This window comes from Salvia splendens, chromosome 9 (genome assembly GCF_004379255.2).
Source record: "Salvia splendens isolate huo1 chromosome 9, SspV2, whole genome shotgun sequence".
Taxonomy (NCBI): Eukaryota; Viridiplantae; Streptophyta; class Magnoliopsida; order Lamiales; family Lamiaceae; genus Salvia; species Salvia splendens.
Window position 1 is genome coordinate 865,316 of NC_056040.1, and position 137,896 is coordinate 1,003,211.

A 137,896-nucleotide genomic window follows, 5' to 3' on the forward strand; every position below is an offset into this window, starting at 1 on the left:
CAAGTTCATTCACTTGTGGGATATTCGGATTGACAACAATTTTGTCTAGCTAGTCGTATTTTTTTCTAAAATGGGAATGACTCAAAAGTTGGGGAAAAAAAATAAAGAAATAGCAAATTTTGGTTCTAATACTTTTTTATTGTTTTCTTGAATTTGATCGTTTTATATTATACTATATAAAACTAAAAGAGACAAAATGCATTACAACATATCAAGATTCAGATTACAAACAACTCAAAAACATGGGCATAAGAGAATTTTCCACAATCAACAAAACAATAATTGCTTAATATTACCATATCCGTATAATTGAAGTACAAACATAAGTAACAAATTATAAGCATAATTAATAGAAAATATATAAATTTATCTGCAATATATATTTTGCTATTTTATCCAAGAAAACTGAATTAATTAATCGCGAACCACATAGTGACTTTAGATTTTATTTAATCCTTTTGCTTAAAATATTTGCGACATCTTATAAGGATCACCGTTATATATAATCTTACATCAAAGACTTCTTTTGGGATTAAAATCAAGTTGATTTTTGTAAAGTTATAGTAATTGTTTTCATGTTCTTTATATAATACGAACATAAATTTAACAGACGTTTTAGTATAACAATGAGACATTATGGTAAGACATTTTTGAGAAGCGTGAATAATGTATATTAATGTGTACCCTAACTTTTAAATTTAAAATAAAAATGGTATAGGGCTTGTGTTATGATCCGCAAAATCAATTGTGAGAAAAGAATTTGATTCCACTACGTGCTCACCCACCCACCATACTAGAGCCAGACAACTTTTGACATTGGGTAAAAATACGAAATGAATATGCATGAAATTAAATTTTAATATCAAATTTAATTGTAACTTGTATTTGTGTTATTATCAGATCGATTCAATATCCAATAAGGACATGAGAATTCCACGTTAGGTTGGGTTTGGACCGAGTTCGAATAAGTCATTCATAATTAACATTAATTATTTTTATTTCAAATTTTTATTACACCATTTGATTAGATTTAGGATTAATTTTTTATTCTCACTTTTCACGTGGGCTCGTGACACCTTCATTCCATTTCCATGCCTTCATCATTATTCCGCAAGTCCACGCACCTTCATTCCTTGCCTTCGCCTCGTATCGTTATCACGTATCATAGAGTTCGCGTCATGTCAACACGAAGATCGTTTCACTAGCATATTCATGTCGTATATTGATTTGGCTCGAATTTGAATATAGCATATCAGATTAGTGTTCATATTGAACATTTCTTTAACAAAATTGGTTCAGGTTTAATACTATTAATGAATTGGATCAGTATCAAGTCGACCCAATATCCACACAATATGTACCAAAATGCATAAAACTTTCTCCAATCTTACCCCAAACACAAAATGCAGTGAAACATGGTATAGGACCGTGCTCCAAAATGCAATGCAATAAGTCCAATATCGGGGTCATGGACTTCAGTCAAAATACCAATATACCCTTAATCACTTAATCATTGACGTGACAACACAATAAAACAAGGGGTAGCACGGATAAATTACACGTCATGCAATTGCTTCTATTCCAAATGTTCAATAATTCAGCAGCACTTTGAGGGGTGGTTTTCTAGTTATGGGCAGGTAGGTGTCGACCAATAAATATACATATTCTTAATTAAATTTTCGACAGTCAAGTCAAAAAATAATTAAACCCAATATGGAAACTACATTACTTTCAAGTACTTTGTGACTAATTTAATTAAATTTTCTACCAATACATGAATATATATATACCGACATGAATTGAGCCAATAAGGGAGAGAGGGGATTACAGCTAAACCAATAAACTTCATTTTTCATATAAAAAAAATCTTACCCCCGGCCCCACTACAAGTATGATATTTCTTTTCGGCCGTTATTTTTCGAATATGATAATAAATAGTTTAAGTAAATAGAAAGTAAAGTAAGAGAGATTAATATAGAAGAGAATTGTATCTATATTATTATTCTCTTACTTACTTTACTTTCTCTTCATTCTAACTATTTAATATCATTTTCACAAAACAACGTCTGAAATAAAACGTCTCACTTGTAGTGGGATGGAGAGACTTCTTGTGATCATAAAAAAATGTGCCCCATTGTAGATAATATTAATACCTACATGTTTTAATAAAATTGTTGGTAGTATATGAGTGAAGTGGTAGGATATGAGTGAAGTAAGAGTCATGATTTAAATATACTATAAAAGATGAATTATATAGATTCTATTACCATTAAATGGTAAGCGACAATTTTTTTGTAAGCAAACCAAATATCATGACAAATTTCTCGTAGACAAATAGAGTATAAATCATTAAATTGCATGCAGTTTGTGAATGTAGTCATGTAGAAGCCTCCAACACTAAATCAAATCATTAAATCTTAGTATACTAAAGTATATTACAAATTTTTGTTCATTTTTCATTCAAAGTGATACATTTATTTTGGATGTCTCAAACAAAGAGACACATTTTAAAAGTACAAAACACTATTCTCTCTATTTTATTTCTTTCTATTTTACATATTAAATAAAACTAAATAAATTTTTATGGCGAACAAGAAATGTAGGAGTGTTGTTTTAAATAAGATGGAAGAATTAGTAAAATACTATAGTGATTTGTTTAACTTCCAGTTAATCAAATTCTACATATTCATACATGAATCTTTTTATAAAGCATATTAGTACTATATTAAATCACAAACTTAAAAAAGATTCCACCTCGAGAACTACAACTAAAGTTATGCACATATATGCGTTCTAGCAAATTACTCTCTCTGTCCCATTAGAAATGAAACGTTTTCCTTTTTGGTCTGTCTCATTAAAAATGAAACGTTTCTAAAAATGGAAACAATACTCTCTCTACTTTTTCTTCTCTCTTACTTTACTATCTCTTCATTAACTCACAAAATAACACTACATAAAATCTTGTACCGAAAAGCAAATGTTGCATATTTAATAAGACGGAGGGAGTATGATTTAATCCCTAAATAAATACAAACATAATAACAGTGTTATGTTTTGTTTTGATTGGGGGTGGAGAAGGAGGGGTAGTGGGGGCAGTTGGTCACATCAGTTGTAGGGGACCGTTTTGTATTTATTGATTAGTGCTCTAACCCAATTATTATAACCTACACTCGCCTTAAAAACTAACACTACCACAATTGAGGAGGGCATGCTCAATTACTTTATCTATGAGTCTCACTTCAATCAGCTTTCATTTTAATTTTAGTTAAATTATACTCCTGTGATTGATTGATTTCTTTTTGACACACAATTTATTAAGTTAAATAGAGATAATAAAATAGAAGAGATGATAAAATAAAAAAGATAAAGTGAAAGTAAAAATGAAAATCAATCACTTATATATAGTGGAATAATCAAACAATGGAGATCAATCAATACAGTGGGAAGGATGCAGTATTCTTTACTGAAACTTTAATACTTAGTATAAAATAATAAAAAGTAAAATAAAATAAAAATATGTAAAATCACTTAATATTAAAATTATAATAATTTAATTCAAAAAATAAAAATATTCATTATCTAAAAACTACAATTGCTAAAGACAAAAAACATCATCTAGATTCCCAATTTTTTTTCTCGAGCAGTTGGATCAGTAAACCGCACCTCCCACCGCAATTCCGGGCAGTTGCAATGAAGCCGTGAGCGTGTCGTGCTGCAGCGGAAGACTATTTTTGACTCCATTGCTAGTGACTTCAATACTAACTACTCTTTTCGTCTGCCATTATTTAATACTAGTTTTCTTTTCGATTCGTCAGCTAATATTTTTCACAATTACTTTTTCTACTTTTAACTAAATTTAAAAGATAAAAAGAGTAGTAAAGGAGTAAGAAAAATGAATTCCAGCTTGAGCCACACGCGCTAGTAATGCGTTGATGGGTCGCATTACTCTCCCGCTCCACTTCCCACTAACGAACAATGTGAAAAGGTCAAAGAAGAGGAAAAGTATAAACGGAATTTATCTTCTGTAGTCATGGTGTAATGCACCCGTCTAGCCTGTCGACTTACAATTGCATCAGGCGCGTTGATTGGGTCCACTGTTGTTGGAGCAGAATTTGTTAAAACTTCGAGGACTAATAATGTTTAGTTTAATTTCACCGAGGAGATAGGACATAGGAGTACTTAAAATAAATGTTAAATTTAAATAATTTAGATGACCAATAAAATGTTAGTAGGATGGTTAAAGCTAATCATTCAGATGGATATAAAATTAAAGACGTTAGTAGGGAAGCTAATTTATGTTGGAAGCATAATTAGGTACTACTCCATCCATCCGTCCGTCATTAGGAGTCTCATTTCTTGGCGATACGAATTTTAAGAAATTTTAAGAAAATTAGATAAAAAAAGTTATTGGAATAGAGGTCTCACTTGTATATATTAGTTTTAAATTAAATATGAGAGGAATGAGTTAGTGGAAGGTGTCACCCTATTACTATTTATGGTAAAAGTGAACCGGGACTCATATTCGCAGACTGACTAAAATGAAAAAACGGGACTCCTATTCGCGGACAAAGGGAGTAATTAATTGCAGCAAAATATGTGCCGAACGCAATCAATAAATATAAAGTAGAAATGTATTTGGATTCATACCATTGTTCGATAACTATGAGACGAGGAAATTTTAATTCAAAGTGTCAGTCTAGTCGAGAGAATCGTTGTTTTTGTTTTTTACTCCCTTCGTTCGCCATTACTTGTCATTAGTTTTTTTTCAGTCCGTGCACCAATACTTATCACACTTTGTACTACTTTTGATAATGAATCTCACATTCCACTGACACATCTGACTCGTACTCCCTCCGTCCCGCTTTTGGAGTCCCGGTTGAGTCGGGCACATGTTTTAAGAAAGTGTTTGAGTGTGTAATAAATAAATGTTGTAGTGGAGGTTGAGACTCACTTTTAATTGAGTGTGTAATAAATAAATGTTGTAGTGGATGTTGGAACCCAACTGAGACTCCTAAAGCGGGACGCCCGGAATTGATCAACCGGGACTCCTAAAGCGGGACGGAGGGAGTATTTTATTATAAAACTAATACTAGTATAAAAAAAGTATGACTTACATTCAAGCAACTTTTTCCATCCACTTTTCTTCACATTTATTAAAACCCGTTTCAGATCAACTTATGACATTTATTGGCGGACGAAGGGAGTACATTCTATCAATACAAATGTGATTCTATTGCAACTTTAATTTCATTCATACCAAAATTAAAAATTATACAAATTGGTAATTGTACAATAGTCGTTATACTATTGCAGATGATTGTTTAATGCTTAAAGTTATGTTACGTTAGTAGATCGCATATAATCAGATCGTTCAATAGATAGTCATAAACATCTACAATCTCCAGACAATTATATTAAGACCATGTTAAAATATTTCAAAAACTTATGATGCCATTGTTTGTTCATATGGGATTTTTATAGACGCTGCGTGTGACTTTCCAACTAAACTTTATGACGGATATGCCTATGTTTAGATGTACTTATTATTTAGAATAAATTAATTTGAAATTTTCAGATGTATACAGCTAAAATAACAACCTATTTACAAATGAAACAACATAGCTGTTAGACTCGATTTAGTAAAACATTGAAATTTCGAGCAAACCTTAAATTACTTCCACAATCAGTCATTTAATAAATTATCAATATCACGTCTCTCATCGATATAGGAGCATAGTTTTATTTGAAATTATGAAAAAGAAGTATATTTAACTGGCGACCAATCAAAGGTAGAGGGTGTAGTAGGCTATGGTCCCAAAATTATATTCGACTAATGAGAAATCGACATTTGATCTGCACCCTACTTTGATGGCTAGTTTTCTGGGTCCATGCCGTCATACACAAACGTTTAATCTTGGGACTAATGCTATTTGATCATATTATAATTTATTTCTTATAAAATATCATAAATTGTGGATGCGTTAAAAAATTTAATTTTTGCTGTTGAATTTTTCTCTTTTTGTTGCTTAAACTTAAAAATCAAAACGAATAGCGATTTGAAAAATGTGAAATTGAAACGATTCAAACTTACAATTTAGATTCACCTCAATTTGAATCTTCAACCTACACATTAATCAATTGACTCTAAACTTATCCTCACATAAAAATAACTGAAATATGAAATACAAGTATTAAAATACTCAAATTATTAATCATTTTGGATTACAAGGGTTTAACTAAGTCCTTGTTGACATGGATTAAGAAAGTTAATTATTTAAAATTACATATAAATTAGTGTAATGTACACTTTATCTATCATATTATAATCTTAAATTAATTGGGTGAGTCAATCTTAACCTTAATTAGTTAGTTGACTAGGATTACAGGAAACCTGATTGGTTGGGCATTCACTCACCTGTTGACAAATGGTCATTCAAAATCTTGGAGCAAGGGACAAATTAATCAGTGTCTCTATCCAATTACTATGCATATCATTATTTTCACTTTGTTTTACTTGTAGTACTCTCTTATTGAATAAATTACTATGCATATCATTACTTTTTGAATAAATTATTTCTATCATAAAAATTTGAAATAAGGTACTAGTAATTTATTTGGAGATGAGATTTATTTTCAAACGATTGCTTATTTATGGCCGAAGAGAGCATACAATACTCAACTATCTATAGTTAAAATTCAAACTTTAATATTTAGAACATTTTTTGCACGGAAATTTGTAATATGAACTTCTAAATAAAAACTAGTAGTTAAAGAGCATACTCCCCACGTCCCACAAGAATATGCATTTTCTAAATTTGAAAAGTCTTTTTCTCTCTATCGAGATGAGACTCAATCCCCACTTATAATACTTTAATTACTTTTTCTCTCTGCTTCTTTCATACTTTACCAGTTTTATATTAAACCTCGTATCAATGATATAAAACAGACCTCGTGGACTGTGAGCTCGATGACAACGCTTCAACCTTCGATCCATAATGACTAATCAACTGACTTTGGGGAAAAACATCCTTGATGACTTATGTTCACTTTCACTTAATTCTTATAGGTAGAAAATGAGATTTCATTCTTTTAACAACAAATGCGTAAGCCTTTTTATACTACTCACATAACTATCTTGCTTAATTCATCAACCCAATTATGGTAAAAAAAAATGATATTTGTATTATTTGGCTTCTTGTTAGTGAGAAAAGAAAAAGGAGAATTTTACGTCTAACAGAATTGCACGTAAAAATATTAATAATATACATAGAGTTAGTGGTATTTGGATGGAAAGACGGTTTAATGAAATTTTCCTACACTAAAAAAGCGTCAGTCTAGATCGACCACCCCAACGCCACTTACTGTATCCCATAAGCAACATTGACATTTGTGAATACAAGCATAGTTATTGATTCAATCAATTCTACCTCTTTCAATATACTAGTTCGAATTTATAAAATCATATCAACTTATAAACACCAATTAACATGAATACTCAATATGTTAATGCAACCATGTATAGATATTGTTAAATATGTAACTCACGTAGGCTAGAAATGTAGCATGTATGGCGGTGCAAACTCCAAATTAATAATGAACCAACTAAAACTTAGTGGTTTGCATTATAGTTGAATGAGATTTTGACCATTGCCATTCAAGAAGAGTAACCCATTGAATACAAGCTTCCATCCATGGACCATCATGAGCTGCCAGCCCATACCTCCTAAATTTATTATTAATAAAAAATAATTAAAAAAATTAAAGAAAGTAGTTCTTCTCGGCTTTGATTATTCTTTTCCTAATAAAAATAGACAGAAACAGTGTGCATTATATTATGATACCTTTTTCATTAGTTGCAGTATCCACAAACACCATTTCCTCCAATCAAACTTCACCACCTTCCACTACCCCCCTCCCCAACCCCCACCCACCACCCCCACCCTCCTCTCCTCTGTTGTTTTTGTTCTCTTGCAGATCTCCCTCTTTCTGTGTAGTGTTGTAGTGTATGTTTTGGTGGCAGGGTGAATTGAGATTCATTTCTTGAAGCCCTTTCTCTCTCTCTCCCCATTGTCATAATCTCTTTCCCTATTGCTCACATCAAGGAGGAGAAAGAGAGTTAAAAAGCAAGAAAGCAGAAGCCTTTTTAGCACTTTTTCCCCCCTCTCTCTTTATCTCTCTTCTCTCAAAACTCAGAGCTTCTCTTCTCACTCATCAAGAGCTTCCATCACCCAGCTTTTTCAGGCTGTCACTGTTCCTCTCCATCTTCTTCTTCTTCTCCTCCTCTAACTGTTCCTCCCCTTTAGCAAACCCTTTGTTGCCAAATTAGTAAAACCCCCTTTCCTCAAATCAATGAAATTTCAATCTCCCATTTCCAAGACTTGATTTTTATCATCTGGGTGTTCTAGATCTTAATCAAGTCTCAACTCCAAGAAAATCCCAATCTTGATTTAATCTCCAATTTTAAAAAAAAGTGGGTTTTTTTCCCTTTCTTTTTGAGATTCCTAACTAAGTGAGAGGTGGCTGTTGAGTAAAAAGGTATTCTGATTCTTCCACACACACCAAAAATGCTCCATCCTCCTCTGATTTAACACTGATTTATGCCATTCCCAACCTCCCAACCTCCTCTCTCCACCTCTCCCCTCGCTCGATCTTGATGAGGTGGGACATGGAGATCTTATCACCAAGCTCCTACTTCTCCAATTCAAGCTGGCTCCTCGACGAGAGCAGGAGCACAAGGTGGACCGCCGCCGAGAACAAGCTCTTCGAGAACGCCCTCGCATTGTTGGACGAGAACACGCCGGAGAGGTGGCAGAAGGTGGCCGCGATGGTGCCCGGGAAAACCGTCGGCGACGTGATTAGGCAGTACAAGGAGTTGGAGGATGATGTGAGCAGTATTGAGGCGGGGCTTATCCCTGTCCCTGGCTACGCCACTTCTTCTCCCTTCACCCTCGAGTGGGGCGGCGCCGCCCATGGGTATACCTTCGCCGGAGGGAGGAAGGCGGCGCCGCTGGGAAGGCCGTCGGAGCAGGAGAGGAAGAAAGGGGTGCCTTGGACAGAGGAGGAGCATAAGTGAGTTTTTTTCCTCCTCTTTTGTGTTATGTTAATGAATGTGTTGATTTCAATCTTTGTTGTGTTTGATTGGAAGTTGGGTTTGGTTATGTTTTGGTGGAAGAAATTTCATTTCAAGATTCAATTTTTTTTTATGTGTGGTGTGTTGATTGGTTTTGATCATTTTGATGGAATTTCATTTCAAGGTCAATTTTTTTTGGAAGATTGGGAAGCTTTTGATAAGAATGTTGTGTTTGTCACAGTTTCTTGAATTGAGTGAATTTTGTTTGGTTTGTGTATTTAAATTGCAAGTTGGGTTTGGATTGTTTTGGTGGAAACTTGACAGGAAATTTCATTTCAATAATCTATTTTTTTTGGTATGGTATATTGATTGGATTTGATCATTTTGATGGAGAATGTTATGTTGGACACAATTTCTTGAATTGAATGGCTTTTTGGTGTGTATTTTTAATAGCAAGTTGGCTTTAAATATGTTCTTCATTTGGTTTGATGAGAAAAGATCTCAAAGATAATGACCTAATTCTTGAATGATTTTCTATCACAGATTGTTCTTGATGGGGCTGAAGAAGTATGGGAAAGGGGATTGGAGAAACATATCTAGGAATTTTGTGATCTCAAGAACTCCAACACAAGTAGCTAGCCACGCCCAAAAATACTTCATCCGGCAGCTCTCCGGAGGGAAGGACAAACGGCGGGCCAGCATTCACGACATCACCACCGTGAACCTCAACGACCACCAGTCGCCCTCGCCGGAGACAAAGAAGCAGCCCTCGCCAGAGCAGCCCTCGATCCTCGCCCCGCAGTCGGAGAAGCTCCCGAGCTACCCATGGAGCCAGGCTACCAACGAGGCCGTCGTGGGGTTTGGCTCACTTTGCCACGCGAACATGTTCGCCTCCCCTACCTACGCCACAGGCTCGTTCGGGCACAAGATGCACGGCCAGCACCTGCAACGGGACGTGTTTATCGGCTCCCAAAACGCGGTGTTTCAGATGCAGCCGGAGCTGCACTACCCCAACGCATAGATTGATGGATGCATTTGTGATCTTGTTGGTTTGAGAAAAAGGCATAGTTAAAATTTTTAGCCTAAAAGCCTAGCTTTTGCTTGTGATTTTTCTTGATTTTCCCTTTTTTCCTTGTGAATATGTTGAGAATTGGCATTTGAGGTATGAAGTGTTGCTAAGTATGCTGGAAAAAAAATTTATACTCCTATATAAATATAGAATAATGCTATGCGGCCACATGGCCAGCCATAAATTAATTAAATAACAAAAAAATTGATTTTTTTTCAAATTTTTGGTTTAATACTACTTGATTTTACTTTTATATCATATTCATTATATATTGCTCAACATGTTAGTGTTGCTCTTTCGTAGTTTTTGCTCAACTTATTACTACTGTCATTTCTTGATTGTTGCTCAACGTATATAGTAATTCGTGATATTAATGTGTTTTACGTAATGGAATTTAAAGATAAGTATCAACTCACAAGTCCATTCACACACATATAAGTTTATATCAGTAATTCTAATTTTTTTATACATGTAAATGGACTAAATTAACTCTTTATGGTCGGCCAAATTATGGCCATTTAGCATCACTCATAAATATATACTATCAAAATGCCAAAGATTTGAAAGCAAACAATCTTGATGTGATACTTTAAAAAAGATCAACCAATCATTGAAGGTTCTATTAGCCCATTATGCTATATGGCCAATCCGGCTAAGGCCAGGTCAGGTTCGAATCTCAGCAACGCTTCGTTTCCTTGCATAGAGCTCAGATGAGCCTATACCGTTGGAGGGTGGTGGTATCTACTCGAGATCGAACGCGTTGATGGGATCTAGGATTTCAAATTCGGATGATTCACAAACAATTTTTGGGGTTTTGGCAACAAAATTAGGGTTCTTAGCCATGCCAGATTTGACTTGAATGCAGGCTTTTCAATAGAATCCCAAGAATTTCATTTTTCCCTTAAAAAAATAATTTTTAAACACTCCTTTTGATCTTTCTCAAGAGGATGATTCCATTTGAGTGATAAGATTCTAGATTGATTATCACATTATATAATATTTGATCATCTATTCTTTGCATTTTTTGGACTAGTATTTACTCAATTTTCGTTACAATTTCAAGTTCGAATCTCTGTCGTCTTGATATAAAATTATGCCCCAATCTTTAACCCTTTTTTGTTAATATTAGATTATTTTTTTACCCTCTTTTTACACACGTTGGGGAATCCACTTTTCAATTTGATTCCAAGATACTGGCCACAAGTTGAGATGGTATATTCAAGTACAAAACTAAATAATTCAATGAAAATCTGAAACGAACCTTATAAAGAATAATAATCCCCTTTTTTACTTTGTCCCTCCAATGAAATGAAATGACCAACTATATTCTTTCTATCTCTTGCAATATTATCATTATCACAAGAAAAATAAAAGTGAAATGATCTCAACACCAACAATAGAAGGGAACCTCAACCTCCAAAGGGTTAAACCGGACTTGCCGCACACACGTAGCGAGCGACAACTCCAAAGACCAAATATAATTGAGACTAGCGGTGAGATCAGTCGACCCTGGATCCACTATTGTGAGATCTAATCTTATCTCTTATTCTGTCACTTTTTTTCACCAAAAGCTTGGTTCATGATAATGTATCTTGACTCATCAAGATTGCACTATTTCCATCTCACTCCCACACATATAACTAAATTAATCTTAAACAAATCTCATTTTAGCTTATCTCATTATTTTCATGTCTAACGAATTGATTGAAAGTTGAAGAAAAATAAATATTACTCAAATCGGAGAAGAAAATAAGCAACTTTATTCCAATGTATTATCTACTTAACCAGTTCCAACCACATAAATAGTACTAGAACCTTAAAACTTTCGGTTATCCAATTGGTTTTTATCTCTATTCTTGGCCAATATTCTGATTCTTGTTGCTATAATGAATCAAAGTAAACACCATCTTTGCCCTTTGATTTTTTTGTGGGGTGGGTGAGGTTGGGGGGTAGGGTAGAGTAGGGGCCTATTCTTGATGTTAATTGGTATATAAAATTTTCTTACAATAACAAAGAAAAATGCATAATTGACATCTTTTGTCATAAATCATGGGGACATGCATAAAGAGTATATAGCTTAAATATGAAGGAACGTTTGCATTCACACACCTCTCTCTCTTGTGAGTACACTTTTTGGTGATTATAAAGATCAAAATAAGGTCATTAAATAACCAAGTTTGTCAAATTCTGGGCAGTTCCATAAAATTTGAGAACGAAAGTTTAATCGATGAGTTTCAATTTTTCGCAATTGTCCCATTAAGTTAAAATTGAAATTAAAGCGTTGGATCGGATCGGCCTTCACGCTGAAGTTAGCCCTTGAGAGTGTCATTGCTCCCGCTCGTCGTCTTCAAGCCATACCCGACGGGGAACAAAGGGTCGTAAGAGTTGCTCTCCGCTTGCATGGGGAGCTGCGAACGTCCTTAAACCAGGTCATCGGGAGCCTTCCTTGGAAGCCGTGATCCCCGAAGATGACGTCCACGACTCCGCTCCCTTCGCTGCCGGGCAGCCACGCAGCGACGAGGGCGTGCGCTTTGTTCAAGAGCTGCGGCTCTATAGCGAGAGGCCTACCAGATATCAAGATCACCAACGTGGGGACTTGATCAGCGACGGCACTGGCTAGCTCGGCTCCGTTGAAGTGAATCTTGAGGTCCGAACTGTCACCACCCGATTCCACGTACGAGGCCTCGCCCACGACAACGATAGCGAAGGAATAATCTCTCCTGTTTATGGATTCAGATGGATTTTCTTCATATATGACCTCTGTTTTGGCCCCAACAACTTCTCTTATAGCTTCCAAAATTGTAGTGCCTGTTTTATTCCAAGTTATTAGTAAAATTGATTGCTTACTAACTGAAAACACAAGCAAAGTGAGATAAAACAAAAGGAAACAGATCATTAGGTAAATAATCTTGCTAGATTCAAGGATTTTGACATGGTTTTTATGAGGAAATGACATGAAATTTCATAGATATGCATCAATGGACACAGACACGAACATGAACGCATGCACGTGCAGGTGCGTAAAGAGATTGAGAGATGAATGATGACTGGGTAGGAAAACACGGTCCCATATTCTGAGGGAAGGAAACGGCTGTATGAAAGCGAAAGGAACGGCGTCTTGCAAGAAAAGCGAGCTTCCATATTCTGCAATGATAGACATATATGATGTGAATCAAATTGTAGTATATTTTGGACTACGCTTTATGCACTTTTTATTGATTCTATGGACTGACTTTGGTGTTAGTTTATTCCCGTAGGACGTGGCTTGAGGAAAAATGGAGAAAGGATGAAGTTCAGAGCAAGAGTCGAAGTTCAGAGCAAGAGTAAAAAATGCAGCGGATGGACCGTGCGGAACCAAGGACAAACGCACGTCCCGTGCCAAGAGAGGAATCTCGGAGCAGAGAATTAGACACGGTTCATGTGCTGGGATGAAGAACCACATGGCCTGTGTGCTAATCTTGCCTTGGTCCAGAGAGTTACACACGAACCGTGTGGTTTACAAATTCTAGAAAACAATGAAAAAAATGAGAGACAATCTAATAGGGCTCGAGATATTAAGAACGAGTCGAGTAATCAACTTGACCAAAATTTCATGCCATTAGCTTAGGATATCACCAGAGGTAGGTAACTGCGTTTCATTGTCAGTGCCACGATGATCGAATCAACTTACCAGTGGTTATTCTGCCGCTCTTTCCCTCCCAAGTCGCTGTCCACCCGCCGCATTGATATCCCAGATCGTCAGCATGCTTCCCAACAACAAGAATTCTCTTGGCGTTCCGGTCCAGTGGAAGAAACGGCCTCGTTGAGTCTGGACCGTTCTTTAACAGAACTAAGGATTTGCGGACTGCTTCACGTGCTAGTTGCTTGTGTTGCTGACATAACGATAAATGAGTTAGCCTTCATTTTCGAGAGAGACGACAACGAATTTAAACATGACCAAAAATAACAGATTTTGGAAACCTCACCTCACATCTTACTGTACCCAAAAGCGATGAATCACTCAGGGGGTGTTCGAAGAGGCCAGGCGCGAACTTCACTCTGAGAATTCTTACGACTGCATCATCGATTCTCGTGATTGGTATTTTCCCAGACTCCACCAAATGCAGCAAATCCGCCAGAAATAATCGATACCGCAAGGGCACCATCACCTGTTGTGACAGTAAGGATCTTGTTTTCAGACACACTTGAAATTGTTCGACAAGCAGTGATTCGTTACCATATCGATTCCCGCAGTGATGGCCGAAAGAACGCTCTGCTGATAGTTGGATCCATGAGGACTGGACAGCCTGTCGAGGGCTTCGGAGTCGGAAATGATAAACCCCTACAAGAAGAAAGAGCAGACATGAGGACTGGACAGCCTGTCGAGTCGTTTATCTAGATCCGTGTAGGCATACCTTAAATCCAAGCTTTTCTTTCAAGATTTCGGTAAGAAGGAAACGACTACTGTGTAGTTTGGTCCCATTCCAGCTCGAGTAGGATGCCATGATAGTGCATACTCCTTGAGCAATGCAATCAAGGTAAGGAGCCATGTGAGTTCTCTCTAGCTCGTCATATGATGATACTGTATCGCCCTCGTTAACTCCGTTCCTGGTGCCACCGTCTCCTACAAAATGCTTTGCACATGCAACAACATTTTCTCTGCAAGTACAATGCTCTTATCAGTCAAATAATCCATATAAAGGAAATTTCGAACTACACAGATTCTGGAGAGAGCATTTTTTCGAAAAGGAGCATTTGTCTAGTGGTTTCTACCTGCCAGCAACGAAGGGATAACCGCTCGGGTGTCCTTGGGGTGGTTGTCCTTGAAAGCCCGTGACCATCGAGGTCACCATCTTAACAATCTGAGGGTCTTCTCCGAAACTCTCGTAGGCTCTTCCCCATCTAGGGTCTCTACAAACCTGTTTTCATAATCTTTATTTACAATGACATGGAAAGGAAATAACTTATACTCACAACATAAAGCAGGCAAAAAGATGAGAAAAGAGGCGAACAAAGGTTCACCAGCGACACAACAAACATATTAGCGTGTCTGATAGGTTATCAACTCTAGTTTCACCAAAACATTCATGATTCTGTTTGATTCAGAGTAAGCTAAGATGAACGAAAACAAGTTTCGGCATCTCTGTACTTCACAAGATCTTCGATTCGACTAAAATAGGTGCAAAACTTGTGTGAATTGCTATATGAGAGATGTTTGTATATCTAATGATTCAAGATAAGTGTACGACTAATGATACTCAACGGCATCGTTCTTCCTTTCTAGTCCTCTCCAGCAAGTGCTCATTTTGTCGACTAATCCCTCCGTCCCACAATAGTCTGCTCAACTTGCCATTTTCGTCCGTCCGTCAAGTATGTGACCATTTGTTTGCAGAAACTGCCCGTTATTATTTTACTCTTTCTTTCCAACTTATTTACAACAAAACACGGGATGGCCCACATCCTTTATCCTTTACCAACAAAAGGTGGGACCCTTTCTCCGATGAAAAACTTATGTCTCTTCGAGATATATATGTGAATCTATCGACTATTATTATCAGTTTAAGAAGCTGTAAACACAGTGATAAGAACTAACTCAATAACGATATCAAATTGCCTAAGGAAACAAAAGGACAAACTCACAGCAACACACGGGGCGAAAGTGTAGTGAATTCCGGAAGCCCTAACTTCAAGAGCTGCTGCAGCACCAATCCTCCGGACCAAGTCAGCATCCCTGCAAGCAGGCATACAATAATCCACGTAAAATACAAGAACTTGCTTGTGTATTCGAGCTAGCACACAAACTGAACCTGGTGGCTCCAAGGCCAATGTTATGAGGGAAAATGGTTGCCCCATAGACATTGTTGTTGCCATGAACGGCATCAATCCCATACAGCAACGGGATCCCAAGCCGCGACAGCAGTGCAGCCTTCTGAAAAGTGTCTTCCATGGCCGCCCAATCTGATGTCTTGGCATTCTCAAAAGGCCCACTCCCACCAGCACTCAGTATGCTACCTGCACAAATCCAAACGCAAACATGTTGGAGTACGAAGCCTAGGATCAACGTTCACTGCTTTTGCATATATATAGTGAAATCTATGAATCGACATTTCCCCCATACGTAGATACTATGCATCAAACCGGGAAAAAAATTCATGTGTTTATTTTCATTTATGTTTGTGATTACTCGCGCCTATTTCCTAACAAAATATGTTATCAGTATCATTTAACTTTGCAGAAACTCTAAACCTTATATCAAGACCTTTAGCTTGGAGCTGAAAATTCAATCCAATATGACTGAAACACCAGAAATTCAACAAATAAAGCAGCTAATTAACAAGAATTAATCAATCGTTGGACAAAACTAACTAAAACACCTAATTTCTACAAAGGCAAAGCATCTAGAATCCAAAGCAACACTACACCAATACAAACAAACAATTTCTCCATATTCAGTTAAAAAACTAAGGAAATACAGAAACTTTCGACCAATTCCAGAATTAAAGAGTCAATCAACGGACAAAATCAACTAAAAAACCTAATTTTCACAAAGGCAGAGCATCATTCAAAGCAAAAATACATCAATACAAGCAAAATAATATCTCCAAATTCAGTTAAAAAACTAAGGAAAGGCAGAAGCTTTCGACTAATTCCTGAAATAAAGAGTCAATCAGCCAATGGAAAAAGTTAACTAAAACCACCTGATTTTCACAAGGCTGAGCATCATTCAAAGCAAAACCACACCAATACAAGCAAACAATTTCTTCAAATTCAGTTAAAAAACTTAGGAAAGACAGAAACTTTCTACCAATTCTAGAAATAAAGAATCAATCAGGCAATCAATCAATGGAAAAAAAAATCAACTAAAATACCTAATTTTCACAAAGACGGAGCTACATTCAAAACAAAACTACACCAATACAAGCAAGCAAATCCTCCAAATTGAGTTAAAAAACAAAATAAAGACAGAAACTTTCAGGTTCAGCCAGTCCAGAAAAGATGGTGGTTGAAACTGACCTATGGAAAGGTCTTTAATGGCGGAAGGGGTGGCGACAGAGCGCTCAATCTGAGTCATTTGGGCGATTTTCTCGGGGAGAGTCATCTGAGAAAGGAGGTCCTTGATTCTTGCCTCGATTGGGGCTAAAGGGTCTTTGTAGATGCAGTTCATTGCTTCGGATTCTTGATCGTTTCATTCAATTTGGGGATTCAACAAGGAAGAAGTTGAGCTAGCTGAGGAAAGTGGATAATGAAGATTTGAAAGAGATGGTTTTTTAAATGTCCAACGGAAATACCGAATCGTAGTAAAACAACACAACACACTATTCTGCCCCTGCCTGCACGAGGGGGATAAAGATACCCAGTTTTGTTTCTTCATTTAGAAAAGTAAAAATTTGGTTCACGTTTGGTGTGTGATTTGATTTCAAAAGATATGATCATGTACGTGTAAAAGATACGAATAAATATGATCGCTTACGTGTAAAATATACAAATAAATGATATGATCGGCTTACATGTAAAATATACGAATAAAAGATATGATTGCTTACGTGAAAAAGATAATAGTATTTGCTTACATATAGAGGGTGTCGGTTAACAAGATTAAATCTCATGATTAAATATGTATCATGTTTGGTTCATAAGATTGAACCCTTCAACTTAATCCTAAATGGATAGTCTCATGATAATTAGTCATAGCATCCCCCTCCAACTAAAATAATCTCACAACTTAATTATAGATGGATAGTCTCATGATATTAGTCATGACAACCGAACGCCTTTAAACTAAACGAAGACATAGTACTTATTTCATTCATCTAACGTATGATTTCTTGGCTATCACAATTTTATTAAAAAATTTCTTATGGGGGTGAATGATAATTAATCCACATCTTTTGGTTTTATCATCGCAGGACAGATAAGAATTTACCAAATTTCATGATTTTTTGCATTCAACTATAAATGGATCATTGATCTGATCCTAATTTTTGTAACTCATTCTTTATCTTCCCTATCCATATTCTGTTTATAATTTTTGATTTTTTTTCTTTATGTTAAATTTCTAGTGCTTATTTTACAATTACTATTAATTAGCATTCACTAATCAAATAGAGTTTATAATTATATTTTATATCTAACTTACAATTTTATTAATAACTAATTGGATAGATTATTCTGAAATTAGGGTATATGATTTCTTTTAATTACGATTCATTATATTATTTTAACAATAAATATTACTATTAAACAATTAAATTAGTAAGACATGGATATTCTCTAATTTTGAGTAGGCAATTCTATAGAAAATGGTCAGAATTTGAAAAAAAAAACTTAACCAACAATTTAATTTGTTGAGCAAATTGAAAGTTAACCCTTTCTTAATAATAATACAATTGATCTAATAAATATTTAAGTAGTGAACCTCTAATTTAAGCTGGCATATCCTACATGCTATCCAATTGTAATAAGTTTATACAACACACACTAATGATCTTCACAATGTATATATATCTATCTATCTATCTCTTATGCATATATTTTCTATTTATAAGCTAAAATTTGGGTTCACCACCTTTTTATCCTAACCTCTTCAAGATATGTTACATTATAAACAACCATCTTCATCTTCGACACTCGAAATCTTCTATCCTGCAAAATATTGCAACTATAAAATGTGAATGTTTAACATGTCATAGCCACTACTTGAAAAGTTAGTTGGCAAGTAACTAGCTAGTTCATACATTCCTAACTTGGAGATTGAAGCAGAGAATGATTTTTTTTCTACTTGAATCCACCTCCTTCGGGCAAATACATGCGTTCGTCGAGTTCTGAATCATAGTCCCCGCTGCTTATAGAGGTGTCGTCTTGCTCATGTGATGATTCGTCAATAACCATCTTCCCCTGATTATGAATGCATGTGAATTAATGATCATAAACATGTATAGGCAGTGTCGGACACATAAAAAAATATTGGTAGCAGCTCCCATCAAGCTTATTTTTTTTATAGCATTTTCTCTTTTCTTATCTAAAACTCAATTTTGCCGCAATATTTCTTTATTCACTCTTTCTTTATGCTAGTATTTCAGGACTTTTAATCATTCGACCTCTAGCAATTTGTTTTAACTTTTAACGCAACTTAGTAAGGACAAAATATAATTTTCTGCAATTTTGACAAACTAAATGATTGAAAAATGAAAAGTCAGTTAGGACTAAATATATATATAGGTGGTTAGGACTTGAAATCAAAGTAATTGTTGAGAAATATATAGTAAAACTTAAAAATTTACATACCTTGTTTGCCCAATTGCTGGAATTTGCAGCCTCAAACGCAAGGATTTCTTGAATCTTGGATTCCACGTTCATGCAATCCATGTCGCTGGATTCTACTTCGGATGATAGCGAAGTCGATGAGTCGCTTTCGAGCCACGCGTGTTCACTGTCTGAGGCTCCGCTCTCGACCACTTGCTTTAGTTTATGGTCGTTTTGCTGCACATGAATGAATTTTGGTCGAAAAAAGTGTATATATAGGGGCAGATCTATATGTTATTAAAGAGGGGCAATTGCCCCACCTCATGTTTTTCACCCCATATATTTATATACCCATTTTAAATTAATTTCTTTTAATCTTCTACTAATTGCCATTCCTCAAAATTTTAAAATTCCTTCATATGTAAATTTGCCCCCTTTCCTACAAATTCCTAGCTCCGTCCCTGTGTATATACAAATGAATGTTTGTGTGTGAGTTATGTAGCTTTTCTTGTTTGATTCGTTAGCGAACCTGCGGTGATTCAGCGCCTCGATTCGAGCTCGTGCCAACGGTAAACTGCACCCACGAGTCTGAGGGTGCGTTTGAGCTCGAATGGTCAGCCGGGCGAGTTCCAGACGGCTGGACCTCATCATGATCCTCGTGTTCGAAACTCACTGCGGATGGTACTGGCTGTAGCACGGATTTCGGTGATATGGTCGGATGATTGTTGGAGCCCGTGGCGGCCGGGGTCTCAAAACCCGCTTCATTGCTCGCAGCCATTTCGGTTGTTGCAACAGAAGCATCTTCTGCTGCAGCAGGCGACTGCTCCTCGCTAGGATTTTCGTCAGAACTGGATTCTAGCGAGGAAGTCTGCGCAGTGGTTTTACTGTGCAGACTTGTCGCCTGCAACCCAGATGCAGAAGCAGATGATGGGATGCCAGGTGCTTTCTCATCATCTGCTCTCTTGCTTCTGGTTGGAGCCGCCTCATTTGCTCGGGGCAGCCTCGTTTCATTGTCCTCAGTCTCGGACAGACGGGACGAGCCGGCCCACGAGTCCATGCCGTCCCAGGAGGAATTGTCCTCTTGGTAGGACGTGTTCTCGCCTATTGTGAGCGGAGGGGAGCTGAGCTCGGAGGCCTCGACCTGCATGTCGGAGGCGATCGAGAAGGTCATGCCGTGGCGCCTTTGCAGCTTATCGGCGAAATATTGCTGCTTCAATCTGCTTGCATTCTCTAGGGCAGAGTTGGCGTAGCTCAGATTGTTTTCTTGTAAATGCTCGTTTTCCATATTTGGGACCGAGACAGAGTTTCTTCGTATCGAGAGTGATTTCAGTATTGCTTCTCGGTTTATTCTGCAGACAGGCGTCACATCTTCGTTGGACGACCCGGTCGAGGCCTCGCCCAAGCTTAGCTCTTCTAGTGCATTAGACCTCGTGTTTGGCTCGTCATCACAATCTTCTGGGCTACCATTCTCGTGCACTTGGATGACTTCCTTGATCTGATCATTCTCAAGGATATCCAGATTCGACTTAGAATCCGGACCCGAGTTAGACTCGTGTCCGGATTCTGCCTCAGTTGTAGTACCCAAATCCGCGTCTGCATGAAAAGTACAAACACAAAACGTTACAACATAGAAGCTAAAAAAAGAATTTACTACATTGAATTCTAGATAAGTTTACCTGAGTCTTCAGTTTCTGGCCTGGGGCATTGATATCCGACATACGATTGTCGTCGTTTGAACCCGAAATCATCAATCAACGACGCGCCATCGCATTCCTCAAAGAAATCCATGGGCAGAGAAGTGCCTAAACTGAAGCTCTCATGCCTACAAAACATAAAATCTCTGTTGGGTCCTAATGCAAACTCTTGTTGGAAACCGTCCTCTGTTAGGTTAGGTTTCTCCTCGAGTGGATCATACGGGAGGTCGAACGGATTCCTCGTCGGTCCCAGCATTGACGGGGCGGAGCCGGGGCCAGGCGAGATCGGGTGGATGGATCGGGTAGGGCTACCCCATGAGCTAATTTTTGGTATAGCAATGGGAGGCATCTGAGCCCCCATTGTAGCAACATTGTTCATCAAGGACCTCTTGGCACGCTGGCTTACCACCTTCTTCGACCGCCGTCTCGCGATCAAGCTCTCGAGCCGCTTGGCCTCGGCTATGTTCATGTCCATGGCCTTACCCGCCTCTTCTCGCACATCCTCCTCGTCTTTAAGGAGCCTCAGGCTCCTCAAGACCTCGGGGTCGTGGTAGATTGTATTGCTTATCAAAATGTTAGGTGAGAAGTCCACTTGGACTTCGTGTATCTCTTTGGGGCTCTCTTCTACGAGAGCCGTTTTATCCACCAAATCCTTGTTGGGATCCGTTAGATTATATTCCTCATCGTCCCCGTACTCCTCGTATGCATCCACATCGCCAACATTCCTCTTGACCGGAACGTAGGGGTCCTCTCCTTGCTCGATCTCCTTGGCCTTTCTCCGTCTCACAGAGTGCACGCGCGAGAAGGCCTTCTTGATCCTCACCTTCCCATTTCCCTCTCCCTTTCCCTCCTCTACAAATTTGACCATTTTCACGCCGCTCTCTCTCTCCTTTTGCTCGATCTCTTTCTCTCTATCCTCCTTGCATCTCCGCCTGTCCCGAATGTGGAGAACCACCCACATGGAGACGGCGGCCGGGAGAAAGTAGATCACGATCCTGAAGAAGAGAGGGCAACACAAGTAAATGAGGAGCAAGAAAAACAAACATGATGTAACATATAGATGTCTTTTGACGACATTAAAGCATGTGTTTGTTGATTTTTTCATCATTTTCCACATGCAAAGTTTAGCATCGTGTGCATTGATATCCATGTTTTTGGTCTCTCAATCAAGAATCTTTGTCATGAATTTGGATGAGATTAGGAGAGAGATTTTTTTGTTCTTTCTCCAAAATAATTAGGAGGAAAAGAACCAAAGTGTTGTTTTTGGATAGTGGAAAAGCATAATGAGAAAAGATGAGAAATTGGTAGAGAGAGAGAGCTAGAAATGTGGCTGAAATATAGTTATCTTCTTTTGGTTGGTAGGTAGCATCACTTGATCCTTTTTTTTAGGGCTGCTTCAATTATTCACTAAGTTTTCTCATGTTTTCCCCCTATTTCTAAGCATGCAATCACAACCAAAAGATGTGGAATACTATAGTTGTGTGACATTATGTTAATTTAATGAATTAAATTATTATATATATATATATATATAGATGTGCAAGAGGTTTGATATAAGTATGGAAGAACTCACATTTTCTTGAACTTGTAATTTGACAAGTTGAATTTGAAGAGGATTTGAAAAGCTAATACTAGTAAAACATGAGTGTGATACTAAAATGGGGGATTTAGGATCCCAAAATGCAATTCAATTTCACAACCGACTCAGAGTTGAAATCTAAATTTGATTAAAATCTTGAATTTTCTTAATCCCACTCTGATGTCTTCTAATGTCTTACCAATTGAGTTGCACTTAACCGTCTCATTTTGAAAAGCTCTTCGTGGTGTTTTTGAAAATTTGCCGTGCCAAAATGCTCGAATGGAGGAGACAAAAGACGGGTAACATAGGTGGTCGGCGTCCTACTTTCACGGCTCTGTATATTCACAAGCTCATATTCAAGGAAAATTGCCTCTAACTTTGGTGCAGAAAGTGGCAGTTTGTTCTGTAATTGACTAAGTAGACACAAACAATGTAGATAGAGAAACAGAATTTACCAGAAAACAATGGCTACATACATTAGGTATCCTAGCAACATTTTCATCAAATGGTCAAAATCTGAAGCAATTGAACAATAAAGCTAGAATGGCTATAAAATTTGAGATTGCAGCAGTGGTATTACTAACAAAAAATACAGGCTGAATCATGAGTTGGAACCTGAACCATTTAACATACACCAGCTGGTGGTTCTGCCAGTCAAGTCGAGCGCGTTTGCACCGGTCAACAGAGGGAGGGAGGGAGAGTTTCACTCCGATGAATCGGTGTCTTCTTCTACCTCAGCCTCAGCTCCTGATCACAAAATGGCAGAGACGAGTTAGAAGCAATTTATGGATGTTTGTGACTGAAGAGAAAGCAAATAATCTCAACAGCTTCAGATGAACTTGTCTCGAGATTGTCCAAAACTGAACTGGCCCGAGATTAATTTTGTGAGAGCATGACTCATAAGCCAAGACTAATCCTACGTGGCATAGTCCTTTGAGTATCGGATCATCTACCCAACCGAACAACCTTCATCAGACTCAATCTTATCAAATCGAACGTTGCCTATGGAGTTTTATCTCTAGGGTGAAGAAAACATGGCAGTGAACAAAATCAAATAATGTGGTCACAAAATAATGACGATTAATTGTTTAATCATCATCCAAGCCATACAAAATTTCCAAAATACCTTACTCAGTTTTAGCGTTTTTGAATGATTATAGAAAAAGAACCCTTTATTTTTCTGTTTTTTGCATTTCACTAGCACTCATACTTTAAGTTATCCTATAACACAATTAATCAATTCAAACACAATCAAATAATCTAAATAATCCAATCCTACTATATTCTATCAATCTCAATTATTCCAAACACTAAACAAAGGCTAGATTTCCTACACAAATTCATGATCAACTTAATCAAATTTCTCCACAAAAATCAACCTTGAAAGCTCAAAAAAAGCAACAAGCAAAAGAAAAGGCAGAAAAACCAAACTCAAGAAATCAACAAGCAAAAAACTGATCAAACATTTACTCAAAATTCAAAAAATTAAAGGAAAAAAGAATGAGAAAGAGCTAACCTTGCTCAGCATCATCTTCCTCTTCTCCTTCTTCAAACTCATCTTCATCTTCATCATCTCCATCCAATCCATACCTCTCATTCAAAAAATCCACAGCTCCTTTGCTCAGAACCAAGCTCTCCGCATCCAAAATATCGAACAAATTCAGCGTTCTCGGCGTCAGCATCTTCAACGTCCCCAAATTCCTACTCGAAAGCCTCACATTATCCGAAACCTCCGTCATCAGAAACATCGATTTCCTCTTCGGATCGAGCCCTAGCCTCTTCATCAGCGCGATGAACTCCTTCGTCTTCGGCTTCTCGAATTTCTCGTCGAAATCCTCCACGACGATCGCGTTCCCGAGCGCGCTCGCGATCGCGGTCGAGATCGCCAGCCTCTTCTCCTTCCGATTGATCTTAATCGACCAGTCCTTGGGCTTCGGGCCGAAAATCACGCCTCCGCCGGGCCGGAGCGGCGTCCGCTGGGAGCCGCGCCTGGCGCGGCCGGTCTTCTTCTGCGGGTAGGGCTTGGCGCCGCCGCCGCGGACCTCGGCGCGGGTTAGGGTTGAGGCCGTGCCGCGGCGGCGATTGGTGAGGTCGGTGGTGATTCCGCGGTGGACGACGGCGCGGGCGGTCTCCGGAGGGGCGGATTTGAGGTTGAGGGTGGCGGAGCCGACCTGGTCGCCGTCGAAGGAGAGGATGGGGACTGTGGCGAGCTCGGCGCGGATTTTTGCGGCGGCGGTGAGGGGAGGGCGGCGGTGGGAGAATTGGATGGTTTTGGGGGAGGGGGAGGGTGTGGAGAGGAAAATGGAGGAGGAGAAGAAGGAGATTGATGAAGGAGATGCGGTCGCCATTGTTGTTGAACAAGCGAAGAAGAAGAGAGAGATGTTATCTTGTTATCCTTTCCTGCAACTGCAGTGAAGAGTGGAGAAGGTTTTGCAATTTCATTTTGAATAAAACAGCGATTTAAGTTTATTGTTATGTAAAGTCGTGTCAGTCTATTTTTATGTAATTTCAAATTTCAATAGTTGTTTTAATGTTATTATATCCAATACTATATGAAAAGAGAAATGATTTATTAAATGTGAAAATGGGCTGAATATACAATATTGTCGACACGACACATAAATTTATATCAACACGAAAAAATGAATAATTGGGGCATATAAAATGGGCTGAATCTATATTTTAATTATCCTAGATAGTAAAGGCCCATAATAAATTGGATGTTTAGAGTAATACTCCCTCCGTCCCATATAATTTGGGACATTTTGACCGGGCACGGGTTTTAAGAAATATAATGAAAAGTGAGTTGAAAAAGTTAGTGGAATGTGGGTCTCACTTTTATATATTAGTATTATAATTAAATGTGAGTAGGAAGGAGTTTGTGGAATGTGGGGTCCACTACCAAAAATGGTAAAAGTGAAATTGGTCAAATTATATGGGACGACCCAAAATGGAAAACTGAGTCAAATTATGTGGGACGGAGGGAGTAAAAGCTAGCCAAACTAAGTACATGGTTTGTGCGTAGGCAATGCTCCTAAATTTTACTATATTGAATCAACTCATTTCTATTTTAATTAGTTTTATAAGTACTTTCTTAACTAAATTGTCTTTATAATATTTGAAAAGCTAGGACCGGGCCGGGTCTGATTGTGACACCTCGTCTTGAATCAAACTCGAGGCCCTTATGTAGGAAGATAGTGATAGATATTCTTTCCAAAAGCCAAAGCCAAAGCCAAGGAAAACGAGAGGACTAGATAGATGGTGAGTTGTGTTTGAGTGCATGAATTGTAACATTAGGCTAATCAAATACACGCTTTTGACAAAAAAGTCTTCATCATTTTTTCACTCAATTGGCGTTTTCTATTTACACGATTTATGCAATTATGCGTATTTGAATCGTCTTATGTATTTGGGGATGTCGGGCATTTGTAGGGACTATTCCTAGTACTTTTTCTATTATTATTTATTTAGAGAGTTCCATAATTGTTAGACGCGTAACAATCTGACTTTCAGATTGACAATTATCCTTACATACTAACATAAGTATTTCTAGCATGCTTTGTCCTTGCTTACACATTCCCTCAAAAACTTCCCGCATATTTAACCTTCTAGTAATACTTATGAGATGTATGCCATAAAATAAGATTCAACTTGTTAGTATGAGTATCACCTATCAAACTTGTTAAGCTCACCTTGCATATGTAGTCATATATACCTGCATATTCTCATAATCCATCTCTTTCTGGTGTGTTTGGGTTAATTCATATCCTCCTCGGGCTTAGGAGTAGAAGTCACTCATTCTCTATGCCCTATGACCAACGTTCACTCCCTACCTTTTCCCTGAGCGTTACAAAGTGTCTAATGTTGTATAAAATACATGTCATTCGTCAGATTATTCATAATGTGTAGCATTCTTTTTAGTTTGTTCATAAACATGATGGATTTGAAGACATCTTTCTTATTAAGGCAAATATAAATAATGGAGTATATATTAATCACGTCTCCTTATACTATTTTTCATCTCACGAGTTTTAAGAAATCTGAGTTGTAAAAGTTAGCCACAACGTGAGTCTCACTTTTATACTACTATGCGTTTATAATGAAATGTGAGTAAACGAGTTAGTAGAATGTGAAATCTAGCTACTCATCAATAATGTAAAAAGTGAAATGACTTCTATTTGCGGACAGATTCGAAATGAAAAAAATATGGACTCCTATTATCAGAAATATAATAAAAGCATATATATATATATATATATATATATATATATATATATATATATATATATAGGGAGAGAGAGGGAGATCCAAAATATAAGAAAACAAAAAAAGGGGCCTAACCTAACTATATCTTCCATCATCTATTGAATGCACACGCCATGTTTCTTGATTGCCCAAATTATAGCATCAATAATGGTTGATGTCTAGCCAAAATATCTTTTCACTTGCCATATTTTCATGCCTCAACTTTCCACCTTATTTAACTTCAATCACTGCAATTTCTTCGGCTAAGTCATCTATTTTATACCACAATTTAATTTAGCTTTCAACATTATCTGTCCGTACGCATGTAAATGCTAATGAAATTATGTGTGATCAATTTTTAAAGAAGTCTCCTTTCAAATCTTAACTATTTCCTATAAAAAAAACCTATTGTATTTATTAAGTGTGTGTTTTTTATATCTATATATGATGCACACATACTTAATTAATTGATTTTCTTGAACGATCCTAGCAATTTTTTTTAATTATTACATTAACGTAACAATTATAGGTTCATGCTTCCTGACACTAATAACACTAATAACACATGCAATGTGTAAGAACTGAACGAGACAAACTAAACGTTAATATGCAAAAGATAGATAAAATGGCTTCTTTTAGAATAAACAAAATGAAAAAAGATAGAGAAAAAAGTAAGAAGAAGAAATGAAACATGCAATACCAGAAAAGAAGCTTTATTAAATGTCCATTAAAAAGTTGATAACATTACACATGTAATAAATTCCAATTCTATTTATTGTAATTATTTCTTTAAAATATAGTAGTACTCCTTGTTTTGATAGAAATACCAATTATTTGCAGCTCATAGCACTAGCTGGCTCTATAAATACTAGGGTTTCTAAAGCATATTTCATCCCTCTTTCTCTCTCTCTCCATTCTCTCTCTGCGTGTGTGTGTGTAAGCAATGCTCCCTGATATACTTCGACCATTTCGAAATGAAAAATCAAGGTTATATGTCTTAGACGAATTCGTCGTATATGTCAATATTGACACAAATAACACTAAGCAAATTGTGTATATTATGCAGTTTTTTTCAAATAAATTTATGTGTGTGTCTAAGGATGCATGCATGATATATTTGCAGATATTATATGGGAAATGTTGCGGCCACGTTTTGTTCATGTTAGAAGTTCCATATTGTTTTGTTTTATAATAAGAAAGTGTTGTTTGGGTGTAATTTGATCAGGACAAAGAAAACAAGGTGCAGAAGGAATGAAGAAGAAGAAAGGGAGGAGGAAGAAGAAGGGCAGGTTTATTATGTGCCATTCCACAGAGATCGACCCCCCAAACACACCTCTTTAAGATCCCACATTTATGACAGGTTATATAATTTGTTACTTTCCATTTTCACTTTTTTATAGGTTATTCGTAAAGTTTTTGCTTTTGTTGAAAGAAAATTATCTTATCAACAGGAATATCTGTTTTTTTTTGGTTTGGGTTGACACGAAATTATGTTAAAACCATGATTAGATTAATTAGTAGCAGTATTTTCTTTTTTAGAAAAAATACTCAATAACTCTCGTTAATTAAATCATGCACTATAATCCATAATTACAATAGATTGATGACGAGTTAATAATGATTTATTTTTTAAAAACAAATCAGAAATCACTCAAGAAACGATCAAAACCTCAAGAGAACAAGCAGCAAGGTCTCCAATTTCTCCGATCTGATCCAGCGCGTCACCGCCTCCTGCCTCCTCCACCCCCTCGCCGGCGTCTCCCGCGCCGCCGACCTCTCCGCCGCCGGCAGCGACGACGACAGCTACCGAAACGCGGCGGCGGAGGAGGAGGAGAATTATTTCGAGGAGGAGGACGACGGCGACGACCTAAAACTGAACTCCGATTGGGGCGGGGAGAAGCCGCCGCCGGCGAGGATAACGGAGGTGGAAATGCTGATGCGGCAGGTGTTCGACGCGGTGTCGGTGATGAAGCGGGCGTACGTTAGCCTGCAGGAGGCGCACTGCCCCTGGGATCCGGATAAGATGCGCATCGCCGACGTGGCGGTGGTGGCGGAGCTGCGGAGGGTGGGTCTGCTGAGGGAGAGGTTCAGGAGGAGCGTGGGAGGCGGCGGAGGGAGGTGGGAAGTGGGGGCGGCGGCGCTGAGGGAGGCGGTGGCGCCGTACGAGGCGGCGGTGGAGGAATTGAAGAAGGAGGTGAAGGTGAGGCAGGCGGAGATTGAGAATCTGAGGGAGAAGCTCAAAATGGCGACGTCTGTCGACCGTGGCAAGTGGAAGGGAAAGTCTAAGAGGAGAGTCAGCTGCACCACTCAAGGTACTGACATATACTCCCTCCTTCCACAAAAAATAGGGATATTCCATTTTTAGCCTTCGTTTTGGAAAAATGATAATAAATAATTAAAGTGGATAAAAAGAAAAAGTAAGAAAGAGTGTCTATATTATTCTCTCTCTTACTTTTTTTTTCTCTCCACTTTAACTATTTATTATCATTTTTTCAAAATGAGGGATAAAAATGGAATAGCCATATTTTTTTGTGGACGGATGGAGTAAGTACTGATATACTATTGTTGTACACTAATATTTTTTTAAAAAGAATTCATAATATTCATTACATAGATCATGAAAAAAAACTGTGCAGACTATTAAAATGTGTTCTATTTTGTAAATAATAAATTTTCAACTAAAGAGAACTCGATTTTCCAAACAATTTTGATATTTTATAAGGTTATTTTAATAATCTGATGTTAAGATTATAACTTTTAAAAATTTGTATAACTTCCTCTGTCCCAGCTTACCGACTTACTCATGGCGTTTCTTTTGTGCATTTTATTTCAGAAAATGATATTTAATGAGATATTAAAGGGATAATAAAGTAAAATAAGAACAACTTAAATAAATGAAAAGTGTATAAAGTATAGAGATAATTTATTAAATAGAGAATAAAATATGAAAGAGATCAAAGTATGAACATTTCTTTATCTTTGTTTGTCTTCATTAAGAATAATATCAATAATAGGTAAAATAAGTTTTTTTAGATTTGTTAAATTTTTTATTTTGTTTTGATTAAAAGAAAGTTGTTAAATGTCTTTTGAGCTAGCTAGAATTGCTATTAGCCACATTTATAAACCTATAAGAATTATTCAAAGATTTGAAGAGGGAAATGAATGTAATGTATTTATTATCTGCCGAATATATATCATCTCAACAGTGGGAGCTGCTCCAGCAGTGGAGCTATTTGAATCAACAATGGGTTTAGTAAAAGAAGCCTCCAAAGCCTTCACATCACTCCTCCTCTCCCTCATGCGCTCGGCACACTGGGACATCGCGGCGGCAGTCCGTTCCATCGAGGCGGCGTCTTCCACCAACGCCACCATGAACAACCCGACCATCACCACCACCTTCACCGACTCCATAGCCGGTGCCAGCCACGCCAAGTACGCCCTGGAGTCGTACGTGAACCGCAAGATCTTCCAAGGGTTCGACCACGAGACGTTCTACATGGACGGCAGCCTCTCCTCGTTGCTCCACCCGGACCAGCACCGCAGGGACTGCTTCACCCAGTACAGAGATATGAAGGCGATGGACCCGGTCGAGCTCCTCAGCATTTTGCCTGCTTGCAGCTTCGGCAACTTCTGCTTCAAGAAGTACCTCTCCATCGTGCACCCGAAGATGGAGGAGTCGTTGTTCGGGGATCTGGAGCAGCGGCAACAGGTGCTGGATGGACACCACCCGAGGAGCCAGTTCTACGGGGAGTTTCTCGGGCTGGCTAAGGGGGTCTGGTTGTTGCATCTGCTGGCATTCTCCCTCGACCCCCCTCCGAGCCATTTTGAGGCGAGCAGGGGAGCCGAGTTCCACTCGCAGTATATGGAGAGCGTGGTGAGGGTCTCCGGTAGCAACGGAGGATCCAAGGTGGGGATGGCCATGGCCGTGGGGTTCCCTGTAAGCCCCGGTTTCAAGGTCGGGAACGGCTCAATTATCAAGGCTAGGGTGTATCTGGTGCCTAAGATCTGAAATCTGGTGCCTATAATTCTGCTATGTATTGTGCAACGGATTGTGCCTAATATTTTGTGTTGCTATTTGCTATATATATCAAGATTATGATCAAGACTTTACCATGTAATTCATGAATCTTGGGATATATTTAATATGAATATAATGAGTAACATATCTTAATAATACAAATATTCTATTGTTACAATCTTAAATAGGAGAATATATTAACACAAACAATTCTAACCTCTGGAGATGTGCACTCTCTGGCTTCAGAAGTCCAGCAAAGTTCTCCATAGATGAAAATGCTGATTCCACGTGACAAAAGCATCATTTTATTGGCATGTATATTTGCTGTGATACTGAAATAAGGAACCTTCTAGAAGTGCTTTTGGTACCAGCTGGGAGAATCTCACTGTCCCGTTGCCGAACAAACGAAAGAATAGGTGGTAATAATATGTAGTCTAACTTATCAATAGAAGAATAATCTTTTCACCTGCAAAAGAGATGGAAGATGGCATTTATAATTGGAAACAGATTCTGAATCTGCTCTCATTCTAAACTCTTTGTGAGATCATGATGACACTGCAAGGTCTTACTTGTTCGAGAGTCAGAAACATGATCACATTCCACAACCCAAGCCGGCTGAAATTTGGTAGGAACCCCTTGTAGAAGGCAAATAATCCCTGCTAAGGATGGCCATCGTTATAAAATGCAGTATAAAAGTTAAGTCACCCAACTTTCAAATGTCCCTGGAAAAAATCAAAGATAACCAACCCTACCTCCGTTTTTAATGTTTTGAAGAAGCAATCTATAGTGCCTTTATAGACTGAATCTCCCATCATTCTAGATTTAACCTGAAATAGAAAAAACATAAAATTCTTATGGGAATTTATGCAATCCCTCTACTCATAGATAGTACTATTTGGATAAGAAATGTACAGCCGCAGTTTACCAAATGAAAACATAGCAAAAAATTGTTAATTTTTATTACTTGAGCGAAATCTAACGTACAACCTATAGGACCATCGACAGGCAGGTATGAGGCCATCGTGTTATTATCGTCCAATACCTAAAGCTGACTTCACCAACAAAGAATCACGAGAATTAAGACAGTGAACTTCTATGAACAGAAACCAACTTATGATTGGAAATGAAGGTGCTTATTGTGAATGCCACAATTAGGAAGATTTCAAGAAATAGATTCTAAGTGCATTCGGAGAACCTTGACAACTAGTAGATCATAGCTGAATAGCAGTTTGAGGGAAAAAAAATTTTAAAAAATTTGAAACTAATAAAGTTGTTTTTTCCTTACAGTGGATTTAATTAGAAGTTAGATCTGCTTTGTACTTTAGTCAGTAACTCACCAAGAGTTCGAGTGTTGTTCATGATGGCTACCAAATGAAAAGAAACATTTTATAATCTGAAGTGAAAAAAGTTACCACATCAATTGGGGAGCCAATACAGACAGCAAAGAATCCTGCACCTAAACCAGCTAAGATATGCGTTAGAACATTGTCTGTGAATCCTGGAATTTTCAAAATTGTCTGCATATGGGATAGAAAAAATTAGAGAAGTAGAACACGACATGTCTAGCATAGGATTCAAGAAAGGCCATGGAAAACAAAAAGGGGGGAATCTCACCTCTTTGAGTTGATCATAACTAGCCAATTCAGCAGCATTTACAACAGCATTTCTTGCAATGTTTGGCCCAAGCCCTGTCCACAAAGCTCCCACTCCTTCCTGTTAAACTTCTGGCACTCAATGAGTGGGTAAGCATATTGAACTCACTAATTACTATAACAAAAGTCACCTGCTTGACTATGGAATAATATGCCTGCAAAGCACCACTATAACGCCTCGCCACTCCAACCGGCAATTTACCCTCAGCTTGAAGCCGAACTTTGACAAGGTCAGTAGGATTTGCCACGATTATTGCTATGGCACCTTTTGTTTTGGACAGAATAGTTGTTATTACTGGTTCAGATTATTTACGCAGAATTAATGACATCAAAAGAATGATCGTTTATTCACCAGTAAGAAGAGCAGCTAATACTTTATAGAACAAGGGAATATCTGCTGAATTAGTTCCAGAAATGAATGCTTTCACCTGTGAGAAGGATCCCTTTATTAGATCCTAAAATTACATCCATAACTAGAGCATGAAGAATGACAAAAAGGCAGCATTAATTATTCATACAGGCTGATACAGTCCGACTCTTAAGCCTCCATAAAGGAATTGCCGGTGCAAACCAGGTACCACCCCATTCCAAAGTGCAAAGAACCCTTCTTCTTTTGCTATGGTAGTAAGTGTACCCAACAAGCCCTTGTATTTTGGTGCGGCTGTTGAGTCCCCTATAGGAACTCTCTTTTGGAGCTGAAGCCTTACTTTAGCAGTATCTAAAGGAATAGTACAAATCTGCACATGAACACAAGGTGAAGAGTCAATCCTAGCCATTCAAATTAAAGTTTAGACATCAGAACAGAGAGTAAATGGGTAAGAACTTGTGAGAAAAGGAACAGAAGGTAGAAGAGAACTTTTGTAGAATAACTTATTCTGTGCAAGATATATTGTTCAATTAATATCAATTATCGTCAACTAAAACACATTATCCTCACAATTAGTAACCAGCCACTTGGCACCTCAGATACAGCTCAATATATAGCCAGTTAGTTTTAGACATTCAAACTACTCAATGAATCCCTTTCTGATTATAGGACACAAAATTCACAATTGTACGGATTAGCATTACCCTGTGGATTAAAGTTAGCTTATTTGAAAACTACAATTTAGAATATCCTCTGGGAAGCAGCAAGTCACAACAAGTCAGATTTTGATTTTTCTAAGAAAGTAGATTTTGAAAAAAATGTACTTTATCAAATACTATATGGTGCATGTTAAATTGAAGTAATACGAATCTGATCCACAAATTTTGTATCTGACTCTTCCGTAATTAAACTATTCTTTACATTACATTACAGTGTAAATTGCACAAGTCCATCTTATCACTGAATTACAGTTCATTGAATCTCGGCATAAACTGAATTTAGAACTAAATTACAACTGCATCTCAACTTAAATGTCCTATTATCCTTACCTAGTTCAAAAACAGAAAAGTATCCAAGCACTATGCACACAGCATCAAACATCAATACAACTTCAGAAACCTAAAATCCAAATTATTTGTAATTCTCCAAGTGCACTAACTAAACTACGATCAAATTAAAGAAAAAAATGCTCAGAAAACAGCATCAGCTGAAAACATGTAATCGAGCTACAGACTGAGAAAATTAAATCTAGAAAAATTACAGCATCACACACTGTGATAAGAGGCTGCTAAACAACCAATGCAATCGCAAATGAGCAATACTGGAAGTGATAATAATTCACCTAATTAACATTTGCAGTAAACACGGTAAAATTCAAATGAACGGAGAAAGACGATACCTCGGCGAAACAGGCGGCGAAAGCGCTGCAGGCGAATATTCCGGCGAAAGAGATCTGCAACGAATCCGCCATTTGAGATCAAAATAGTTCAGTAGCTGTTTGCCGTCTCAAAGATAAATACTGTTGAGTGAGATATGAGAAATTATATTTTTGTCATTATAAAATATCGAGATATGAAAATGATTAGCTAGCTCTTTTTCATTTATTTTGGATTTATTATACGTAGGTCCTTTTACTTTCACTAATATAATTTCTTCCCTTTACGTTCAAAGACGATATGATTTGTGAAAAAATTCAATTTAAAATATTTTGTTAATATTATAAGGATCGTAATTGATAATTTGGCCTGTTATTTTTTAATTCTTGTCTATTAAATCTACCAAACCAAACACCTCTAAAAGTATTTACAGATTTATCTACTATTCACTTGAGTAAATAATGCAATAGTATATCATTAAAATAGTTTTCTTTTATTTTTATTAATTTATATTTATGAGCTAACTTCTCATCTACTTTTCCACATGTTACCTTTTCTGAAATACTCCACACTAAAAGGTCAACTATCACTAACTAACACAATTTCACTTTAAAATTGTATGATGAATGTTATATTCCTCCGTCCAATAGAGAATCATTTTTTTCTGGCATGGAAATTAAGAAAATGGTATGTAATAAAAAGATAAATAGAGTAGAAAAGAGAAAAAAAAATAGGGATAATAAAAAGAGAGATAGAAAAAAAGTAATAAAAAGATAAATAGAGTAGAAAAGAGAAAAAAATAGAAATAATAAAATAAGAGAGAAAAAAAAGTAAGAATGTGAAAATGTGTTACTACTTTTTACTAAAAAAGTAAATGATTTTATTATTACGAAGCGTCCAAAATGAAAACTCGAGTATATAAGGAGTAGTACTTTTTAAATGAAAATAAATTGTATGCTTCACCTTTTTCTTTTACTTTGGCATAAAAGTGTTCGTGATTGTAATGGAGAGAGTAATCTAAAATTTATTCCTGTAATTTAACAAAATTGATCTAAGTTCGATGTAACGTGAAAAATAAAATGACATAACTACAAGACAAATAACACCAAATTTTGGAATTGTGTGTGTCATGTCCAGTGGCGGATCCAGGATTAAAAACCGGAGGGGGCGGAATAAAATAATAAAATAATAAATAATAAAATATTAAATATAATACTTCAATATGTTTTTTTAGCAAAATGAAAGTCTATTACAATTCAAGTAGCTCTAGCATCTGTTAACCGAGACAACTGATTTCTACGGGTATCCATATCTTGAAAACGTTTCAAGATTCTTTCATTAGAAACACTAGCAAATATGGATCTTTCATTGTATACTACCAAACTGTCATTCAACCACTCATCTCCCATCCTATTCCGCAAGTCAGTCTTGACAAATTTCATTGCTGAAAATACTCTTTCAACAGATGCAGTCGCTACAGGTAAGATCAATACCAACTCAATCAGACGATAAACCAACGGAAAAGCTTTATCTTTCTTGGTTTCAACAATCTTCTGAGATAGGCTAGCCAAATCTTCAATACCATTCAATCGTGCATCTCTTCTCACAACATCAACAAAAGTTTCAAGTTGTTTAAACAATTCAGTATGTTGAGTCGATGTGAAGTCCTTTGGGTAAAGAGTAGCAAGATGAACAAGCTTATGAACATTAAAAGCAGCGAAATCATTTTTTGGATCGAGGCATGCCATACAACTTAGCAAGTATGTGGATGCCTCAGAGAAACGATTTTCCATCTCTTGTGTAAGTAAGTCGACGACCTAATTGACACACAAGAAACGATTAAATATTTCTCCATACCTAATGAAACAAAAAAGGTATAATTATAAAATATTATAACAAAGTAACTATCATTTACTCACTTTATACTATCAATGGGACCACACTTTGTCATTAGCATTTACCACATGCCACATGGAACCCACCCAATGTTTTATATATACACCACTAATCTTCTAAGCTACTTTTTTTTCCTATTTCAAAAGGAAAATATTTAATCTTTCCTCAATGGCTAAATGCCTAAATCTACAAATTCAAAGACATGAATTTGAATTTTAAAACACAACACACCTTCGAATTTATGAAATTATGCTTCTGGAATTTGGATTGGGGCTGACCCTGTCGAGATCCACCGAGAGGAAGAAAGAAGAGAGGCTAGGGTTTTGGATTGGGGATTTGTTTTGTGAAGATGAATTTGAGAGAGATAAGGAGAGGCCGACGGATGGGAGGCTATTTTCTAATTGGACCCTCCTCATTTGATTGAAGTTGGGCCAGTTAATTAATCTGGGCCACTCTTTTAAAATGCTAAAGGGGCTTTTAGTAGTGTTAACATAACACTCAGTGGGACTTTTAGTAGTCCAAGTAAGTATTCCAAAGTACTTAATTAAAAAGGTAGATACGATTGGGCTTTTAGTTCTTTTTTAATTGGGCTTGAGTTGAGTTTTAAAATTTTATTTCAATTGAGCTTGGGAGATAATGGTTATTTTTTTTCGGTCAACGGGGCGACGTCGGAGACAACGGAGGGGGCGGATATGGAAAATATACATCCGAGATAAGGGAAAATTAGTCGCATGGAGGGGGCGACCGCCCCCTCCTGCCCCCCGATCCGCCACTGGTCATGTCCCAATCAATTCGGAAATACTTATGATGATTACTTATTTACATATAGAATTTATTTCACAGTATGGTGTTATGACGAACATTTACTGCATATAGTCACTAGATTTAAAAAATACTCCATAGTAAATAATGACTTAGCATTTGAAATAATGATATTAAAAAGTTGTTCGTTACAAAAACTAAAATTAAATTTTTTTTAAAATCCAAAAGATATAAGTAATTCTAATTATAATTAAAATAATGCTCATGGGTGTTAATCAGTTTCAAATGTTAATTTAATTTCCCTGAATTTGTATTTCTTATTTTTTCATTTGATTTAATTTCAGTGTATTATAGAAACATTATTATGCAATTAAAAACATATAGTTCTTTACTTAGCATAAATGGTTGATACAAAATGGCAAACGAAAGAAGCATCATCAATGGACAAAACCCATGCGGTCGGATTCAGTAAGAAGGTGATTGCGATTGCGAGTGTCGGAAGGCATAAGCGGTGAAGTAGCCGTCGCTGACAATTAATGGCGGACGAAAAATGAAAGTAAACCCCAACCCCGAAAGGTTTGGGCGCGGGTCAGTGGGCGGAGCTCTTAAAGCCGAATTTAATGGAGCTTTCGTCTGTGAGGTCAGTCGACCCTCGACCACACTCGGATCCGACATTGGTCATCAAGCCACCACAAAGGCACTAGAAGTACCCGTGAAATGCTTGATCGTTCCCAGCAGATTCTTCGAAGCACCAAAATGCCTAATTCTGTAGACACCTGCAGCAGCTGTTTGCGGCACAATCCACTGTATGGTTGCGTGGCTTTGAGCGCTGAGCTTCGAAGGCCTCGACCATATGAACCGGAGGCAGAGGTCATCGTCATCGTAGGCGGGCTCCCACGTGTCCTTCCCCCTGAGGATCTCTACTAGCGCGAACGTCCCTTCGGTCAGGAGATCGTTCCTGGGGCACGCGGACCAGAAAGCAACCGTCACATTGTCGCCTCTCTTGAAGGCTGCGTTTTTGGGTACGTCTGCGCTCACGTCCCCAAACTGTTTGCCGATTGGAGTTGCATCCATCACAACTGGTGTGAGCAGGCTTATCTGCTTGTCGAGCAGATCCGGGGGCTGTGGGCCCGGCTCAACTGGCTTTCCAGTGACGAGGGACGTGGCGAGCTTCTGGAATACTTGGATGTAGGCGCTGAGGGTGTGAGGGCCGTACAACGTCGACGCACCCTGAATACCCGGAGGAGAGCCATATATTAGAATATTGAGATGTGCCTATGTTTCAAAACATGTACTACAAGATAGAGAAAAGCATAGTAGTATTAAGTATTTCATGTGAATTTGCAATTTAAGTTCTTACTACTATATATCAATATCAGTGCAGAAATGTCTCTCTATATGAAGTGGAGTATTTTGTAAGAACCATTTTCTCACTATTGCATACAAGTTTACTAGCAGACTCAAGTTTAGATATAAAGTCTCGCTGATAAAATATTTTTGTGAAAAATGTAAAAAAATAACTTTTCAAAATTCATTAAAAATAAAAGCAATTCACCTCATATCTTTGCATCTGGTACTCCTCATATGTGGTGACGTATTGAGAATATGTATTTGTCAAGCCAGCTATCACTACGTGCACATTGCTGCCGAACTCTTTGCTACTTCCGCTCGTGAGAACTTTTTTCACAGCATCTCGAAGGCGTCTTCCGGCCATTGTAGTGAACTCTGGTACACGAAAGCAAAAAATCAACAGTTTAAAACTATAGAGCAAGCAGACATTTTCGAGCATCTTCGAGCATCTTCAGCATAGCAATAAAAATTACTACCATAAAATTTAACTTCCATAAAAAGACAACGGTTCGCATCTTCTTATTTACCTAGTACATATATTTCGAGCATTATAGCAATGCACGAAACTTTTTTAGAAATTCCAGAAGAAGAAAGAACTAGAAATGCGAGACCCAATCATATTTACTAACAGTATATGGAAAAGGTTAAGTCGAGTTCTTACCCCCGGGCACACTAAGAATGACCATCTGCCCGATCCTCAGAATCTGAACCGGAAGTATTGAAGGCTGCAGTCAAGATAAACTTATGGTCAATATGAGGCCACGAGTGAAAAGCAAGCGCGACAATGAGTAGTTTTTAACTTAAAATACCAAATTTGACACATTACTCAGAAAGTAAGGTTGCAGAGAGTCAAGGCCATTATCAGAAAGACCAAAAATAATTTATTGCAAGACTTTTACTGACCGCCCAGTCATAAGGTTGTTTCATTTCGCCAGTATCCAGTAAAATGGGCTTTGGCTGCTGACAATCCACTTGTTCCTTGGTAGGAGTTTTGAGCACATTGCGGACAAGTTTCCAAAACGCATTACCCTAAGAGAGAGGGGGAAACAGATTAATATGTGCCACATGAGAGCAGAAACTCATTTAGCAAACCGACCGGTATACCTGGTTATCGCCTTGCTTAAAATCAAAAGCCCCTGGCCCATCAGTTGTACCAGCAGCAAATGCAAACCCCATAGCAGCAGGACATGTTTTGACAGTGGTGGTACCTCCACCTTCTTTTGGAATTGTGACTTCGAGATTAGAGAAATCAACATAAGTATGGATATAATCAATCTTCCCATTTAACTTTTCCGATGCTGCACTGAATAGCTCGACTGCTTTCTTGAATTGTCTTTGTCCAATAATTCGATTACTTTCAAATTCGTCTGGATACCTGACAAGCAAGAACACATTAGGATTTTGATTTATACTCCTACATAATTGTATAATGTGTAAGTCGACATACCCAGGTCCTCGACCATAACATAACTCATTCTTTCCACCACATGTACTTTGGTTGAAATCACAAGGTACCCCTGTGTCAATACAGAATGCACCGAGCACATTCGGACTAACATCTCCACAGTTGGTCTGACAAAATGCGGATACAAATTTAGGCCTATCAGCCTGCCTCAGAACACTCCGCACACGTCTTGCAAGGCTCAAAAACCTGGTGGTTGATTTACCCGGCAAAGACTCAAAAGAAGCAGCAAGTTCTAGTAATTCATGATCTGCATTAATGCAATCCACCAAAAAACTAATCATGTACTCATATTGGTGATTCTTTTCTAATGAGCACGCGCGAATCCTCTCCCACCCCCTGTACATTTAATCCTAGATATAAAATTACGTAAAATAAAAAAATAACATTCCTTTTTACCTAAAACCAAAGAAGGAAGGATTCTCGAAAAAGGACTATTGGGGCCACTATAAAGTTTTTTCTAGAAAAAAAAAACTTATAACTTACAAATGATTCTATATCAATGTAATGCTACTAAAGTAACTTAAAAAATATTTGAATACTTACGATTGTCGTTAGCAATTCGAATAATGTTTGAGACTCTTCTGGGGATTCTATTAGGCTCGGATACGTCGGATGATGTGCTTCCACCGTTGTTCTGATCAAACCAGTCTTCCATAAATCGTGCTGCAGCTCCTTTATTGTCCCCACTAATTAATGAATTTGTACGGCCCATAGAAGTTCCATGAGTTGCAAACCAGTTGAAGCTGCCAACTGGTCCCCATTCATTATCAACAAACTTCAAGAGGGTCATCTCTTTATCAACATCATACTTATATTTATTGCGTTCTGCAGCTGGATTATTAAGGTAAGCACTTGGACTTCTATTTATACCAGCATCTAAAAGTTCCCCTGTAATTGATGATAAATTTGTGAGAATGATGCAGACGTAGACAGCTGTCTACAATACAGAACAACCTGGTTAAGCATATCACAGCTCATGGGCAAAATTTCCAGAAGGAACACATGCAAACAGAGAAAATTGACATTAAGCTCAGAGAAGAGGGCTACACCACTCTTCTCGAGGAAACCAAGCAAAATAAAAGAAGATATAATTTATGCTTACTGAAACCAACTTTCTCTTCCACCCAACAGAGAACCTAACAAAACAGAAGTAAAACTATAACTTTCAAGATCACTTCGATGCAGCAGATGGTGGACACAATAACACACATTGGCATATAACAGAAGTCCTTTTCAGCTAATTAGATTCTTTTTTCCCATTTGCAGGTGGAATGGAACTAAAAATCTACTGTCAGGTAGAATTTTGTCACCTTTATTCACATATACTGATCCAGGTCTAATATTATCATGAGCTCGTATGATGGTCTGCTCAATGCCATCAACAAGGGCATCAAATGACTGGCGCACAAAACCAAGGGATGTTACGATGTACACTATGTATTGGAGATAACCTCCTGGGCCAGAGTGGGTGTGAATGCCACTAATAGCAACATTCTTTTCTGTGTAAAGATCTCCATACCTGCAGTAGCATGAAAACGTCCGCCTCTTATATAAAATCCAATCCAATACTACAGGTTATAACATCATGCAAGCATGCTGCTAACTAGTACTATAAGTTTAAACTAAAATGAAGTAAACCAGAAGGGTCTGAAAGCTTTCCAGAGTTACGATAAGATCATCCACTTTCAATTGCATAATGAAGACTAAATATCTGAAAAGCTAGTAAGTTGCTCGATAACTACCTTGCTTTCAATCTCTCAAGAACTTTGATAGTCACCAGTTGTGAGGCCATACAAGCATCTAGATTCACAAACAGAACTCGTTTCCCTTGTGGCTCTGCAACAATGAAGGCCCGAGCTCGCAACCTGAAGTGAACACCCGATGTCACCTGATCTGTGTTCGCATACCCCATCATGTTGACATCAGCAGCCGGTCCGGTGATGTCGTAGCTTCCGAGCCCCATTAGGTAGTCGGAAGCCATCCCATTCTCCAACAAGAGCAATAATAATATCGGTAACCAAATCATCCTGACAGATCTCCCCATTTTCCTCCAACTTAAGCCAGCTCTTCAACCACCTAATCACTTCTGCACATATTTCTTCAGCAAATGCGTGAATTTAGTAATTCTAGCTATGAGCTGTTAAATACACATATATTCATTGGCAAGTGGCCAACATAACCACAAAAATTTAAGCAGCAAACATCCAAAATATCCAAAATAAGGATCAAACTGCTAAAAGATCTAAAAAGGGGTAAAGCCAAATTGATCCGCAACAGACAATTGATTCAGCTGCACCGTAACGGCAACGCAATACATAGGAAAAAAATTATACTCCATCAAGTTAGCTTATAAAACCTAAATTGTGTTCAAAAATTCAAATACAACACCGAAATTAGCAGCCAGAAAATGACAACACAACAATTGCATAATGCGCCAAGTCATACGTCAATTCAAACACAACAACAAGAGCACGAGCCAAATTAGCACGAGATATGGATCGATCGAATGCTTGCATGTATAACCAGCAATCGCGACGAAGCTGCAAGGAGACTTAATGCTGAAGTGGAAATTGAGTGAAAGCGACCGTAATGGGAAATGGAGAAGAAAAAAAGGAAGGCTTGACTTGAAAGTGAAGAAGTTTATGAGTGTTTTCACACCTTTTGCGTTATGCTTCAGTAGTGGAGGAGCGGCGGTGGCGCGTGGTGGTTGGAGGTTGCGAGACGGCGGTTGTTAGCTCGGAGAATTTGTTTATTGATTTTCAAATAAAATAAGTTAACAAAATTGTGTAGTTAATGTAGTGGCCATTTTTCCTAAGTTGAATTACAGCGATGAACTGATCATCGCATTTAATTACCCTCAACCAACCTTTTACTATGATTTTTTTTTAAATATGATTGATTTTCAAATAAAAAAAATACTAAGTACTCCGCATTTATGTGGAATCGATTAGTGAATTATAAGTGCGCACTTTCTTAAGTAGGAGTAGTCTAGAATAGTGATAAATGATGATCGCATTTAATATGCACTTCAACAACTTTTTATAGGATTTAAAAAAAATTAATTACTTAAAAATTTTGAAGGCAAAACAACTTTTTTATAGGGATTTAGTTTTATTTAGGAATAACTAATTAAGGCAAAAAAGAATTCCGTTGCCGGGACTTGAACCCGGGTCTCTCGGGTGAGAGCCGAGTATCCTAACCAACTAGACTACAACGGATTTGTCATTGGAGTGTTAAATTATATTTTAAGACTATTTTGGTGGGCTTATAAATGTTAGGCAAAATGGTTAGAGAGGTTTTGCGAAGTTACTAAGTTTTGTAGCATGTACTCTATGATATAGTTGTGCTTGGAATGGAAGATAATAGTGTAGCACAAGGAAGAGGAAGAATGTAAATTAAGAAAGTAACATTATCGAGTTGAACTACTTAGTTGTGTGATTGGCATGTTCATGTTCAAGCTCATGAACTGAATTAACGGTTTGATGAAGTCAATACATATTTACGTTTATACTTGACATGTTTCATTTTTAGAGATCCGAACTAGTTGTTTTGATTGTGAGGTGGTATCCGTCTGAATTTTTTGGAAATTACTTTGTATGAGTTGTGAAGTCATTTGATAACTTTATTTTCGATGTGGACATAGATATAAAGATTTTACAAAGTATTAGAAGTTAGATGGTTTGCTTATAATATGGTTTCTATAAGTGTAGAAAAGACGTGTTTGTAAGCTATTTTGACTCTAAGTTAAAACTCTACTCAGACAACACTCTCTTTAGTCATTAAACTGAAATAATTGATATAGTACGATTTTGGTGAGTGTCCTTAAATGCTGTGCACACATTTTCTACTTGTGTTGTGTGAACTTTCCATTGAAAATAGCACACACATAATTGATTTTAAAATATGGATATTGTTATACTTATAATAATAACTTGTGAGGCCCAGTGTGCGGAATATATTTAATACGATAAAAAATATTAATAATATTATAAATGGGGGTATAAATAAGCATATGCATTATTTTCTCATAGTAGTATAATTAATTTTCAGAAAGGAGAAATAAATATTAGGAGTAATACAAACAAGTCATAACCTTCCATAAATATAAAAAGTAAAATAAGATTAACAAGATACGCCACTAGATTCTTAAGAGCATCCTTAACGCACCTGGGTCCCGGCCCGCGGCCCCGCGCGATGGAGGTGACGAATTTGCGGCCCAGGCCGGTCCCGGGGACTCAGTCGCAGCCCAGGGACGTGCCTGGGGTCCGGCCTGGCGGGCGATGGAGCTTCCGGTTGGAGGGGGTTCGGGCCGCCCCTGTGCCCCAAGTTCTGAATTTTTATGCATTTGGAAGAGGAAGAAGAGGGGGGGAGAGGAAGAAGAAGGAGGAGGAAGAGGAAGAAGATGGAGAGGAGCGAGATTTTTTTGCACTTTTTTTAATATTCTAATTTTTTTTTACACTTTTTTAATATTCTAATTTTTTTTATATTTTTTAGTTTATAATTTATTATTTTTGTATTAAAAATGAATTTCTCGTGTTATAATTGCTCAACGTTTTCACTTTTTACGAGTAATATAGGCTGGAGTTGTGAATAGTGTAATTTAATAGTTGTGGCTCGGGATGAGGCCTGCAGGGTTAAAGCAGTTGTGGCCTGGGACTCAAATTTAAGGGAATGATAACGTGGAGGGGACTTGAATCCGGGTCGGGGTTAAGGATGCTCTAAGCGACTAATGGAAAATAGTGACTAAATTATAGGCTGAAGATGATAGTATCATAGTAAAGGATGTGACAGCCCACGTATTTTTCTGATAATACTATACCTACAATTTATAGTAGATCTCTATTTTTTCCCATATGCTTTAAATTTCAATCTAATTCCTGATACATACATTTAATTTTTTTATGAATGTCTTAGGTAAATGTGATTTTTTAAGTATTGATCAAATTGGGAGTCATAAGAAATTAATATCCATGTGCAAAAGGTCAGAATAGATAAGATTGTCCATTTATTTTCCTAAAATACAATTATTCTTGGCTCATTGATGAGAAAAATCTAATTTTATCATCCCTTATTTTTTTTTTGAGATCACGCACTAGTGTCACTAGTCACTTAATTCTAATTTCAAATCAATCGTATCATTTCCAACTAATTAAAGTACTTTAGCTCTACATTGACAAACAAACTAATCATTTTGCCATATGTAAACATGCTAATTTTGTGAAAAGAAGAAAATAAATGATACTACTACTGATTTACATCTTTATTTAATAATACTAGTGATTTAATAAAGATATTATAAGATATAAATTTTTCAAATACCAGCTCCCCAACACTTATAAATAAAACGGATAATAGTTGTGTGTGCACATTTCTCTCTCATACTAAAGGGGCGTCTGGTAGGTGGTAAAATATTTAACATGGGTTTATGGTAAATGGGCTTTCATGATTTTAAACAGAGAGCATAAAACTAAGAAAGATGAGTTTATTTTCCGAAAGCATTTAAACAGAAACTTCAATTTCAGAAATTTTAACAGAGCTGCAGCAACATTAAACAATTCAATTAAACGAGCAGAAATAAAGTGTTTACTATTATGACAGATGCACAACAATCTCCTCACCAATGAGTAATAGTTTTTTGCAGAACGAAATCAATTATGCAAGACAACCAAATCGAAGCGCCAAAATTAAAGCTACAGATGCACAACAAAATTGGCTCAAATCGGACCGAATTCAATTAAGCAACCAGACCAAATCCATCTTCAAAAAATATGCCAACAGATCAAACCCAAAAACACCACAAATCGACACTGCAAACAATAATCGAACATTCGAATCAAAACTTACCCAGACTACGAACGCCGATCTGGATTGAGTCGAACCGGGGAGAGACGGCTGTCGAGCGTCGAAGTCGCCTCGACGGAAAATGAGTGACCAACGGTAAGAAAAACGAAACGCTTGAAGAATTCGGAGGGCAAAATGGTACAAATGAAACGTTTTCAGCCTAATCGTGAAAAGCCCCACCCTTATCCATCTCTTAACTGTTTCATCTCTTAACTATTCATGGGTCACACTGTACTTTTCACTTCATCTCTTAACTAAGAGACAACCGACGTTAACCCTCATCTCTTATCCATTTCTTAACCATCTCATCTCTTAACTATTCATTCAATTTCATTTTTTATTTTTATTTCCAACAAATTCAATTCATAAAAAACACACATTAAATAAAATAAAAATACAACTTAAAATTTAAAAAAAACAAAAAAAAATACATAATTAAAATCCTAAAAAAAATAAAAAATACATAATTTAAAATACAATTTTATAGAAATGGAGATGATTTGAGAAGAATAGATGTGTGTTTGTGTGTATAATGAGGATGAAAGATGAGTATTTATAGAATAAAAAAGAAAAAAAATAACCGTTGAACGGTCATATGACCGTTTATTAATTTTTTTACTTTTTTATTTTGTTATTAAAATCAAATTTAAAAAAATGATTTATTGCGTCAGCGTGGCGAGCTGTCTCGCGGGACGAGACGCTCGGCGAGACGGGACCGGGACGGAAGGCTGCAACGCTGTCTCGCGGCCGTCTCGTTTCTCCGAGACGCGTTGCGGATGCTCTTATACCTGCTCACCACCGTGATGGAGTTGACACGGAGAGGCCGATAGTAGTAGATGTAGGGCTGAAACCCGACGGATGAATCCCGGGTCGCTGGAATGGTGTTCGGGCTACCAAACGACAAAAATAGCGTGAAGAAAATGGTGTTTCACGCTATTTATGGGCTACCAGACGAGCCCAAAGATGCTAAAGTGTCTTGACGCAATCCAAGACAGTCTTCATGGAACCAGTTTGCAGCGTCTGGAAGCAACATTCGGTTCGAAAATAAGACGAAGACCTTTCACATTATCATTATAAAGTTTTAAGTTCAAATTAAAATAATATTCGATTCAAAAAACAAGGTGAAAACCATATGTATCAAATAGGCTTTAGCAATTACTCTTAAAATGAGATATTTAAATTAAAAAAGCGTAGAAAATAACAATACAAAAACGATATTTATTGTTTCAAAAATCCTAAGATAATTGTTAATTAAAGTTGGAGGGAAAAACAAGTAAATAGAAAATGACTTTGGGTAAAACAGAAGTAGTCATGGCTTATTGGGCACGTCACCACTGCCGCAAGATTTCATGGAAAAAGACAGGAAGCAATATATATGCTTCCTCTAGTTTTCATAGCTTTATTAATATTTTAGCTAATAAAGTTTTAAAAGCTAGAAATTGGATTGATTTAGGAAAGTAGGTGTGTTTATGGGAATCATTTTCCTACAATTGGTAAATAAAGAAAGAATCACTACATTAAACTTTAATCTTTAAATCAGTATTTTGTTTTACTTTTTTTACATCAAGAGAATTGAAATAATGGAAATTTCTCTCCATCAATGTTAATGATAAACTGCTACACATTTATTAAAAAGGTTGTTCTCTAACTAATACTAGGTCGGTTTAGAGTTTGAATCATCTCAAATACATACTACTCCTACAAACAATCTAAATATCAAAGTAAATTTGCATACAAATGTTATTTTCTCAATAATAAAATGCAACTCAACTGCAACTATGTTTTTTTCTAACTAATACATCAATTGAAAGTTTAAGTCTACTTGAATGCGTGTTAAAAGCAATCTAGATATCACAATAAAATTGCGTACAATTTTTTTGTCCAATACAATGGGCAAAGCCGAGGAATAACTAGCTAAATAAATGTACTCCTTCCGCTTTTAAAAGTGTCTAAATTTGTCATTTTCATTTATCCCATAAGAATGTGCTTATTCTTTTTTGAAACCATCTATTATTCTTGTACTTTTATGCTTTCAGTTTATTTAGCATAAAACCAAATATCCTCGCACAATAATAAATGTGACCATTTCTCAGCTGTTGAAGTTTAATAATAGCATTAATTTCCTGATTTTCAGTACTTTTTCACGACATTTCCTGTTTATGATGGATTTTAACAGTTTTCGGCTGTTAAAAATTCATGAATCGGAACTAGACCAGTGGAACTGATATCCAATTTCAGTCCAATCCCAAAAGAATAAGTTATATAATTTGAAACCGAAACATGCAATCCAATTCCGATCAGAACCAACAATTCTCATTTAACAAGGCATCCGCATATCATAGTAGTATACAAAATTCGATTCCAAACAAAAAGAATGCATCGTATATTACTAATATACAATCCGATTCCAAACAATATCGACAATTCTAATTTAACCATACATCTAGATACATTCTTGCAAAAGGTTGAAACCCCAACCCCAAGGCTCCTCCCACATCCTGGTCCGACTGTATTGTAAGGGGTGTTCAATCAAGATATGCAGTGGCCCACTAAGGGGCAGTAAGAGCATCTCCAAAGGAAAGGGTAAGTGGAGAGGTAAAGAGAAATAACTATCATATTTACCTCTTTTCCATAAAATTTCATGATCCAATGGAAAGAGTATTTGAGGAGGTATTACACCTTTTTTCATTTTGAGAAGGTATACCTCTTCCTGATAAAAAAAAATAAAAAATTAATTATTTTTGTTTGCATTTTAATTTACCTTATTTCTTTGGAGTTCTTTACTTTTTAAGAATGTATAATAATGAGAAGGTAATGAGAAGTATACCTTCTGAATATACATTTCCCATCCAATCCCCTTTGGACAACAAAGACAAAATAAACTGAAGAATACACAATTGCAAACAAGCTCCAATATTCAAGGGAAATTGTAAAAAGAAAAGCCGAAAAAGGCAAAAGAAGAAGAAAAAGTAGCTTAAGCTTAGAGTAGAAAACTTGACACCACCATTATCTTATAAACATCTCTCTGAGCTCCTCACACATGGCTGCAGCAGTTACACTTACACCACCCTAAAACCCTAACGAAATATGGGAAACACTCTGCAAAAGCTCCCCCAATCCTCGCAGCAGCAGGAATTACAGCTCCAGAATCAAAATGCTCATGCAAAACCGCCTCAATTGGAAGAAGAATTGCAAGCGGAAGAAGGCGAATTCACCTGCGAAATCTGCATCGAGCCGGCGTCAGAGAGGTTCTGCAACGCCGGGAGGTGCTCGCATCCCTTCTGCACCGACTGCGCGGCCAAGTATGTCCGCGCGAAGCTCGACGACGGCGCGGCGGGGGAGATCGCCTGCCCTGCGATCGGGTGCGGCGAGGCGCTGGAGCCGGCGGCGTGGGTAGGGAAGGAGCTGTTCGTGCGGTGGTGCGACGCGCTGTGCGAGGCGGCGATTATGGGGGAGGAGAGGTGCTACTGCCCGTACAGGAGCTGCAACGTGCTGATCGTGAACGAGTGCGGCGGAATTGTACGGAAATCGAGGTGCCCTAACTGCAGGAGGTCCTTCTGCTTCGAGTGCAAGAGAGTTTGGCACGCGGGGTTTGGGTGCGAGGAGAGCGCCGAGGCTAGGGATCGGAATGATTTGGCGTTTGGGAGGCTGGTGGAGCAGAACAGGTGGAGGAGGTGCCCTCGCTGTAGGCATTTCGTCGAATTGGTTGAAGGTTGCAGGATCGTCAAATGCAGGTACTCTGTTTTTTTTTACTGTTTTTTGGGGGGAGAAATGATCTTGTGAAGAATTCGATTTGCATTTTTGTTAGATCTCGTTGATTCTAGTTTCAATTTTCGAGGTATGCATAGAGTGATTGCGATTGATCAAATGAAACGTAGTTTTGGATTTCGATCAAATTTGTGCACGAAACATTGATTTTGAGATAAACTCTCCTGTAAGTTAAAGAAACTATGTAATCTTTTTTGGAATTTGGAGACTTGTGCTTCCATCAACTGCACTTTCCTCGTATAAAATTCAAAACTGAGTCGAAAATTGATGTTTTTTCAAGAAAACGTAGGTAAATTGTGGGATTGTAAACGAGATGGAGAAGCGATCATTGTTTGCGATGCTTCAATTATTCCTTGGGCTCGAGTTCTTGCCTAATTTTCAAAAATTAATCAAAAATTGATGTTTTTTCAAGAAAACGTTGGTAGATTGTGGGCTTGTAAACAAGATGGAGAAGTGATTATTGTTTGTGACGCTTCAATCATTCCTTGGGCTCGAGTTCTTGCCTAATATTCAAAATTTAGTCGAACATTGATGTTTTATCAAGAAAAACATAGGAAGATTGTGGGCTTGTAAACAAAATACCGTTGTTTGTGATCCTTCAGTCATCCCCTGAGTTCGAGTTCTCGTCTCGAATTGATGATTGTCTAGAAAATGTAGGTATATTGCAAGGTTTGCTAACAAGATGGAGAAGTGACGATATTATTGTGGTGCAGATGTGGGATTAGCTTCTGCTACAAGTGTGGGAAGCAGGTTCACCAGCACTGGTGTCACTGCGACCGGACCTCGCTCTGCTGCGAATGGTGTTTCAGAGTTTCCATACTCGTCATTTTCATCATCTTCACCTTCTTCCTCTTGTCCTGGGAGACCCGAACGCGCAAGTTAACTCATACCACATGATATACTTACTACCAAGGTGGACATTTTGTACAGCTTTATTCCATGAATATGGATATAATATGGTGAAATTAACCAAAACCCATTTGAAATATCTTCCTTTATTCTGCTCCAACTTGAATCTGCTGCAAATTGTCATGCTTTCTTTTTATGGGATGTATATTTGGCTTCCCAGCAACTTCCAAGGAGGTCATTCCAAGGAGGGGTAGTTTCGTCATTTTATGTGGTTTGGGGGATTATTATGGAGATGGGCCATTTTAATTATGTAGTGTAGGTAAATTTCGATTTAACTCCGAGAGTTGAGTTACATTGGATGTTATCAGTTTTATCACTATATAAATATGAATATATATTTGTTGACTAGAATGTCCTGCTCCATTGACTTTATGAGAGTGATTAGCATTTACTATAGCAACGAATTTTCCAACTTGCTTTTAAATTAATGCCATTGATGCTTATTTATAATTAGGTATTTGTTGGGGAGTACATAAATTTAAAAACTGAGTAAATGAACTTTAAATGAAGAAAACTTCACTTATGGTGGCCCAATGATGCAGTTAATACACATGTAAACAAAAAAGTTAAAATTAAGATCAGTAGTGAGCAAAAAACTGTGTAAAATCAATGAAGAGCTTGGACAAAACTTAGGAGAATTATTCTTGATTCGAATAAATTGTGATTTTTGACCTAAAAATGAAGTGGGTGGACTTACTATCTTATGTTGACTTGAATTTAGAATAAAGAGCCAAATATTCTCTCTCTCTCTCTCTCTCTCTCTCTCTCTCTCTCTCTCTCTCTCTCTCTCTCTCTCTCTCTCTCTCTCACTCACACACACACACACACACACACACACACACACCAGCATACAGGTTGATATTGCTTTCAATATTAAAGTTTTGCCCATTTTCTAGAATACTTTTTAATGTTGACCCATTGTATCTAATATAGATTACAGTAGTTTTTTTAAAAGTTCGCATGAATTACTTAAAGAGTTGGCCGATCTACACTGGGTTCGGGTACGAGGATACAATGACTTAAAGAGTTGGCCGATCTAAGAAATCAATCAATCATATTCTAACTCGGTATTCTAAGCAATCATTATCAAAATAATAATAATAATAATAATAATTTAGGCCCCAATTAAAATATTTTCACAGCTCCAATAGAATAGATGCGTTTATCCACTTAAAACACCATCTTCCAAACAATATTTTCCAAATATTCATTAAAATTCATGCCGACCCGAAATGATTCACTAACTTTCGGTGAATATAAAGAGATTAATATTGGTGGTATCTTCCTCGGATTTTTTGTAACTAAAACATCACTAAGTAGTGATTACTGACCACATTGTCTCTCAATTAGGAACTCAAAAACATTTTTAAAAAGAAAGCTAACAATCTGCAAAAAACTTAAATAGGAGTAGAACTTACATAAGAATAAAGAGCAGTGAACTAGCTTTCTAAATTCTCTTTACAGAGTCACCGTGAACAGCAAGGAAGCCTTCAGCTGAAAGAGTCGACAAAGCAGTTCGAAGCTGCCAAAAACACGCACAAAATGTTCATTGCTTCCCTTTCAAATAAGCCATGAATGAATATACTCCCTCCGTTCCATAAAATAGCTAACTTGAAACGGAACGGGTTTTAATATAGTAGTAGTGTTAGCGATTATGATGTCCACGTTATTAGTAGTTTTTAGTTGTTCAAAACTTTTCTTCTTTAGAACTGACTAATTTTAAGGGATAGACCAAAATGGCAAAACTAATCTATTTTATGGGACGAAAGGAGTAATATAGATGGGAGAGAGAGACTCACATCACTAAGATGCACCTCAGCACCACCACCAAGATTCTGCTTCTTCAACTCTTCAAGTAACTGCGCATTACAATTCTCACAAAAATCAGCCAACGCCATCTAATGATCTCATCTGTAACTTGAAGAAGTATTTGATTTAACTGTGAAATGTTACAAACCTCCATCACGCGAGCTGACGACCCTCCGATTGTCAACTTGTCCATGATGAGGCTGCGAGTGGCAGACACCAGATTCTCCCGCCTCATTCTTTCACTTGCGGATACCCCCGTCGTGATAAGGTCCATATCGATGGTTCCTGTTCACATATAAAACTAATGCCTCAATACTAGTGTAGATAACTACATGTAATGAATCTGAATCGAATCCAACTACATTGGTGTTGATTTCTTCATTTAAAACAAGTCACCCTTTGATCAAATAGCCTTGTGAGACGGGGGGAGAGGGAAAGAAATATGAAGAATCAAAATTGGGACTACAAGTATTACCTGTTGAATGGTCTGTTGCAGATTGCTGCATTGCCACCTCGAGAAGCCTAAAAGCCTCGATTACATCTGACTTATTGACCTGCAAGTTCAAGTGCATAATCTTGGTAAATAATCAAGCACTTGAAGTTCAAACTACTGAAGAGAGCTTGACCAACCACTTCTGAGAAACGAATCCGGGCCAAGCCCTCACTAAGGCGTATCAAACTTTCAATTTGCCTTGGGGTCGCAGTTATGACCTGTAGTCATAAAATTTAAAACATTGAATCCTCCAGCTAGATTCTCAATATCCCTTAACATCAGAAAGCAAATAAATGTCCTAATTAGCTATAGATCTTAAAAAATTTAATGCGGTATATGACCTTTTTGCTGCTTCCTGGGAAATTTCCTCGTTTTCTCATCTCCACATACCCCCTTGTCAACTCCTCTGCAGCTTCATCTGATAATTGTGGGTGAATATGTTTTCGTGCATAGTTTATGTAAGCAGTCAAAGTTGGCAGGTCAATGACATCAAGCTGAGAGCTCTTGAGAATGAAAGGCAAAACCATGACAGATAAATGAGTCTCCAGAAAAATATACAGTAAAATGAGAGTGAGAGAAGGTACAAACATTAGGATTTTCAAAGTGTAATGCCACAATGTGCTTCGCCAAGCGTCTATCTGCCTCCTCATCAGCTTTGTCAAGAATTAAATAGATCAAATCAAACCTGGAAACCGAATCCAAGTGTGGCGTAGATAGTTTTAGTATCAATATTAAGCTATCATCCATATCTAGGGATATAACACCAAAAACTAATATCATTCCACATCTCCCCATATATCGCACGAATTCTGAAAATGAAAGTAATTACTAAAAAGAGGAGATTATCGAGTCTTGTGCTACTGAAATAGTTAGAATTTGTTTCCAGGACTTCATAAATAGTAACCTTGAAATACAACTATATGTCACATGTACTAAACCCTTACCTGGACATTAAAGTTGGAGGGAGGTGGATATTTTCAATCACTGACAAGCGAGGGTTATACCGCGAACCAATTGGGTTGGCGCAAGCGAGCACTGAAGTTCTTGCGTTTAGGGAAGCAATTATTCCTGCCTTTGCAATTGAAACAGTTTGCTGCTCCATCACCTGATGGCAAAAGCTTTATTGAGTTCATATACCCTCCTACTTTACCTTAAGTAAATATCATCTACACCTAATATGCTTTAACCTCTTATCTTAATTGTGTCACTGGTTAGGGAAAGTGGTCTAATTGAGTTTGGTAAAAATATTAGGAAATAGGCATTAAGGTCATGTATTTTATTTTGGTTACGTCGGCAACATCAGTAACATTGTACAAGACTACACGCATAAAAACCAGATTATTGGTCCATATTGAACTATTATTGTTGTAGACTATCTTTTCTAAGTATGAACACAATCAAAAAAGTGTACTTGATTCACACCTCATGTAACATGCTTCTAGCATTGTCAGACATTTTGTCGAATTCATCAATACAACAGATGCCTCTATCACTCAGAACCAAGGCTCCACTCTCCAGGACCTGCAAAATCACAGGTGAAGTTCAATCCTTCCAGAGTTAGTTAATGAATATTGGTAATAGTTCTTGAAATTTACTTACTGTTTCACCAGTCTCAGGATCCTTGGCCACATAAGCAGTTAGCCCCACAGCAGAGCTTCCTCTCCCACTAGTGTATATACCACGAGGAGAGAGCTTATGAATGTACTGGAGAAGCTGCGATTTACTGGTTCCAGGATCCCCAACAAGGAGAATATTTATATCACCTCTGAAGCTAGCACCAGATGGCAGCTTCAATGCATTCCCTCCAAAAAGCTGAAGAGCCCCAGACAAAATGAGAAATACAAATATTATTGATAGACAACAAATTAATCACAAGACTATGTGTTGCAGTGATAATGCACCTGGCAAAGAAGGCCTCTCTTCACGTCATCCAACTCCCATATGTTTGGAGCCAAAGACCTAGTCAACCTCTCATATATATCAGGCTGTTTTGAGAGTTCTTTTAATTGTTCCACCTGCAATATTCTATATAAAATTATCCTCAAGAGAAGGAAGATTTTAACTCTTTATTGTAAGTAAGGCGTTATTTAAAGTACACTAATTTCAGATTTCTGAGTTGAATCATCGTCCCCTGTGCTTGCTTCATTTTCAGTTTCCATTGGATCTTGTACATCCATTCTTGACTTATCCGTCGTCTTTAGATGAAGACAATCAATGTAAGTCTGAAACAAAAGAACACATTATTAACATGAAACGTTGTATACACAAAAGTGACAATATTATAAACAATAGCATACACAAGAGATACAAAAGTGCATACCTTGAAGATCGACTTCACAGTCCTCTGTGTCTGACCAACTCTGACACTCATAGCCCTGTATATTCCCGTAACCTAAAAGCAAAATAGCACCTCATATCAGATTATATGATGTGATAATATAATATCAACATTGAGAACATAATTACATGCGACCTCACCTCTACCCTGTCACCGGGCTTGCCAGCATCAACCAACTTGTCATGCATTAACAATGTCACGGTGTGTGGCGTTCCTCCATCCGGGATGTCATCTGGTGTCTCTTGGACTCTCACTACTTGCTTATCAGCAAATCTTTGTTTGATACATGCAAGCAAAAAAGAGGTCAGTAAGGTAGAAAAGTAGATTACAAACATCCCAGTAAGGTAATGTTGAGCTTCAACCATTTTAACCTGCTGGTGATTTCAATAATATTTTGTCATGAAAATACCAACCAATCAGTAGTAGCAAACAAATTTTGAGACACACCTGCACCTATTGTGAACAAGGGTCATGGAGTTCCTAGAGAGACATTCTTGCTTCGCACAAACTGTTGGCTCACTGATTCTTCCTGATAGATTCAAAATGTTAGAAAGTGAAAATCCAATGAGTCTACACGTATCGAAATCACACATGTTGTATGAAAAGTGAAAGGCCTAATCAAGCAATTACCTCTTTCAACAACAACTGGGTCAGAGTAATATCCACAGACCAAGCATCTAAAAACGGCTTCTCTGATTTCCGGTATAACGGAGCTACAACGAATAATCATCCCTTTCAACGAAATCATCTTTTCAACATCTGACAAGAAGACCAAATAGATAAACTCAATGCTAATTGTTCACCAGTAATGAAAGGTAAAAAACATTAAGAGAAGATACAGATGCCAAAACTGACCAGAGGGGTTAAGACTTCTCATTGAAATTGAACTTTTAAGATTAAATATCCTGGCTTGTATGTGCTTCTCAAATAAAGGATTGATTCTCCCGACCATATCCATCAACACCATATCAAATATAGCCAACACCTCAAGAGGATACCTAACCATTTTAGTATACAGGTCACTGTCATAATCATACACATCGTGTGCATCAACATCGATCGAATCACCTTCCATTTCAATTACATGATTAATCATTCTCATGTATTTCCCCTCAATTTGCTGAGGATCTTCCCGGAAATGCCTTAAGAACCTCAAAATCGCCGCATTAACATCTTGCACACTGATATTCGTGCCCCAAACGTACACTACCGGAGCATCATCCTCATTCCCTTCACCAACATCAGAAGATGGCGGCACGTCATCGGTCGAGGTCGGGGTGGCCGAGGACCTCCTAGCTCGGGCACGGCGTCGAGCGTTGCTAGAGGACGTTGGAGTTGCCTGGGGTGTTCTTGCGCGTGAATCTGTCGGCATCGGCGACGGCGTAGCGTAGCTGGACTGACGGCCGCGTTTCCGGCGCGGGCGGTCTCCGGGAGACGACACTGTGTTGCTGACTGGACTCGTCGGCCAACCATCCGGAGACGACTGACCTGTAGTTAAACCAATTATCGCCCAATTTTAGGAAAAATCGTATTCCACTGATTAACAGTGGCGAAACCCTAACTCCGCCATTAGTAAAACTGAGCTTAACAGCTCGTGAATCAAAGTAAAACCGACACATCTAAAACAGGTTTAACTCTACAGATCTCAACAAATTTCAACAGATTTACCTCTACAGATTTCAACAAATTTCAACAGATTTAAACAAAATTGCAGCTAGAATACGGGGAGTTATACATTAACGATTGAAAACATACCGTCGCGCGTGTTGATAGGAGAAGAATCGGAAGCCATGACCTTCAGCGTGGCAACGAGTTCCTGTATGGTGATACAGAAGCTGAGAGAGAGAGAAAGAGAGGCAGTGAGTGAAGACAGAGAGGGAAATTAGTGCCTAATTGTTTGCAGCAAATTGGCGGGAAATAGTAGATGGTAACTGTTCATTTGGCGCCAAGTGAGAAGGGGGCGTGGCGTTTGGGCTTCATATTTATGATACGGGTAAATTTAAACCCATTATTTAACAACTAATAAAAAATAGTAAAAAATAAAATAATTTCTACATGGTGTATAAATAAATTTAAAAAATAAAATAAGTACTCTAAGAGCATCTCCAATAGCACTGGACGTCAAATAGCCATCAAATAGCCTTCACACTGCCACATCATCAGCACTACAATTCTCCTGCCACATCAGCTTACCACATCAACTGGACATCAAATAGCCCTCACATAGTCTTCACACTACCTTTCCACATCACTAATAACAATTATATAATTTAATTTACACTTGTATCAACATACGGAATTTAATTTACGAGACAAATACGGAAGATTCGAATAATAATATTAAAATTTAAAAAGTACATTAATTATAAAAAAGTACAATAATATAAAAAAAGTACAAAAATTAAAAAGTACATTAATTTAAAAAAGTAAAACAAAATCACTCATCGCTGCCGTCCTCGTCTCCGTCGTCGCCCAGCGCTTCTTCACCGTCGTCGCCGCCGCCTCCGTCACCACTTACGCCGCGGCTATTCCCGCCGGTGTCCCTCCTCATCGCCTCCAATTCTTCACGCTGGCTCTGGAGCAATACACGAAGAAAATCCTTCACCTCGGGGTCCACCGCCGCTTGGAAGTCGGCTAAGGTCTTCACCATTTGAGCGCGCGTTTGTTGGATCGCGAAGAATTTGAGCTCCTCGGTAGACCTGCCGAGGGGGGATGCCGAATGGACGTCCTGGGAACTCGGGGTGCCCCCCCTCGCAACCTGCTGCGCCCGCCTTTGCCCAACCGGGCGAGGTCGGCGACCGAACGACCGAGGAGTCGGGACCTCGTGGGCCGTCTCAGGGAGGTCTGACGAACCACCGCTGCTGCCTCTATAATCTCCGGTATAGTTCAGTCTCTGCCTCTTCGGCCAGCCAGCGTCGACGCCTGCCCGGAATTTCTCCGACTCGTTGAGCACAACGTAGCAGTTCCAGTAGGTGAACTCATAGTACTTCTTATCCGGATCGGGGTAGGCTCTCTCCGCAATCCTCCTGCAGTCTTCCTCTGTTTGGCCACTGGTCTGCATGCGGAGGGCGTTGGCGTACAAACCCGAAAATCGAGAGACGCCAGCCCTGATTCGGTCCCAGCACTTCCGGACCTCCTCCCCGGTGCACGGTCTCCCTTCAGGGCAAAATGCCCTGTAGGCTGCGGCTATCTTGGCCCACAAGTTGACGATCCTCTGGTTGTTCGAAACCAGAGGATCGTCGCAGACACTCACCCACGCCTTGGCAACCGCAACGTTCTCCGCGTCTGTCCACTTCCTCCGGCCCCGGATTTCAGCTTGGGGCTGCGACGACTCGCCGACCTTCTTCGCCTTGCCCTTCTTCTTACCCCGCCCTACTCCCATGGCTTTGAATGAGAGTTTCCGAAACCTCGTTAATATCAAAACCCAAGTCCGCTAAGGAGAAGGTCTCTGTATACTGTGCATCCGTTGGGGTCGATGTGTGCGAAGAACCGGTGGAAAAATCAAAAGTCGGCCGATAGGCGTTGTCCCCCCCGTGCGTCCCCTGCGCCGGGGGAATAATCTGTTGCTCCGGTGGCATCATCTGCTGCGCCGGTGGCTGCATGCCGGGTGCCCACCCCGGCATCATCTGCATAGGGTGCTGCATGCCGGGTGCCCACCCCGGAATCATATGCTGCCACGGGTACATGTTGTAGTACCCGCTCATCGGAGGCCAACCACCTCCCCCAGGAGCCGGGGAAGTATGGGACCCTGCCCCGGGAGTCGGGGGCGTCTGAGACCCTACACCGGGAGGCGGGGGAGTCTGAGACCATCCCCCGGGATTAACTGGAGTACCTTCGTAGTTGTTCTCCATTGCTCGTTATTGATCTTGTACAGAAAGTAAGGTAGAGAGAGAGTACTCGTTAAAACAAGTTGTGCGAATGAAAATGAGGTTCAACGCGCGTATATATAGTGTGTTCGAAAAACAAAAAAAAAAATTAAATCCGACGCCGGTTTGGCGCCGATCTGGGACGCACAATGGCGCCCGTGAGGATCGGCGTCGAAACCGGCGTCAGCGCGGGAATCGGCATGGCGACGCCGATTTTGACGCCGATTTCGCCCACGCCGGTTCCAATGGTTCGGCGTCAAACCGGCGTGGGCGAAAAATCGGCGTGGCGGTGGTGACGCCGGTTATTGTGGATGCTCTAAAAGCTCCTTCTGTGGATTGCCTGTTGGTGCTGCAGGCTTGCTAGCGCGAGCCTTAGCCCGCCACCACTTGCTCGTCTCGCCCAAGGAGACGAAGAGGGGCACAACACTCGTGAGTGAGTTGCACAATTACCGTTTCGCAATTTTGTTCTTTTATCTAAAATACAAAAAATTGATTTAAATGATAGTATAAATTTAAATAAAATGCAATTGGAATTAAATAAACTTATTTTTTTCAAAACCCGAAATTTAAGTGTGGGAATTGGGATAACTTATATGGTTTTACACAATTGGAGTATCAAATAATATGTTCAATCAGCACATAAAACAATATACTAGTAGTAGTATGTCTTAGTGGTAGAAGTGGTTTCAAACCCATACTGACCTACATTATTATTCTGCTTTTTTTTTTATCATTTTAATTTATTTACCTTTTTAAATTTTTTATTAAATACGGAGTAAGAATTTAATTAGCATATAAATTTAATTATGTAAATTTTCATATTTAGAGAAAGGCTTGCCTCAATTGTGGGTAGATATAAAGAAAAAGTTATATTATCGGACCTGTGAACTAGTATATAAGGGAAAAACAAAGATTTGACCCCTGCTGCGAATGCTTTAGCTCAGGTGATAATAAGAAGAAAAAGAACCAGCAGAATCCATTAATATCCAGCAATTTATTTCAATCCTCGAAAGCAACTAGGCAATTCTTCGCTTATACACATCTGAGCATAGAAATCATCGTACAAGGTTCAATGCAGTCGGTACTACTCAAAGCATATCAAAGCTCTCAAAGAATATCTTTCTTTGGAGGGCAGGCACAAACTCGTAGGGTCAAAACTTTGCCGGAGCCACATGGTAAAGATTAAAAGGCTGAGTCGCCACCGCTCTTAGACTTCCCAAGCAATATGTCTTTAGCTTCATTCATCTTAGAAGCAAGGTAATGGCTTCCGCCTGCATCGGGATGATTTGCGACCATCACCTTCCTGTGCGCTTCCCTTACCTTATCTGGCTGAGTGCTTTCCCTAATCAAGAAAATTAGCAAGTTAACACCATTAAATATTGCACGTAATCCAGGTACGAATATGTTAAAACAGAAAACAGACAGAACTTTTACATGATAAATTGTATTCACACTGGCTGGGTAAAAGATGACAACCATGATCATGATAATTATATGCATATCAATAGAATAAAAGTATATCAGGGTACCTGGTATCTAGGGCTGGGTATTCGGTTTGTCGGTTCTCGGTTAACCAAGAACCGAACCGAAAATATCGGTTAACCGAGAACCGAAAATGTCGGTCACGGTTAGGAGACCCGCTTTGAAGTCGGTTATCGGTTTAAACCGACTACCGAACCGAAAACCGGTTAAGCCCAAAGGCCACGAGCCACATATATTTAGACTCATATTTATATGGGCCACGAGCCACATATATTTAAGCCCAAAAGCCATGATTAATTTCACTAAGGAAGAGGCTTATCTTTTATAACAAAGTTTTGTATTCTTGTTATGATGTAAAAGTCGATGTGGGATAATCTTAAGATACATAAGTGATTTATGCCATTTTCTTAAATTATGTTTTTAATGAAGGTGAACTCGAAGGTGAGACATAATTTAAATTTCAATTTAAATAATACCAATAGATTAATACGATTGTTTATATAGTTTATAAATTAATTTTTATTTTATTTTGTGAGATGTTGGCAAATAGTTTCAGCCTTGCTTGTTAATTGCTTTTTCATTTTTAAATTTCCTTTTCTATTTTCTTGGAATAATATTTCCATAAAATCCTAGATTCTATAAATATTAGTACAGTAGATTAGATTAAATAAATCTTAATAGAGTTCTTTGTCAACTACAAATTTAGCCGAGATTAATATATATTACAACTATTAAATATTTTTAGTAAGGAGGGCCACAAAGAAGTATACCACCTGACGTATTCCAACCAACATTAGGCAACATATATTTCCACTTCCTCAACCGGATTGCTGCACAGATTATATATTCTTCACATCTGAGATCCTAGTACTTGGTCAATTTTTAAAATGAAAGAATCACAATAAGATTAAAACAAAACAAATCATAAGTTGATGGCACTGAAGCTTCATGATCTGTAACTCCTAGATTCATGTACCTCTTGTTAGCAACAAAGGATGCTCATCAAGAAAGAGTTTTGAAGAAATAAGTTTTGCACCAAGATCAAGATAGCTAGTGATGTACCCATGAGGAAACCACACAACTAAACTTGCTTGTTCATTCACCTATCTGTGATGGCCATGTTCCAAACAAAATTCAGAAATTTGAACTTCTATTCTAACTAAACTGGAAAACGAGACCCTATACGCATAAGATTACTTCAGTTTAGCATCCTGGCAATTCTATATATACTAATATATTACATCCTAGCTAAAAACAAGTCAAACTAGCCCAAGCATATAACACATTATCAAATCCATAGAGATATATTGGAATTGCAGAGTTAGATAGGTTATTAATCTGAAGCTATATTTACGTACTCATATACAGACCATTGTAGGTACATTATACTACTCATCTCATGGGCCATGGACTTTGGAGTAGTAAGGAAAGACCATGATACAGCAGAGATAACTAGTTCAAATTGTATTCCCATCTAATCACCAACTGCAAAATCTCCAATTACAACTATTTAATATTAATATTTAATATTAAATGTAAGCATAAACTTACCATTGTCCCACATCGTTAGTAACAACAAAGAAAGGAGAGAATAGGCCATTATAAAAAGAAGAAAAATGGAACAAGGTTTTGAATTAATAATAATCCGTTGATGCAATGTGATTGGCTGTATTTGAGTTTAAATCTCATGAACAGCAAAGTAATTTCGGTTCCATTGGTTAACGGTTAACCGTTCGGTTCTAACCGAAATAACCGACTCTTTGTCGGTGCCGGTTTCGGTTTTTGTTTTGGAACCGAGACATGATCGGTTAACCGACTTGTCGGTTCGGTTAATAACCGAACCGACCGAATACCCAGCTCTACTGGTATCAACTTAAGTCATCCCAGATCTTGAAATGATGTAAATAGCATATTTGAGTCGTCAATAATGGAGAAAACTTGTACTCCATAAAACTGAACTCGAATGAAGGACTACCAACATTAGAGTTATTCAGTCACTACCAACTTGCAGACTCTAGCTCAACTGATTACTGGAGCTTACCGCTCTCCGATGAACTACGTATATGATCACTTGTTTAAACTTTAAAGTAGCTCAACACAATAGAGAGAGAAACTGATTCATACAATGAACAAGCCAGCCACAAATTCAAGAAAAAAAAGTCAAGAAAAGATCGACAAAGTGAAAATCAGCTTGTTGTGACCTGATTATATACTGCCCAATTCTTACCACGGAACTTGCATATGAACAAAACCATATTGAAAGGATACTAAATTATTACAAAAAGACTTGGTCGACATATCAAGCTTGAATAGGCTAAGGCTTAACTCTATTCAGTTTCAAAAGAGTAACATCCTCATGAATCTATGATATGTTGCTGTGCAAGACTATAGTCACAAAATTACTACTTTTGCACTACAAAAAAGAACGGCACAAGAAAAGACAGCATCGAAGTTCTGTTACATAATATTCACTCAGCAATCAAACAAAGGAAAGTGTAGATGTACCTGACTCCAAGAGTAAGTGATGCCTCCCTGCGAGTCATTTTTGGTTGGAAAAATGGAAACCTCCCTCGTAGAATTTACGCATTCTAGCCGTCGGCGGCCTTGCTTTGAATGCTTGCCATGCCCGAATACTATATTTACCTGCTAGAGCAGCAGTCGCAACAGCAATTCCCGCTATGAGTGGTGAGCTCTGCATAAGTCATCACCCATCAGATTTCAGTTTCCAATCGGATGGGTAACGAATACAGAACAAACATCAATAATCAGCAAGCTATGAACAATAACCATCGAAAAAAATAAAATCGCAATCGTTGCATCATGTTACATTGCTACTGCTATACGCAAAAATTGCCAACTTCTAATAGGCTAAATTTTTTTAATTCTGAATACAAAAAAATATTGTTATTGTAGTTTCACATTACATCAGATTGGAAATAGAAGCAGTGTCTACACTATCCATTTAAGAAGGGAACAGAATTAATTTCCAGCACAGATTTCTTGGTGGTATGCTTTCAAATCACAAACTTTGTTACAATGAAATATTTCACCTTTCTTTTGCTGCTCTTCTTAATAACACACCTAACTAGAAATCTTACATTTATAGTTTGAATGAATATAATAGTAAAGGAAAAAAGCTAACTGATATCCACAATCATGATAACAACGAGCGCAATTTTTGTTCAATTTCCAGAACGAAGGAGAGCAGCTAAACAATCACTTTAGGAGCTAAATTTATCGGCGGAAATCAAATAAATTACTAAAACCAACGAAACAATAATGCGGAATACAGTAAAAGGCATAAGATTTTCGAAGAAAAGCCACACTTCATCATTTCACGCTCTTTAATCTATAAATACACAAAACAAATAAGAAGATGGAGCGCTCACCATTTCTGATTTTAACACGGCCTCAGAGATGAAAAATATGGGAATTCAACATTCAAAAATATTTCTCAAAGAATTAGGGTTCTTTAATTGTGATTGGGAATGAGGTCGGAAAAGGTCGAATTACTGGAGTCCTAAATTATATTGTCACGCGAGATGCACGTGACATATTAGAGCACGAGCATTTTTGGTTTTCTTTTTTCTGTGCTTTGTTTTAAATTTAAATTTCTATATTCCTACATTTATCTTTGATTATAAAAAATTTAATTTGTCAGTACATAACCGGTAATATATTCTTTTCGTCCCACAAGAATATGCACTTTTTTTCTTTTTAGTTCGTTCCCTAATAATATGCACTTTCTAATTTTGAAATTTTTTCCTATCTAATAAGGTGAGACTTATTATCTACTAACAATACTTTATTTATTTTTTCTCTCTATTTCTCTCTTACTTTACTAATTTTGCTGTAATATATAATGATTATTCTTAAATGACAACTTTGAACTTCGATCCTACCAGTACTTTTTAACCCAAATTTATATATTACAACAAATTTCATATACTTGTGTTCGTTGTTTATTAATAGCACACGTTAAAGTCCGGTCAACTACATGCCAATTAGACTAGAAAATAAAATAAAATAAGCTTGTTTATTGTAATCAATAGTGCAATAGCATGCAAATCACACACAACTAACTATTGATTTGATGTAGCATACATATATATTTATGAACACATATAAAAATTACATAAACACACACACAAGTAAGGGAGTAATGTAAGCTGAAAATTGAAAAACGAGGGATTTGAGCCAAATACAATCATTAATCAAAGTTATTCAATGATTATCACAACATAGTTATATATGTATGGTATAAAATGCTGTCACCAAATTATTAATCTCATAAGCCATTAACAAACAGTACAAAATCTTGTCATTACATATTTCAAGATGAAGTTTCATAGTTGAGATCCTCAAATAGAGCCAGCAAATTCATCTTGTATTCTTCGACTTCCTTGTACTCGCTGGAACCCGGGGTGCCCTTGATCACAGGTATCGCTCCAGCTTTATGTATAGCATCCACTGCTCCTTCTGCCAAAGCTATACAGTGTCAGGAACGGGATGGTAATATGACATTTACGGAGCAACAAATTGGCACGACAAAAATGTTTTTTATTTAACTCAGAGAAATAATTTACAATGTTTATCTCCTGTGAGAAGTAATTGACTGTTCTGGTGCAGTATATGAGAAGAAGGAAACTGATATTTTAACGGGCTAATTTGGAATCGAATAAAATCAGGTGTTACTGAACACGATCATACTAACAGAAGCAAACAATATTGTACAACTGACCTGACTTTGAGATGGCAACAAGAGCTTTCAGAGCTAGCCTTCGTGTGCGGTCATCTTTAGCACCCGCTAGCATATCCACAAGCAACTGAGCTCCGCCTAATTCAACTATTTTCATTCTTCTTTTATCTGATAACGAAAAGAGCATTATAAGCATGCATCCAAGGTATCACCAACGACATTACTTCATGTATCAGACAGGTTATAATAGAAGTCATCAGCACCCTTAAATCAGAACATGCTACTCCGGAGCTACATGAGCTCTGTAAAAAGTCAAGCATACACACATTTTTGTCAGTGTCTTATTTTCGACTGTAGCTTTACTTGTTTTACTGTAACCTATTTTTCCTACTTTTGTAAGGTTGCTTATGTACCTATCTTGTTATTCTTGTACGAAATGGCTGGCTAAAACCTAATACATTGGGTCATATGATTCATAGAAGCTTGTACCTCTCACACAACAGAAGGTTTTGCATTCATTTGACAAATCATAGAAGGATCAAACATGGTATTTATTGCGCCTGAAAGTTTAAGCATTACCATCTATTGAAAACCGTGCTAATCTGGACGCCCCCATTCTTTTGAATAAAGGATCCTTCACTTGTAAAAGTTTAACAGACTGCTGCATCACATTTTCTCCTACAAAAGTCCAATATCATAAACATCTGAGTTTTGAATTTTGATTCTTGATACAAAGGGCTGAAAAACTACATTTGAAATCGCTATCCTTTTCAATAGACATACCCATGTAGGGGAATAAGTGGTAGCCGATGACAGTTGCAGTTCCAGCAAAAAATAGCTTCAATAGCCATCCGATTTTTCTTTCTGCATCCTGTTCTAGTGTTTTCTCATCTAGTACTGTAGAAAGTTAATTTGGTATCAGAATATAAATTGAAATACAGAAATCTAAATAAACTAACATATGATCTTTTGTATGGCCAAAAATACGAATAGGTCTAATAGACCCACACTTAAATGAGGAGCTCAGAAGTCCGTACAAATACCTCCCACCCCAACCATCGCCCCCACTGCACCAGACCAACCAGATATACACTCGCCCACACAAATACAAATGTGCATACCCCCTGCTTCTTGAACTCCAGAATATACATTGATATATAGAAATCTAAATGAACATATTATCTTTTTTATTGCCAAAAATATGAACAGGTCTCACACTTAAATGAGGAGCTCAGTAGAGCATACAAACACCTCCAGCCCCAACCATCTACCCAACCGTACCAGACCGACCAGATTTTCATACACTCGACACATACAAATACACACACCACACAAAATACCTACACATACTCATCTTTCTAGCTTATCGATCCATGTTAAGTGTATTTACAGACCTGTTACTTATCCAAGAGGAAGAGTTCAGCATTTACCCAATTTACATTAATTTGAGTATAAGGACTAAGGAGACATCATCTACCTCTTTTGTAGGCTGATGAGAAATTCCGAGTCTGTATCACTGCATTCCTTCTGCATAAATGCTGCATTTTCATTGTGGAACAATATAATAAGAGGGAAAAAACAGATAATATAATAATAAGAAGAAATATATTAATTCATTCTTCCAAATTCCACAAACTGCTGAGTTTATTCAAATGATCCAGTTACAGTATAACAGTCACTGAAATGAGAAAAGAATCAAGCTTTTTCACACTCAATAAAGGAAATGCAGCTAAATTTACGGCCAAAAAGTAAACATTGATCCGAAGAAGCAAAAACAGTACGATTCCCGAGCTTGAAGAGCATTTCGATTCATCAATTGACTAATCCGATCCTCGATTAAGCTAAGGCAATATCAGATCACTTCGACTAACAAAATACACACACATACAGAGGATAATTAAGCTGTACAAGTACCTTCTGTCCAAAATCTGTTTGTGTGTTTCCCTTCTGCAATAATGAAAACCCGCGCTGCGTGGATTTGGGGCAGCTGGAGATTGCTGTGGAGTAAAACAGCCTAACAAATCGATTCATGATTGCTAGCTTCGAACAGATGTTAATGGTGGCGAACAGCTTCTATCACCATTTCCGATTTCGACAGGAATTCAAAGCTTCACCTTTCTAAATTCTTCTTCGCACTTCGGAAACTTCATATAAACCTTGTTTCCGCATTTTTGTCATTTATTTGTAAATAAGAGAAAATGGTTTATTAATTTAGTCAAATTTATAAAAATCACAAACTTTGACCTTGTCAATTATAACCCACGATTTATAATTGTCACTATTTTTTACTTTTTAACAAAAAAAATATCAATAATTGTTTCATATTTATCCTGACCTCAAGGGGCTTACCAACTAAACTGTACTTCACCGTCCACAATTTAGGATTCTGAACAAATGAAACTACAAACTCGAATGTGCATGTGTTGGCAAATTTATAATTTAATTAACGAGTCAATCTATTAAAATATACTTGAATCATAAATTTTTGTTCAAATCTGGTATTTCAGTATTGCCACTTCAGTTTCAATTTTTCCGAAATTCTAAATCGTGAAAAATCAGCTAGAAATAAAGATTAATCATACATTTGAAGTAACTTATGAAGAAGATGTAGAAAAAGGCAGTACCACCATACATTAAATAGAATAAAATTTTAATATAACACACAGTCCTAATTTTTTTGTAATCCTTTGTGGCTCCCAAACGAGACAAACCTAACAATAGTATAAAACAAAATAAATTTGTTGAAGACTGGATTCTAGATCAAGTCCTCAAATACAATAAATAAACAACAATTTAATATCAATGCAGCATCAATAATCAAATATATATAAAATATGAAAACAACCTCCCACATTTCTTCTCTGGATTTCAGCTCCTTATTGCCGTAGCATCCTTTAAAGTGATCAGTTAAACTCATCCTCCATTGGCATTATCGTTCACTAAGGTGCTCGTGTCGACCTTTGGAGGGCCCGAATGTCTCCTAGCCCGGCCCGGTGAAGGCGGAAAAGAGAGCCGTTTCTTAGGAAAAGCAGTTGTTTCTTTCTCCACCATGCTGCCATTTTCCATCCCCGAGGGACTGTGAGACTTCAACCTGGCCTTCGCGGAGCGAGTTGGTGTCATGTAACTCGGAATGGATGGAGAGCTATCCAAGCTCTCGTCGTCTCTAACTGAACCGGCTATGCTATGCCTCCTCCTGTTCCTCTCTGATTGAACGCTGAACACGCTCCTAGAGTCATCATCTTGGCTCATCATGCTCACCTTTGGGCTGGCGTTTCTCAGTTTTCGTGCAGCCAACGAAGGTACAGCCCTTGGAGAGGGAAGGTGGGTATGAGATGGCTTCTGACTAGCTGCTGGAGATGGATTATCTGAGTTTAGCTGATGGCGGGCGAAGGCCTTTGTGATTTCTCCTGCAGCAGTGACAGTGGTGGAGCCTTTGATGGATGAACGATCACCGTTGAGATCTTTCCCTGCTGTGCTTTTCGTATCAAGAGGAGTAGCAGCCATCCATCGTTCCAGCCAGCTCCAGCCCCAGTGAGGATTTGTTGGGTCCATGAACAATAAGTTGTTCAATTTTGATGATTTCTTCCACGTTTGCTATTTTAAGGGACATTTTCTCAAGTTAATGCTGGATTTTTCTCATAGATGCCAACTTTATTAAAATGAAGGTAATTTTTTTTATCTAGATTGCCATGTATAAGTAGTACCTGGTGAGTGTATGAATAAGCGAGAGCTCTTTCGCGTCTCATTGCTGCTTCGTATTTTTGGAGCAGGCTTGCCTCAGTTTCCTCTTTCGTTTGTGGACTATCATCCCATTCCTCCTCCATCTGCACCACCATTGAAGAGACTTTTAGTCACATGGATACAGAAACCTCAATGAAAATTCGGAAGAAGTAATCAAAGAACGCATATTACTCGTGTAAGCTAGATGATCTCTGACTAAGCTACTAGTCACATAATATCAGATATCAACATATGCTATGTTTCCAAAGAGACATAAGTGCATCAGTGAAAGAACTCACTTTCAAGCTATCCAGCTCTTTTACACGTCTCTGCAAGAGCTGTCTCTGCATCGCCCTGCTTTCATCCAACATTCTGGTTCTTCTTGATTGGATCTGAGATTGCAAGTGAGATAGAGTCTGCAAACATTTCAGAGTGCTTGATGTCTGGCGTTCTGCTGCTGGCCCGTCAACAAGTGACTTCAATCTGACTAACCCTCTCAAAGCTCGTAATGCCCTCCTCGCCTAAACGTAAGAACAATTAGTTATGCAAGTACAGTCAATGAGGCAAAGAAAAAGATCCACAAGTCACAGTTATTGCCTCATAACTAAAATCTTCATCTCACCGAAATGCTTTGACTGAATACAACATATCAGACAGTAATTTAGCTAGTTAAATTATGTATCAGCTACAAACTAACAGAACTAACCAGATTCAGATTGAAGCCAAACAAATAAGCACGGATACGATCATATCCATGATTCACCTTCAGCAATCAAAACAGTCAAATGATGAATAAAGGAGTATCAACAACTCAATTTGACCTCAAGTACATAGGTAGAAACATTCCTTAAATATTGAAGTTCAAATCAATCACTATCTTATCAAGTCATTGATGAAGTGAAAAACAGGCCAAATTTGCATTGCAGTATACCATATCTGCATACAGCAGGAATATCTGACCATATCACATAAATAATTTAGCTTGTTAAAACATGTTTCAGGTAAAAACTAACAGAGCTAACCAGATTCATATTGAAGCCAGCAAATAAGCATGATCATACCCAGAATTCACCTTCAGCAATCTAAACAGTTAAATCTTGAAAAAAGGGCTATCAACAGCTCAATTTGACCTCAAGTACATAGGTATAAACTTTCCTTAAATATTGAAGTTCAAATCAACCACTATCTTATCAAGTCATCGATGAAGTAAAAGACATGGCAAAGCATACCAGGTAACCACGGAATGCTGTCTGAATTTTGAGTGCTGCAACTTCCTCCTGGTGTTTTTCAGAAACTCGAGTCACTGTTGGCAGTGGAACCACCTCAGGAGTAGCCTCCTCAGAAGCTATTTCCGCTTCAGAAGCTATAGCTGCAGAAACTGCAACGGAGTGAGCATGCTTCGTCTGCTCATTCTCCACCTCTGTCGGCCTCATGTTTACCAGTTGTGGAGGAGGATGAGAATTAGGAGCCTCAAAAGGCTCCGGATTTGGTGCATCAGAAACTGATGGCAGTTCATTCACAATTAGTATCTTCTTCGATTTACTCGATCTCTGGAATCATGAACCACAGCAAAAATCAGAGGCATCAACAATCCATCATCAGCCGATCATCAAATTTTAGCAAACGATCAAACCATAATCTCATCATTCGAGCCAATCTTGGCTTCTTTCTTTACCTTGGAACGCAGGCCTAGAGCCTTCTTGACTGATGAAAACCAACCTCCTTTCGCCATCCTCCTATCACTCCTCAATGATCCCAAAATCTACCAAGCAAAGAAATCATTTTCAGATTCAATTCGCCCCAAAAATCCTAAACATCATAATGCACAATCACAAACATAAAGTCAACATGCGGATGATTTCAAATCACTTCCTGAAAATGTGAAAATGCAAACCACTACCAAATAATCAAATATTTGCAAAAAAACAAATTTCACCTAAATCAAATATGAGCAAAGCTATCAAGTGTAAGCATCTAGATTCCATACATTGCCATCTCCACATAAAACTTACTCCATTTCTACCGACTTCGCCAATTCGAAGCAACACGTAATGAACACACAAATGCGAAAGAAATCAAACATAGACATAACAAGAGAAATCATCCACATCAGTTAATTTTCAACCAATAATCTTACTTCAATTGTGGTTGCCAATCAAATCACCTGCAATGCGAAGCTTGTCAGATCTCAGATACTTACAGTCTCCTCACGATTGAGTCCATTCAGGTCCACTTCTCAAACACTAAAGGAAAGATTTCTAGATTCAGTTTGAGGAGTTTGGGATGAGAGAGAGTGACGAGCAGATCTTGCCAATTCAACGAACAAGTGCAGAATAACTAATTAGTTACCGAAATAAGAATTCACAGCTCCATTACTGTTTATCCACTGTGGGACCCACCCACATTTTTTTATTCTTGTTTAATGCTCACCAAAATATCCGTAACGTATTAATCCCAAGTTTAAAATAATAATAGTAGTAATAATTTGCGAAATTCAATGGCTATTTTTCTAATTCAATGTTTTTCACAATAATACTATACAAAACGCAAAACCGTACCAATTAAATACTTATATTTTAGAATTATGAGAGTGAGGAAAAGCTAAGTTGAGAATAGGAATCCCATGGGCTATGTTGCAGTAGTTTATTTGTTTTTAAATTGTTATAGTACTAGTTTGTTTGTTTTATTAATAGTCTACAAAATACAAGAATTTAAATTTTCAAACTTAGATATTTTTCATGACAGAATTTTGGCCAACCAATTGGGGCCACATGTTATCATTATTTTAGCCCAATCTAAAAAAGTGTTTAGTAAATACTTTGCAATTATTCATTATGTAATTATGAGAACATGTTCTAAACTTTCTCGAAGTGATATGCTTAACATTAACTACAATTGATTATTAGTATTCCTTTTAAATTTTACAGGTATGTAATATATTATAGCGTAATAATCACAGTTCAAATAATGATAAATTTGTAATTTTGATTAATGAAACATGAAAAATCAATTGACGATTAATAGGAGTACTATTTACATATATTAAAATATTGAACAAATTAGTCAAATAAAATATTCCACAAGTTGCACTTATTAAAAATTAAAAAAAAATGTATATAGAGAGAAGTGAAGAATACACTATTGCAGAAATAATTGTGAAGGGGTTTTGAAGCTAGCAACATGTGGCGCAGCGATTTCAATTTTAAAATAGCATATAGTTGTATACAGTGGAGTATTAAATATCTTTGGTTGCAAAAACGGACTACACCGACACAAATTAAAAACAGAGAAAGTTGAATAATAACAAAGTTGGATGAAATATTATTAGTTACTAGTAGAAAGTTCTACCAACTGAAAAGTTATGAATATCAAAATGTAAAGCGACAAAATTTCGTGGACTAATGAAAAAAATATGGCATATTTTTTCGTAGTCACAATTTTCTTTTTTGATGTATTATCCATTTTATCTCCCAATCCTAGAAAATACTTAATAAAGATATTTCTCTTTTGCATTAAGTTACGAAAATAGTAGTAGTACTTTGTGAAAAGAAAATAAAATATCAGAAAAATAAAATAAATAATTAAGGAGAAAATATAAGAGAGGATCACATAAAAGAGATTGAAAAAAATTGATTTTTAACAAGAAAATGACTCATTTAATCTAGGACAACTTTAAAATAAGTACGACTCAATTAACTTTAGACGGCGTCTAAAGTAACAATTTAACTAAACCCCATAAAAAAAGCCTACGAACATTAATACTATTTGACATGAGGATCAGCAGATTAGACTGATACAACAGAAATACTGTGAATATTATGTACTGTTATATTTCTATACATTTTACTAACTCACTCAAATTCACAATGCATGCGCCTCATATCTCAAACGCGAGGCACCAGCACTTTTCCCATATCTATCCCTCTCACAGTGATATACAAAGCTGTAGAATACATACAGTTGAACTAATGAAAGAACGGCACCTGCTGTTTTTCAGGAAAACAACGAGCAGGTAACGAGGATCACGTCCCTGCACGCACGAATCAACAGGAATTATGAACAATTTTGAAGCCAGCGTTATCACTTAGTTGAATAATACTCCCTCATTCTCAACTTAAAAGTTCAACTTAAAAGTGTCAATCTACTTTCACTAAAACCCGTGTAAAGTCAAACCGAGACTCGTAAGTTGGGACGGAGGGAGTAAATAAATAGAAATCGAACCTTAAGTAAAGGCAAAAATCCTATCAGAAATTTTTGATCTGCAAATAGGACATTCTGTACAGGCAAGGGAACATGACTTGCATACTGCAGTAGTAAAGCATAAAGTTAGGAGTAGTATTTTAATATAATTATAAAAAAATAAATCAATCAAACTTACAGCAAAAATGACGGCATGGGAGAAGCATTGCCGCACTAGGCAACTCGAAACAAACTTTACACACGTGAGAATTCGTGTCACCATTCACGGTATACCTCATTTCCTTTTCTTTTATCTCCTGCATACGAGCCTGAACGAATACGCAGGGATAATGCAGTGAGCTTCAAATAGCAATGCGAAAACATGATGATCATCAAAATGCATGGGATAACAGTAATGGACCTTCAGGCGGACTACGAGAGGTTCTTCTTTGGGAGCATCTATGTGAGGTATTAAACTATCAGAAACTTCCATGTTATCCGGGATTGGATTTGGATCCGTCTCAACACTGCCAATTTTCGGGACATTTATTCGATTGTTGTCCTCAGGCAGTCTGTCATTCGTTTTCTGTTCTTGCAGAGCACTCCCCTCTTTCTTTAGTTGAGCAACGAGCACCCACATGTTTCCTAGATCGTTCTCTAGTGCTGCCTCTCTCTTCTGTGCCTCTTCAAATTTTTTCCGGTATTCGTTTTCCAAAACTTCCTTCTCAGCCAAGGCAGCCTCGAGAGTCACCTCTCGTTGCTTCCTTGCTTGCAGCTCCAACTTCAGATCATCAGAATCAAGGCTCCACGATTCAAAGTCGCCACTAACCATTCCAGAAACATCATTTGATCGGCTGGAGGCCCGACCTCTTCGGCCAGCCCTTTGTATTTCACTAAGCCTGCGGTTACCACTATTTCCCGAGCTTCTAGAGCTTAACTCACGAGCAGCCAATAATTCTTTTTCCAACTTGGCATTTTGTACAGACAGCTTAGTAACTTCACCAGCTAAGTTCTTTAGCTCAACTGCGGCAGCAGATGCTAGTTCTTTAGCGTAAGAAGCTTCCTCGGATAATTTCTGATTCTGGACACGTAGCCCACTATTTTCCTCTAAATTCTGAACATGCTCTAGCTTTAGTTTCTCATTTTCAATTTCCTGTTTTGAACAGAAAAGGTTTCAGTCTAACACCTAAGCAGAAATACTGTGTGTAAATAAATCAACAAAATTGCCATGAGTAGTTGTAACCTGTGATTGCACTTTCATTCTCAACTCATCTGCACATTCGTTAGATACACACATTCCAAACGCGGGTGTCTTCTTGTCATCAGATACTGAAGATAGTTGGTGTTCCAAGAGCAGGATTTTGTCTTGCAGTTCCTTGTTCTCAGCACACTGATCGATCAAAAAGCAGATCCACATTATAAAACAGGATAATCACTTAAATGCCAAACGGAAAATAAAACAAGTACTAGTGGAGTTAATATGTAACTGAGTCTTATTCCTTTTTTGGTTGTCCCACTGTAGCTGAGTCATTTCCTATTTTAGTAAAAAGCACCAACTTTTCTTCTCTTACTTTATTCTCTCTCACTGTATTCTCTCTCCATCTCTCTACCTTTTTCCTTTCCTACTTTATTCTTCCTTCACTTAACCCACTTTTAACACAATTTCTTAAATCCCATGCCAAAAAGAAACGCCTCTACTAGGACGGAGGGAGTATAAAAAATACTCCATATACCTTGTTCTGCAGCTGTTCTTGAAGAATACGGTTATCTGCTGATTTAATCTGCATTTCAAGGTTAAAAGGTGTCAAAAGGTGCACCTATTACTCTAGGCAAGTAGCAAAAGAGAGATACTTTAGTATAAGAAAGAACAATAAAAAACTTTTATAAATTGTCGTTTAATGAAACACCTCAAGCTCAAAACCCTTCTCACTGCATTGTGCCATCAGTTTCATGACCGTCTGCCACAGGAAAGAATGAAAAGAAACTGTCAAGCTAGTACCAGAGGACTTCACATTCAATCTATAAGAGAACGGGGCAGCAATTTTTGAAATGATTAAGGATGACCTGCTGCATTTCAACCATGGAAGCATTAGCAACAGAAGCTTCACTTCTCTCAACTATCCGTTGTTCTAAAGCTCGCATCTGTTTTCTCTTTTCTTGTATTTCATGCTCCAAGTTTTCAACCTGAGAATCAAATGCAGGAAACATCTTTTAGAATTCAAACTCAAATGCAGGAAACATCGATTCTAGCATGTACAGCATATAACAAACATACTTCCAAGTATCATACAGGACCATATTTGCAACTTCCTAATGGCTAGTGCCCTCTTGTGCGGTGAACTTCAGAAACATAAGCTTCCATATTTGAGTATAAGATAATATATTCAATATATAATGAGTTTCACGTCAGGAAAGATTTCACCTACTAATACTGTCTCATGTGCACGTCTTGTTATTAATATTATCAGTAACAGCAATTTGACAAACTGATACTGACATTGTGAAGAGCTAGATTAATGTTCATCTAGACAATTTTTTTTTTGTTGAACACGAATGAATACTTAAAATAGACACATGGTACTTTAAGAAGAAAATTGAGAAGTACCTGATCTTTTGAGCTATTGGGATCATTTACAGATTGGTCTACCAGACGCTTTAGAGTACTTGTGCCAAGTGCAATCTCTTCTGCAAGCATCTTAACTTGCTCAACAAGGAGATCCATCTCATCTGATGACATACCATCCTACATCACAAATAAATAATTAAATGGCTGGGAGAATCAAACGAGTATCCAAACTTAAACATTGTACATATGCCAGGATCTCAAGGGAGACAAAACATTTCAGATAACTTTAGAACACAACTACAAAGCAAATTTAAGATCAGCGAAATCAATTGTGGGATAAAAGCAAATAGTTTAGAGAATAAAGGTTGGATACATACAACATGCAGCTTTGACATGGAGGACAATCCACTAATAAGTTCACCCGCTTGAGTTGTTTCAGATGTAGTACTGCCAGCTAGTGATATATCCTCATTCCATCTGCTGGATGATCTTATGTGCTTCAACATATATGCGTCCGATGAGGTTGTTAAACAAGAGGATGGAGAATCTTTTTGGTTCTCATGGTAGAGTTTCAAAGAGCCATTATGCACGGTATCCAACTTCTGCCATAGACAAAAAATGTTGAACGAGTGACTGTGAAAATTGATTTCTGTTAGGAGCATCCTAGAGGCTAGAACACATGTAGAATTCAGAGCAAATAAACCAATAAATTACTAGTATTTAGTGCAATTAGTAAAGCAAGCTCTGATGACGGTTATCCAGTTCTATAGCGATCTTAACAGTGTCGTTACAGTCACATAATTTATGAGTACTTTGTGAACAATTTCATTTTGAGAGAAAGATAGTAAACAATTAAAGCTAAATCACTTGGAGAGAAAGGCTAATCTGACTGTATCTGTTACTGACAAACAACAAAGTTTAATTTCAAGGCAATGACAACCACCACAAGGGCAAAAACAAGAGCAATTGCATTTGCTTGAACATTCCTTGCAAAATAAGCAAATGAGAATAACAACTTACTTCATCCTCAGCAGCAGAAAGACTCCTTTGATGAGAGGGAATGTCGTTTATGTAACCCGGGACCGTGTTTTTCGAGGAGACGAGGATCAGTTTTGTTAGCCTCTGAATTCTACTCATTAGAGCAGCCTTGGCATCTTCCTCCTCCTCTAGTCTTGACTGCATTTTAAATTGCCCTTCTTCTAACTGTGAAATGAATATAGATGGCAGTAATAAGCTAACCATTGATACTATTCCACCAAAAACAGATCAAGACTCCAGAAACAATGGTAATGATTTGGCAAGCATTCACCACCCCAAGCATTTTGAAAATAAGAGTAAACTATACCTGTTGCTTTAAAACAATAATATCTTCATGGCTAACACCTTCAAGCATCCCCCTCTTAAGTTGATCAAGTTCTTCTTTGAGAGATGATATTTCTCTTTGATACTTCTTAATCAACGATTTTTCATCAATAATCTGAAATTGAAATATTTAAATAAATACCAAGGCAATTGACCACTCTAAATATGAATATAACTACAAACATACATGTTTACAGACTCACCCTATTACGCGAGGCATTGATTTCAACACGTTTTGCCCTGCTGGCAAATTTTAAGGTGTTATGAGTCTCCTCCGTATTGCTTGATGCTGGAGTGATCGTACAAATAAGCTGAGGATATAAAGTATCATGATTTTAAAACTAAGCATTTCAACCACTATAGTCCAGTCATAAAATTTAAAACTCAAATCGAGGCTTGAGATAACTAAGTAGATAAAAGAACAAAATAAATGTTGGCTCGATCTCTAGATAAATGTTTTAGAAATAAATACGTGATCGAATGATAATTTCATAATTAAAATTGAAAGACAGTACAATTTTTTTGCTATAAATTAAAGTTATCCCATGCTCACCGAAACATGTCCTTGCCCACTTAGTGAGGATTGTAGAAGGCGTGTAAGCTTTGAATCCCGATAAGGAACATGGGATGCCTTTCCTTCACTAAGTTTTCCAATTACCTTCAAATTTTAGAAAATTGAGATCATCAAAGTACAAAATACACATGGCAACAAATATCAGAATTCAGAGAAAATTTGTATGCCAATGCAATTTTAAATAACTTGCTATATGCCTGTGCATGTGACATGGCAATAAAAATAAGAAAAAGTGTAATTGTACCAAACAACAAGTAGAGGAAAATGGACCAACTACCAACAGATCTTTGCCTTCAGCTTAAAAAAACATAGCAAAGTAAGTTCCGATACTCACAGTTCCAAGAGTTAGAAGACTTTTATTGATATACGATCCTTCCTTTCTCCTTATCCCTGTTGTTTCAGTTTTTGAACTTTCAGACCCCGCAAGATCAATTAAGTTCTGCATAACAAAAGTAGGAGTATGAGTAGCTTTTCATCAAAGACTGAGGATTTGAATGTAATAAAATTCCTTTATGGACAGAATATCAAATTATCAAATATAGTGTATGGCAAGAAGAGAGGGGTTGTTTCCAGCATTCAAATGCAATTGAAGGATATGCGCACCAATTGTGAGAAAATAACTCCATCATAATCATCTCCATGGTTACTACTCTCGATCATCTGGAACAGTATGAACAAGCATACTCAAAGTTAGGTGGTGGAAGATCAGAAGGCAGAATAATAACAAAGACATCAGTGCATCAATAGATACCATTGAAGAAGAATATATGCTATTATATTACTAACAACCTACAAAGTAAAGGGGGATCATGTATAAAGGAAAGGTCAGAACAAAATCTGCATATTACCCATACATTCAGTTGAGAAATATTAATGAAAATAAATAGTTTTAAGAGGCATCAAACTTGATATTTCAGGTTTCCAGTTCACTAACAATTCATGCTTCACTCTGCACTCATTTGCCTAATTTTTGCAATTTATATTGGATCACTTCCCAGTTACTCTCATTCAATTACTACCATGAAATGGACTAGCCTATTTTATGCTGAAAATTAAATATAAATGCCAACATGCAAATTGTCACCATTGCCCTTATGGTCCTATGCTCAATTTCTCATAAGGAATATGATTTCCCATTCACCCTGAGAAGATCAAATAAGATGACAAAGTAACTGATTATGCAACAATTAAACCAAGCTAAAAAATGAAATGAATGAAAATGAAAACGAAAACGAAAACGAAAACAAAAACAGTTAAATTTATCTTTTCATTAAAGAAAGCAGGTATAATGGAACTTAATAAAGAACTAATCCGAACAGGATATGTACCAATGTGAATATAGTATGGCTACGGCTGCTAAAGAGGTTGAAATTATTTGATCCAACGTGTCGATGCTCTGCAATTGTAATGAGCATAATTGTTGCCATCAGATTGAGATGTAATGTAATAATCATATAAAATTTCAATAGTTGCACAATATGACGCACTATGCATGTAAAGCCCGAGGGGCAAATAAACACACAAACACGTGAACCGACATTCACACAGCACACTACAATATACCTTCTCCTGCAGCAATAAATGAAAGGACGTGGCCAGGGGATAAAACAACTTCTTCCTTTATGCCCTCAACGTAAGTTCCCTGCATATATTAAAAAGGTGGGATGAAATGAGCACAGTCCTGTGTAAGCGTTAGTACAAAAATAAAAGGTTATAATCTAATGAAAACTCAAGGATTTTCAGATTACAGCTAATATGCAAGAATAACTTCTACAAATAGAAGTACTGTAAAGGATTACTAAAGAGTTTCAGCTATTAAAAAGTGCAGTCTCATATATGTGGCAAAAACCATTACTTAAAGCTATTTGTGTGTCCTGAAACTTTGAATGGAAGATATAACATGGATGAAATTCACCAATTGACCTACAGTAAAGGGTAATGTAATCTACATAAAGAGATAAAGACAATTAGTATGACATAAACCTGCACATCTTCTCTCACACGCAAATTTTGGCCAGTGGGATCTAGTAAGTCATTGATCACCTGATGAAAAAGGTATTCAGTATCGTGAAGTTTTAACAATCCACAATAATTGCATACATATTGTTGATTCAAATCTCAAGAGTTAGCAGTGGCATATGTGACTGTGTCTGGTGAGAATGAGTGAAGTGGTTTTTCTTTATTAAGTAGTATTAATTTAAACTACATGCAAAGAACATGAATACGAAAATTTTTAAAATATATAACTTACTCACATGATGATATGATAATCGTTAAAAATATTACTAACCTCGTTGTAAATTTCAAGATATGACACTCGGAGTAGGAATTCGCGACCTGGCGTCTGAAAGGAAATTACTATCAGCCATTATACATTGATTTTACACTATATTATCTAATTGCATCAACAAATGAATTAAAAAACTAAAAACATAATATTGTTTGGGCAAGCACAAAAGGTTATGGGCAAACATACATCTTGGATTATGCTGAAGACATCCTTTATAGCCAATGGTATGATCCCTGGAGAATTTTGATCTCCCTGATAAGAAATGTTGAGAAAAATAATGAAACATCATATCCATACCTCCCAAATTTCTTTTGTAATTTTCTATTGATACTTGTAATTTCAATAGAAGCCCCAAGACAATAAGAAAACAGAACAAGCAGAGCAGAACAGGTAGAGAACGGTGACAGTCTTTATATTGTAAATAATTGATAATTAAACATATCCCATGCTTCATGCTTGGGAACAAAATGAGTTATATAATGTCAGTTGAACCGACAAACAAACTAAAAGGCACCTAGGAGTCTACTACACTCTCAAATTTCAACCAAATATTCCCCAAAAAGGTTCTGTGCAGCGCAATCACACAACATCAAATCAACATATATCTACTGCTTATGTTTTTGATAAGGACTATAACCTCTGTAAAACTGAAAAAGAATACCATATTCCTCTGTGTACCAATTTTAACTTACATGCATAGTGTGTGTCTTCCCACTACTAGTGACACCATAAGCAAATACAGTTCCTGCATATGGACTTTATCAGTGCTAATTTGCAGAAAATTTAGATTATAAACTATAAATCAGTTAAGTAATCTGCCCAATGGGGACAAGAACAGCTGGCATGCAAGGCTTAAATCATGATTCAATAGCAACCTAATCATGCATGGCTTGAAAAGGTCGGAGTGTAAGTGAGTTTGGCATACCATTTACACCGTCCATTGCAGACTTAACTACAGGTCGAGCAGCTACTTCGTAAACTTCCAGAGTATTTGTATTCGATCCAAACACTCTATCTGTTAGGAAAACGAATATGCAAATGGCAAAACATCCCAATTAGATAGTATAATTTCATTTTGTTGGATAAAATTGTCCCCCACAAAACTATTAAACTAATGTGCACTGGCAATCACTAGTCAATCATTTTTACTCCATAACCTAAATAACAATGGATTCTACGAGTTTATGCATCACAATACAGCCATTTCCACGGCTCAGCAATTGCACTGATTGCAGTTCACAGAATTGAGAATGCGAAATCCAGAAAGCAATGACGATCTGTAACTCCAAAGTATCATAATAGGAGTAAACAATATGGACGGACCAAAAGTAAACGAACTTTACCGAATGCATATGCCGTCATTGGATTAAACTCATTCCGCACGATTTTCTCACCATCTACATACCATGCGACCTCATCCCCTCTCTGATATTCCCTTTCACTGCATCAACACAGCATAACAATGCAAATGAAAGTTAATTGGCTCAGTTTCTTCAAATTCCTGAACCTAACCTCAGACCTTTCCCCAAATTCAGAAGTTTAAAATCAACCAAAATCAGATCTATCATTCAATTGAAATCACCTCAGAGGTCGAAATCTAACTGTCACTGAAATGCTATCCCCCGATCTCGAAGCACTCTCCAACGGCTCACCAATCAGCTGCTCCTCCATCGACGGAAAAGCCACCGGCGCGCGGCTTCGCGAATAGTCGCCACCTTTGCGATTAGACGCCGTGGATCTAGAGCCGTAACCTCCGCTGCCACCGGCGCCGTAGAAAGATGTCGCCGAAGAGGAGCATGAGCGCGGCATTAAACGACCGTTCATCATCGATGACGACGACGACGTAGATGAATAAGGAGTCGACGGTTTCCGATTACCGAACGGAGAGCTGCTCCTTCCTCTCGAAGACGAAGCCGCCATTTCTTCAAACACAACAAATTGAATAACAACTCACGGTCTACGACTATAAACAATTGCGCAGCTTGCCTTAGTCAATGCAATTATGCAATGCAAACGTAGGTATCAGAGTTTAGGAGAATTTTCAACAACACGAATGTTGTGTCAGAAATCACATGGCACGAATCAGCAAAGTGAATTAGATTGCTCTAATTTTGGAATTTCGTAACTCCTTTTTCCAGCCCAACGCCTTGTGATGTACACAATCTTCAGCAGTATTCACTCACACACACGAATGCGTGTCTGTGAGTGAACAGAGAGATGAATTAACTCGTTGTTTCTTCTTCTTAAAGACAATGAAGAATTGCAGAGTGTATGGAGAGAGAGAGAGTAATGAGTGATGAAGATGAGAGGTGGACTACTAGCGAGGAGTGAAAACCACGGGAGGTAAAATTATGTATTTGAATCAATTTTCTATTGTATCATTTAAATTTAAATTATGAAGTATAATTAGAAAAATACAACTATATGACTTTCACTTCTCTTTTATTTTTGGATAAAATATTGATTTTGTTTGGCCAGATTTTTATATTTGAATCTATTTCCTGTTGTGTGTCATTTGTATTTAAAGGCCTTCAATAATATTAGAGAAAAATTAAGTTTGGCTTTTCTTTCATTTTTGGACAAATCACTGATTTTGTTTCGCCAAATTTGACTCCTAACGTTAAAATTAACTGAAAAAATTATGAAAGATAAAGTTGTTTGCAATTAATATTTTATGTCAAATACGTTATTAATATTTTTCAACTAAATTATTTTCTATATTAATAGACGACATTATTTCTTTCACTATTAGGTGGTGATGTTTAAGAATGATATCCTGATTCTCAAATAATTTCACTAAAAAAATTCATCATGAAATGATTACAAACAAATCCATATATCACAATTTTTTTTACTAAAGTTTAAAATTATAGAATGAACAAGAATTTTACAACAAACGGAGTAGTACTATTTTTATTGCAATTTGCCTAAACTATATTTGATGGTTTTTAGCATTTTATTCGTGAATCTCCACCATACCCATCCTGGTTAAATACGACGGCCCATTAAGTTCCAAATTTCCAAATGTATTTAAAATTGGGCTAAATACATGTGAAAGTACTAATCCATTGGGCCCTAAGTGAAAGAACTTACGAAGCCCATATTAACAAGGTAATGATCAATTTACTTTTATTTTTATTGGAATTTAATTGAAAATTAAAAATTAGTACGTTTCACAACTTTAATGGAGTAATCATTTGCAAAAATAATGAATATGGGAATTTAGCCCAATTATCCCATGGCAAAAAAAATCAATCGCTTTTACAGGATATATTGCTTGTATTTTGTAATCAAACAATGCTATGTTTTCTTTACAAAAGAGGGTATAGGGGGTACTATAATTTAATTTATCGATGGTGGCGTGATCTCACACGCCTAGATATATATTCACCAACAAAAAATTGGTACGTAAATTAACTAAATTAGTTGTGAACAAAATTAACTAAGCTTAATTTAGTTGTGAAATAGATCATAAATTAACCAAAATTATGCTTTTTTATGCTAGTTTTCCTTTATAAAATTCAGTTCATTGTGATCAACTCCAATGTATATCTTCAGTACAAAGTAGTTTGTAAAATTTCCCCACCACTCCTGTCCCATCTGTTCAATTTTTTTATAATATTAAATCCCCACCGTCGTAATATTTAATTGTGAAATCAGGATTAATTAACACACTAGCTTTTATTTTTTAAATGGCTTAAATAAGTTCGATATGAGAAGCTGGAAAATTGTTTATCGCTCATGTCATCAAATGATTATTACTCCAGTATATAATTACAAGAATTGCTCACTAACCCAGACACATATATAAAGCATGCATATTATATCGAGGATAGTATATTTCATAATGAATTACTCTAAATCTTAATGATTAGATAGATATGGTTAGATTTAGAACTATGTTTAAAGAATATAAACTTATTTTCTTGGGGAGAAATTTAATTATGAATTAGTACATAATTAATGATCGGGCCTAAGATTGTTTTAAAGGTCCATCAGTAATTATAACACATAAAATTTATCTAAAATTATTTCTAGTAATTTGCAAAGTAAACAAAGAGATTTGCATTAACTAAGAGAATCTTACCATGTCCCAAAGTAGGGAGTTTCTGTTATTTAGGAGATAGTTCTTTAATTTATACGTTAATTTATTTTTCATAAGTAGTTAATTTGAATTCGAGTAGATTTCAATTTCCTTGACTAATTTGTTTACATTCATTAGTAAGTATTTCCTTTTAGTATTAGGAATTCATATGCCTATATAAACACCCCTCCCTCCCTCCCTCCCTCCCTCTTGCAATTCTTAGAGTCGCTCGTTTCATCATTCGAACTTGTTTTTGCCTAGAGTTGTTCAAAAAACTTTTCATAAACCTTTTAATTGTAATTTTCCTAAATTGATCTTTATATCACAAATATTGCCTTTTTCTACCTTTCCTACGACCTATATATATATATCACCCCCAAACCCAAAACAAATCATTGTGATCATCTCTCTCTGCGATGGCACATCAAAATTCAAAAAACCTCAACCCTTTCGCACCGGAATACATTCCTATGACCCCTTCCCTCCCGCCGTTGCAACCCCCGTTTCTTCCACCACACCAACTCCCCACATACTCCGCCGCCCCTCAAAGCCAAGCCTTCTTCCCCGCCCCACTCCCGCCGCATCAATTCTTGCCATACTACACCCACAACCCCTCCGTTGCCGCCCCTCCGCCGCCGCCGGAAACTCGGGGAAGGAGAGAGAGACGCCACGAGCAGTTTTCGCAACGCGGCGTGCGCAATGCGGAGAGCAAGCACCAAATCGTGCCTCTAACGCGCGATCAAGAGGCTACTACTGTTATGATCAAGAACATCCCTTACAATTGCAGGTAACATTACCAAAAAAAAAAAATCGTTACTATAATTTTAGTCGAGACACCAAGAATGAAGACGTATACTTAGGGGGTGTTCGGTTGACAAGATTAAATCTCATGATTAAATATGTATCATGTTTGGTTCATAAGATTGAACCCTTCAACTTAATCCTAGATGAATAGTCTCATGATAATTAGTCATAGTCTCCCCCTCCAACTAAAATAATCCCACAACTTAATCCTAGATGGATAGTCTCATGATATTAGTCATGGCAACCGAACGCCACTTTAGAAACACAAATTAGTAGTAGTATCGAAAATATCATTAGCTATTCTTTTTTCAGTGTAATTTATGCAATTTCTTTCGATTTGTTGGGGTTTTTTAGAGTTGAATAAGTACCAAATTGTGCTTAAAACTTTTAAAAAAATAGTTACCATAATTTTAGTTGAGATAACAAGAAAGAAGACATGTACCTAGAATCACGAATTGGTATATAAAATATCATTAGCTATTTTTTCAGTGTAATTTATGCAATTTGTTTCGATTTGTTGGGTTTTTTTAATAAGAGTTTGAATGTTTGATTGATTTTTGCAATGTTTGTATAATAAACTTTTCTCTTTCTATCTCTAGACAGAAAGAGCTGATCACTATGCTTGATGACTTCTGCAAAAATCAGAACGCGAGAAACGAGACACAAGAAACTCCCTCGCCTTACGCTTACGATTACCTATACTTGCCGATTGATTTTTGGTACGTAAATCTATCTTCAAAAACTAGGTTTAATTGAATTTAAATTAAATTTTATTATTTCCTTATTAAACTGTCCATCTTATATTACTCCCTCCGTCCCGCACTACTCGCACTTATTTCCTTTTTGGACGTCCCAAGTTACTTGCACTCTTTCCATTTTTAGTAAAAAATTTCACCTACAGCCGGCATTTTTGACTTTCCTATACACTCATTCCTTAATTTCCGTGCCGAAAAGGAAAGGAGCGAATAGCCCGGGACGGAGGGAGTATTAAATATCAGTAAAAGTTATTTTAAGGATGCATGTTTTCAATTTAATTTCGAGATTCAAATTAAGATTACTACTGCATGTAAGGAGTACTATATTATTTCCTTGTTATATTGTCCCTTTATAGTTTTAAAAATAATTTCAAAGATTCATGTTAAATTTTCCAATTTAATGTAGAGATGAGAAAATATCCAAGGAAAATATCTATTCCATATGAAAAAGTTACTACTACTATTTTTTTTATGAAGTTATTGCAAAACAATATATATGTGGAGTACTAATAAAATATTACCAAAAAAATAAAAATAAATTAGTACTCATATTTATAAACTGATTTATATAGTATACTAATTTTTTACACACATCATTATTCGGGTTTGGATCCCCTGCTGTGCTCAAATTATTTTATATAAAATAAACTTATTTTAAAAAAAAAAATTATGGATAAAATGTGTGTATTAGAGCACAACATCCTCTGCTATGGCTTTTAGCACAGCCGAGAATCCAGATCCTCACTATTCCGATTAATACTCTTACACATGCATATTTTATTAGATTTTTTTTCCTTACATGCATGTTGCTGATTTACTACAATTTTGACCATGACAAAAAAAAGGACTAGAAAAAGCAGAGGTTACGCATTTGTAAACTTCACCACCTCAAGAGCTGCGTGGGAATTCCACGACTGCGTTCACCTCACAGATTGGGGTTTTCATCACCGACCAAGTTGGCAAAAGAAAATCGAGATTGTCTGCGCCGAAATCCAGGTACTGTATAAATAGTGTGTTATCTTAGTTAAAATCAAAATCATAATATCAAAAATTAATGTGACAAATTCTTGTATGTCTATATAGGGCATGGAAGGCGTGTTGAGCCATTTTTCGGAGTCGGTGTTTGAGTGCGACACCGACGAGTATCTACCGGTGTGCTTCAGCCCGGCAAGGGATGGCTCCGGGCATCCCGTTGAGCTGATCATAATTGGAAAACGGCTGCCCGTTGGTGAACGCCGGAGCTACATTAATCAGAACTAAGATGCTACGGATAATGATGTAGTTTAGTGAGTATGCAGCTAACATAGGAGTAGATAATTAGTTGCAACTTAACTATTTAATCTCCAACGGTCTTTCGATTTTAGCATAGCGGGATGATTCCGGTCCTAGTTGTGGTTTTAGTCTAGGTCGGATTAGGACCGGAATCATCACCGTTTGAGTGTTATGCTACGATCGAAAGATTGTACTCCTGAAAAAGTGTGAATTGAGTTATACTCATTTTTTAAATTATGCAAAACTCGAGTCATGTTTTTTTAGGAAATATAAAAATGTGGAATTTAGCCACTTTTAAGGTTTCCATTTGAGAATATTTTTTCCTTGTGCATACGTATAATTTTTAAAATTATAGTAAATGTTGCTAAAATAGTGAAAATTTTCGTGTTATTGTGACAAGAATCACAAGATTATGGGACAGAGAATTTTCGTTGTCGAATAGTAAAAATAAGAGTATAGCACAATTAAATGTAATTACACTCATTTTCACTCTTTATTTAGCCAAACAAATCACGTGTACAAGGGTATTTCTTCATTAAAAAAATAAAAATCTATGTATTAAGAGCTACATTAATTTATATACTAAAAAAAATATTCTTTATTCACAAATTAGTTTTAGATCATTATGGACTGCTGCTTCGATTGTTCTTCCCTTTGCAGTCTGCACTTCGCAGTCTTTCTAGATCTCTGCTCACATCATGCACACGTTTATTAATCATTATACTACAACCGTAGCTCTCTCCCACTGTGACTACAGTCATCTCCAGTTGATTAGTGTTAAACATGTTTTACAATATTTTTGAAAAGGGTAAATTGAAAAAAAAAAATTATTGGTGGTTAATTTTACAACTTTAGCTAATTTTATTGTAATGTTGACATTTTTATTAATTATTCCATTAATTTAGATTTAAGGAAAATTTTGGTTTGGAATATGATTTTTGCAAATTTGTACTCACAAAAGCTATTGTATTTAGTGTATGATAATAGTATAGAATATAAGATTATGTTAAAGTTCTTTAGCTTTCGAATGATACATAATTTCTCTCAAAAATCTAAAATTAGTTAGAATATCAAAAAAACATCAAAATTATTACAATTGACGATTTTTAAAAAAACTATTAAATTGACTAAAATTTAACTAAACTTAATAGGAGTAGGTTTTTTTTTTGATAATTTGTGCTTTTGCAAACACTATAATAGGCGCCACAAATTGCAACAACCTGAGCAATATTTAGTTTTTTATAAGAAGAAAAATAAAACTTAGGCCCGTCGAAATTTGTAGAAATGTGATATGGATGCATATGTTGATATTTCAAATATGTAGTGGCTGTTCATATTCCATTTAAGTGATAAATAGAAGTAATGACGTAATTAGTCAGATAAAGAATATATACAAACATATTGGTTATCATGATTGTGCATGCTTTCCTCTCTCTCTTTTCAGACACTCACTGACACACAATACAACCTCTACATTGCACACGTCACAGACCCTAAAAACATCCACACTAATATTAGTACCAACGGACTTCCCAAAAACACCTTCTCTCATATCATAAAGACCCACTGCACAATAGCAGACATCTCCAAGTACATCTCGACGGACTTCCCAATATAATAAAAATTCACAAATTCACAAAATTAAATAATTTACGGAATTAAAATTTCGATACAAATATGGAGAAAATGCAACCACTTTATTTAAACCAAAAAACATACATAAATACTAAAAAAATACATAGTTAAAAAAAACCTACAGCTTCGACAAATGCGGCCCACGTCTCACTCCTCGTCGTCCCCGCCACCAGTCCCGTCGTAATTCTCGGGCATGGGTGGCATCCCCAAATCGCGCCGCAGACTGTCGATGACATCCTTCAGCATAATCTTGTATAAGGGATCAGTCGCTAAAAGCCACTTCTCCATGGTGATTAAAAGTAAATCATGTTGTTGTATGCGGGCGAGTGCGAGGAGCTCGGGATCGATTTGGGAAGGAGATGTCGATTGGACCTCGGGTCCGGAACCGCTGGCGTTTCCCCTAGCCATCAGCATCGCGGACTTTTACCCAACCGGGCGACGGCGGCGGGAATGAGGGGTCAGGAACTCTGCCTCGGCTTCAGGGAGTTCGTGGGAACCGGCACTACTGCTGTACTCCCCGGAGGGGTTGATCTTCGTCCACTTCGGCCAGCCAACTTCAACACCCGAACTAAACTTGGCGGAAGTCTGCACCACAAGATAGACCTCCCAATATTTGAAATCCCCGAAACCCAATTCACTGTCGGGGGTACTGCTGGTGAGACAGAAGCTTCACATCATCGGCGGACATGCCGCTGGTTGCCGTGCCGAGGTTGTTTTGGTAGATGCCGACAAATCGGCTGAGCTGCCTCCTCAGCCGCTCCCACTGTTTCCGGCATTGCTCTCCATCGTGAGGCTTCTCACCTGGCGGTTTGAATTGTAGGTAGCTTCGGCTAATGCGCCACCACATTCTGCCGATACGCTAGTTAACCCCGACGTAGGGATCCTCGACTACACTGATCCAGACCTTCGCCAGGACGACGCACTCCCCTATGCTCCAGATGGTCCTCTTTCTCATTCCGGCTTCCTCCCCCTCCCCCTCGCCCCACCCTCGTTCCCCGCACGCGCATACGAGGTAGTGGCCTTGCCCTTGCCCTTGCCCTTGCCCTTCCCTCTCCCTTGCCTCCGCGTCCTCCCTGCCGCCGATGGCATCTCAGTGGGAGAATCCCTGACCGGAGATAGCCCCAACTCCTCAATAGAGAAAGTCTCGATGCCGGTGAACTGAGTCTCCAGATGAGTACTCTGGGGGAAATCACCTGACAATAGATCCATGTATGGGCGATAGACATTGTCCCCATGTGATTGGGGGACCCCCTGCCTGCTCCTCCCGCAACGGCAAGCATGCCCTGCATCATCCCGGGCATCATCATCCCGGGCATTTGGGGCATGACAGGCATCATCCCCGCCATCGCGGCACTCATCTCGGGCATTTGGGGCATCATCCCACACCAAGGGGGGAACATATTGTAGTACCCGGGCATCATCCCGGCCATTTGGGGTTGGGGCATCATCGGTGCCATTCCGGGCATCTCCCCGGACATCGGTGCACTTCCGCCAGCATTTTTCCCAACTCTAACTGGAAAAGTCGGCGTTTGTGACTCGCACGTGGCGTGGGAATCACTATCGAAGTGCTCCATTTATCTTCAAAAGAAATGAAAGTAGAGAGAGAAACTCGTTAAAAAAAGTGGTGTGAATGAAATGAAGTTCAACAAGCCGTATATATAGAGTTTTTTTTAAATGAAAAATCGGGACGTCCGTCGTGTCACCGCAATGGCGGACGTCAACGGATGTCCCGACGGACGTCCCCGGAATGTCGCGGAACTCCGATGTCCGCATCACACGTCCGCATCCGCCTGCTGCCTAATGGCGGACGTCCGCCGGGACGACCGCCGTTGTGGATGCTCTAAATCCAAATAGTAAACCACTAAAAATTAGGATAAAATAAAATTATGTAGACTTGATCCTGTTACTATCATAATTATTTAAAATTTCAATTCGGATACGAAAATGTAATGGTATAGGTGCAAATTTTAATTGAGGTACTAAGTTAAGAAAAAGTTCAAAATACAAAATGAAGATTAAAAGAGGCCCACGAGACCCAGCCATTGGGCCAGTTAAAAGTTCTTTTCGTAATCCAAATTAAATTAAAGGCCTATGAAAATTATTGGAGAGTACACAATCTCAATTGTCTTAATACTAGTAGTAGCATGTTTTGAAATCTTAAAATCCAATCACCAAATATTGTTTTTTTTCCTAAAAAGACATAGATTTTAGGTGGGTACATTTACAATATAATTTACTAATATTACGGGTTATGTAACAATCGATTGCCATATAAACAACCACATATCATTGTCTATGTGGTAATTCAGATTATAAATTACTATGATTGATTACCAAAATAATTGTCTATGTAAGTTTGTGACACCCAATTTTGATAGCTTATCGATTAACCATGTTATTACATTAATTCAATCAATGTTGCTATATATATTTTTTAGATATACTTTGATTTCCTATAATTAATACAGTACTAAGTTCTTGGCTTCATAGCTACATCAAGTGCAATTTCAATACATTTTTTCCCAACTTATTTATTTTACCTTCAATTTTTTTTATTGTTTTTTGCACTGTATAACATGTACTAGTGCTTCTGAATTTTTTTCTGACTCAAAGCATAATCTAATTTTCTTAGTCTTCACTCATAATATCGATTCGAGTCGTTATGCTAAACGACCTAATTTTATAATTGGTGACAAAACCTCAATGATTTGTAAAAATATCTTATTTATAACTTTCGTTTGTAAAAATATCTTATTTATGATTTGAACTTTCCACTAAGGTCATGTTTGGTCGACGGGAAAGTAAAGTTGACAAGGAAAATGATTCATGGGAAAATGAATCCTGTAAATATGATTCATAATAACTTTACTTTCCTATGTTTGGAAAATATCAAGATTTTAAATTTTATACTATTGATTTAAAAACCAAACTAAAAATATACTCCTACTTATTACTATTTTTATTTATAAAAAAGAATAACAACATAAACTTTTTAATAAATTATTAATTACAAATGATAATATTATATTGTTATATTTATTATTAGTTTAAATATGCACTATTTATAAAATATATAATAACATAATTGTAATTATAGTTACGTGGAGTATTATAATCATAAATGATTATAATAATAAATATGATTATTATAATTATAATTATAATATTTACGGATAATATAATTGAATAAATTTTATAATTTAAAATTTTACTACGACTTTATTGATTAATTATTAATTTATAAGATAATTATTATTAATTATTATCATATAATATGTACTATTTTCTAATTATATTTTAATTATTTATTAAATTATTAATTATTATTATGATAATTACAAATATATATAAATATTATAATAATATAGTTATGATTAGGATAATATTAATTATAGTTATTTATTATACCGAAATTAAGTATGGTTTATAATTTTATGTAATTTTTAATACATTGTAATAATAATAATAATAATAATAATAATAATAATAATAATAATAATAAACAATTGTAATAATAAAACTATACTTATATTGCATTAAATATGTAAGAATCCTAAAATATGGAAAAAGAATACCTAAGAAAAGTTAGGATTCAGAATCCTAGAAAATTGTACTAACTTTCCATGTTCTTGGATTCTGATTACTTTTCCAGTTTAATTAAAAACTGAAACAAACACAATAATTTAAAATTTAAGGAATCAGATTGTAGTATCTGAAAAAAAAAAAATAAGAATTTTTACTCTTTTAATTAAGGTTTGAATTTTGTGAATATCTTGTTTAAGATATGGTTTGGTAGTCTTAATTGATTTATATTATTTATGTATGTGAATATTTAGATTTTTTTGGTTAATTGAAAAACAAAATAAAATCCTAATTAACAAATTATATCTCTCTCTCTCTCCCCCTCTCTCTCGGTTTCTCTCCCTCTCCCCACTACTTTCTCAACCTCTCCCCACTCCCACATAACCGATGCACTCTCTTTCTTTCCAATCTCTCCCTCACATCGGTTCCTCTCTTTCTCTCTCGCAATCGTTCTCAACATCACGGTAAGGTCTCCCTCTTTCTCCCCCTCGGTTCTCACTTTTCCCCGTTCACTCCCTCTCATCGATTTCTTGGATTCATCAAGGTGTTACTCTCTCTCGTACTGAATCGGAGTCGGAGAAGGGAAAGCTTTCGACCTCTATTTGAACTCTCCGGGAAAGGTAACCCAAGACCCTAACTCATGCTAATTTCGAAAACACATGCATATAGGACGTTTTGAGTTGTTTAGATGCTGTATAGGACTTGTGGTTATGTGTTGGTGTGAGTTTGATTTTGGTTGTGACCGATAGTGGGTTCCGAACCCTTTTTGACGAAGCAAACGATCTCCTTTTGGTATGAAATTTTAACTGTGTAAACTTGGGTGTGTCTTCTGTGTGGTGTGTAAATTTCAGCTTCATTGGACGTCGGATGATTTTATAATGATTTTTGTAAGTAAACTGCGCAGTTCTGCGAGATGTATGTTTCTGGGTGATGTGTTTTTGTGCAATGGGTGTGAATCTGGGTGTTTTGATATTATGATGTATGTGGGTGTGTTTGGCCAAGGGATGGCTCGGAGGAATCAGTGTTTGGTTCGAGTGTTTTGTGTGTGTTGGCCGAGAGTTTTAGGGTTTGGCCTAGGGTGGTGTTGTGGAGAGTTTTGGAGGGTTGATCTCTTGTTTTCGGGTGTGTTTTGGGATGTAGAATGTGTGTTGTGATTGTCGTATAAGGTTTGAGAATCGTTGGTTGGGGGAAAACTGGTGTGCACTTGATCGGGCCAGCGGCCGAGACGCCGAGCCAGATGCCGAGCTAGTGCCGAGAGAGGTGCCGAGACGGGCGCCGAGCCAGATGCCGAGCCAGATGCCGAGACAGGTGCCGAGCCAGTGCCGAGACGGGCGCCGAGCCAGGTGCCGAGACGGGCGCCGAGCCAGGTGCCGAGACGGGCGCCGAGCCAGATGCCGAGACGGTGCCGAGTCAGTGCCGAGACAGGTGCCGAGCCAGGGCCGAGCCAGACGCCGAGACAGGTGCCGAGCCAGGCGGCCGAGACGGTCGGCCGAGGTGCCGAGCCGGACGGCCGAGACGGTCGGCCGAGGTGCCGAGCCAGGCGGCAGAGACGGTCGGCCGAGGTGCCGAGCCAGGCGGCCGAGACGGTCGGCCGAGGTGCCGAGCCAGACGGCCGAGACAGCCGGCCGAGGTACCGAGCCAGGTGGCCGAGACCGCCGGCCGAGATGCCGAGCCAGGCCGAGACGCCGAGCTTTTTTTCCGAACCTGTCCCGAGCCAAGTGAGCCGTTTGCACGGTGCGGGTATACCGGGAGTACTAGTGTTTCGGTTGTGTGTCGTGTGCGCGTCGTGGGTGCGTGGTATGCGTGTCGGGTGCATGCGTGGTGTGTTTCGGACGTGTGTTTTTGTGTGATTGACTTATAAGATGTTGTTAAGTGTGTGTACGTGTAATGTGCTAGATGTTGAAGTCATCCACGTAGGAATCATGCATTGTCGTTTAAACCTCGTCTTTCCTGACTCTAATTATGATATTTATTTATCTTTCAAAAGGGTGATCTTTTACGAGGAAATTGTGGTTGAAGAAGGGAACTATTTAAAAGCTAAGCAATTGAGGTGGGCTTTTCTACCCTACTATTTTATGGGTTATCTTTAATACGGACGTTGTTCCGGAAATGTTTATGGAGATGAACTGTTTGTCTTGCCAACTGTTTTGTTTTGAAACCTATCTGAAGTGGTTTACCACATATGTTTAATCGAATTCGGGTCTGTTGGGCTGCGAACCCTCAGGCTAGTGTACACGAGATCGGGAGCCATCTGAGAGCAAGTTGGCCGGTCTAGTTGACCTGGGGTGTGGCCACGCCCCTTGTCACCCGTTGGATCAGATAGTGTATGATGGTGGGAATAAGGGTGGCAATATCTGAAAATGACTGCGCAGTCGAATTTATGAAATATGTTTTAGTGTACTTGGGTTATTTTCTTACACTTAAAACCCCAAGGTTACACTGATATGGCATGACAAACTATGACTTTGGCGTGTGTCCACTGAGTGCAATAAGTACTCAGCCCTGCATGTTGTTTTCTTAATGTGCAGGTTGAGCGACGATGGGGATGACGGATGTTGAGCAATTAAAGTCAAAATTGTGTTTTTACTTTGCCTTTTGGATGGTGTCGTGTCGTCATACCCGGCATTATCTATCTCTTGGTCTGTTCCGCTGCTTTGTAATCCGATACAATGTTTTCATTTAAACTCTGTTTACTTTAACTTTAGAAATGTCGCTACAGTACATTGTTTTGAAGTGAACTTCCTCTAATTAAACGTTTTCGGTTCAAGTATTCTTGTTCTCCCCTTTCTTCCCCGCTTCTTTATTCCTCCCCTAGTCGCGGTCCACCGTACTTCCTATCCTTAGGAAATGCGGGCGTGACAGAGTGGTATCAGAGCCTAGGTTTTCTTTCTGCTCTGGATCCAAGAGTCTTTTTCTGTTTTGAGTAAGTTTTCAAAAGTGTCATTGGCTCAACATCCGACTCATCGCACTCAACCTGAAATGAGGTAATGAAAATTTTGAATTTTTGGAAAGTATATGGAAGTGGAGGAAATTGTGATTTTGGGTTTTGAAAATGATTTTTGTAAAGTTTAAGTAAATGTTGATGCATGTAGAAGGGTACAAAATGATGTGAAAAGTTGGAAATTATTTGAGTTACAAACTGTTATGGTATGTCATGAACTGTTAGTGTGTGTCGAGTGTACATGAAAGCATGTGGCTGATGTGTGATGCTATGATGACGTGAATGTTGATGTGAGCTTTTACGTGTGAATGTGTTGGCCTTTTGAATGTTTGAACTTAGACGTGAGAGGTTTCACTAGTGCTTCTTGGACCTATAGTAGATAAGGACTTATGGCCTTTGAACACCAGCGGGCTTGGAATTAGAACAGTGATACGTCTGCATACACATATCTCTCTCTTCTTCGGTTATGCACCCTGTTTTTATATGCGAGGCGATTGTTTCTGTTTTTCTATAGATGGCGCGTATGTTCCGAACCCCGCGACGGAGTGATCGTGATAGACTTAGGGCACAGAGGGTGCTCAGAGAGTATAGAGTGTATCGAAAGAAGGATCACATACCGTTGATTGAGTTCGTAGCGCACTTCGACACCCTCTGGAGGGCAGCTCAGGAGTTCGGAGTGACAGAGCTTGACGGCATTGAGAAGCTAATAGAATTGCTCCCTGACAGCTGGAAGGAGTGGGCTGAAAGAACGGCGAGGAGGTACACGTGGCATGAGCCCGTTACCGATGACATAGTGGGCGACATGGCTGGCTTTCGGAAGGCCGTGTATTGTGCACTGGTAGACTCTCGAGAGGAGCAGCCCCCACAGGATGTGCAAGAGAGGATCGTGTATCAGGACAAGTACGTGAGTATGTACGAGGGTGAGCAAGGGTTTGAAGATAACTACGAGGAGGAAACCGAAGAGGATCCCGAGGAGGAACCCGAGGTGGCTCCGCAAGGGAATTCCGAGGAGGGCGATGACGAAGATCCGGAGGAAGGGCCTATGGATGAAGATGATCGAGTCGTAGTCTAGAATTAAAATAGTTCGATGTCTTTTTAGTTTTTGCTTTTAGTACGATCTGCTCTTGGGAAACAACGTTTGACCTCCTTTCTTTTAATGAGAATTTAATTTTGATATATATCCTACGTGTTGCATCTTATACTACATGAAGATTTTATAAGAAAATTTTGAGAAAGTGGTAATTTTGGATGAGAATTGTAGTAACACTTTTTGGATATTGAATCAGAATGCCGCCAAGACGTGTACGCCAACCACGACAAGGACCCAACGTGGAGGCACCACCTCCACCACCACCTCCACCCCCGCCTCAGCAAGAAAGATTCATAGTTACATTCTCCAGGCAGAATCCCCCTAAATTCGATGGACAGGGAGATCCCTCAAAAGCCGAAGAGTGGATACGCGGCCTCGAGCATATTTTCAGGGTCATGGAGTGCACAGACAGGGAGCGCATTGCTTGCGCCACCTTTCAACTATCAGGTGATGCCGATTACTGGTGGGAGACTCGGCAAAGAACTATGAATCCTGCACGCTTGGACGCGTTAACATGGGAGGAGTTTAAAATGGAGATTGATAACAAGTATGTCCCAAAGACGTACAGACGGGCCAAGGTGGTAGAATTCCACACGCTGAGCCAAGGCCGAATGACTGTAACTGAGTACGACCGAGCCCTCGCTCAGATGGCACGATATGCGCCCGAGTTGATGGACACCGACGAGAAATGGGCGGTGAAGTTTCGGGCCGGGCTCAAGGATGAGATAAAGGCCGCATTGGCTTGTCGAGGAGAACTCTCCTACTCGGAGATCTTGACTTGTGCACTGGACGTGGAAGATGCACTCCCTAAACCAAAAGTGGTGGCGACAACAAACGCGACACCCCTACAAGCTCAGTCAGGTCATCAAGAGAAGAGGAGGTGGGATGGTGATCATACTCAGTATGGTGGCAAGAGGCCACAACACATGAAGAACCCACCCTACAATGGCGGGAGACAGAATACCTATCACCCGAGGGCAAGCTTTCCGCCGAGGAACCCTCAATGTGGAAGATGCTTCAAGTACCACACCGGAGAGTGTCGAGACCCTAGATGCTTCAGCTGTGGTGGAAGTGGCCATTACTTCCGAAGTTGCCCAAATAAGAACATGGGAACGGGGACGAGACAGAACCAGTTAGGCTTCCGTCCACAATCTCAGGCACTACCTGCACCTCAACCGCAACAACGCCGCCAAGGACTGCCGTCGCAAGCAAGAGCCTACGCCTTGAAGGGGAAACAGCCGGCAAACGGGAAAGAAACCTTTGGGCAAGGAAACTTGGCAGGTATGGGCACACTTCTCAACATGCCTATAGTTGTCTTGTTTGATACGGGTGCATCGCATTCCTTTATATCAACTTCTTGTGTGGATACATTAGGATTACCTACTGTTAAGACCGAACCCACTATGAGTGTGACCTCACCTGTAGGCGGGACTATAGATATATCCCGATCTTGTGCGTGTGTGAACTTTGGAATAGGTGAACTCAGTTTGTTGGCTCATAATTTACAAGTAATGACGATGGGTAGCGTAGACATAATCTTGGGTATGGATTGGTTAGCGGAGAACCACGTTACCCTTCATTGTAGAGAAAGGGAAATTTCGTTTGAAACCCCAGGAAAAGAGCCGACGAAGTTTTACGGAATCTCAATGAGCCGATGCAAGTCCATTGTCTCCGCGCTGCAAGCCACTACAATGATGAGGAAGGGATGTCCAGCGTACCTTGTTTATTTGAATGGGGAGGAGAAGAAAGACAGGAAGATAGAAGATGTGGCGATAGTGAGTGAATATCCCGATGTCTTCCCCGATGCATTGCCGGGACCCCCACCCGACAGGCAAGTAGAATTCACGATCGATCTGGAGCCCGGATCGGCACCAATATCCAAGGCACCTTATAGGATGGCGCCAAAAGAGTTGGAGGAGCTTAAGGTGCAACTACAAGAGCTACTGGAATTGGGATTCATTAGACCTAGCGTGTCGCCATGGGGAGCACCAGTGTTGTTTGTGAAGAAGAAGGATGGAACGATGAGGATGTGCATCGACTATCGAGAGCTAAACAAACTGACGCTGAAGAACAAGTATCCACTACCAAGGATAGACGACTTGTTTGACCAACTTCGAGGGGCAGGAGTCTTCTCTAAGATGGATTTGAGGTCTGGGTACCATCAGCTGAGGGTTCGGCGAGAAGATGTACCCAAGACAGCTTTTCGAACAAGGTATGGTCATTATGAGTTCGTTGTGATGCCTTTTGGACTGACGAACGCCCCGGCAGTGTTCATGGATCTTATGAACCGCGTGTTCCATCCATATTTGGACCAGTTTGTCCTAGTTTTCATCGATGATGTGCTCGTTTACTCAAAGAACGTGGAGGAGCACAAAGCGCACTTGAGAACCGTCCTAGCAACTCTAAGGGACGAGAAACTATATGCCAAGTTCAGTAAATGCGAGTTTTGGCTCAAGGAAGTGAATTTTCTTGGACATGTAGTAACTTCAGATGGAATTCGTGTAGATCCGGCCAAGGTGGAAGCGGTGCAGGAATGGAAGTCGCCTTCTACACAAAATGAAATTCGAAGCTTCTTAGGACTGGCGGGCTATTATCGAAGATTCATTGAGGGATTCTCGAAGATAGCCAGGCCAATGACACAGCAACTGAAAAAGGGAGTCAAGATGAATTGGACACCAGAGTGTGAGGCGAGCTTTCAGTTGTTGAAGGAGAAATTGACCACCGCACCAATTCTAGCTGTACCGGAGTCAGGGACTGACTATGCGGTGTATACGGATGCGTCGAAGGTGGGACTTGGATGTGTGCTTATGCAGAAGGGGAAAGTGATTGCATATGCATCGAGACAATTGAAGTCCCATGAGCTGAATTATCCGACACATGACTTAGAACTGGCAGCCGTGGTACATGCATTGAAGATCTGGAGACATCATCTCTATGGAGTCCGTTGTGAGATATACACGGACCATAAGAGTCTAAAGTACTTCTTTGAGCAAAAGGAGTTGAACATGCGCCAGCGTAGGTGGCTCGAGTTGGTGAAGGACTACGATTGTGGTATAAATTACCATCCGGGAAAAGCAAACGTAGTGGCCGATGCTCTTAGTAGGAAGTCTCAATCTCAGCTGGCCACTTTTCTTACTATCGAGGAGAGTTTGATCCAGGAGTTCAGTAAGATGCGGTTGGAAGTAGTGAGAATGCCCGAGACTGTGGAAGGAATAGTAGCCACGTTGGTGATGGAACCCGACCTAAGAGCCAGGATTGTGGAAGCTCAACGGCGAGATACGTTACTAGAAAAGATTCGCTCAGAAGTGAGGACGGGTGAACTCGGAAATTTTCGTGAGGCAGCGGATAAGGGTCTCACATACAAGGGAAGGTTGTGTGTGCCTAAGGATGAAGGCCTGAGAATGGAAATCATGAGAGAAGCACATGAAACCCCATACGCTGCTCACCCAGGAAGTACCAAGATGTATCAAGACATGAAGAGGCAATTTTGGTGGAACGGTATGAAAAAGCATGTTGCAGCATTTGTGGAGAGATGCCTGGCGTGTCAACAAGTAAAGGCGCTACACCAACGGCCCTATGGGAGATTGCAACCCCTTGAGATTCCAGAATGGAAGTGGGAACATATTGCAATGGACTTTGTGACAGGACTGCCAAAATCCCAGCGAGGAAACACTGTGATTTGGGTGATTATAGATCGCCTCACCAAATCTGCTCATTTTGTACCGGTTCGTGCTACCTATGGATCCAACCAGTTGGCTAAGATATATGTGCGGGAGATTATACGCTTGCATGGAGTACCAGCGACAATTACATCCGATCGCGATGCCAAATTTACTTCTAGGTTTTGGACGAGCCTGCAGCGCGAGTTGGGGACTAAATTGAATTTTAGTACTGCCTTCCACCCACAAACCGATGGGCAGTCAGAGAGAACGATTCAAGCCTTAGAGGATATGCTGCGAGCCGTGGTGCTAGATCGAGGTTGGGGTTGGGAAGAAGTGTTGCCTTTGGTTGAGTTCGCTTACAATAATAGTTACCAGGCGACGATCAAGATGGCTCCATATGAGGCATTGTATGGAAAGAAGTGTAGATCGCCACTTTATTGGGATGAAGTGGGTGAGAGAAGAATTCTCGGACCAGACTCTGTAGAAGAGATGATAGAGATTGTCCGAAAAATCCGTGGGAGGATCAAGGAGGCACAGGATCGACAGAAATCATATGCGGATGTTCGAAGGACCGATTTACAATTCGAGGTCGGAGAAAAGGTCTTTCTGAAAGTTTCCCCTTCTAAGGGAATAACTCGTTTTGGAGTGAAAGGAAAGCTGAGACCCCGATTTATCGGTCCGTACGAGATTTTGGACAGAGTCGGCGCGGTAGCATACAGATTGGCCCTACCACCAAACTTTGGAAATGTGCACAACGTCTTCCATGTGTCACAATTGAGGAAGTACGTGTTTGACCCCACACACATAGTTCACCAAGAAGAGATGATGGTCCTAAATCCCGATCTAAGTTATGAGGAGAAGCCCGAGGCCATTTTGGATCGAAGGGTGCAAGAATTGAGGAATAAGTCAATTGTTTCGGTGAAAGTACGGTGGAGGAATCATGGGGTCGAAGAAGCAACATGAGAATTAGAAGATAAGATGAGAGAGAAGTTTCCAGAGCTGTTTGAGTGATCTAGGCAAATTTCGGGACGAAATTTCCTTTAAGGTGGGAGGAATGTAGTATCCGAAAAAAAAAATAAATAAATAAGAATTTTTACTCTTTTAATTAAGGTTTGAATTTTGTGAATATCTTGTTTAAGATATGGTTTGGTAGTCTTAATTGATTTATATTATTTATGTATGTGAGTATTTAGATTTTTTTGGTTAATTGAAAAACAAAATAAAATCCTAATTAACAAATTATATATCCCTCTCTCTCCCTCTCTCTCTCGGTTTCTCTCCCTCTCCCCACTACTTTCTCAACCTCTCCTCACTCCCACATAACCGATGCACTCCCTTTCTTTCCAATCTCTCCCTCACATCGGTTCCTCTCTTTCTCTCTCGCAATCGTTCTCAACATCACGGTAAGGTCTCCCCCTCGGTTCTCACTTTTCCCCGTTCACTCCCTCTCATCGATTTCTTGGATTCATCAAGGTGTTACTCTCTCTCGTACTGAATCAGAGTCGGAGAAGGGAAAGCTTTCGACCTCTATTTGAACTCTCCGGAAAAGGTAACCCAAGACCCTAACTCATGCTAATTTCGAAAACACATGCATATAGGACGTTTTGAGTTGTTTAGATGCTGTATAGGACTTGTGGTTATGTGTTGGTGTGAGTTTGATTTTGGTTGTGACCGACAGTGGGTTCCGAACCCTTTTTGACGAAGCAAACGATCTCCTTTTGGTATGAAATTTTAACTGTGTAAACTTGGGTGTGTCTTCTGTGTGGTGTGTAAATTTCAGCTTCATTGGACGTCGGATGATTTTATAATGATTTTTGTAAGTAAACTGCGCAGTTCTGCGAGATGTATGTTTCTGGGTGATGTGTTTTTGTGCAATGGGTGTGAATCTGGGTGTTTTGATATTATGATGTATGTGGGTGTGTTTGGCCAAGGGATGGCTCGGAGGAATCAGTGTTTGGTTCGAGTGTTTTGTGTGTGTTGGCCGAGAGTTTTAGGGTTTGGCCTAGGGTGGTGTTGTGGAGAGTTTTGGAGGGTTGATCTCTTGTTTTCGGGTGTGTTTTGGGATGTAGAATGTGTGTTGTGATTGTCGTATAAGGTTTGAGAATCGTTGGTTGGGGGAAAACTGGTGTGCACTTGATCGGGCCAGCGGCCGAGACGCCGAGCCAGATGCCGAGCCAGTGCCGAGAGAGGTGCCGAGACGGGCGCCGAGCCAGATGCCGAGCCAGATGCCGAGACAGGTGCCGAGCCAGTGCCGAGAGAGGTGCCGAGACGGGCGCCGAGCCAGGTGCCGAGACGGGCGCCGAGCCAGGTGCCGAGACGGGTGCCGAGCCAGATGCCGAGACGGTGCCGAGTCAGTGCCGAGACAGGTGCCGAGCCAGGGCCGAGCCAGACGCCGAGACAGGTGCCGAGCCAGGCGGCCGAGACGGTCGGCCGAGGTGCCGAGCCGGACGGCCGAGACGGTCGGCCGAGGTGCCGAGCCAGGCGGCCGAGACGGTCGGCCGAGGTGCCGAGCCAGGCGGCCGAGACGGTCGGCCGAGGTGCCGAGCCAGACGGCCGAGACAGCCGGCCGAGGTGCCGAGCCAGGTGGCCGAGACCGCCGGCCGAGATGCCGAGCCAGGCCGAGACGCCGAGCTTTTTTTCCGAACCTGTCCCGAGCCAAGTGAGCCGTTTGCACGGTGCGGGTATACCGGGAGTACGAGTGTTTCGGTTGTGTGTCGTGTGCGCGTCGTGGGTGCGTGGTATGCGTGTCGGGTGCGTGCGTGGTGTGTTTCGGACGTGTGTTTTTGTGTGATTGACTTATAAGATGTTGTTAAGTGTGTGTACGTGTAATGTGCTAGATGTTGAAGTCATCCACGTAGGAATCATGCATTGTCGTTTAAACCTCGTCTTTCCTGACTCTAATTATGATATTTATTTATCTTTCAAAAGGGTGATCTTTTACGAGGAAATTGTGGTTGAAGAAGGGAACTATTTAAAAGCTAAGCAATTGAGGTGGGCTTTTCTACCCTACTATTTTGTGGGTTATCTTTAATACGGACGCTGTTCCGGAAATGTTTATGGAGATGAACTGTTTGTCTTGCCAACTGTTTTGTTTTGAAACCTATCTGAAGTGGTTTACCACATATGTTTAATCGAATTCGGGTCTGTTGGGCTGCGAACCCTCAGGCTAGTGTACACGAGATCGGGAGCCATCTGAGAGCAAGTTGGCCGGTCTAGTTGACCTGGGGTGTGGCCACGCCCCTTGTCACCCGTTGGATCAGATAGTGTATGATGGTGGGAATAAGGGTGGCAATATCTGAAAATGACTGCGCAGTCGAATTTATGAAATATGTTTTAGTGTACTTGGGTTATTTTCTTACACTTAAAACCCCAAGGTTACACTGATATGGCATGACAAACTATGACTTTGGCGTGTGTCCACTGAGTGCAATAAGTACTCAGCCCTGCATGTTGTTTTCTTAATGTGCAGGTTGAGCGACGATGGGGATGACGGATGTTGAGCAATTAAAGTCAAAATTGTGTTTTTACTTTGCCTTTTGGATGGTGTCGTGTCGTCATACCCGGCATTATCTATCTCTTGGTCTGTTCCGCTGCTTTGTAATCCGATACAATGTTTTCATTTAAACTCTGTTTACTTTAACTTTAGAAATGTCGCTACAGTACATTGTTTTGAAGTGAACTTCCTCTAATTAAACGTTTTCGGTTCAAGTATTCTTGTTCTCCCCTTTCTTCCCCGCTTCTTTATTCCTCCCCTAGTCGCGGTCCACCGTACTTCCTATCCTTAGGAAATGCGGACGTGACACAGATTACTTTCCCAGACAGAAAGAATCCTAGCAATCAAACATGGCCTAAAAGTATTAACTTTTTATGCAAGTTCAAACAAGAAAAGCTTGAACTTAAATAAACAATTGGCAAAATTTTCATTATAAAGTCGGTGATGACTGATGAGAAGTGTGAAATCGATGGTAGCATTTTGGTTTTTAAATTTAATTTAATATGCTTTAGTCCAACTTGGGGAGCTCCCTTTGACCGAGACAGCAAATTGACAGATAATTACACTAATTATTACTATAATAATTGCTCTTTGTTTGATTATAGTAGTAGAGTTTTTAATCCAAGAAAATTCAACGTTTTTCATACGTTTTCCTGCATGTAATTAAATCGAAGAGACTTGCGTTATATAATTAATTAATAATGACAGTACTGTTTTATTGTGCAAAGAGAGTTCTTTGTCCTGACTTTTGTCCACGGCGGATGTCCCGGCGGACGTCGGACTGGCATGCGGGACGTTCGTGCGGGACGTCCGTCATTACGCAGCATGCATACGGATACAGACGTACGCTGCGGACACCGGAGTTCCGCGGCTTTCCAGTACGTCCGCCATTATATTGACACGACAGACGTCCCAATTTTTTATTGTTTTTTGTGGATGTCTTTGGGGATGTCCGCCATTGTGTAGTGAGATGTCCTTATGACGTGACAGTGCAGTGAGATTTCCTTATGACGTGGCAGATGGTGTTTTTGAGAATTCCGTCGGAATGTCCGCCGGGACATCCGTCCCATGGTGGATGCCCTCATAGTGAATTACTAATAACCTTTAAAATAGGTAATTTTTGTTAATCTGAATGAACTAAGCCAAATGAATGAATGATCAATAATTAAGTCATTGATACCTTTATTCATACTTATTACGCACTACATTCAAATTAAAGGTGAAAATTTTTATTAATTAATTACTATTATTTTAATCGACACCCAAATTTAAGATGAATATACTATTATTAATCTTTAAATATTATTTTAATCGACGATGGTCGTTCAATACGTGTTTTTCTTGTTCACACTGATCAAACGTGCCTACAATATTTAGTAGGTTTTCAGTTATAAAAAGAGTTCTTTTTTATTTTTATTTTAGTACACTAACAAAATTAGTTAGTTTTAGTTTTAAACACTATGTCATGATATATTATTCTTAATATTTACTATATATACATAATAATTTTTTTATTTTCTTTACAGTATGACTTATAGTTTTTAAAATTTTATAATCTATTTATTAATGTTCCTAATCGTTAGTAGTACTACTACTATTTAGTGATATAAGAGATATTTTTTCCATTCATATTGAACTAACCATTTTAATATTTTATTAATAAAAATGGGACCTAGCAAGCTAAAATTGACCTTAGAGACACACGACGTTTCTTTGGAATGGAGTAAGAAATAGTACAATGAAATTCACTACTCTTATTAAATAAGACAAAAGACCAAAATATCTTAAAGCTTATCCAAATAGAACAAAAATACCAAAATATCTTAAAGCTTTTCCAAATAAAACAAAAACACCAAACTTAATGTAAGATTTACCAAAACTAATATATACAGAGAAATATCATGTTATGCATACTATAATTAATTTTGTTCATCATGTATGAACTATGTAGGCGTGTTAGATGCGTGAGCAGAGCATATTTTAAGTTTTTTCTCCTTTGTTTTTTTAGCGTATGGCTTGTCTTTATTCAACTTAATTAAAAATCAAAGTATAATCCTTTTGAAATAAAAATTAATGCTTTTTTGGGGTGTTTAAACTATTTCTGAAAAATATATTAAATTCTTAGATATTTTAGTCAAAATTAGGTGTGGTTCATGTAGCCTTTTGATCAAATATTTATTCGCAACCTAGATTAGATGGACGATGCATGTCCTAATATGCTATCTCGTGAGAATACATTAATAAGCCATCATTTTAATATTAATTATATGATAATAATTACATACGTGCTTCCTATTTGTACAAATACTTGGAAAAAAGATTGGAATGCCACCATCGATCGATTTTTTCATTATAGTAATTAATACTCCTATTATTACACCCACCCTAAAATATGATAAATCCGTAACATTCCCAATCAAGATTAAATTATATTAACAAAATTCATAATTAAGATTCAAATTATGGAGTATTTAATTATTTATTTAATATCATAATAAAACAGAAAGTGGCTATAGTTTACACTTATTTCAACATTTTACCAATTTTCTTCCCTTTTCAATAACTTGCGACAATTCTAAAGTCTAATACGTTGAATATAGCAAAAGTGTGAACACCTTTTTCTTTCTTATAAAAATAATCGGTTTATTTTATCATTTTAACTTATATACTATTGATGAATCAAATTATGATTTGTTAATTTGAGAGGAAATATTTAATTTTTTAAAAATCAAAGGTGTGAACACCTTTCAACGTATCAAATTGAAACTTTTAGTTACACGAGGGAACATCTTTTATAGTACACGAACTTTGTCCAAGTATCATTTTAGGTTCGTGAAATTTGAAAATATCATTTGAGGTCTGTCAACTATGAATTAATATCAATCGAAGTATTTTTTTACTATTTTCAATTTTTTTATGGATGAAAATACCCTCAAGACCTTGAAGAATACATATTTTTAATAAACTTGTCACATACTCATATTTTTTATAAATATCTCTACTATATATTTTTGACGAATTTTCTAAATATAATTTGACCTTCAATATTATCACTTAATTTTGTGACATGTAAGAAAAGTTCCTTCTTCAACTTTTTATAGTAAAAAATTTTAAAATATTTTTGAGGTATGGATACTCGTAAAAATTAATGTCACTGTCAATAGACGACACTTGAATATTGATATACACCAAGGTATTGACGGTCAGTTTCAAATCTAAGAGAACATAATGGGATACGATGAGATATAAACAAAGTCATGGAACACGTTTCCTACTCTTAACGGTTTTCTATTTTTCATAATTGTATAGAATTTTTGTATTGGTCATTCATATTTATGAATCGTTCATTTGAATCAGCATTCTCTAATAAATCTGGCGGGATCAAGAAGTTATCAAAATTTGTTTAAAACTTTTAGTTCTTATCAATATTCAAGTATAGTCTATTGACTGTGACGTTAATTTTTACGAGTATCCATACCTCAAAAATATTTAATATTCTTTAATTATAAAAAGTTGAAGAAGAAACTTTTCTTGCATGTCACAAAATTAAGTGATAATATTGAAGGTCAAATTATATTTAGACAATTAGTCAAAAATATATAGTAGAGATATTTATAAAAAATATTAGTATGTGATGATAAGTTTAAAAATATGTACCCTTACAGGTATTGAGGGTATTTTCATTCAGAAAAAACTATAAAAAAGTACTTCGATTGATATTAACTTATAGTTGACGGACATCAAATGATATTTTCAAAGTTCACGCACCTAAAATGATACTTTAACAAAGTTCATGGACCAAAAAAAATGTACCTCCAGTTACATTTATCTAAACCCACCTAAAATCAGCACCACACGTTTACATTTTCTATAATTATTGAACCCAGGGAAGTTTATTAGCCACCAATTATAAAGTAGACTATTTGCAGTTAAAATTTATTGACGAAAAACACTAACAGATTTTGAACTATTTCCTTAATTTCAAACGTTTAGTTATATATATTTAAACACAACTAATTAAAATCGGCACGTCTATGATTGAACCCAGGGAAGATTATTAGCCACCAATTACAAAGTAGACTATTTGCAGTTGAAAATTATTGACGAAAGACACTAACATTTTTGAACTACATTCCTTAAATTTGTTTTTCACTCTTCAAGGTTGTTTACCTATATGTATATAATTCATTATGAATTAAAAATGCAGAATCCGAAATTTGGCCAAATAAGTTATAATTTCGCTTCTAAATTTAAATATTTGTGAACCTTAATTTAACCCCCATTCTAGTTGTCTCATAATATAAAAATTACTATACTCATTGAGAATTTTCATCATAAAATAGAAGCTAAATTATTTTATGAGGTCAATTACTTTATAACACAGTGTTAGATGATCCAACAGTGTAACTGTATTTAATAGGAGTATTGAATATCAATTTGATAATAAAATTTAAAATACTTAAACGATCTTGCATAAAATACATGCGACAAAAATAGACATGTCAATTGACAACTCTCATTTAATCCCCCAAATCATTACCAATTTTTATAAACAAACAATAAATTAATAACTTATTTGATAAAATGCTTTCAATTTAATCCGAAAATACCCTCAGCCCGCCATTTGCATTTCAGATTATTATTTAAAAGTAGAAAATACTCCATAAAAGAAGTGGTAAACAGCGTAACTACATAAACTTTCGTCAAAAATTTCAGGCTCTTTAATTCCGCTTCAAACCCCACACAATTACACGCACTAACTACTTCAACAGCAATTACTGCCCATTGAATTTACAAAAGTCGTTTTTTGTTTGCTCGCATTTTTTCGCAACACGCACAAAATTCGTCATCGCAACTCGCTTATAAAGTTCGCGCTCGATCGTTGCTGGATTCTACATTTTCAGAATATAGAAAAGCTAAAAACTATCGGAATCCACAGGTAGTGCTCAATGCTGTGTCAATTTGTTTCAGCTCGTTATTAATTGGATGATTTTGCTGAATTGCTTGGACGTTTGTATCAGCTGCCGAGAACTTTTTGATTTTCTAATAGATTTGGTGTTGATCAGTGTAGAAATGGCGAATTTGCGGGCGATTTTTAAGCATCCGGAGGATTTGTTTCCGTTGGTGAAACTGAAGCTGGCGGCGCGACAGGCTGAGAAGCAGATCCCGGCGGAGCCGCATTGGGCGTTCTGCTATTCAATGCTTCATAAAGTGTCTAGAAGTTTCGCTCTAGTTATTCAGCAGCTCGATACTGATCTTCGTGATGCTGTAAGTTTATTTCATTTTGATCTACTTTTTTGAAAAATTGTACTACTACGTCAGTTTAGTTGTTTAATTTGGTGTGTGTGCGCTCGCTATGTCCTCGTAGTCATAAACTGGTGTGTTTAATTAGGTAATATTATTGTCTCATTGTTTGATAATTATATACTCCATGAAATTTGTTATTGTAAACACGAGTTAAAAAGGCTTGAGGTTAGCTTAAGACTTATTTTAGCTGATAGAACTCGTCGGATAACACTTAAGTCAACGACTCATATATTATTAGTTCAATGTTTAGTATATTGCACATATATATAAATAGAATGGGTGAGACAATTAGTTACCTTTGTGTTTATTAAAGGTGATTTGATTGTCCATCTTTTTTATAGACTATAAGTGAATTGTCCAAAGATGCTTAAGTTCAGGATGAAAGGATGACATGCTGATAATACGTTAATGTGCTCTTTTTTTTAATCTTGCAGGTATGCATATTCTATTTGGTTCTTCGAGCGCTTGACACAGTTGGTATGCTCTTTTACTTACATATGCTTTTGTATGTAGTTTTTTTTATACTATGTGGAAGAGCTTTGTGTGGTTTATCTGTAGCAATGCTCTTCACACTACTATTGTTTAAAATCTTTTATGTTGTGATTGCTGCTGACAATTTTGAGAATCTTCATGGAGCTTTTCACTCTACGGCTGGTCAGTTAGCTTATTGGTTGAGTGCTTACCTCCTAGAAACAATATCTCCATGCACACACAGTGAACCTGTTTACCGTCGTAAACCTCAACATGTCATATGATTGATTACCGGAACAACATATTCTTTTCTTCTCCACGGGATTCTCCGTATTTTTTAATTCAATGTATTTTAGAAAAGAGACGGTACTTGATTCTTACTGCTCAGAGATGAAGCCAATTTTCTAATCACAACACATTTGCTGCCTTATGATCTCTGTGGAGATTCCAGTCTTAGAAATCTTACTATTAAAGGATGCAGTTTTATTTGTCCATGCCAATTGTCATTCTTCTGGTGTTTATGGATCGATATTATTCCATTGGGACAATTTAAGTTACTATATTCTGCACTTATGTTAATTTGACAGAGGATGATACAAGCATAGAAGCAGAAGTTAAAGTACCTATTTTGATGGCATTTCATCAGCACATATATAACTCAGAATGGCATTTCTCATGTGAGTTTCTCTTTCTTATAACTGCTGTCCTCTTTCAGTCACCATCTTAGTTTCAAAAGCGATAACATGCTTTAAGTTTTTTCATAACACATGGATATAATACACAAATCTGATCCTTGACAGGTGGTACAAAAGAGTACAAAGTTCTCATGGATGAGTTTCATCATGTTTCTGTCGCTTTTCTGGAGCTTGGAAAAGGGTATTTAACTAGCGATTTCTTTTACCCAATGTTAACATAACAAATTTCTCTTGCAGTTGAAGCTAAAACTGCTTAAGAAAATTGATATGCTCCCCATGTTCATTATTCCACATCACATGCAATCTTGTTGTTGCATGAATAATAGTTACTGTTCACTTTTGCAGTTATCAGGAGGCAATTGAGAATATTACAATGAGAATGGGTGAAGGAATGGCAAAGTTTATATGCAAGGAGGTATGCCAGAAATATCATTCTAGCGCGGTTTCTTAGCTATTTTGATATAGTTGTGAGATTATTAACAACACTCTCTGTTGTCATTATATGTGAACGAATTTATGAAATACATAATACATGACTCAGGAATTTTGACAAAAATATTGTGTTCCCTTACATATGTGCTTGACAGAAACTGCTTTGACACTTTCTCTTTGTCTTGCCAGGTAGAATCAGTTGATGATTATGATGAATATTGTCACTATGTGGCTGGACTTGTTGGACTAGGTTTGTCAAAGCTGTTCCATGCTTCAGGAAAAGAAGATCTGGCATCTGATTCTATCTCCAACTCAATGGGTTTATTTCTTCAGGTACCGATCTATTGTTTTCAGCATTATGTGCACTACACGCTAAAATTTAGGTATCTCTCGCAATCTAACTCTTAATTTTTTGTTTATATCTTTGCACAATTGCAGAAAACTAATATTATTAGAGATTATTTGGAGGATATTAATGAGATACCAAAGTCGCGAATGTTCTGGCCTCGTGAAATTTGGAGCAAATATGCTAACAAACTTGAGGTATTAATAGCTTCATCTTGATAGATCTTTCAAGTATACAACTTAGTTGCTCAAGGGCAGTGTTACTACTAAGTAAATTGTATTCTGATCCGTAATTTTTGTTTTTTGCTCTCTTAGGACTTGAAGTATGAGGAAAATTCAGTTAAGTCAGTGCACTGCCTGAATGACATGGTTACAAATGCCTTAACACATGTTGAAGATTGCTTGAAGTACATGCATGCTTTAAGAGATCCAGCTATCTTTCGTTTTTGTGCAATTCCTCAGGTAGATATTATTTTATATTTTTTTCTTATATTTTATATGAAAGTACGTTTTCCTTGGGAACCTTCACACAGAAGCATCATATTTATATTGGCGTACGATGAGCTGGAATACTTTGGCTCATGGTTTGATAGCTCCCTCCTGCATGCATATCTATGTTTTAGCATCAGTTTGTCATTCATTTACCTGTAATTGCTGGTGGACAATGCTGTGGTGGCATATTAAATCATGGAACGTGGCTATCTGTTATCTTGTGTCTGATGTGTCCTGCTCATAAATGATTTGAGGGAATTGGAAATCCATATTCTGGTATCGGTTCATGTTTTCTGTGGCTGAATTGGTGCTTTTAGAATATGGATAGAAAGTTTTAAATAAAAAAACGACTAAAGCTTTAGAATCCGTTTTTACTATTGAAATTATCTGAAAACCTATGTGGTCATGTTTATCTACATGTTGGTTAGACATGATGCATCTACATCTTGGATTGGACTCTGACCTTGTATACATGTTATCAGTTGTAAACATCTAATATTTTTATATCAAATAATACTACCAGATCATGGCAATTGGGACATTGGCTTTGTGCTACAACAACATTCAAGTGTTCAGAGGTGTTGTGAAAATGAGACGTGGTAAGTTTCTAAAGCTTGCTTACCTGGTAATGAATATAAGTTTCTAAAGCTTTCTTAACTGGTAATGGATAGTATAAAGTATTACAATAAATAACAAACTTAGCGAAAAAAATGATTTTCCATTGAACGTTTGAAATTGAATTTTGGCCTGCTCCTTACTGATGATCACTGACTCCATCTTCCACTGTTTTTGAAATTATTCATATGGCCCATAATATATGCTCAGACACTGATATACTCTTGACATCGGGTGTTTCTTGTCCCAGGTTTGACCGCGAAAGTCATCGACCGAACTAAAACTATGTCAGATGTTTATGGGGCTTTCTACGACTTCTCTCTTATGCTGAAATCAAAGGTACGAGTTTTATCCAATAGTGATGATTTTTCAGAATCCCGTGTTTAAATGATTTCCTATTAGCATCTCTGATATAACAATTTTGTAAAAACAAACTTACTATTTGAATATGAGATTGCAAAATGTTGAGTTTATTAAATTTATGGCCACCATATGGACTGAAACTGATGATGTTATTATTTGCAATTAATACGTTTTAAGTTGCAACAATTATGTTTTTTCATCCAAATACATTGGAAGAACGGAATCTTGTGTCCAACAATCATGTTACTGAAGTCATGCTTACCATTTTAATGCTTGAAGATTCCTGTGGTCCATACAGTAGGCAAACTTCTGAATGTTATGTATTTTTTTTTGTTGCAAAATTAACTCAGCGAACCTTTGTGTGATTGGTTTCTCGTCTTCGTGTTGCTAAAAACCTTTTGTCTTATTGAACTTTCTAGGTTGATGATGCCGACCCTAATGCCAGGAAGTCCAAAGACAACTTGGAGAAAATCTTGAAACTTTGCAGGAACTCTGGAGCTCTAGGCCAAAGGTTAGTTACCTTGCCATCCCTCTCTACTCACCTACATTGTATGAGTATACGCTCTTCCTCTCATTTTTATAGCAATTCCTTTTCTTCGTTGCCAGGAATTCTTACATTATCCAGAGCAAGCCACGATACAATGCAACTATGGTTAGTTTTCGTCACATTCTTTGCCTATTTTTCGTATATGCAAAAAACTATTCAAAGTGGTCAGACTCGAGAAACTTTTTACCAACTCCTTGATCCCTCCTACACTTTATTCGTTTTAAGGAGAAAACCTAAAAACAAATTTGAAAAATTCATGCTCAGTATGTTTTATATGCCACATGAAGCTAAATTTTCCTTAATACTACTATTCAAAAAAATGCCTCAATTCAGCCTACAAACATAAGTATTATATCCAACAGATGATGCTCAAATCATTATGTGTGAATCTAATGCAGATCGCTGCCATCTTCGTCATAATCGCTATTCTTCTAGCTTACCTATCAGCCAATCGGCCAACCTATATGTGTAAGTTTTTTTTTTGTCCATGTCATTTACTCAAAAAATCGACCTCAACCTCGAGTTGTTGCTCATTTTTTTGCTCTCAATATGCAGGATTGGTTTCGTACTTTCGCGGAAAAACATAATACTAGTTGCTAATCACAGTAAATGTCTCGTGATATACAAGTGTTTCACCTCTCAGGCGAGCTCGGTTCCTGGCATGTATGTAGGCATAAGCCGGGAAGAAATTGGCACGAATGTACCATGTAGTGTGTTCCTATTTTGTCTAATGTTTGCACCCAATTATATAGTTTTATGAAGCAAATAATGTGCCACTGTGTACTGAACCTCACTTCTTGTTCATGGTCCCTGGTTTCAAACACCACGTTTTGAAATGTAGACAATAATTTTCTCAAGTAGTGTTTCGATTTATCAATAATCACTATTAAGGCGACCCATTTTCGAGGTTCTCTTTAGAGATATTGTCGATGATGTTCGAACTTTTAAATAAGATAATGAGATACAATATGTGATAAGTCGAGATCGAGTTTTGACTAAAGAAAATTTGTTTGGTTGAATTGTTAATTTTTACACTTGAAAGTATATTTGGATTGCAATATTATGTAATGCTATGTAAACAAATCAAAATAAATGAATGCATGCCTTGAATTTTAATTCATGTAACATATATTTTCTTTGTCCATAAAAAATAGACTAGTTTTATCATTTTGGCTGTTCATCAAAATTAGACTAATTTCTAGATATGAAAAGTTATAAACAATTAATTAGAGAGTACTAATAATGTGTATCCAAAATCAACTAACACTATTTCCACCATCATTTTTCCCTTTTTTTTATTTACCAATTATGTATTAAAACCCGTATATCATTTAACTTAGTCAAATTTTTTTGCACGGAAGGAATATACACGACAAAACTGCAAGATATATTGAACTGGTGAAAGGGAGTATTGGGCTTCCACACAGAAGAATTAGGCCGTATAGAGAGACTAGTACCGAATCATGTTTTTATACACACAAAAGATTGTTAGGATATGATTATTATAAAGGCAAAAGTGTCCCTCTTAGAGTTAATGCCATAAGTCCAAATATTTCATTTTCGACTCCCACCAATATTTTCATTGCTCGTCTTGAACTTGACTATACATTCGAACACTAAAAAAGTAGTTTTTTAATGAGCTACAATTATAGAGAACCTTTGGGAACATAGAGAACACTATAGATGTAAATCGGACCAGTTTATCGGATTAAAAGTTTTGGAATATATTGGAATTTTTAATCCTAATTCTAAATGTTTGGTTTTTGGTTAAATGTTTGGTTTTTGGGAGCCCATCAAAGTAATCGAGTTAAAAGTAACAATAAAAAAATACCTCTATACTTTTATTCATGCGCATTACGTATTCATAGGTGGTGTTCGGTTCGTAAAATAAAATATTACTAGGATACAATACAGGATAAGATAAGATGAGCTTTATTTGAGTTTAAGACAATAGAGAATAGAGAAAGGTAGTAAGATTAAATAGTCGGAGGGTCTAGGTTGCGATGGATTGTCATACTAGAAGAGTAAAAATGGTTACTGGCAAACGGGCCTATTGCGGGCTTTTAATTAGTAGTGGGCCGTGAAAATTTTATGTCTTGTCAACCGAACGCATGATTATGGCTTTAGTCAGGTTTTATCTTGGACCAGTCCTATTAACCGAACTGGGCCGTAATATATGAACAGGGGTGTGATCCGTTGCTAACTTTTTTTAAGTTGCTAACTTGCTAACTCATCAATGCAATGTATTAAAAATGTCAACACGATGATACTGAAATGTCAACATAAACTTAAGTTGATATTTTAATACATTATGTTGATATTGATATTTAAATGTCAACACAAATATGTGTTGACATTTTAATGTGATCGTGTTGACATTTTTAATACACTACGTTGATGAGTTAGCAAGTTAGCAATTTAAGAAAAGTTAACATTTTAACGCACATGTATGAACATATATAAAAGTTAAAAATATAAATTATATGGCATCATAAATTCAAAATCTAAAATATTTATGAAAAAAATCATAAAGTGATTCATGATCTCTCCAATAAATAAGAAGAAATATGCTCATATTCAGAGATGATATGATATTTAATTGGGAGATTTGGAATATAATTGAAATTGGGTGATTAATGTGTTGAATTAACCGTCAAATAAGTCGAAAATTATTTGCATCTTGGTCCAATCCAGTGTGTTCCAGGGTCACTGGTGTAATCAGATTGCAAGTTTATCGAGTTCAAAATTTACAACACTAACTCCATAAATTTATCTGATTGACTATTTAGATTACATTTCAAGCTGCATTGAAATCCATAACTAACACTCTTGACTTCTCTACCAGAAAATATTTAGTGGGCCTTCCACTAGTGAGCACTAGGCAAGCAAAAATAATTTAGTCAGAAGATGAGAAATTTCGAAAACTTTTTTTTTTTATCGAATAATTTTATCTGTTTAAAGAATTCTAAAAGTCTCTTTTCTATGTAAATTAGCAATAGGCAAACTTTAATTTAGGCAAACATAATATCGTTATTATAGCACATAAGATTTTGGCTATAAATTAGGTGACTGCTTACCTCGTAAAAGGAAAATTAAATCAATTGTTTATTCAATCATTAATTTGGAATTTCCCCTTTTAAACTTTGCAATTTGTTTGCCCATTTCATTTAAGGTAGATTGGTGTGCTCAACAGGCAACAGCTGCATCAAATTAATATAATCCACCTAACAAATTGACAAATATCACCATTTATTTTCCATACCTCATTTGTCTTTGTGAATAAATGTGATTGCGCAGCATTATATGCACCCCATTAATCTCAGTTAAATAAGGCACTTTCTTATTTCTTTGAAAAAAATTCGAAACATTATTTAAATATTGTAGGGGAATGTTTCAAATTATTCCCCACCCCTTTTTTATTTAATTGAACATTTTAACTAACTTCAACAAGTTTATGTATATGTAATTTAAAATTGTTGAATTATATAAATGGTGGTAAATCTCGTATTATATGAATTAGATTCTTACTAGTATAATTTAGATTTTCGAATATTTTCATTAAAAAAAATCCAAATCGAGCCGAATCTGAATTTTTGGAAAAGAAAATCCTGGTCCAAAAATCCAACAAATCTAACACAAACTTAATAATTAGGTTTAATTTGATCCAATTATTCGAATTATGGATACTTTTGTTCACCTCTAAAATTTCTACCACATTGAGCATAAACTAATAACAAAGAAATAAACGGCATTGTATAAATTCCCATTTTTGCACTTCTTAGAAAAGCTTAAAAAGGGACTTTCTCACCCGATTCAAATTTTCAGTTTCACATGCCAAATAGTCAAATAGATTCTACTAGTAATGAGACAAATACAATTCATAGGATCCTACTACTAAAGTATACTATTAATAAAAGAGTAAAGAGTAATAAATATTGTATTATCCATTGATACGCCGGGTCCAATGAATTGCTTGAACGCAAATTTTCATAAATGCAAATGACATAAACTTTGATGGAAAATTATAATTTCAAAAGATATAAACAATAAGCTGATGTACGATGATAATATGACAGTTGAAAAACAGCGTTATGGTTTAAAAATTTTTAAATCAGACCACATCAATTTTAATGCTAAAATGGTCAATTAAGAGAAGTAAATAATAGTGAAAATTATGACTAACCTTATTATAGAGGGAATCTTATGAAATAGTAGAGAATAATTTTAGTTGACGTACCAAAAACATGACTAATTTTCATGGACTAGTGTATAACATTTTTTTATATCTGAATTATTTCTATACTATATTTTTTAAAATCCGAAACATTTGTACCAACTTTACCCAAATTTCAAGCAATTTTTAAAATATTTGCAAATTAATTGAAATTTGGTTTTAAAGTATTTAATTTTTAGGCGATTTTCTTCGAGTGGCTGTGTAAATAAGGCCAAAATCTACCAAACATTTTTAGAATATACTCCTATATAGTTCAAAAACCTCTCAACACACACACACACACACACTCAATAATCATGGACCTCATCATCACTCCTCTCCAAAACCACCCAAACACGCCCTTAGCGTTAGCCGTAGCCACCCTTCTCCTATCCCTCGCCGTTTTGCTAATCAAATCATCAAGCAAAAAACCCCGCCTCCCTCCCGGGCCAAAGGGATGGCCTGGGATAGGCAGCATGGGCATGGTCAGCCAGCTCACGCACCGCGGCCTCGCGGCGCTCGCCAAAATCCACGGCGGCCTCTTCCACCTCAAGGTCGGAAAGGTCCACATGGTGGCCGTCTCCACCGCGGAGGCGGCCCGGGAAGTCCTCCAAGCCCAGGACCACGTCTTCTCCAACAGGCCCGCGACTATCGCCATCCGCTTCCTGACCTACGACCGGGCCGACATGGCCTTCGCCCACTACGGGCCCTTCTGGCGCCAGATGCGGAAAATCTGCGTCACGAAGGTGTTCAGCCGCAAGCGGGCCGAGTCGTGGGCCTCGGTCCGCGAGGAGATCGATGCCTTTACGAAGGACGTCAAGTCACGGGCCGGACGGCCCGTGAATGTGGGGGAGATGGTGCTGGGATTGACCAAGAATATAACGTACCGGGCCGCGTTCGGGTCGGTGGCCCGGGATGGGCAGGGGGAGTTTGTGGGGATTATGCAGGAGTTTTCGAAGCTTTTCGGGGCGTTTAATGTGGCGGATTTCGTGCCGTGGATGGGGTGGATCAACGGCCCGGGATTCAGCCGGAGGCTGGAGAGGGCCCGGGATTCGCTTGATGCGTTTATCGATAGGATCATCGATGAACACATCGAAAAGAGGAAGGAGAGGGATGGCGGCGGCGGAGCTGAGGATGATATGGTGGATGAGTTGATGGAGTTTTACTCTGAAAATGGGGAAAGCAATGAAACAAAGGGCCATATTACTATAACAAGGGATAATATTAAGGCTCTCATCATGGTAAGAACATTTTTATGTTTTTGTTTTTGGTTAATTACTTTATCCCATTTATTTATTTATTTTTTGAATATATTACTTATAACCTTTCTAATATATCTATGTTATAGGAGTATTATTACACGTGAAACGCCTTGTACTCGAAGTAAGAAATTTAATTAGTTTTGATAATATTTTGAAAGATTCGGTATAAAATTATAAAAATTGCAAAATATTAGAACCATATATAAGTAACCATTTTTCCCCCTAAATTATTTCGCATTCGTGATTATGTGATTATATGGTCCGCGGAATTTTTAACTCCTTCTACATATGTAATGACGTAGGAAATTCTTTTGCTGAACCAAGTATCTAAACTACTTTCTAAGATTAATCCTTTAAAATATTTTACTTGTCTAAATTATATTCATATATTTTTGGAATAAAACTGTGTATCCGTCTTGTTATAATATGTGACCCCATTAAAAGTTTAAAACACACACACTTATTTGGAGTTTATTTAAACTTCACTAATTAATTAATAAAACTAATCGACCAAATCTCTTGTGAAATATATTTGTCATATTATATCGTATGCAAATATATAAAGTATAAGCTATTACCAAATATGATCGAAAAATTAAAATTGTCTTTCTCTAATAATAATTAGTATCGTTTCAAAAAGAACTACTACTACTTGATTCCATTTATATATAGGAGCGTTACTTGACGTGTTTATACATTTTTGTATCCTCATTCGGAATCGGAGGTAGTTATATTCGTACCAATTTGTATTGAAAATAGCAATTTTATCGTTACATGTTACAAACAATATTGCCCTTATTACAATATCTCATATAGTAATAAATTTGTTTTTACCAAGGATGTCATGTTTGGTGGGACTGAAACCGTTGCCTCAGCCATCGAGTGGGCCATGTCCGAGCTAATGAAGAGTCCCAATGACCTCAAAAAGGTCCAACAAGAGCTCGCTCAAGTGGTCGGGCTCAATCGAAAAGTCCACGAGTCGGATCTCGAGAAACTAACGTTCCTCAGATGCGTCATCAAGGAGACCCTCCGCCTCCATCCCCCGATCCCTCTCCTCCTCCATGAGACATCCACTGAGACAATTGCCCAGGGTTACAGAATCCCAGCCAGGGCCCGTGTCATGATTAACGCGTGGGCGATTGGACGGGATAAGAGCACCTGGGCCGAGCCCGATACTTTTAACCCGTCTAGATTCTTGAAGGAAGACGCCCCCGACTTCAAGGGGAGTAACTTCGAGTACATACCGTTTGGGTCGGGGCGGAGGTCGTGCCCCGGGATGCAATTGGGGCTTTATGGGCTGGAATTGACTGTGGCCCACCTTTGCCATAGCTTCACTTGGGAATTGCCAAATGGGATGAAAGGTGATGATATTGATATGAATGATATTTTTGGGCTCACTGCACCAAGAGCTGTCCAACTTGTGGCAATTCCAAATTATCGTTTACATGTTTAATTTTTTTTAGATTTGTCCTGATTAAGTCATAGATTAATTATTGGGAATTGAACTTCTATTTATTTTTAAAAAGAATTGTTTTGATTGTAGACCAAATATTTTTTTGATTTCATTTGAAAGTAGGGTATGGTCTTATCAAAAGTATTCTCAGTGTTCAATTGTATGCAATATGATCAACTTTCAAATTTATAAATATAAATTATGTTATTCAACTAATCCACATACTTACATCACTTTCTTGACAACAAGTGAATGATGAAGAATATTCTTTCAATCACTTATCACGTTTCCGTAACCTATTATGATTATATATGTTAATCAAACTCGTTCGTGTAGCAACCGTCATTCATAATTTAAAGAACCAAAATGAGTTAGAAGAACAAAGAAAAAAACAAATGCTAATATGAACTTCGAGATAATCCAATCCATTCTATTTCATTTAGCAAATTAGCAAAATGGTGAACCCAGGTGAGCCGAGGGTAGGGTAGACCGATTCCACTATCGACCGATGAGTATAAAAAAATTCCATTAAATTTGGGTTTTGAGGTTGTTGTCTATCTCATGGTGCACAAACCTTGCCTCAACCCCAACAACCTTCGCACGATGTCTATCATCTGATACGGACGTCGATCTTCTTCACTTTATTCCATTCCACGAATTTCATTTTACGGATTCGCCGTTAGCATGCATTGTCAGAGCATCCACATCCATGCTTTTTGAGCATAGATGTGGACCCGGACCCACTTTTACTACTATTTGGCAAGAGCACAACACCCACCTCAAGAGTCCCACCATTCTATTATTCAATTTATATAATTCAATTACTAGAAACATTTCCACAATATTAAAATCTATTAACAATACCCGAAATACTATTACAAATTACTAAAAAATTAAAAATTACATAATTAAAATCCTAAAAATTAAAAATTACATAATTAAAATCCTAAAAATTAAAAATTACATAATTAAAATCCTAAAAATTGAGGTTGAGAGAGTTGTTTGGTATAGTGTGATTTTTTGTGTTGAAATGAAGGTATTTATAGATGAAAGTGTGAATTTTGGGATAAAAATAATGAAAAAATAAATTAAAAGTGTGGAAAAAATGAATATATTTTATTGGGAAGTGGGGTTTTTTTTTATTAAATCTGAATTTTTTCAGATATTTTCGAGTTAAAAAACAAAAATAAATAAATTAAAAGAAGGCCAATCAGAGCATGCCACGTCGGCTGCTCATGCTCTTGCTATTGGCACGACGGTGCTATATGCATCGAGCAGGGCTGTGCCACTGGCAAGAGCACAACGGCGAGCAGAGCTTCGCCACGCCAGCGGCACGGCACTTGCTCAATGCTAAGAGCACCGATGCAGGTGCTCTCAGAAAAGACTCGTCTATGCATGGGTTAGGAACTTACTATCTGAATTTTACTATTATATTAAATGTCGACCAAATAAAACAAAATCCGTTGTAGTCTAGTTGGTTAGGATACTCGGCTCTCACCCGAGAGACCCGGGTTCAAGTCCCGGCAACGGAAATTTATTTTACAAAATCCTTTATTTTCTATTTCTTTTATCTTCCTTTCGTCATTTCTTTATTAAAAAAATTAACAGCAAATATAGCTATATCATTGTGTATTTATAATAACATAATTTATTTACAATTAATAAAAATATTTTACAACCATTAAATACTAGGAGTAGAACTTAATAAAAGTTATTGGAGGCTAAACGGACCTTGGGGCGGGTCGCGTGATGTGCGTATTTCTGGATCCAATCCGGATTCAGGGACCCGACCCGTAGCAGTCTCGGTTGTAGGAACTCGTTTGGGGAAAAGATGGTGTTATTATTTCCTCAGTTAAACGCTTATTCGCCCGTCTTCTCCGCCGCCGTCCACTCAGAGCACCGCCGTCCTCCGCCGGCGGAATTGAGGACTCTCTTCAGAAGTTATCGTCTAATTCCATTCATTCACTTCGCTGTCACTCCTTCGGAATTTGATCGCTTTTGCGCCTCTGCACTTTTGCTCCACAAATAAAGTGAATACTCTCTCTCTCTCTCTCTCTCTCTCTCTCACACACACACACACACATACAGCATCTAGGCGTAATATTTTTCACTTTCAGGGTGTTTTAATACTCTGTAACCTTCTCCGGATTCGGAATGGTAAAACCTAAAACTAGAAGTTCTATGCTGGCTAGCATCTTATGTTATCTAGCGGAATGAAACATAATAAGCAATGGTTGATTATTTTGAGATAATGCTGTCAATTGTTTTGCTTAGTTGGTTTTGGAGCTTCAAATGTGTGAGATTATTGCAATGGGTTCGATTTCAGATTACTCTTTCAGTAAAAATTGAGCTGGATTAGATAATGGTACATTTGGTTTGGTATAATGCTGAACTGAATCGTACTACTTTGACTTGGTATTAAGCTTGGTAAACTCTGTATTGATTTGGTATCGCTAATGACTCACCTTTTTAGAAGTTCCAGACCTTTGTGTTACTGAACTGTCCTTGATTTTATGTTTAGCTTTAGAAGATCGTATGAGCTCCTATTGCATCCATTAGTTTATATTGTCCTCTTAAAAGGGCACTGGTATCCGGCCACTCCATGTCGAATCCCTTTCTTCTCCACACCTTTTGCTGGTTTCCTACTTAAATCATACTTATTCTTCCTAAAATCTTAGACACAGCTATGTGCCAACTGGCCTTTTTTTTTTTTGGATGAAATTTCTTACTTATTTCTTTTTTCTGTTGCCATTCCTGTAAGGTCTTTATTTTTCTGAGCGATGTGGCAAGAATTAGCTTGGAGCCAAGTCCTTGCCAGTTTGATACATGAAATTTCTAGTTGAACCACTTCTTCTGGATTAGTAGGGTAGCCAAACATGTAAGATGACTTGAAATAATTATACTCTGACTGATCGTTCAGGTTAAAAATAGAGAAGCCATTGGCCTACATGTGCAGTGTGATGCTATGTTGGAAAAACTAGCCGCTTCAAAAATTAGGGCAGCTGCAAGCCTGCAACCATCGGGACTGAGGATCATATACTGTAGCACATGACTGGAGTATTGGATAAGATACAAGGTATCCATTGGAGTTTCTGCTTATATGATTTGCGTTTATTAAAAAATCCATTGGCATTTAGACTCATCCATATTTCATAGTTCACACCATGTAAGTGCGTGAGACTAACTGGCACTGTCACAAGGAGAATGTAGGGCTTCCTCAAGTTCAGTTGCCTGAGGAGTTTAATGTGGTTTCTGAAAACACAAAAAAAAATGATATGCATATATACCTACTGTCTGTGGACTCTAGTGATGTTTTTGAACTTTGACCCTATGTTGTTGAAATAATGAAATGATGTTATGCATATATTTTATGACCTACAATTCCTTGATCACACCCTCTGTTGATAGTGCTTGGAAGCACTGGAAACTTTTTTGAATTGATTTACTGATGGTGTTGGAGTTAACTTAATTTTTGTAAATCGGGATCTTAACACTGGCTTGTGTTTCAATATCTAATATGTACAGAACCATCAATCAGTATGGACGACTTCGACATTGAACTTGATGAGATGGAATTAGTAGCAGTAGCTGCAGGTTACCATTATTATAATAGCCTTATGAAGCAGCCAGCTCGCAGCTTGTCACCAAAAGGATTTTTCATGGCCGAGCTACTGAGTGGCCCTGATGATTTATGGCGGGAAATGTATAGGATGGACAAACATGTCTTTCATAAATTGAGCGACACTCTTCGACAGAGAGACATGCTGCGTGACACACCTGGTGTCGTGATAGAGGAACAATTGGCTATATTCCTGAATATTGTTGGTCACAATGAGCGTAACCGAGTAATACAAGAACGGTATCAGCATTCTGGAGAGACAATTAGTAGGCATTTTAATAATGTACTGAAAGCAATTAAGTCTCTGTCAAGTGAGTTCCTCCAACCACCATCTCTCACTACCCCAACAGAGATCCACAAAAGCAATAGATTATACCCGTACTTTGAGGTGATCTTTGAATCATATACTACTTTAATTGTTCATATTGGTTTTATAGTCTTATGTTACTATTTCCTTCTGTATTAGGACTGCATTGGAGTTATAGATGGAATGCATATTCCCGCACATGTTCCAGCGAAAGATCAGTCCAGATTTCGCAACAGAAGAGGCGTTTTATCACAAAATGTCTTGGTAGCCTGTACATTTGATCTCCAGTTCATATTTGTGTATCCTGGCTGGGAAGGCTCTGCTGCAGATTCACGTGTGCTAAGAGCCGTTCTCAGTGATCCGGATCAGAACTTCCCCAAAGTTCCCGAAGGTGGATCCTTTAACAATTGAGCTTTCTAAGTAGTCTGTTTCTTTCTTCAACTCCAACCATATCATATTATATTACAGGTAAATATTACCTTGTTGATATGGGATACGATAACATGGATGGATTTATGGCTCCATACAAAGGAGTCCGCTATCACCTTCACGAATATCGAGGTGCTAATCTCTTACCTAGGAATGCTAAAGAACTATTCAATCACCGCCATGCATCTGTAAGCAACGCGATCAGGAGATCTTGCAGTGTTCTAAAGGAAAGATTCCCGATTCTCAAACTTGCCCCTCAATACGCTTTCCACATACAGAGGGACATTGTTATAGCTGCATGCGTGATACACAATCATATCCGGCGCGAGGAGGAGAACGATTGGTTGTTCCATAGCAATGAAATCCCGGCCGATGAGTCCCCTGATCTCGACGAACAGCCTGATCTGCAATCGCCTTTCTCCGTTCACGAGCAGATGGCATCAGAACGACGAGACACAATTGCTGGAATGATGTGGAATGACTTTATGAATAAGTGTGACGAGTGGTGACGAGCAGCAGATGGTGTGTTGGAAAGTGATGTTCAATCCCAGCCCATGTTCATAGCAGAGGTATGTTAAAAATTTGTAGTAGATCAGTGATGATTGCTTTTCAGTTATGGTTTTGAGAGTTTTTCAGTGTTTAAAGTTGCATATTGCTTAAGGTGGAATTTACTTTCTCTTTCTTCTTTTGTTCAGGAAGATGCTACACTTAGATAGATGCCCATCCACTTTATATGCATCTGAACTTTGTTTCTTTATACTGATAGAGTAATCTATTTATCTCTTTTCATGGGGTAGTCTTGCGTGAGACGGGTCAAGATTCGGATTTGAGCTCGCGTTTCAACATGTTTGTATGTGCGAACATTGTCGGATATGTGTTTGAATCTGGATCTGAACTTATCATGGTGAAACGGTCTCACCTGAGTTTGTTTTTAGTTATTCGTCAAGTCATGATTGATCATATACTCCCTCCGTCATTGGTGAGACAGTCTCATTTTATCATTTTGATCTGCCCGTAATGAATTGTCTCATATCACTTTTATAATAGCGCATATTATAAAGTGAGATCTGCTGCCAAAAAAAATAAAACATTTATTGGCTGACTCAGGGTGTAATTTAATAACTGAATTGGGCTTTGAGAAAGAAAGAAAAAGAGTTTGTGCTAAGAAAGAAGATATTTCGATCTTTCTTTGCTGCCCTAGTATTAAATTTCAAATTTGAACATGTTGTGTTACTTATTTAAGATTTCAAATTTGAACATGTTATGTTGCTTATTTAAGATTTCAAATTTTCACTCATCCAAAGTGAAATATTATTTTCAAGATCCAATGATATTTCATTAAAGCTTGAAAAGCTACCTATCTAGCATAATTTTATCCTTCTAAAGCAACGTTTTACCTTTCTCTCTTTTAGGCTATTTTGAACCTGGTTTTGAATCACAGTTTGAATGTCGATGCCATCACATAATAATATTGGAGTACTACTATTTGAGTTATAACTGTAACATAATTTAAAGTTAATGTGGTTTATAAGGTTTACTTTTTTTTGCATGGATTGATTGATCGGTCCGGCAACTTCATTTATAGTATTGAACAATTATCGTAATAATTAAAGAGAATTTAATGTTCGGACATAATTCATTTTTTTATGTAAGGCGATAGAGTTAGGTCCTCCCAATTTATCTTTATTTTTGTATAAATTACAACTTGTTAAATTCAAACAAAATTTGAATCGAAAAAGTTACTCCCTTGCTAAGATGTAGTAATACGATTAGTATTTTTCTACTGGAATAATATGCTACATGGATAGTATAATTAGTATTAGGTGGTTCAATTTCAATAGCACGTTTATTTTTAATTTTTTTAATACTCGAAAGGACGTTATTGCGTTAATATATCATACTGTTATTGTTTATTTGGTCTCAATTTTGTAAACAATAATTAAAAATATAATCTTCTCATTAATCTTGATTAATTTAAAATTGTTAAATGGTGCAACGACCACTGGCTGGTAGAGTTCGGTTTGAGGGTAATCATCAACTGCTTAACCTTTTAATCCCCTTTTCTACGAAAAGTCAAACATGTCTTTATAAATTAATCATTCAGTTTACATTTTTCAATATATATTTTAAATTATTAATTTTAAAATAAACTAACATTTTATTGGATGACTTGACTTGTCGAATGTTAATCGTATTGCTGATTGAAATTAAAGAGAAAATTTCCAACATAATAATATACTGTGTTCATCAACGAATTATACGTTAATTTTAATTAAGAACAGTGAATTTTGTAAGAGAAAATGACAATATACTTCAGTTTCAATTGCAAAAAAATTTTATACAATTAATTATTAACTTTTAAACACGTTGTTCTAATTTGTAAATACAATATACAAATATGGATAGTTAATTTATTAGCAATTTCGCCTTACCAAAAATTATTAAAAAAAGATTAATTACCACCGAAAGTGGGCCCCGGAATTCATGTGGTTTGAATATGCCTCCGTTGATACCGGCATACGATGCCGTTTCACTCCCCAACTCCATCTCTCACGTGGCCACGTGCTCATCTCCCAGGCTTTTTCAAATTAAAGAAAGGGCATAATAGTCCTTTCACTCTTTCTCCTCTCCGGGAAGGTCCGAACCAATTATAACGTTCACGCTCATCTTCACCGCGCTTCAGTTCACTGTGTGTGTGAGTGTGTGTGTATATATACATACATATATATATATATAGAGAGAGAGAGAGAGAAAGAGGGAGGGAGAAGGAGAGACTGATGCTATACGAAGCGTAGGAGCACTTCAGCTTGCGATATTTCCAGTTAGTTTGTTGGAATAAGGCTAGCGCGTGGGGTGGGGTGGGGTGGGGTGGGGAAGGGTTAAGAGTTTCGACGAATTTTGCTGTTGCATTAAGTAATCGGTAATTTTCTTCGTCTTTTCGTATTTGTCTTCTTTTTTCTGCGTTGATTAGTATAGTATCCACTTTATTCGACGCGTAAAGTGACAATTCAAGTGTCGTTGCACTTCTTCAAGTTCACGCTTCAATCACTCATTTCTAAGAATTTTATTGAGCTTTCTTCAGCTCGATTTTTGGGGATAGGAGTGATTTTAGCTGGATCCGTACATTTGTTTCTAAAATGTGATTGAATTTAATGCTTGCAGTTGCAGTGGTTTGTGAGTAAATTCGGCACGTTATTTTTGTTAAAAACTTTTTCATCTACAGTTACTTTGGAGTTATGATTCATGATATCGTGATCAAATCTATAGATGCAGTTTTTTTTCATGTATTATCTAGGTGGATTCTACCCTTATATGGAGCTGTTCGGGTTTTTGATGAGATTTTTTAATCCAATTATTTGTTGTTGGAATTGCAGAAGAAGGAGCTTCCACACAATTGCAAAGGTCTAGTTTAAATCGGGTAAATAGGAAGTACTATCGTGTTCTTCAGGTGAATCATCTATCGATCTCTCTGTAAACGCATGAAATTGTGTTAGTAGTATTTTTTTTATGTATGTATATACATATGTGTGGGTGGTGGGGGTAGGGGTCCACTATTCATGTTTTCACCGGTCTTTTGTTTCAAAGTTATTCTGACAAGCACATCTAGTATAATCATTTCTTGGAGTTGAAGCATAGTTGATGTCCCCATTAAGCAACGCTATCTAATCTTAAGTTCTTTTCTGGCTTTGAAAAAAATGGAATTTTAGATTTCTGTTGGAAGAAAAGGTTGGAAGACAAACATTAAGCAAGGTGGTTAATTACAACTAACGCATGAATGATTTGATTTTGGTTTAATCAATATTATATTAGTTGCTGAAACCTTTCTAAATTTGCTTTCCTTCTTGTAGACAAACAATGTTGGACTACTCATCTGGTATTTTATTTCTATAGGGAGTGCGACTGACAGTGCTGTCTGATTACAGTATATTGCCATGTTTGGTTGTAAGGATGGTGCAAGAAGCAAGATCGTGCTGATTTCTTCCCCATTTGGATTTCTGGTGGAGTTATCACCATGCGTATTTAGTCCTTAATACAACAAAGGGTGGATTTGAGGAGATTAGTGTAGTAAATGGGAGCTATGGGAGGCGACGACTTGATTGATTGGGAGAAGATGCAAGAGCTGGGAAATGGAACAGAAGAGAAGATTTTGGTTTTGGTGAGATTAAGGCCATTGAATGAGAAGGAGATTGCTCAGAATGACGTTGCTGATTGGGAATGCATCAACTCGACCACCATTTTGTACCGGAACAGCCTCCAGGAGAGGTCAGGACTCCCGACAGCTTATTCATTTGGTAAGTCTTACATGCTAGTTTTCTAGTTGAGGAGGAGAGTTTTGGCCAGTGAGTATAATGTTGACCCATAATTTTTCCCTGCTAATCTTAAGGCATATACATGACACTCGCTTCCCCTGTTTTATTAAAGCTGTTCATGTTTGTGTGTGCAGACAGAGTATTTAGGGGTGACTGCAAAACAAGAGAAGTTTATGATGAAGAGATAAAGGATATTGCACTCTCTGTTGTTGGTGGCATCAACTGTAAGAATTTGCTTGAAACTTAATTGAATGATACTTCCCAGTTTTTGATCTACTTATTAAGCGACAAGTGGCATCTCAACTAATTCATAAAATATTAAAATGTACTGGCATTTCTCTACTGCAATGGTATGGAACTCTTGGATTCCTTAGTTAGATTGCGGTTAGGGGTGGCAAAATGGGTGACGGGTAACGGGTAATTCCCATTTCGACCCGATACCCGCCGGGTATTGGGTACCCGCTACCTGGCGATAACGGGAAACAGGGCGGGATAGGGTAGTATGTTTTAGAGTTTTGCGGGTAGCGGGTAGGAAACTGGGCGGGATCGGGTAGTATGTTTTAGAGTTTTGTGGGTAGCGGGAATACCCGCAACCCGCACGGGTATACCCGTTAGTCCCGATAATACCAATATTATTAGTATTAGCTATATACAATCTTTTAATACTTTATGGAATCTAAGTGTTTTAAGAGATCTTTTGAAACATTTTTATATTCCAACGAATATTTAGTTGAAAACTCACCGGAACTAGCTATAGAGTTTCCTCTCACTTTTATTCCTAATCTATTCAAACTTACCATCAAAATTAATACAGTAAATTAATTAGGAAACATTGTCGGCTATTAGGGTTTTCAAATTTTCTATTTTAGTTAATTAGTAGTAACAAATATTTTATGTCCCATAAATTTATTTTCTTATAAATTAATTTTTGGGTCGGGTACGGGATACTCGACACGGGTATCGGGTAATCCCGATATGTTGCGGGGCGGGTATTGGGACAACAAATTTGGCTGAAATCGGGTACGGGTACCCGCGGATAACCCGTTTCACCACCCCTAATTGCGGTACAGCCTGCTTCTCACATGCAATTTTTTTGCTGCTCCTGGAGCTAGTCTTTTTGTCAGGTGGAACTAACGCAATTTGCATAATGTATCAGCTACTATTTTTGCATATGGTCAAACAAGCAGTGGAAAGACCTACACTATGAATGGTATTACTGAGTATACAGTTGCTGATATTTATGAATATATGAAAATGGTAATTTGATTCTAACTTAGTCCTCAATATTGTCATGTATTTGTATTCTTTTTCTACACCAAGAAAATCTTTATTCCTTCAACATGTGGAACGTATTTATTTCTTGGAAGTAATCTTTTCTCCTCACTTTTTCTCCCTCAGCATGATGAAAGAGCATTTGCTTTGAAGTTTTCTGCAATGGAGATCTATAATGAAGTTGTTAGAGACCTCCTTAGCTCAGATAATAATCAACTGCGGCTACTTGATGATCCAGAAGTGAGTTTTGAGTTTAATAGTTTCCTCTGATTAGTGCTTCGGTGTAGCTTTGTTTATTTCTCCTATTTGTGTAGAAAGGAATGATTATAGAGAAACTCACAGAAGAAACTTTGAGGGACTGGAATCACCTCAAGGAGTTGTTGTCCATTTGTGAAGGTTGGGATATTTTCCTTTTGAATATGAGGTCTCTAATTCCACCATTGGGTAACTAAAAATTCAACATTATAAGTCACAACCATGTTTCTTACGCATCTCTTTCAACTTCATAGCTCAAAGACAAATTGGGGAGACCTCATTGAATGAGAAAAGCTCAAGGTCCCATCAAATCCTTAGATTGGTTAGCTCCCTTCTCATTCATTCTTCATTATTTGGTATAACATCTCATATGAATTTCTTAGTTTTTTTTACTTTAACCAATTAAAGTCTAATGGATGCCTCTTTTTAATTTGACCACTCCAGACGATTGAAAGTTCTGCTCGTGAATTTATTGGGAAGAGCAACTCAACCACCCTTGCTGCTAGTGTGGTGGAGCTGAATTGAATTTTTTGGCTGAATTTCCTGTCAATATGTGCTTCTCAATCCATCCAATGGGGTGTATATACAGAAAAAACTGACAAGTCGTTTCATATTTCCCTGCAGAATTTTGTTGATCTAGCAGGAAGCGAGCGGGCATCTCAAGCACAATCAGTAGGGCAAAGACTCAAAGAGGGCTGCCATATAAACCGTAGTTTATTAACTCTGGGGACAGTCATTCGCAAACTCAGGTTGATTGATCCTAAAACCTTTCATTTTCCCTTGTTATATGCTAGCTACCCTGTAGTTGATAGTTGAAAGTACTAAGTCTCAACCATATTTCATGACATTGAGAGGCCTTATGTTTTGCCTTGAGACACTTCATATGATATCTATAATTGTCGATGTTTCTCTCTTCAGTTATTTTACAACCTAAATTTGTTGCAGCAAAGGAAGGCATGGGCATGTCAATTACAGAGACTCGAAGCTTACTCGCATACTGCAGCCTGCCTTAGGAGGCAATGCAAGAACCGCAATCATATGCACCTTAAACCCTTCTAGAAGCCATGTTGAGCAATCAAGAAACACACTTCTATTTGCAAGCTGTGCAAAGGAAGTATCTACGAATGCTAAGGTCAATGTTGTGATGTCTGACAAGGCATTAGTAAAACATCTGCAGAAAGAGGTTGCCAGGTTGGAAAGCGAGTTAAAAGCTCCAGGATCAACATGTGACCATGGACCATTGTTGAGAAAGAAAGACATGCACATTGAAAAGGTTCTGATTATCTTTTTTACGAACTACAGTACTTTATGCACAATTTAATTATTCGTGCAGTTTGTATACTCACCGTTCAGATTTTCGTAAATTGTATCCAGAACTTGGTTAATCCATTTATTTGGGCTGGTCAGTCTGTTGAAAATTTTAGTACCCATGTACCTAATAGGTTAGCTTCTTTTCTCAAATTGGCCTATTGGGTAACCTATAAATTGTTTTGACTGAACTAATTTTATAATGTAACAAATTTACATAAATTTTTACTCGTAATGCATACAACATCCCTAACGTTGCTAGTTCTATGTTATGCTGCTTTAATTGACAAATAACTGCATGCTTGATGTTCTGCCTTGATATCTGCAGTTGGAGAAAGAGATAAGGGAGCTGAAGAAGCAACGAGATCTTGCTCATTCTCGGATTGATGATCTACTAAGAGCCATTGAAAGTGAAAAAAGTTCTTCAAAAGCCAACAGTATTCAGTCTGTTAATGGAGTGGTTAAGCGCAATGGATCTTTGGATATTCTGCGCTCACAAAGCAGCCAGGTTTCTTATTCATCTGATGATGCATCTGATCCAAGCCAAATAACGGAAGAACCTATGTTGGCAACCGCAGAAGATTTTGATGAAGTCTCTACAGACATTCGCTGTATAGAGGTAGATGAATCTGCCAAAGATGGAACCTGCACTTCTTCTCGCCATTCAACAAGTGAGAGTGAAGAAAGCACGCCATTATCATCTGAACCACAGTTGTCGCCAGTTTCATCAGCACCACTTAGTGGCACGGATAACATTTACTCTCATGTTGCATTGGAGCAAAACATTCAAGGTTCATTGTTTAACCCTCACTCTGATGAAACATCTCCGAGCGCCTCAACTAGTACGACTGCTTCAGGAGGCTTACTACTGACAAGAAGCCGAAGTTGCCGAGCTAATATGATTACTGCACCACTTGACATGGGGAGTGATGAACAAAATGATAGCACACCTCCAACTATGTTGGAAAAGGACTTCACTGGAAGACCGGAAGGTGCCTTTCAGAGGAAGCAATGGAAACTTCCTCCTGTAATTTACGGCACTAATAGTGCCAGACTGACAGGAAACGTTTCTCAATCTACGGACTATAGTTCCTTCATAGATGATACTAAGAATGGAGACGGGGATGAGGATATACCGACTCTTGGCTCTTTTGTCGCAGGACTCAGGGAAATGGCAAAGCTTCAATACGAAAATCAAACTACAGATCAGGTTAGACTCATCCTATCATCATACTTGCTTTCCTTCATCCCTGTTTTAGAGGTGTTTGTTAAGGAGAGTCCTAACGAGAATCTATTTTTCTCCTCTCAGGTCCAACTGAAAGATGCAACAGATGGAAATAATACACGAGATGTTGCTTTGGATCCAATGAATGATTGGGCCATAAAGTTTGAGATGTTGCAGAAGTCGATAATCGAACTTTGGCAAGCTTGCAATGTATCACTGATACACAGGACATACTTCATCCTCCTTATTAAGGAAGATATGACAGATTCCATTTATATGGAGGTCGAGCATCGGAGATTATCCTTTCTCAAGGAAACATTCTCTAGGGGTAATTTTGCTGTTCAAGATGGCCGCACTCTTACACTGGCATCGAGGTATTTTTCTCGACTATCAACACTGTTGTACGAAAAGTAAAAAACCAACCTGAGCTTTCAAAATGCATATTTTGCAAATTTGTTGTTTATGTGTGGTTTCTTGGACCAAACAGCAAGAAAGCTCTTCGCCGCGAGAGGGAGATACTGAGCAGGCGTATGTCTAAAGCATTCACAGAAGATGAAAGAAACAGAATCTACGAGGAATGGGGTATCGACATCAACTCAAAACGAAGAAGGATGCGACTCGTCCAGCTTCTATGGAGAGACACCGAAGACATGAATCACATTAGGAAGAGCGGTGAAGTTGTTGCTAAGCTCATCGGCTTCTCCGTGCATGGGCAAGGCATGAAGGAGATGCTCGGCCTCAGCTTCATGCCGCCTCAGCGGATGATGAGCCGACGTTCCCTTAGGTGGATAAACAGTTGATGAGGATGCCTTGTTGTTACTATGTTTATAGATTAAAACTAAAAAAAATTATAGGTTTCGTGATTTGTGATGACTTTTTGGTTTGAGCTGCTGCTTGTTTTTTTAAAAGTGTGGAGAAGGAAGTGTTCAAAATGATTTGATTTTTGTGTGTAATGTAACTATTATACTGGTGTTCTAGATAGTGTAAAAGATTCTATAACATACTACTCCACTTTCATTTCTTTGAAGAAAATTTGAAAACCGAACTCTGTATTTTTGTACTCCCTATCACTTAGCTAGTCGCAATTCGTATGTTATTTTTGTTTGGATCATTAACTAACTATAGAACCAACGCTCACGTGCGGACACGGTATGTGCGTCAAACCCGACTCGAATCTAGGTTCGACACGACTCGAGGAAGTGACGCGTCAAACCCGACTCGAATCTAGGTTCGACACGACTCGAGGAAGTGAGAGGAGGCTGGTGTAATGGAAGTATGGAACAACTGAGTGAAAAGTGAGTCCCATTTATCAGAAATGGAATGAGACGTTTTATTGTGAACACCCAAAAAGCAAAAACTTTTTATTGTGGATGTGGTATAGTAGAGCGAGTGATGAAATGTTTGTACAAGTATTACTTAGCATAAATAAAAAGACACATGTTTGTACCACTAAGCATAAACAAAAAGAAACGTTTTATTGTGGATACATAAAATAATAAAATAAGTTTCGTAAGACATTTAACCATGGATTTAATATTTGTATAGCAGAACAAGTAGAATGTTTCATAGCATCTAAGCAGTTAGTACCATGAGAATATGCATTCTTTTTTTGGTTCATACCATAAATATGTTATTTTTAATTTTAAAAATTATTTTCTCCTTATATGAGATTCATTCTCCAATAACAATAGTTTAAATATTTTCTCTTTCAATTTCTCTAAATGGGGAGAATTTATAAACGGAGAACTAACGACGTCGTTTGCCGCAACATAAATTTCAAATGAAATAGACACACTGGTGAACAGAGAGAAGGGAGAAATGAGTTTGGCTACGGCGTCGTATGCAGCTCGTCGAGCAGTGCAGAAGGAGAGGGTTCGGATTCTCTATAGAAGAGCACTGAAGGATACTCTTAATTGGGCCGTTCATCGCCACCTCTTCTACAACGATGTACTTTTCTCTCTAGGGTTCATGCGCCTTGATTCCATCCAGTAGTTTTACTACTATACGTTTAAGAGCTCAAATGTATTGGATTATCTTTTTATTTTGATGATTTCTCATTTCTTATTTTCATTTTCATTCCAAGGCTGATGCTCTCAGAGAGAAGTTTGAGGCAAACAGACAAGTGGTTCGTTATTTCTCTGATCTTAATTTTTCATTTTAGTTTTTTGACTTAATTATTCATTGGAAGGTGAACGTTTAGATGATTGTTATTTGAATTCGGTTTGAACTCATTGTTCTGATTAGTTATGGGTAGAAAATAGGCTTGGCGAAAATGAGGGATTTGATCGATAAAAAGATTTTGTAGAATTTGCAATTTAGGTATACGCCTAATTCTATTTAGAGCTGATTTCTAGCTGTAGGTTCACGAATGATTTACGATTCCCTCGTTAAGATAAAATCTGTTTCTTTGGTAAATGATGAGATAGGATTAGTCATTGTGTGATTGGATGAATGGATGATCACTATATGTTTCTAGCTATATGGCCTGAATAAATGTACATCGAATCGAATGTGATCGTGTGATCATGCCTAATAACTATTGCGTTGCCAAAGAAATGTATCCACTCTATTGATGCATTTCTGTTTTTCTATGTAATGCTGTGGCCTTACACACGATCACGCGATTCACGCCTAATATCTCCTGTGTTTCCAGAGAAATGTATCCACTGTATTGATGTGTTTCTGTTTTTCTATATAATACTGTGGCCTTTTCAGGAGGATATTGAACTCATTGATAGAATGATAGCTGATGGTGAAGCAAGCCACAACAAGTGGCGGCACCCCGATCCCTACATCGGTAATATGTTGGTTTAATGTTTAGATCGTATGATTAGCTATAACGCGAATGATTGCATTTCTAGGACTATAATTTATGGTCGAGTGTCTAGCTATTCATGTGTGAATACATTCTCCTATTCTCGAAATGCAAAGGGGTTATGGTGAACATGTCTATTATGAATTTTTACTGTACATAGGGAAGAGTGAGTAGTGCACGGCTTTAATCGCTTGCACAGATGCACGTATGTTTTTAGGTAGAATAATTTGCTTCACAGTGAGGGTGGGAACCAAGTAAAGTTATGCTCTCGTCAACAAGAGAGAGCTAACATATTCTGAATTCATGTTCTTGGATAGGTTTTAACAAAATTTCCATCCTACAGACCTCAAATTTGCTCTAGAATTCTTGTATGACATGAGAAATTGGTATTCTGCATTTCTTGCTTTCTTTTCTTTGTTTCTTTTCTATTTCAAAATTGAATTAGTTGGAGGTGTCATTTGTTATTGAGAAATATATGATTCTGGTCAAATTGATTTAACATGTCAACGCTAGTTTGGACATACTATTTGAGGGCTGACAATCATTCTATGTGAACAGTTCCATGGGCGCCCGGCGGCTCTAAGTTTTGCCGAAACCCAACACCACCTCCTGGGGTAATTTATCAAAGACTTGCTGCTTCTTGTGCTTTCTATAGCTGGTTGTAGATCTGATTTTCCTTTCTGCCCTTTTTATTGCATGTTTCGGCTTAGTACCTTCTATAGCTGGTAATTTATATTTCTGATGAATAAGTCTATATCATTTTGGTTCTATGAAGTCCATTGTCCATCATATTATAGGGGTGGATGTGTTTGACTGTTCAGCTTAGTTGTGTGATTGGTATGAGGAGAGAGAGATAGGTGGTGGGGTGGGATTTATTTCCCTATGTCAAGTTAATTATTTCGTATTTCTTTTCTGGACGACCCAAGTATATGAGTCATTTCCTCTTTTGGCAAAAATCAACCCGTTTAATCTCTTTTTCTTTATTTCCTCTTCACTCATCTATTTTATTCTCTCTTCTTTTAACTCACTGAATACCACTTTCTTAAATTCCGTGCCAAAAGAAACGTCTCGATTAAATTAGAACGGATGGAGTATATATTTCTAGAAGTAGCCTTTGTATATTGAACAAGTGAAACCTTTCATTTGCTTGGTCTGAAGCACTATAGTTTGAAATTGTTTGCTGTCCTCTTCTAAATGTATTTAAAGAACTGTCGTTTTGTGTTTACAACGCCACATTGCTTTATATCATCTTGTTAAGTACTCCTATGGAGTATTATCCGATAGCTCCCACAGCTTACTCTTTCTTGCTGCTGCAGATTGAGATAATACATAACTATGGTCGCGAAGAAAATGAATGAAGTACAATTTATCAACATGGGAATACCTAGAGGTTGGTGACTATATTTCAGCTACTAATCTGCCAAGAAAAATGCCTACGAATTTTCTCTATCGCGGCTGCTACTTTTTTCTCTTTTGTTATAGCAGTAACTGATGAGAATCGTCGGAATGCAGATTGCTAATATGGTACTGCAATGCAGGGAGATTGATTTTGTTTAAGCTGGGTTGATGTATCGAGTGGCTGCTGACTGATAAAGATGAGTTATTACAATGAAACTCTTGATGGAAATATTCATATTCTGTTATCGTTTTTGCTTTCTGTATCCAATAATGCAGCAGACTATTGAAGAAACATTTGTATAATATTTTATTCTACCTATCTAAATAAGACCAAATTCTGTCTTATTTATCACTAATGTTTTATCGAATATCTCAAGTTTTAGTAATTGTACCAATTCTACCTTAACCTTTTCAGCTTATAAATTTTATTTCAATCTTTAATTGTCAGTTTTACGAATCGTTCATATACAATTATTTCTAAAACTAAAAATGAAAGTGAAATATTAATATTCTCATATAGGAGTACTATAATTTATTTTTTGAAGCAAAATAATACACAACTCAACCGTGGTAATAAAATTTTGAAAGATGGGATAAAGATTAATAGTAATACTTAGTAATTAATATAAATATAATTGCTGATAAAAAAAGTAATAAAATGTAAACAAAAAATCTGAAAAATAAAGGTATAGTAGTGACGGAAAGTAGAGAGAATGTGGGTCACAATATGGTTTGTGAACCGATGACGAATGGACCCCTTTCACTCAACCATATCTCATATCACCATTGAATCACACTTCTCCTCTCACTTTCTTCCCTCCCATTTCTCATTAACAATGGAACTCTGCGGAGCCACATCCATCTCTTGGGCGATTTCCGTCACTCCTTCGCACCACTTTCCTCAACGTCTCGCTGTATGCTCTTTATTTCAATCTCAATTTCGCTCTCTCCTTAAACCACTTCACATTTCCGAATTTGATCTCTGCTTTCACAGGTTTGGAGACTTAGGCAAACCAGAGTTCTCTCTGTAACTAGCAGCATTGCCAAGGTAACAATTCCACTTCGTTTCCTCCTCCTCCTTCTCTTCCTTCTCTCACGCAATCGATCAAAATTTTGATCAATGCTGGAAGATGAAGACGTCTGGTTCTCCATATTGTGCATTTCATTGCTTATTTGATGTCGACTCCAGAATTGAGGACATGTGGAATGACAATTTTCTTCAAAATAGATGAAATTATGGTCTCGACTATGCGCTAAGGAAGTGATTGAATTAGTACTATGTGATAATCCATTCGTTTGAGCTAATTTTGCTTGATTAGTTTCCCATTGAAAGAGTGGGATTGGAGAGAATCTTAGTGATGAAGATAAGAATACTCAATCAACACCTCCTAGTGGTATATGAACAAGTTTAGTGAGCTCATTATTGCTATGTACAACTAAGAGATGTATGCTGATTGAGTAAATTTTTGCTTGAAATCAATTATGTTTTTATCAAATGAAATGTGGGATGGGGCTCCATCTACCGAACGGAAATGTAGTCTATAATGGGAAGTCCTATGATAAGGTTCATTAATATGGATATTTTATATTTAAGACATATTTACATGGCCTTTTTTAAGCAGGCAGATGAGATGATTGTTTCAGTAACTGGAGCCACTGGGTTCATAGGTAAAAGATTGGTGCAGAGATTGCTTGCAGGTATTTATAGACTCTAGCGAATTTATATCCATGGTCACCGAGCTAATTTATCGAACTAACATGTTTCAGAAAAGCGTATCTGATCA

At 37.6% G+C, this 137,896-nt stretch overlaps 18 protein-coding genes, 2 non-coding genes and 2 pseudogenes across 36 annotated transcripts in view; 11 read left to right on the forward strand and 11 right to left on the reverse strand.

Annotated features, from left to right (window-relative positions):
• Positions 1-8,017: 8,017 nt before the first annotated feature.
• Positions 8,018-10,177, forward strand: LOC121746512 (transcription factor DIVARICATA-like). The gene is made up of 2 exons (XM_042140386.1): positions 8,018-9,069; positions 9,614-10,177. The coding sequence occupies exons 1-2, from the start codon at positions 8,654-8,656 to the stop codon at positions 10,089-10,091; spliced, it is 894 nt and encodes a 297-aa protein (XP_041996320.1). The 5' UTR covers positions 8,018-8,653; the 3' UTR covers positions 10,092-10,177.
• Positions 10,178-12,216: 2,039 nt separating this feature from the next.
• On the reverse strand, positions 12,217-17,481 carry LOC121747219 (annotated as a pseudogene).
• A 962-nt stretch (positions 17,482-18,443) lies between these two features.
• LOC121748519 (dentin sialophosphoprotein-like) lies at positions 18,444-22,970 on the reverse strand. Of its 4 annotated transcripts, none has more exons than XM_042142933.1 (5): positions 22,834-22,970; positions 21,038-22,050; positions 19,891-20,954; positions 19,404-19,598; positions 18,444-19,013 (listed from the first exon to the last, which is right to left on the reverse strand). In XM_042142933.1, exons 2-5 carry the CDS (start codon positions 22,014-22,016, stop codon positions 18,894-18,896), a joined length of 2,358 nt encoding a protein of 785 aa, XP_041998867.1. In that variant the 5' UTR covers positions 22,017-22,050; positions 22,834-22,970; the 3' UTR covers positions 18,444-18,893. The 4 variants fall into 4 exon arrangements, with proteins under 4 accessions (XP_041998867.1, XP_041998866.1, XP_041998865.1 ...); XM_042142932.1 differs by lacking the exon at positions 22,834-22,970 and having other exon boundaries at positions 18,444-18,761; positions 18,854-19,013; positions 21,038-22,799; XM_042142931.1 differs by lacking the exon at positions 22,834-22,970 and having other exon boundaries at positions 18,444-18,777; positions 18,854-19,013; positions 21,038-22,799.
• Positions 22,971-23,067: 97 nt separating this feature from the next.
• Positions 23,068-25,077, reverse strand: LOC121748520 (50S ribosomal protein L4, chloroplastic-like). The gene is made up of 2 exons (XM_042142934.1): positions 24,151-25,077; positions 23,068-23,381 (listed from the first exon to the last, which is right to left on the reverse strand). Exons 1-2 carry the CDS (start codon positions 24,980-24,982, stop codon positions 23,338-23,340), a joined length of 876 nt encoding a protein of 291 aa, XP_041998868.1. The 5' UTR covers positions 24,983-25,077; the 3' UTR covers positions 23,068-23,337.
• A 2,630-nt stretch (positions 25,078-27,707) lies between these two features.
• On the forward strand, positions 27,708-30,997 carry LOC121748203 (protein GRAVITROPIC IN THE LIGHT 1-like). The gene is made up of 4 exons (XM_042142431.1): positions 27,708-27,866; positions 28,105-28,239; positions 28,524-29,191; positions 30,086-30,997. Exons 1-4 carry the CDS (start codon positions 27,823-27,825, stop codon positions 30,886-30,888), a joined length of 1,650 nt encoding a protein of 549 aa, XP_041998365.1. The 5' UTR covers positions 27,708-27,822; the 3' UTR covers positions 30,889-30,997.
• LOC121748204 (mitochondrial uncoupling protein 2-like) lies at positions 30,995-34,464 on the reverse strand. Its single transcript, XM_042142432.1, has 9 exons — positions 34,316-34,464; positions 33,068-33,286; positions 32,902-32,977; positions 32,681-32,814; positions 32,512-32,610; positions 32,310-32,414; positions 31,650-31,724; positions 31,467-31,553; positions 30,995-31,363 (listed from the first exon to the last, which is right to left on the reverse strand). Exons 1-9 carry the CDS (start codon positions 34,385-34,387, stop codon positions 31,340-31,342), a joined length of 891 nt encoding a protein of 296 aa, XP_041998366.1. The 5' UTR covers positions 34,388-34,464; the 3' UTR covers positions 30,995-31,339.
• Positions 34,465-37,298: 2,834 nt separating this feature from the next.
• LOC121746433 (neutral ceramidase 1-like) lies at positions 37,299-42,530 on the reverse strand. The gene is made up of 10 exons (XM_042140262.1): positions 42,424-42,530; positions 41,508-41,863; positions 41,076-41,284; positions 40,309-40,653; positions 39,748-40,012; positions 39,405-39,675; positions 39,204-39,329; positions 38,962-39,025; positions 38,506-38,675; positions 37,299-38,180 (listed from the first exon to the last, which is right to left on the reverse strand). Exons 2-10 carry the CDS (start codon positions 41,807-41,809, stop codon positions 37,632-37,634), a joined length of 2,301 nt encoding a protein of 766 aa, XP_041996196.1. The 5' UTR covers positions 41,810-41,863; positions 42,424-42,530; the 3' UTR covers positions 37,299-37,631.
• Positions 42,531-42,910: 380 nt separating this feature from the next.
• TRNAE-CUC lies at positions 42,911-42,983 on the reverse strand. The gene has a single exon. It is a non-coding gene; the product is annotated as a tRNA-Glu (tRNA).
• A 5,562-nt stretch (positions 42,984-48,545) lies between these two features.
• On the forward strand, positions 48,546-50,634 carry LOC121746638 (E3 ubiquitin-protein ligase RNF144A-like). The gene is made up of 2 exons (XM_042140542.1): positions 48,546-49,340; positions 50,088-50,634. The coding sequence occupies exons 1-2, from the start codon at positions 48,694-48,696 to the stop codon at positions 50,269-50,271; spliced, it is 831 nt and encodes a 276-aa protein (XP_041996476.1). The 5' UTR covers positions 48,546-48,693; the 3' UTR covers positions 50,272-50,634.
• A 774-nt stretch (positions 50,635-51,408) lies between these two features.
• On the reverse strand, positions 51,409-56,816 carry LOC121748596 (DNA replication licensing factor MCM4-like). The gene is made up of 18 exons (XM_042143061.1): positions 56,679-56,816; positions 55,779-56,411; positions 55,554-55,682; positions 55,371-55,452; positions 55,064-55,196; positions 54,906-54,977; positions 54,682-54,807; positions 54,487-54,600; positions 54,185-54,397; positions 54,008-54,106; positions 53,530-53,690; positions 53,174-53,270; positions 52,927-53,088; positions 52,723-52,803; positions 52,568-52,646; positions 52,241-52,377; positions 52,083-52,142; positions 51,409-51,805 (listed from the first exon to the last, which is right to left on the reverse strand). The coding sequence occupies exons 1-18, from the start codon at positions 56,713-56,715 to the stop codon at positions 51,731-51,733; spliced, it is 2,490 nt and encodes an 829-aa protein (XP_041998995.1). The 5' UTR covers positions 56,716-56,816; the 3' UTR covers positions 51,409-51,730.
• A 2,924-nt stretch (positions 56,817-59,740) lies between these two features.
• On the reverse strand, positions 59,741-63,794 carry LOC121749020 (annotated as a pseudogene).
• Positions 63,795-64,462: 668 nt separating this feature from the next.
• Positions 64,463-67,152, reverse strand: LOC121746705. Its single transcript, XM_042140617.1, has 6 exons — positions 66,885-67,152; positions 66,448-66,508; positions 65,754-65,867; positions 65,550-65,648; positions 65,013-65,138; positions 64,463-64,750 (listed from the first exon to the last, which is right to left on the reverse strand). The coding sequence occupies exons 1-6, from the start codon at positions 66,999-67,001 to the stop codon at positions 64,605-64,607; spliced, it is 663 nt and encodes a 220-aa protein (XP_041996551.1). The 5' UTR covers positions 67,002-67,152; the 3' UTR covers positions 64,463-64,604.
• Positions 67,153-67,578: 426 nt separating this feature from the next.
• On the reverse strand, positions 67,579-71,015 carry LOC121748473 (protein IQ-DOMAIN 1-like). 3 transcript variants are annotated; one of them, XM_042142856.1, is made up of 6 exons: positions 70,891-71,015; positions 70,366-70,452; positions 69,920-70,240; positions 68,990-69,211; positions 68,675-68,794; positions 67,579-68,564 (listed from the first exon to the last, which is right to left on the reverse strand). In XM_042142856.1, exons 2-6 carry the CDS (start codon positions 70,420-70,422, stop codon positions 67,884-67,886), a joined length of 1,401 nt encoding a protein of 466 aa, XP_041998790.1. In that variant the 5' UTR covers positions 70,423-70,452; positions 70,891-71,015; the 3' UTR covers positions 67,579-67,883. The 3 variants fall into 3 exon arrangements, with proteins under 3 accessions (XP_041998790.1, XP_041998787.1, XP_041998789.1); XM_042142853.1 differs by having other exon boundaries at positions 70,855-71,015; XM_042142855.1 differs by having other exon boundaries at positions 70,828-71,015.
• A 1,346-nt stretch (positions 71,016-72,361) lies between these two features.
• On the reverse strand, positions 72,362-81,977 carry LOC121748832 (kinesin-like protein KIN-7D, mitochondrial). The gene is made up of 25 exons (XM_042143368.1): positions 81,244-81,977; positions 81,005-81,102; positions 80,587-80,676; positions 80,354-80,406; positions 79,848-79,913; positions 79,662-79,715; positions 79,355-79,414; positions 78,935-79,013; positions 78,700-78,767; positions 77,975-78,031; positions 77,706-77,810; positions 77,351-77,455; positions 77,001-77,108; positions 76,781-76,912; positions 76,456-76,638; positions 75,813-76,037; positions 75,475-75,612; positions 74,934-75,053; positions 74,777-74,827; positions 74,603-74,650; positions 74,113-74,259; positions 73,291-74,022; positions 73,069-73,198; positions 72,912-72,995; positions 72,362-72,720 (listed from the first exon to the last, which is right to left on the reverse strand). Exons 1-24 carry the CDS (start codon positions 81,579-81,581, stop codon positions 72,913-72,915), a joined length of 3,270 nt encoding a protein of 1,089 aa, XP_041999302.1. The 5' UTR covers positions 81,582-81,977; the 3' UTR covers positions 72,362-72,720; position 72,912.
• Positions 81,978-84,161: 2,184 nt separating this feature from the next.
• On the forward strand, positions 84,162-89,373 carry LOC121748056. Its single transcript, XM_042142269.1, has 5 exons — positions 84,162-84,532; positions 85,149-85,268; positions 86,150-86,300; positions 86,388-86,528; positions 89,032-89,373. Exons 1-5 carry the CDS (start codon positions 84,162-84,164, stop codon positions 89,371-89,373), a joined length of 1,125 nt encoding a protein of 374 aa, XP_041998203.1.
• Positions 89,374-107,660: 18,287 nt separating this feature from the next.
• LOC121746788 (squalene synthase 2-like) lies at positions 107,661-113,103 on the forward strand. Of its 2 annotated transcripts, none has more exons than XM_042140720.1 (15): positions 107,661-107,918; positions 108,046-108,247; positions 108,721-108,763; positions 109,345-109,434; positions 109,558-109,633; positions 109,798-109,867; positions 110,074-110,217; positions 110,323-110,427; positions 110,545-110,691; positions 111,245-111,320; positions 111,587-111,675; positions 112,119-112,210; positions 112,306-112,351; positions 112,645-112,714; positions 112,802-113,103. In XM_042140720.1, coding segments are annotated over exons 2-15 (1,245 nt in total). In that variant the 5' UTR covers positions 107,661-107,918; positions 108,046-108,052; the 3' UTR covers positions 112,804-113,103. The 2 variants fall into 2 exon arrangements, with proteins under 2 accessions (XP_041996654.1, XP_041996655.1); XM_042140721.1 differs by having other exon boundaries at positions 108,051-108,247.
• Positions 113,104-116,741: 3,638 nt separating this feature from the next.
• On the forward strand, positions 116,742-119,337 carry LOC121746393 (cytochrome P450 84A1-like). Its single transcript, XM_042140199.1, has 2 exons — positions 116,742-117,700; positions 118,560-119,337. The coding sequence occupies exons 1-2, from the start codon at positions 116,777-116,779 to the stop codon at positions 119,172-119,174; spliced, it is 1,539 nt and encodes a 512-aa protein (XP_041996133.1). The 5' UTR covers positions 116,742-116,776; the 3' UTR covers positions 119,175-119,337.
• A 1,296-nt stretch (positions 119,338-120,633) lies between these two features.
• TRNAE-CUC lies at positions 120,634-120,706 on the forward strand. The gene has a single exon. It is a non-coding gene; the product is annotated as a tRNA-Glu (tRNA).
• A 279-nt stretch (positions 120,707-120,985) lies between these two features.
• On the forward strand, positions 120,986-124,559 carry LOC121748820 (putative nuclease HARBI1). 3 transcript variants are annotated; one of them, XR_006039532.1, is made up of 6 exons: positions 120,987-121,204; positions 122,095-122,250; positions 122,700-123,181; positions 123,260-123,491; positions 123,569-124,098; positions 124,225-124,559. XR_006039532.1 is itself a non-coding variant. In XM_042143348.1 (5 exons), exons 2-5 carry the CDS (start codon positions 122,223-122,225, stop codon positions 124,036-124,038), a joined length of 1,212 nt encoding a protein of 403 aa, XP_041999282.1. In that variant the 5' UTR covers positions 120,986-121,204; positions 122,095-122,222; the 3' UTR covers positions 124,039-124,559. The 3 variants fall into 3 exon arrangements, 1 of the variants encoding a protein (XP_041999282.1); XR_006039533.1 differs by having other exon boundaries at positions 124,327-124,559; XM_042143348.1 differs by having other exon boundaries at positions 120,986-121,204; positions 123,569-124,559.
• Positions 124,560-126,332: 1,773 nt separating this feature from the next.
• On the forward strand, positions 126,333-132,898 carry LOC121747768 (kinesin-like protein KIN-7F). Of its 8 annotated transcripts, none has more exons than XM_042141872.1 (14): positions 126,333-126,449; positions 126,904-126,977; positions 127,421-127,821; positions 127,974-128,063; positions 128,996-129,096; positions 129,238-129,351; positions 129,426-129,507; positions 129,621-129,688; positions 129,811-129,876; positions 129,991-130,115; positions 130,312-130,639; positions 131,003-131,884; positions 131,984-132,273; positions 132,387-132,898. In XM_042141872.1, exons 3-14 carry the CDS (start codon positions 127,599-127,601, stop codon positions 132,697-132,699), a joined length of 2,682 nt encoding a protein of 893 aa, XP_041997806.1. In that variant the 5' UTR covers positions 126,333-126,449; positions 126,904-126,977; positions 127,421-127,598; the 3' UTR covers positions 132,700-132,898. The 8 variants fall into 8 exon arrangements, with proteins under 8 accessions (XP_041997806.1, XP_041997803.1, XP_041997811.1 ...); XM_042141869.1 differs by having other exon boundaries at positions 127,453-127,821; XM_042141877.1 differs by having other exon boundaries at positions 127,477-127,821.
• Positions 132,899-133,664: 766 nt separating this feature from the next.
• Positions 133,665-136,464, forward strand: LOC121748848 (NADH dehydrogenase [ubiquinone] 1 beta subcomplex subunit 9-like). Of its 2 annotated transcripts, none has more exons than XM_042143390.1 (6): positions 133,665-133,846; positions 133,983-134,024; positions 134,615-134,696; positions 135,273-135,328; positions 136,031-136,104; positions 136,227-136,464. In XM_042143390.1, exons 1-5 carry the CDS (start codon positions 133,718-133,720, stop codon positions 136,070-136,072), a joined length of 351 nt encoding a protein of 116 aa, XP_041999324.1. In that variant the 5' UTR covers positions 133,665-133,717; the 3' UTR covers positions 136,073-136,104; positions 136,227-136,464. The 2 variants fall into 2 exon arrangements, with proteins under 2 accessions (XP_041999324.1, XP_041999325.1); XM_042143391.1 differs by having other exon boundaries at positions 136,253-136,464.
• A 358-nt stretch (positions 136,465-136,822) lies between these two features.
• Positions 136,823-137,896, forward strand: part of LOC121748847 (epimerase family protein SDR39U1 homolog, chloroplastic-like) — a 3,355-nt gene continuing 2,281 nt past the window's right edge. Inside the window, exons 1-3 of the mRNA XM_042143388.1 lie at positions 136,823-137,026; positions 137,107-137,160; positions 137,735-137,810. Of these exons, the coding sequence (XP_041999322.1) occupies positions 136,862-137,026; positions 137,107-137,160; positions 137,735-137,810 (295 nt within the window). The 5' untranslated portion in view covers positions 136,823-136,861. The remainder of the gene's footprint in view (positions 137,027-137,106; positions 137,161-137,734; positions 137,811-137,896) is intronic.

Excerpts from the sequence above, each read along its gene's own strand:
- LOC121746512 (XM_042140386.1), top strand. The coding sequence starts at position 8,654 with ATGAGGTGGGACATGGAGATCTTATCACCAAGCTCCTACTTCTCCAAT. Across the intron at positions 9,070-9,613 it reads TGGACAGAGGAGGAGCATAA|ATTGTTCTTGATGGGGCTGA; the intron begins GTGAGTTTTTTT and ends TTTCTATCACAG.
- LOC121748519 (XM_042142932.1), bottom strand. The coding sequence starts at position 22,205 with ATGGATATCAATGCACACGATGCTAAACTTTGCATGTGGAAAATGATG. Across the intron at positions 20,955-21,037 it reads GCCAGAAACTGAAGACTCAG|ACGCGGATTTGGGTACTACA; the intron begins GTAAACTTATCT and ends CTTTTCATGCAG. Across the intron at positions 19,599-19,890 it reads GAGGCGCTGAATCACCGCAG|CAAAACGACCATAAACTAAA; the intron begins GTTCGCTAACGA and ends ATTCATGTGCAG.
- LOC121748520 (XM_042142934.1), bottom strand. The coding sequence starts at position 24,982 with ATGGCGACCGCATCTCCTTCATCAATCTCCTTCTTCTCCTCCTCCATT. Across the intron at positions 23,382-24,150 it reads GGAAGATGATGCTGAGCAAG|GAGCTGAGGCTGAGGTAGAA; the intron begins GTTAGCTCTTTC and ends TTTTGTGATCAG.
- LOC121748203 (XM_042142431.1), top strand. The coding sequence starts at position 27,823 with ATGCTCCCTGATATACTTCGACCATTTCGAAATGAAAAATCAAG. Across the intron at positions 27,867-28,104 it reads TTTCGAAATGAAAAATCAAG|GACAAAGAAAACAAGGTGCA; the intron begins GTTATATGTCTT and ends TAATTTGATCAG. Across the intron at positions 29,192-30,085 it reads AGTCAGCTGCACCACTCAAG|TGGGAGCTGCTCCAGCAGTG; the intron begins GTACTGACATAT and ends TCATCTCAACAG.
- LOC121748204 (XM_042142432.1), bottom strand. The coding sequence starts at position 34,387 with ATGGCGGATTCGTTGCAGATCTCTTTCGCCGGAATATTCGCCTGCAGC. Across the intron at positions 32,815-32,901 it reads ATTAGCTGCTCTTCTTACTG|GTGCCATAGCAATAATCGTG; the intron begins GTGAATAAACGA and ends CCAAAACAAAAG. Across the intron at positions 32,415-32,511 it reads GTTATGATCAACTCAAAGAG|ACAATTTTGAAAATTCCAGG; the intron begins GTGAGATTCCCC and ends TCCCATATGCAG.
- LOC121746433 (XM_042140262.1), bottom strand. The coding sequence starts at position 41,809 with ATGGGGAGATCTGTCAGGATGATTTGGTTACCGATATTATTATTGCTC. Across the intron at positions 40,654-41,075 it reads ATCAGTATATGTGAATAAAG|GGGAACTTTTAGATGCTGGT; the intron begins GTGACAAAATTC and ends CATCAATTACAG. Across the intron at positions 40,013-40,308 it reads TCGAATTGCTAACGACAATC|ATCATGAATTACTAGAACTT; the intron begins GTAAGTATTCAA and ends GCATTAATGCAG.
- LOC121746638 (XM_042140542.1), top strand. The coding sequence starts at position 48,694 with ATGGGAAACACTCTGCAAAAGCTCCCCCAATCCTCGCAGCAGCAGGAA. Across the intron at positions 49,341-50,087 it reads TGCAGGATCGTCAAATGCAG|ATGTGGGATTAGCTTCTGCT; the intron begins GTACTCTGTTTT and ends ATTGTGGTGCAG.
- LOC121748596 (XM_042143061.1), bottom strand. The coding sequence starts at position 56,715 with ATGGCTTCCGATTCTTCTCCTATCAACACGCGCGACG. Across the intron at positions 54,978-55,063 it reads AGCCCGGTGACAGGGTAGAG|GTTACGGGAATATACAGGGC; the intron begins GTGAGGTCGCAT and ends TTTTGCTTTTAG. Across the intron at positions 54,107-54,184 it reads ATCCTGAGACTGGTGAAACA|GTCCTGGAGAGTGGAGCCTT; the intron begins GTAAGTAAATTT and ends GTGATTTTGCAG.
- LOC121746705 (XM_042140617.1), bottom strand. The coding sequence starts at position 67,001 with ATGAATCGATTTGTTAGGCTGTTTTACTCCACAGCAATCTCCAGCTGC. Across the intron at positions 65,649-65,753 it reads CCACTTATTCCCCTACATGG|GAGAAAATGTGATGCAGCAG; the intron begins GTATGTCTATTG and ends GGACTTTTGTAG. Across the intron at positions 64,751-65,012 it reads TGTTGCCATCTCAAAGTCAG|AAGGAGCAGTGGATGCTATA; the intron begins GTCAGTTGTACA and ends TAGCTTTGGCAG.
- LOC121748473 (XM_042142856.1), bottom strand. The coding sequence starts at position 70,422 with ATGGCGAAAGGAGGTTGGTTTTCATCAGTCAAGAAGGCTCTAGGCCTG. Across the intron at positions 68,795-68,989 it reads AAGAGCTGGATAGCTTGAAA|ATGGAGGAGGAATGGGATGA; the intron begins GTGAGTTCTTTC and ends ATGGTGGTGCAG. Across the intron at positions 68,565-68,674 it reads CTTATTCATACACTCACCAG|CAAACGTGGAAGAAATCATC; the intron begins GTACTACTTATA and ends CCCTTAAAATAG.
- LOC121748832 (XM_042143368.1), bottom strand. The coding sequence starts at position 81,581 with ATGGCGGCTTCGTCTTCGAGAGGAAGGAGCAGCTCTCCGTTCGGTAAT. Across the intron at positions 76,913-77,000 it reads TCAATGCCTCGCGTAATAGG|ATTATTGATGAAAAATCGTT; the intron begins GTGAGTCTGTAA and ends TTTCAATTTCAG. Across the intron at positions 76,639-76,780 it reads TTATTGTTTTAAAGCAACAG|TTAGAAGAAGGGCAATTTAA; the intron begins GTATAGTTTACT and ends TTCATTTCACAG.
- LOC121748056 (XM_042142269.1), top strand. The coding sequence starts at position 84,162 with ATGGCACATCAAAATTCAAAAAACCTCAACCCTTTCGCACCGGAATAC. Across the intron at positions 86,301-86,387 it reads TTGTCTGCGCCGAAATCCAG|GGCATGGAAGGCGTGTTGAG; the intron begins GTACTGTATAAA and ends ATGTCTATATAG. Across the intron at positions 86,529-89,031 it reads TAATTGGAAAACGGCTGCCC|GTAGCTTCGGCTAATGCGCC; the intron begins GTTGGTGAACGC and ends TTTGAATTGTAG.
- LOC121746788 (XM_042140720.1), top strand. The coding sequence starts at position 108,053 with ATGGCGAATTTGCGGGCGATTTTTAAGCATCCGGAGGATTTGTTTCCG. Across the intron at positions 108,764-109,344 it reads TCGAGCGCTTGACACAGTTG|AGGATGATACAAGCATAGAA; the intron begins GTATGCTCTTTT and ends TTAATTTGACAG. Across the intron at positions 111,321-111,586 it reads TGTTGTGAAAATGAGACGTG|GTTTGACCGCGAAAGTCATC; the intron begins GTAAGTTTCTAA and ends TTCTTGTCCCAG.
- LOC121746393 (XM_042140199.1), top strand. The coding sequence starts at position 116,777 with ATGGACCTCATCATCACTCCTCTCCAAAACCACCCAAACACGCCCTTA. Across the intron at positions 117,701-118,559 it reads ATATTAAGGCTCTCATCATG|GATGTCATGTTTGGTGGGAC; the intron begins GTAAGAACATTT and ends GTTTTTACCAAG.
- LOC121748820 (XM_042143348.1), top strand. The coding sequence starts at position 122,223 with ATGACTGGAGTATTGGATAAGATACAAG. Across the intron at positions 122,251-122,699 it reads AGTATTGGATAAGATACAAG|AACCATCAATCAGTATGGAC; the intron begins GTATCCATTGGA and ends TAATATGTACAG. Across the intron at positions 123,492-123,568 it reads CTTCCCCAAAGTTCCCGAAG|GTAAATATTACCTTGTTGAT; the intron begins GTGGATCCTTTA and ends ATTATATTACAG.
- LOC121747768 (XM_042141872.1), top strand. The coding sequence starts at position 127,599 with ATGGGAGCTATGGGAGGCGACGACTTGATTGATTGGGAGAAGATGCAA. Across the intron at positions 129,097-129,237 it reads TTTATGAATATATGAAAATG|CATGATGAAAGAGCATTTGC; the intron begins GTAATTTGATTC and ends TTTCTCCCTCAG. Across the intron at positions 130,640-131,002 it reads AAGACATGCACATTGAAAAG|TTGGAGAAAGAGATAAGGGA; the intron begins GTTCTGATTATC and ends TGATATCTGCAG.
- LOC121748848 (XM_042143390.1), top strand. The coding sequence starts at position 133,718 with ATGAGTTTGGCTACGGCGTCGTATGCAGCTCGTCGAGCAGTGCAGAAG. Across the intron at positions 133,847-133,982 it reads GCCACCTCTTCTACAACGAT|GCTGATGCTCTCAGAGAGAA; the intron begins GTACTTTTCTCT and ends TTTCATTCCAAG. Across the intron at positions 134,025-134,614 it reads TTGAGGCAAACAGACAAGTG|GAGGATATTGAACTCATTGA; the intron begins GTTCGTTATTTC and ends TGGCCTTTTCAG.